The sequence below is a fragment of the Lontra canadensis genome, unplaced genomic scaffold (genome assembly GCF_010015895.1).
Source record: "Lontra canadensis isolate GAN:19392208 unplaced genomic scaffold, GSC_riverotter_1.0 scaffold45, whole genome shotgun sequence".
NCBI classification, from domain to species: Eukaryota; Metazoa; Chordata; class Mammalia; order Carnivora; family Mustelidae; genus Lontra; species Lontra canadensis.
The window spans coordinates 432,789-576,967 of record NW_022631039.1 but is presented as its reverse complement, the minus strand read 5'-3'; the positions used below and the strand labels follow the sequence as shown (position 1 = coordinate 576,967).

General features: G+C 42.9%; 3 protein-coding genes and 1 pseudogene across 4 annotated transcripts in view; 3 read left to right on the top strand and 1 right to left on the bottom strand.

The window, feature by feature from the left end:
- ASL (argininosuccinate lyase) overlaps positions 1-6,132 on the top strand; it is a 25,907-nt gene extending 19,775 nt beyond the window's left edge. Inside the window, exons 18-19 of the mRNA XM_032872307.1 lie at positions 4,603-4,824; positions 5,761-6,132. Of these exons, the coding sequence (XP_032728198.1) occupies positions 4,603-4,824; positions 5,761-6,132 (594 nt within the window). The remainder of the gene's footprint in view (positions 1-4,602; positions 4,825-5,760) is intronic.
- Positions 6,133-6,176: 44 nt separating this feature from the next.
- GUSB (glucuronidase beta) lies at positions 6,177-18,826 on the top strand. Of its 2 annotated transcripts, XM_032872357.1 has the most exons (12): positions 6,177-6,416; positions 7,811-7,996; positions 8,315-8,496; positions 8,681-8,823; positions 9,232-9,419; positions 9,809-9,961; positions 10,196-10,374; positions 10,454-10,600; positions 12,675-12,759; positions 14,395-14,571; positions 17,035-17,170; positions 18,505-18,826. In XM_032872357.1, exons 1-12 carry the CDS (start codon positions 6,216-6,218, stop codon positions 18,672-18,674), a joined length of 1,947 nt encoding a protein of 648 aa, XP_032728248.1. In that variant the 5' UTR covers positions 6,177-6,215; the 3' UTR covers positions 18,675-18,826. The 2 variants fall into 2 exon arrangements, with proteins under 2 accessions (XP_032728248.1, XP_032728249.1); XM_032872358.1 differs by lacking the exons at positions 6,177-6,416; positions 8,315-8,496; positions 8,681-8,823 and having other exon boundaries at positions 7,930-7,996.
- A 4,907-nt stretch (positions 18,827-23,733) lies between these two features.
- VKORC1L1 (vitamin K epoxide reductase complex subunit 1 like 1) lies at positions 23,734-86,546 on the bottom strand. Its single transcript, XM_032872356.1, has 3 exons — positions 86,284-86,546; positions 28,161-28,270; positions 23,734-24,499 (listed from the first exon to the last, which is right to left on the bottom strand). The coding sequence occupies exons 1-3, from the start codon at positions 86,475-86,477 to the stop codon at positions 24,273-24,275; spliced, it is 531 nt and encodes a 176-aa protein (XP_032728247.1). The 5' UTR covers positions 86,478-86,546; the 3' UTR covers positions 23,734-24,272.
- Positions 86,547-106,459: 19,913 nt separating this feature from the next.
- LOC116876252 lies at positions 106,460-132,237 on the top strand (annotated as a pseudogene).
- The last annotated feature ends 11,942 nt before the right edge of the window (positions 132,238-144,179 follow it).

The following is a 144,179-nucleotide window of genomic DNA, read 5'->3' as shown; positions in this document are numbered from 1 at the left end:
GAACTGTGCCTCCAGAATTTGTTTTAAATTAAAAAAAAAAAGAGTCCTCGGAAGTATTTCTAAAAGGTGGGGAAGAACTTTTTAAGAAGTTGAACTTGAGAGACTATTTTTAGATCTTGTTAAAAGTAATCTTTAATCGCCGAAATAGCTGCCACTTCAATGGGTGCTGCGCTTCGTAACTGCTGCTCCGGTATTGACAGTAAAGCAACAGGGGCTCCTGGCTGGCCGGGTCAGTAGAGCATGAAGGTCTTGATCTCTGGGTTGTAAGTTCGAGCTCCACCTTGGGTGTAGAGATTACTTAAAAATAAAATCTTTTGGGGCGCCTGGGTGGCTCCGTCGGTTAAGCAGCGAACTCTTCATTTTGCCTCAGGTCAGGATCTCGGGGTCATGAGACTGAGCCCCAGGTGGGCGGGGCTCTGCGCTCAGTAAGAAATCTGCTTGAGATTCTCTCCTGCTCTCTCCCCCGTGGCCCCTCCTCCCTCAAATAAATTAAATAAATAAAATCTTTCAAAAAATAAAAGCTTTTTAAAAATTAAAATAAAATAGCAATTGAAATATCTGTATTTCTAAAAAATGTAAATACTTGCATTCATATATATATTTATCAACCCTGATAAAAACTGACATATATATGTATGAATGTATAAATGTATAAAAATGTATAAAAAGCCCATAACCCTGATAAAAACTGACATATATATGTATGAATGTATAAAAAGGCCATAACTCTGTCAATTCCTGTTCAAACACGAGTTTGAAAGTCTTTGATAAGCAGTACTACAGAGTGACTATGAGTAAAATCTGGAACCTGATTGGTGAAGTCCAAATTTCACCTCTGCCCATTACTAACTCTGTGGTATTAGAAAAGTTTCTCAATTTTCCTGTGCCTCAGTCACTGTGTTAATAACATGGGGATAATAATAGTATCTATCTCATAGGGTCGTTATGAGTAGTAAATAAGTTAATATGTGTACAGCATCCAGTACGTGGCACATGGTGTAGCAGTCAGGTTAGGCTAGTTATGCTGTGGTAACAAACAGCTCCAAAATCTCAGCTGTTCAAAGTAATAAAGGCTTATTTCTCACTCCTTGCCACACATCCATCACAGGTTAGAACGGGGACATTGAACAGCAACTCAGACTGATGGAAGCTTAATTTTGACTCATGTTTCCATGGTCTGACCAAGTCAGGAAAAAGGGATGTGGCAGATCAGACACTGGCTCTTAAAATTTCTGCGATTTACATTCCATTTAGCAAAAACAGTTACATCATCACACCTAACTTCAGAAGGGCAAGACTGTGTGTCCAGAAAAGGGGAGAACCAGAAATATTTGGTGACCAGCACTAATGACCACCATGGTTAGTTATTGTAATTGCATTTTGAAGTAGGTAGAGAAGGACTGCATGAGGAGGTGATATTTTTGCTGAAGCTGAAACAAAAAAGGAGAAAGTATGGGAGAAAGCTATATAAAGATTGTAAGGCAGGAATGGGCTTGAAGTATTTGAGAAACAGAAAAATGGTTCAACGTTTGGAGAATGAATGAATGAGAGATAGCAGGGCTAGGTCACACAATGCCTTGTAGGTTGTGGTAAAGAGTTTGAATTTTATTCCAAAGTGTAATGGGAAGCCACAGTAAGGTTTCAGCCAGGGGACATGGCATAAGCTTTATAGAGACCATTCACTGTGGTTGCTCTTGTTGGATGGACATGTATGGAATAAGGGAGATCTGTCCAGGTGAAGATGCTGGTGGTCTGGACCAAGGCAGTAGCAATGTAATTGGAAACAAGTAGGCATGGGCAAGATTAACTTTGGAAGTAGAACTGACCGACTGGATGTGGAAGGTGAGGGGAAAGAAGGAATCAGTAATAACTCCTAGGTTTCTGGCCTCAGAAACTGACTGGTTATGTTAGCCGAAACTGGTTTCATCTCTTGGTGGGTGTCGAGTCAAAGACACAACCAAGCCCAAAAGTAGGAAAAGGCAAGGTTTTTACCTGCAACAGTAAGGAGAACAGCCAGGGTATTTCCCAAACAGTGACTCCTTGAACAAAACTTGGGAATTTTTAGGCCAAGGGCACATACATATTTTTGAAGAGGCTTGTGCCACGGGGGATTCAGCACAGAATTGGGACAAAAGTCATCTTAAGGTGACAGAGTCCAAGTTGAAGTCACAGGGTCAGCAAGGGTCAGCATCATCAGTTCTCTGGCTCTAGCTGGCCCACCACCTGAGTGCTCAAAGGGGTTTAGATCCTGCAACGGTAACTCAAGAATACTTAGCAGGTCAGTCCTCACCTTTGAATCAGAGCTGGGAGTTTGACCACCAATCTACTGTGCCTGATATGATCAGGCCGCCCCTGACAGTGGCTATTTGTTCTTACATTTTTTGTTCCCTTAAATTCTTCTCCCGGGGTCTATTCTTCTGCAATTCCAACATACTCCAGGGAGGTCTGCAAGAAATACGCTTTGAGCGAGTGGTGCTTGTCAGGCATAGGTCTCAAGATGCCTGGGAGCCCAAGAAGACTTTTCTCATGTCAAGAAAGCTATGCCTTGTCTTTCTTTTTCCAGAGACCTCTAACTTCTTCTGCTCACGCTTATTGAGATGGAGATTTTTGTTCCCAAAGTGGAAACTGAGTGGTAGTGGGGTTTTCTGAATCAAGACTTTTGGTTTTTCCCTGTTGATTTTGATGCTTTTGAATAATTAAAGGTTGATATTGGGTAGTACTTTGATATATAAATTCGGAACAATGTGGAGTGGACAAGGCTGTAGATGTAAACTGAGGGGTTGTATTAGTTATCTGCTGATACATAACAAATTACCCCAAAGCTAGTAGCCTAAAGTGACAAACATTTATTATCTCACAGTTTCTGTTGGACAGGAATTTGGGTAATTCTTGTTCTGGGGGTCTCATAAAGTTTCAGTCAAGCTATTAGTTGGGGCTGCAGTCACTTGAAAGCTTGATAGGGCTGGGGGATCCATTTCCAAGATGGTGAACACAGAAGGCTATTTGGCAAGAGGCACATGCATTACCATAGAGTACTTCAATGTCCTTCAGGACTTAGCAGCTACTTCTCTAGCAAGAGATCCAAGAGAGCAAGAGGCAGAAACCACACTATGACCTACTCTTAGTAACATCACTTCTGCCACCTTTTTTTTATCTCACAGACCAACCCTGATGTGACATGGGAGGAGATTACACAAGGACATGAATCTCAGGGAATTTTATCATCATATAAATAGTATAAAAAGCCATGAGAATAGATGAGATAATTTGGTTGTGGGGGGAGAATACGGATAAAGAACCCTAGGACACTTCAACATTTAAAGACTGGCCAGGAGAGAAGGAGCCAGTAGGCCAGGAGGCTAAGAACTGGTTAGTGAGGCAGGAGGTAAAGCAAGAGCATGTTGTTTCACAGAACCCTAGGGGGACCGTTGACTTGAACAACAAGCCAAATGTCATGGAGAGTAAGCAGACTGCAAAGCAGTTTGGATCAAACAACACAAAAATAATCGGTGATCATGCCAAGAGCAGTTTCCAAGGAGTGTTACCCTGGTTGGAATAGGTTGAGGGTAAAGAGAATGGAAAAATCTGGCAACACTGAGCACAGAAAATCCTTCTGATAAATTTTGCTATGGAGAGGACCTCAGGATCAAGGAAGAACACTTTTCATGAAAGGAGATCTAGTACATGTCTGAATGCTGTCCAGAAGCAGGACAAACACTGTCAATGTCAAGATGCCTGGGAGGGGTCACTGAGAGGAAGTCCTTGAGCAGGCATGAAGAGACGGGATTCTGAGCCCACATGGAGGGGCTGGACTTTGAGGGGAACAGAGACAATTCATCCAGGGTAATAGGGATGCAGGCAGAGAATGCGGGGGTAGCTGCAAGGGGGTGGGTAGATTTGGTGGTGGAAGGAAGGTGAGGGATTCTCTTCTTAGAAAGGTTTTATTTTATTATTTTATTTCTTCCTTTCCCTTCCCTCCCTTCATTTCTTCCTTCCTTCTTTCCTTGACTTAAAACAACAGAAATTTATTATCTCACAGATCTGGAGGCCAGAAGTCTGAAATCAAGGTATTAGCAGAGTTGATTCTTTCTGGAGGAAGGGCATTAACAGTACAATATCTGGGAGGAACATTACAGTTTGTTTTGATGAGGAAACAAAAGGCAAACTGAGGACAAAGGAGAAGCTGACACCGCACAACCCTCCCCCCCAACCCAGATGGGATATGTGTGACGTTCCTCGCACACTCCTGGCTGCCCTAAAGCTAAGGACAGGGAAAGCAAGGAGTAAACTTGTATAGATCACAATCCTGCAAGACAGGCGCCTCCCCTCCGTTAATCTACAAGAACAAGGCATGTCTATCAACACCCCAGCTTCCAGAGGGAAATGTAGATCCAAGAAAATGTCCTTACGACCTGCGGCCCACTGAGAGACACTGGACACAGCAGGGTGTAGTGCTCCTCCGGAAGCTCCCAGCTGTCCTACTGTTACTGCCTTGCTGGAGGGAAAACCACCCTAACGGGACAGTGGCAAGGCCTCTGGTGTCCTGTGCGTCTTTAACACGTGAAAATCCTTTTGAAATTTCCCTTTCCTTATCTCCCCCAGCCCCGCAGTGAATCAGCCTCCCCTCAGAACCCCCATGCGGCAGCTCCCATGGGTCCTGTCCCCGTCCGCCCCACTGAACCTCACCTAAATTCCAAAAGCCCCTCAGCTTCAAGTGTCTGTCAATGGGCCGCGGGTTATAAGGACATTTACTCGCGTCTAAACTTCCTTCTGGAAGGCCGGCTGTCCGCAGAGATGCTGTTCTTGCGCGCTGCTCCAGCTGCTGTAAACTGAGGGAGACTCGCGTGGTGCAGGATTGGAACCTCTGTAAGTGAACTGCTTTTCCTTTAGGGCAGCCAGGGGCGCGTGAGGAATGCCACTGTGTCCCATGGTGGGGTGCTGTGGGGTATCAGCCTCTGCCTGTCCTCAGCATCACTGTGTCCCACGGCAGGATGTTGTGGGGTATCAGCCCCTGCCTGTCCTCAGCATCACTGTGTCCCTCGGCGGTGTTGTGGGGTGTCAGCCCCTGCCTGTCCTCAGCGAGCCTTCTGTTCCCCCAGCACTTGCTTCTCTCTTTACGGCCCGCCCTGTCAAAAGGGAGCGTGGAGCCCTCTTGGAGGTCTGGGCCCCCGCCGATGAGGGAGCAGAAGGCTGGCTGAGGGGTGCCTGGGTGGCTCAGTTGGTTGAGCGACTGCCTTCAGCTCAGGTCATGATCCAGGACTTCCAGGATCGAGTCCCGCATTGGGTTCCCAGCTCTTTGGGAAGTCTGCTTCTCCCTCTGACCTTCTCCTCTCTCATGCTTTCTCTCACTCATTCTCTCTCAAATAAATAAATAAAATCTTAAAAAAAAAAGAAAAAAAAAAAAGAAGGCTGGCTGAGGACAGCGCGCCAGCTGACACCGTGCACCGCTGCCCCCCACCCCTGGGTGGGCTATGGTGGAAATTCACGTTAATGCCTCGGTAGAGGGAAAACCACGGGAACGTGACCACGGCAAGGCCTCGGATGTGTCACAGGTCCTCTTCAGCACAGGAAAGTTCTGAAAATCTCTTTTCCTTAGCTCCCCCCGCTCCCAAGCGCACCATCCGTCACCCCTCGGAACCCTGGTGCAGCGGCTTTTGCTGCCCACAGGTCCTGCCCCAAGCTTTAATAAAACCACCTTTTTGCACCAAAGCCATCTCGGGATGACCATGGGCTCAGCCCTTCACCCCACCTCTATTCCAGAACCACATTAAGGTGGCCGTCGGTGGAGGCCCAGGGTCAAGCTACGGCCGCGGGGTGGGCACCCCCAGGCACCGCAGAGGCTTTGCCTGGGCTCACGAGGCGTCCGGCCGATCCCTGGGCCTCCGGCGTCTGGGGAGGGCTGGCGGTCCCCCTGGCCAGGGACCTCGCTGCCTTCCGGAGCTGGGACGGGACGCGGGCGTCCCTCGCCTAAAGGCTCAGGTTCGGGCTCCGCGCTGGCCCTCCCCGCCGTCGCCACGGGGCAGCGGGGAGCGGGTCCTCCCCGGTGACCTTCCGGCCTCGAGCTCCTCCGCCCCCAGCACCCGCCTTCCACCAAGATGGCGCGGGCGGCGGCGGCGACGGCGGGTCACGTGACCGCGCCCCGCCCCGCCCCCTCCCGCGCGGCTCCGAGCGGGGCGCGGCCGCAGTCGCCTGCGAGCGAGCGGCCGGAGGCAGGCATGCACCCGGCGGCCTGGGCGGCGCTCGGCCCGCTGCTCTGGGCCTGCGGGCTGGCGCTGCGGGGCGGGATGCTGTACCCGCGGGAGAGCCCGTCTCGGGAGCGCAAGGAGCTGCACGGCCTCTGGAGCTTCCGCGCCGACTTCTCCGAGAACCGGCAGCGCGGCTTCGAGCAGCGGTGGTACCGGTCGCCGCTGCGCGAGGTGCGGGCCCGTGGGCGGGGGCGGCCGGAGGAGCTGCGGGAAGGGCGGACTGGGGGGCCGGGGGCGGGCGGCGGCCTGCCGGGCGGGGGCGGCCCCTGCTCGACCCGGCCCGCTGGGACAGGCGCCGCGGCCGGGCCCTGAGCTGGAGCGCGGGAGCGGGGAGCCCTCGGCGCCGGGTCCCCAGCTCTGCCGCGGCACGGAGGAGCCATCGCAGGGTTCGGAGAGAGGACGGGGCTCAACCCCCGCCCAGCCGGGGACCCCCCCCCAGGCCTCCCGTCCGACTTTGGGGGCGCAGTCGGCCTTCGCGCTCACGGGCGCGCGTCTCTCCTAGACCCCCTTTTGTCCTCCGCTCGGCGTTCACGGGGAGGAAGACCGGGGGCCGGGGACCGGCGCGTGCACTCCGAGCTTCCCCTGCAGAGCGGTCCCTGCCCCCCCGCCTTCCTCCCGCGGGCGGTCAGTTGACCGTCTTCCTCTTAGGGTCCGCTCACGGATCCGCTTGTCCCCGGCAGGGTTGCGGCCCGCCTCACCCGGTGCACAGCCTGCCCCTCCCCCAGCCTGGCCCACCAGCCCCGCAGACTTTTCTCCCCAGTTCACACACCCGTTCAGCCAGTGTCTGTTGAGTCTCTGGAAATCGTGGACGCTCTTCCCCAGGCTGCTTCCAGGCCCACTGAGCTGTCTGTCCCCTTCGTGCCTGGCCTTGTAGCCGAGGGGATCAGGGGGTTCCCTGTCAGGTTCAGGTTCACCCAGTTGGGCCAACTTGCCCTCAGGCAGTATCCCGTCGGCCCCAGAAGGCCTTCCCTGACCCCTACGATAGTTCCCGCCACCCTCCAGACTCTTCACAGAGCTGACCACCTGCCGGCGGAGGCCTCGCTTTATTCCTGGCACCTAGAGCGGCCTTGTAGGTTCGCTGCACACTGCCCCTTACGCGTCTGAGCGACCAGCATCCGCTTCCTGGAGTTGTGAGAATTAAATGAACTCCATGAAAGGCATCAGTCAGGTGCTGGCAGAGAAGGACAGTGGTGGGGCGCCTGGGTGGCTCTGTCGGTTAAGCGCCTGCCTTTGGCTCAGGTCATGATCCCAGCGTCCTGGGATGGAGCCCCGCATCAGGCTCTCTGTTCAGCCGGGAGTCTGCTTCTCCCTCTAGCCCTCCCCCCTGCTCGTGATCTCTCTCACTCTTTCTTTCAAATAAATAAAATCTTTAAAAAAAAAAAAGAGGAAGAATGACAGTGATGGGACGGCCTGGAATCCCAGGGCCTGGGAGAAGTCATCTTGTCCAGCTTTCTTCCTGCAGGCAGGGTTGTGGGAGGACCTGGCCTCTAGGGAAGGGGGCTGCCTGGGTCCTGGTCTTAGAATCCAAGGTGCTCTGGACCTTATCCCAGCCCTTCTCTCCTCAGTCGGGCCCCACACTGGACATGCCGGTTCCCTCCAGCTTCAACGATGTGGGCCAGGATAGGCAGCTGCGCAGCTTTGTCGGCTGGGTGTGGTATGAGCGGGAGGTGACCCTGCCCCAGCGATGGACCCAGGACCTGGGCACAAGGGTGGTGCTGAGGATTGGCAGTGCACACTACTATGCCATTGTGGTCAGTACAACGAGCATCAGGCAGGGTGAGCGGTCAGGTGCAGTTGCTGAGCAGCTTGGGGCTGCCTGATTAGCAGGGGTCACCTGACAGCCTGCCCCCTGGGGTGGATGGGGGGCACGCTCAGGCCCTACTCTGGGGTTAGTGCCCGGGGTCAGGGGAGGGTTGCCTGATCTGTTCTGGAGCTTGGTTCCTCCATCTGTGAGACAGGCGGCAGTCGGCAGGGCCCTCAGGCCCCACATACTGCCCTTCGTGTGAGGGGGCGCCGGAGATGGCAGGCACCAACTTGTTCCTCCCTCCCATATCTCCCTGTGTCTGCAGTGGGTGAATGGGGTGCATGTGGTGGAGCATGAGGGGGGGCATCTCCCCTTCGAAGCCGACATCAGCAAGCTGGTGCAGAGTGGGCCCCTGTCCTCCTGCCGCATTACCATTGCCATCAACAACACGCTCACCCCCCACACGCTGCCGCCAGGGACCATCCTCCACAAGACGGATACCTCCAAGTGAGCAGCACCCTGCTCCCTGCTCCACTCCACCCCACTCCCCACCCCGCCCATTGGTCTTCCCACTAGGGGCTGGGTGGCCTTAGCAGAGGTGAGGCCCTGGCTCTGGGAGGTCAGGCAGATGTTTGAGCTGAGGTCAAAGGACCAGAGCACGTCTGCAGTTGGGCATTTTTCTCCCTCCTAGGTACCCTAAGGGTTACTTTGTCCAGAACACAAACTTTGACTTCTTCAACTACGCGGGACTGCATCGGCCCGTGCTTCTCTACACTACACCTACCACCTACATCGACGACATCACCGTCACCACCGGCGTGGACCAGGGCACCGGTAAGGGCTCCTGGCAGGAACCTCCCTCGGCCAGGCCCCAAGTGGCTCTGCTCCCTGTTTAGCAAGATCCTCTAGGGGAGACGCTCTCCCAGCATCTCTTCACCCGCAGGCTTCCCATCCACCTAAGAGGAGCTGCGGCCCAGCCTTTCGGAATAGGCACAGGCAGCAGAAATCACCCGTCTGGCCTGACCTCATTTTGTGAGGAAAGGAAGCGCAAAGAGATGCGGGGCTTGCCTAAAACCGTAGCTCCGGGGGGATAGCTCAGGGTTCATGAGAATCCTGTCTCTTCCCCCTGTGCTGCCCTCCCTGCAGACTGAGACTCAGGGTGGTGGCCCCAGGGAACTGTCCTCTGTATGACCCAGGCTGTTTCCTTCCCCTCTTTTGTCTGATCTGTCTTGTCCCTTGCAGGGCTGGTGGATTACCAGATTTTCGTCCAGGGCAGTGAACACTTCCAGTTGGAAGTGCGTCTTCTGGACCAGGAAGGCAAAGTCGTGGCCCAGGGGACAGGGTGCCGTGGCCAGCTGCGGGTTCCCAACGCCCACCTCTGGTGGCCCTACCTGATGCATGAGCACCCCGCCTACCTGTACTCTTTGGAGGTAATGGTGGTTAGGCCTGGGGCTGCAGAAGGCCTTTTGCCCCTACCCAGCAGCTGCGGCTCCAGGTGGTGGGGCGGTGGGTACAGGACAGGTAGTCTAGTCAGGCAGGCACACCAGGTCTCCTGAGCTTCCCAGTCAGTTGAATCGCAGTGTTCCCTGCCTGGCGTCTCAGTGCTTGGTGAGGAGCTCCGCTTTGAAGAGCAGGCATGGGGCGGGGTGGGGAAAGTTTCCTCCTTGTTGGTGGCAGAAGTCGGGAATTTCCACATCTCTCAGCTTGTGGCCCAGGCGAGGGCCCCGCGGTGCATGCGCAGGGCCTTCCTGCTGAAGGGAGGGCTGTGTGGGGCTCAGGCCTGCAAGGAAGCCCCACACCCGGTTCTCTGCGTTCGCAGGTGAGGCTGACCACGCAGACAGCAGCTGGGCCTGTGTCTGACTTCTACACTCTCCCCGTGGGGATTCGCACTGTCGAGGTCACAGAGCACCAATTCCTCATCAACAGCAAACCTTTCTATTTCCATGGCGTCAACAAACACGAGGATGCAGATGTGAGTTGTGGCCTCTGGGCCCCTTGGAGGGCCATTTCCTGTCCTCACCGTCCCCACGGCCCCTGAAGCAATCGAGGTGACTTGGAGCAGTTGAGCATAGTGCTGGAAACCGCTGCCCGACAGGCTGTGCTGGGGCCACACAGAGGGCTAAGGCGGTGACCCCTGGGCGGCCTGGCTTCAGAAAGCAGTGCGCAGGGCCGGGGTTCGGGCTCACCCCACCGTGCTCTGCCCCAGATCCGGGGAAGGGGCTTTGACTGGGCCCTGCTGGTGAAGGACTTCAACCTGCTGCGCTGGCTCGGGGCCAACGCCTTCCGCACCAGCCACTACCCCTACGCGGAGGAGGTGCTGCAGCTCTGCGACCGCTACGGGATCGTGGTCATCGACGAGAGTCCGGGCGTGGGCATCGTGCTGGCGTGAGTGCCCGCCCCGCCCCCGCCCCACCCCCGCCCCCGCCCCGCCCCCTCCTGACCGCGCCCACTCCGTGTGCCGCAGCCAGAGCTACGGGAACCAGTCTCTGCAGCACCACCTGGAGGTGATGGGGGAGCTGGTGCGCAGGGACAAGAACCACCCCGCGGTGGTCATGTGGTCCGTGGCCAACGAGCCCGCCTCCTTCCTGCCGCCCGCCGGTTACTACTTCAAGTGAGTGCTGCCGCCCTGGGCCGGGTCGTGGCTGAGAGCGCGGATGGGGGCGGTGGGAGGCGTGCGAGTGCGGTGTGGGTGGGGGGTAGGAGTGCGGGGTGGGGGGGGATGCAGGCAGCGGATGGGGGGATGGGGAATGGGGATGGGATGGGGGGAGGGGCGCCGAGCAGGTGCCACGTCCGCTGTCAGCGCTGCCCTCGCTTCTGAAATGTGAGCCGCTGGAGGCGAAGTTCCGAGCCACACCCGTTTCCGCCGTCTCTCAGTCTTTCCGTTGTCCCCATTCCTGGGAAGGTTCGTGTATTTTAAAGGTGCAGAAAACCAGTGGGTGTTGCTTCGGGTTCACTTGTCAATTGCAGTTCGGCTCCGTAAGACCGTGTTTTCCTGGCAGATAACCCTGCGCAGGCCTGTCCGCGACGTTCGCGCTCCGACTGCTCTCAAGTGACACCGTTGCCCTAAGTGCCAGAAGCTCCTCCGTCCCCCACCAGGCATGGCTGGGACAGAGCCCCCCCTTAGGGCAGTGCTGGCAACAACCCCGTGGTTTGCTGCCCTGCGGGGCGGGTTCCTTGGTTCCTTGTCTTTCTTAGGGTCACGGTCACTCAGCTGTAACTAAGCCTGCAGAGGGGGTCACTTGCTCTGGGGCAGCAAAGACCATCCCAGTGTCACGGAGTGCTGTGAGCTGAGCTGTGGGTAGAAGATGCGCGGCTCTGAGCCACAGGCCCACCTGGGCAAAGGACTGCCCGGCACACATAGCCCGGAGCCTTGGGGCCCCAGGCCGTGCTGAGCCAGGGTTGGGGGACAGACGTTTGTTGTGGAGCGGGAAGGAGTGCAGGCACCCGGGAACAGGTGCCTGAGGTTCCTCCCAGCTGTTCGGGGAGGTGCGAGATGGCCAGGGCAGTGGGGAGGCAGCCAGGCTGTGGCTAAAGCTGCCTGGGCCTGAGGAGCTCAGTGAGGCTTCGAGGCTTCCCAGTGACACACAGGCTGTTTCAGAGTGTGGCTTTGGGACTCGAGGTGAGGGATAGTGTTCTGGCTTGGGGAAACCACAGCCCTTGAAAAGAAGGGCAGTGTGGGGAGGGCTTCAAGGAGAAGGACGCTAGCCATGGGAAGAGAGAAGCAGGCTTAAGCTGTGAATGGGGTGACCTGCACTGGGGTGGCCTCTGACAGGTCCCCGGGCTGAGCCCCCACCACAGGCTGGGTCCTCTGTTGGGAAGCCTTTTCTCGGGTCCCTCCCTGATGAACGCGTCTCAGCATCAGTGCTGTTTCTTCGGAGTCTGGGCTGACTCGCCCGTGCCCGTTAAGTGCCCTGTCACTGCCTCCCAGAGCTCTGCACCTCCCCGCCACGGTCCGCCCGCCCCTTGTCATCATTCATAGCGTCTCCTTGCGCAGGCGTGTGCTCCCACTGCCCCACGCTGCGGATGGCCGGGGCTGTTCTCCAGCCAGTGCCCTGGGCGCAGCCTGCCTCCTCGCACACACCCCCGCCTTACGAAGTTTGTATCCATTCTGGTCTACACCCACATGTTCTTCCTTTTCTTCTTCTTCTTCTTTTTTTTTTTAATATTTTATTTATTTATTTGTCAGAGAGAGCCGAGCTCAAGCAGGGGGAGCAGCAGGCAGAGCAGGCAGAGGGAGAAGCAGGTTCCCCGCTGGGCAAGGAGGCTGACGTGGGACTCGATTCCAGGACCCTGGGATCATGACCTGAGCCGAAGGCAGACGTTTAACTGACTGAACCCCCCCCAGGCGCCCCTCACCCCACGCATTCTTGTTTTCAAGAGCTTTTCCAGAGATTGGGAATGCAGCTTTTAGCCACACCAAGTTCAAGGACCCCAGCTTCGGGTGCCTGCACACCCCTGCGACGGCGGCTCTCTCTCTGGGGAGGGGGGGACTTGGGGACGGAGAAAGATGCTGGGGAATGTGATCTAAGGCTAGAAGGACGTGTTTGCTCCCCTCAGGTCCGCTTCAGGGTCGGGAAGAGAGCAGGGTTTTGGCTGGGAGATGGGATGGAGAGAGAGAGAGAAAGATGGCTGTCCAGGGTCCTTCCCGGACTGACGAGCCTGTGTCTTCTGCCCTCTGTGGACAGGACGCTGATTGCTCACACCAAAGCCTTGGACCCCTCCCGGCCCGTGACCTTTGTGACCAACTCCAACTATGAAGCAGACCTGGGGGTGAGCCTGGGGGGTCCCCCCTGCCTGTCCTCTCACCATCTCTGGTGCTTGCTAACATGGGCTGCTGGGAAGAGCCCTGAGCACCAGGTCCACGCGCTTTCCTAGACAGTCTCTGGGTGAGGGAGAGCCAGCTGCTGACCTGCCGGGCGGTGACTTCCGAATCCAGGCTGGCTGGGCACAGGCAGCTTTCGGTCGTTCTGAGTGCAGACTCCGCGCCTGATGCTGCTCAGTTGGAGAGGACTACAGTTGTCACCATCCAGGGTTTCTCAAACCTGGCCGATTGTCAGAACTCCCAGGGGTGGATGCCTGGATTCTGAGATTCCGGGTTGTTGTGTCTGGGGCGGCTCTGAGTTTTTAGAAAGTTCCTCAGCGATTGCAGTCGTCACCTCGCTCTGGGAACCACAGGCTGGGATGGAAGGGACAGCCGGGCTCCCACATGACTGGCAAGCAGCAGCCCCTTGGAAATGATGTGCACCACTGCATGAAGATGGAAGACGTGGGAGCAAGAAAATGCTTCTTCATGAGAGAACTCAAGGCCAGTACTTAGGAGGGAAGTGCAGAGGGAGCAAACATCTCATGGAAAGAACGGAGCAGAAAATGCAACATACGAATATAAATTGAGAATTCTCATTTTAACACAGATGGGAGAGGTTTGCATCCCTGGTGCTTCCCTCGCCATCTCTTGAGAACACCCCTTCAAGAGACTGGCAGACCCCAGCGTGGCACAGGCAGGTGTGGACGTTCTCAGAGCCCAAGTGGCATCTCTTCTTGTTCTGGTCTCCCGCGCGGACAGGGCAGCCAGTGCCTGAGCCTCCGAGGGTTGCCAGACTCCTGGCGGGATATGCCATCTGGGCGCATGTGTCCCCCACAGGCTTCCTCGTCCCGTCTGCTGCTTTCAGTGACCTACATATTCTAACTGCTCTCAAGTGACATTGTTGGGCAGGACCGATCCCGTCCCCTAAATGCCAGTAGCTCCTCCCTCCCCACCAGGCACTGTCTGCTACCACTTTTGGGAAGGGGCTCCGTCACCTGGGAAAGTCAGACTGCATCAGTCCCAGGGCAGGCTCTGGAGATTGGCGTTGGTTCAAGTGACGGGAGGGACTGGACACTGGCTGCCTAGTGTTTGCCGCTCCATCCTGGGCACTGCACCGTGTAGACGCGAGGCGGTCCTGCCCGTCCTCTCTGTTCCCCACCAGGAGGGAGTTTTCCGGCCACCCCACGGCCCCTACCACCGTCTCACAAACAGCACAGTTAACCAAGGTCTTTGCGAGGGGAAAAAGTGCATCTGTCCTTCGGTTGGGAACTTTTCTCTAGGGCCAGGTAAGGGAAGGCCAGTGGGACAGGAGTGCTGCGGAGAGAGGAACAAAATCCGATGCCACGGGCCCTGGGCTGCAGCGGGGCCGGCTCGCGGGGCGCCTCTGTGCCTCTCCAGAGTCCAGCTGTGGGGCTCAGGAGCGCCCGTCCAGAATCAGCGCCTTGCCTGATTGTCACTCCTGCCTCCATCTGCCACACACAGGAGCTCCTCCGTTGCTTTGTGCCCCCCCCACCTCCCTGCCGGAAGCGCCCCCAGTCTGTGAGCCCTAGAGCTCTTTACGGCCTTCTGGTCCGGGAGCAGGTTTCGTGCTCTCGTCCTAGGCGCCGTATGTGGACGTCATCTGCGTGAATAGCTACTACTCTTGGTATCATGACTACGGGCACTTGGAGGTGATTCCGCTGCAGCTGGCCACCCAGTTTGAGAACTGGTACAGGACTTACCAGAAACCCATAATCCAGAGCGAGTACGGAGCCGGGGCCATCCCAGGGTTTCACCAGGTAAGCAGTGAGGGGCGTTCTGTTACTTCTTCACTCTCCAGGTCAGAGGTGTCCGTCATTCCCCCAGGCCAGAAAGCTGCTCCTCTCCCAGCCCTCACTTGGGCTGACGATCTCCCTGAGGTTCTTCAGGCTCACGCTGTCCTCCAGGGCTCGGGCCTCTGCCCCCCGCGCCTGGTCCTTCTGGCCTGGTTTCCAGAGAGCTTCCCAGTGACTGCCGAGTCCTCTCCTGAGCAAATCCAAACCTTGGGGGTCCCGTCATTGGCATCCCGTGGCCCCACATTAAAGTCCCAGTCTGTGTAGTCGCGCCCTTTGCTCTCTGCCCTCCCCCAGGTCGTCGTCTTCCTCTGCCTTCGCTTCTGGCCACTGAACTGTTCTCACTGTGCTCGTCGGCTCCTGCTCTGGCGTGGGCTGTCGCTTCTCCCGGGACGCCCGTGTTAGCACCACATTCGCGGACTCCTGGGTTCCCACTCTGTGTTCAGGTCTCAGGTCCAATGTCCCCTCTTTGGTGAGACGTCAAAGGAAGGAAGCTGTCCCCTCTGCTTGGGCTGTCTCAGCCTTTCTCACCGCGCACCATCATTATTGCTTTGACTCTCTCCTTGGCTGGAGTGCAGGCTCCAAGAGAGCAGCGGGTTCCTAGTTACCGTCACTTCCCAAGCCCTCGGAAGCCTCCAGCGCTCGGAGGATGCTAAATAATACTCAGTGGGGAAACGAATGCAATCTCGGAGCAAGGTTTAATCACTAGCATTTTCCCTCCCTCCCTCTCTGCTTTTTTATTAAATTTCCTCACCAAAGATGAGATGCTCCTGCGGGGATTTTCTCCTGTGATTTCTGGAGCCACAGCCAGGCCCCAGCCCCCCCAGCCCCCTCACACTCACCTGTCACAGATGTCAGATTCTGTGTTGACGCACAATATGCTTATCCTTGCTGGGTCGGGCAGCGCCCCCCCCCCCCGACTGTATTTCTCCGCTCAGACCCTTAAATTCATTTTGTTTACACGGGAGGCCGTTGTGAAGACGGGTGGGTGAGGGGACAATGTATGTTCGTACAATGTATATTGTACGACAATGTATATTCGTACCAGCCTTTCGTCCTGAAAAGGTCTGGAACTCGGAATGTTTAAGCAGCTCAGTCTGCATCTAGCGCTGATGGGGCCGTTTTCAGGATGGAATTTTTTTGCAGTGTGACCGGTATGGCCGAGTCGATTTAGTTTAATTCAGTCTTAGGTTTAAATAGCCACGTGTGGCGAGCGTTAGGCCAGGCAGGGTTGGTAAGAAAACCTGCGTGTGGCCCTGCCCTCAGATTTGCTTGAACCAGAACAAAATATGGTTCTGTGGTAACGTGACATCATCAGCGTGTCCTATGTAGCGTTTTAATCCTTCTCATTGGAACAGAAAGCCAAAGCCTGCAGCGTTTTGTTCTCTTGCGAAAGGAGGGAGACACTGCCTCCTTGAACCTTGAACTTGCAGTGCCCCCAGATTCCCATGGGAGGAAGGCATCTGAACGATTGTTGTCTCAGTCCACCACACCGAGGCGCTCTCCACCGAGCACTGAATGAGCCCCCACCGCCTCTGCCTTGGTTGGATCCTTGTCACCCGTGTGGTGGGAGCTCCAGTGTCTCCTGGGGAGCGTCGTGGGGCGCCGTGCAGCCCCCCTGCTAACTGTCCCCCTGGCCCCAGCCCCGGCTCCGCCCTCTCCTGTTAACCCTCGTTACACTTAGAGCCGGAGGGCTGAGCTGCAGGGGCAGGGATGCTCCTACCCTTCCTGCCTCGAGGCCAAAGCCGCCAGGGAAGCAGACACTGAGTGGTGACTTGTGGAATGGGTGGGTGCTGAGGAGCAGCCGGTCCCCTGGACCAGACCAGCTGAATGTGATGTGAGGGCAGTGAGTCACCCTGGTTCTCCAGTTACACACTGGCAGCTACTTAAACCTTGAGGCTTAAGTTTATTGTTTGGGGGCATCAGTCATTAAGCTTCTGCCTTTGGCTCAGTCATGGTCCCAGGGTCCTGGGATCGAATCCCACATCGGGCTCCTTGGTCAGCGCGGAGCCTGCTTCTCCCTCTGCCTGTCCCTCCCCCTACTTGTGCTCGCCCTCTGGCAAATGCAATCTTTAAAAATAATAATAAATAATAAATAAATTTATTACATGAAGACTTATTTTTACTTTCCGTGTAGCTCAGCTTTAAGACTACACCGGTGAATAGAGATGGAAGAGTAAGAGCAAGAAAATAACCAAGTTCTGTTGATACGTAAAGCAGTTATTGACTCAGGTTCTTTACCAAAAGTCCCTGGTCTTTACTCCGGGCTACCTCCGCCCTGGCTGTGTCTGCACCCGCACGTCTTGGCAGTCACCACAGCCGTTGGGAAGTTGGGTGTTTTGGTTCCCATCACGTGGGTCTTCATTTTTTCTAACGTGTACGGTCACGTCAGTTCCACCTCTTCCGTTGTCCTTGTGCCTTGAATTCCAGGATCCACCTGTGATGTTCAGTGAGGAGTACCAGAAGGCTCTGCTACAGCAGTACCACATGGTTCTGGATGAGAAACGCAAAAACTACGTGGTTGGAGAGCTCGTCTGGAATTTTGCCGACTTTATGACTGACCAGGGTGAGTGGCAGTTCGGGTTACGGAACGGACCGTTTCTCATTCGTTCCAGTTGGCCTGTTAGTTTGGGGCAGTTGGTTCTAAGGACAGCGGAAACGAGGGGGGAAGCTCTCAGCGCTGGCGACAGGAGAATTTCCTGGGAGAAGCAAGTTGTGTTTAGCAAGCAGCAGTCACTTGCCTACTTCCCAGATCATTTTATGGTAAGAAAAAAAAGAAGCCAACAGAAGAGCCTATTTTCTTGAGGGAAAAATGACCAGCTGAACCTTAGTCTTTCACAACAGGGTGAGGAAAAATCGGACCTTGTATTGGATTTCCCTGTGGGACATGCCCGTTATTCCAGGGTCGGGTACAGAGCCTGGGAAACGGTATTTCATGTGTTTTACGTCGTTCCCCCGGAAGAGGCAGCTTTACGGAGCACAAGCAGGCGTCGCAGTGTTGTGCACGTGGGAGGCTCTAAGTCCGCATGCTCCGAAGTGGGGCGACAGGAGGGCCACTTCAGCCAAGTCCCAAACGAAGGGACTCCGTTTCCTCCTGTACCTCCAGGTGTTACAGCCCGTAGCCCAGCCATCTGGGGAGGTGAGGAAGGATTTGGCACTGGTGGGAATTAGAACGTGTCACCCAACAGGGAAAGACAAGTCTGCGGAAGGGGACAGTTTCATTAAAAACCGGAATGGAGAAGGGGGTAAAGAGGAAAAGGAAGGAGAACGTGAGCCTCTCCGTGTTCGGCAGAGGAGATCAGTGGCTTCCGCAGCCTCCCGTCTGGCGAGTGGGCGCGTCGCTCCGTGTCCTGGGCCAGAGCCGCGTGACCGGACGGGTCACCTGGCTACGGGAGGCCGGCAAGTGCGTACGACGGCGCGGGCGACCCAGGAATCCATCTGAGACAAGGCTTGTCATGGACGGACCTTCCGTTCGGCAGAGGCTGCGCGCAGCGGGAGCCCATTGCTGCTCCGCTCCTCCCCGGCTGGGCCCGGCCGCCGCCGCGTGGCCCGAGCAGCGGGAGCCTCGGCCTGCCTGGTCCCGACGCCGCGGCTGCGGAGACGCGCGTCTGTCCGGGGGAGCCGCCCAGCCCCCCGCCAGTGAGCAGGCAGCCGGGAAGGCCTGTTTCCCAGAGAAGAGACGTCATTCGGGCTGTTGGTCCCCCCCAGACGGCAGACACAGCGCCGCGGGGAGTCGAGGGGCTCGGGGCAGCGGTGGAGCCGCCGCCCGCCTCCGAGGCAGCCTCCGGCCGAGCGGCCTGAACCGCGACAGGGCGCTTCCGCTCGCGCCCCGCGTGGCTCCGGGCGGGCTCCCGCGTGGCCCCGCACGAGTCGCCTGAGACGCCTTTGCCTTGTTTTCAGCCCCGCAGCGAGTGATGGGGAACAAAAAGGGGATCTTCACCCGCCAGAGACAGCCCAAGGCGGCGGCGTTCCTGCTGCGGGAGCGGTACTGGAAACTCGCCAACGACACGTGGCGCCCGCCGGCCGCCGCCGGCTCGCAGTGCCTGGAGAGCGGCCTGTTCCACGTCTGAAGCTCGAGCCTCCGCTCCCGCCCGGCCAGGGCTGCCGCCCCGCGAGGGAGAGACCGAGCGCCTCCCGGGCCGTGCGCGGCCGACTGGGGAGCCTGTGGCCCGACCCGCCACGGTCCGCCAGCGGCGAAAATAAAGGCTTTTGTTGTACGTGAGTCAGGAGTTGTCTCTGTGGAAGCGGCCGTCGAGCCCTGAGCCGAATAACCGAGGGAGCCCGAGTAAGCGCCGCGAGCGCTCGCTGGCGCCGGAAAACGCCGGCGACTCTGTTCCGGGTCGGGCTTGTTCCGTCCCAGGCCGGGCTGCGGCGCCTCCACACACCTGCGCCCCCATCGGAGGAGCCGCTTCCGCAGGACCAGGCCCGCCGCCCTCGGGCCGCCCGCGCTCGGGGAGCGGGCCGGGAGCCTGCGGGAGAGACGGCGGCGCCTGGGTTCGCAGACCGGCTCCGTCCATTGAGTCTGCGGGGAGGCTCCTCCCCGTGGAGCGAGCAGGTCCGCGCCGCGCTTCGCCCAGTGGAGCTGACAGACAAGCGGAAGGAAGCCCGGGTCCGGAGGGAGCTCCGAGGTTCCCCGCTCCTCAGGACAGGACTCCGGCCTCCGCCACAGTCTGGACGGAAGAGGACAGACGGCGATCAAAGGCCCACGGGTCCCGTCACCTCTGGCTCCAGCGAACGTGACGGGACCTTTTCCAACCGGCTGGGCCGGCAGACAAGCCCTCAGGCTTCTGTGCCTCGGCGTGAGGCCACCTGCCCTGCGCCTGTGGGATGGTCTTTGGTCTTTCCTTCTGGAATCACGCCGCCTCCTCCTCCTCCACAGGCTCCATCAAGCCGAGTCAGGCACAGCGCTCCCAAGGTTGCAGATCAATCCTGACCTAAAGCTCCGCGCTCTGGGAGAGGAATCCTGTGGGTGTCCCGTCAAATGGGGGACAGTGACCCAATGTGGTTCTTAATACGGAACTTGTCTCACTCACTCGTGGGTGATACTTCACTTCTCGACACATCCCTGTTTTTATCCTCCCTTTCCAAGCTCCACGACAGGAACAGTAACGCGATCTCCTAGTGGCCCTCTTCAGACCGCTTTTAAGGAACGTGAGCCTGGTTGGTTCAGATAGGAAGTTAGGGATTCTCAGGGCCCCGCGTTTCCTGGGACCACTGAACTTCATTCAGTTCCTTGAAGGTCGCAAGTTCCATGTTACATTTAACGTCTGGGAATGATATAGAATTCTCTACTTGAAACATTAAAAAAATTAAACGTAACAGACACACTTAAATGTTTTCCAGGTTAGGGGTAAGTTCCATATCCTAAGTCCTCAGGTCCTAGCACAGAATGCCTTTGTCGTACTCGGTAAAATCCGGCCTAATAGTATTTTAAACAGATTCATTCTTGCAGATGTTGCCTTTGGAGGAGACTGAGCAGCGCCTTCAGGGGGAGCCAATGTACAGCCATGGGCCAGAGCTCATCCGCGTGGTCTGTGTGCTTACACACCTCTGGGCAGTACCTCCTTTTTGTTTTCTCTTTTTTTTTTTTTTTTTTAACATTTTATTTATTTGACAGACAGAGATCACAAGTAGGCAGAGAGACGGAGGGAAGCAGGCTCCCCACTAGGCAGAGAGCCTGATGTGGGGCTCGATCCCAGGACCCTGGAATCAATGACTTGAGCCGAAGGCAGAGGCTTTAACTCACTGAGCCACCCAGGTGCCCCAGTACCTCCTTTTTCATTCATTCCTGACAGCCACATACATCACAAGCCCACGCAGATTCCAGGAACCAGAATCTCTTAAGAATTCTGCCTGTGTCTTCCATAAATAACAAATAATTTAAGGGAAAAAGAGGTCAGTACACCTGTGGAAAGGAAGTTAGAGCGTCATCCTCAGGAGCTGTTGATGGGAAGACCAGCTGGGTTCCAGCGCCTTGTTTGGACCATAACACTAGTATAAGAAGGACGGCAGCACAGCTAACATGGGTAACGGCTACATTTATTTTATACCAAAAAAGTTATGTGCAACAAATAAACATTCTTACATATTTACATTTTTTTTTTTTTTTTTTTTTTACCAGTTAGCAAAACTGTCCTAAATCTCTGATAAAGAATATCTCTATCTATAGTAAAGGGGGAAGTCTGCCCAGTGAACTCCACTTTAAATGAGTGTTTGCTCTGGAGCTTAAAGCACGAGTAATAAATATTTTTGATGGAACGTACTATACAGATCATACACCTAATACTTAGGCCATGCTTAATACAGTTTTATTACAAAACATTTTACCTTTTCTGGGCTCATTTGTGGGGAAAAAAAATTAACCAAGTAGCCTGGATTCCCACCCCTGCCTCTCCTGTTTTATTGAAGGGGAGAGTTCTCACAGATTAGGAATCATAAGTGCTGCCTAAAATGTCTGAATAGAAATGTTCCACCAATGCTTGCATGTTGGGGGAAAATACAGGAGGACAAAGGTTGCATGTTAGGTATTCCTTCCCAAATAGGTTACCAAAAATGATAGTGGATTTCTTGTTGGCGTTTGTATAACACAAGTTTTCAAGACAAGATTTGTCACCTTTTGCTCATGTCAAGTGTTGGTTCCAATCGCAGTTCAGAAGTAGTCACTGAAGATAACTGCACTTCTGATAATCTTGTAAATGAAATACAAGCAAACTAAACCCAAGAAATTGTTTTAATTTCACTGGAATCTTGGTCCTATATCCTACTGAGTAGGGTCCAAAGATCTCTTGTACCAAACGACAGATCTTCGTCTCTGTATGAAAATAGTCAATGCTTTCAACATCTTTAAAAGTAACAGATTTAGAGTGAGGTGACATACATCAAGTAGAAGTAATTCCTGGCACACAGCTGGTTAAACCTGAGTTATTTCACCAGTTTACCTTCGTGGAAAGCACCTAGCTGCAGTGAAAAACAATGAAATCCTCCAAACCACCTAGATTGCCTAGAATTTGTCATCTAACACCAGTTTCTCTTATTTCTTCAAATGTTACAACTACCAAGTAAGTAAGGGGCTTCATTTGTTATGACAGATTCCCCAAATCAAGAAGCGTGGAATTACTGCAAAGCCCAGAAATCCAATCCCGCCCCCACCCGCCAAATTTGTTCTTCGGTGTTGGTGGCTAGTAATGTTGCAATTTTTAAAATATTGGGTCTAAAATAGTCCTAATAGTCCTCGTAGTTTATAGCATGGTGTTTTCTCCTTGGGGTGGAAGAGAGGATGGAGAAGGGAGCCTAAATGCTTCCACCGGGGTCCTGCTGCTTACAGAGATGCTGGCATTACGATGCTGTTATTTGAGGCAGCACACCATCATCGCTCAGTGAGAAAAAGGGTATGAATTCTACTGGGGTCACAGGAACGTTGCAGAAATTTTTGTACGACTAAAACAGTGGTGTTTTCCCCAAGGCTTATTAGGAAAGCAAAGGAAAACCTGGAGGGTCTGGCTGAACAGGTTTACGTTTTATCATATGAGAGTTGAAGACATTTGCAAGAATGCAGCATCAAGACAAGCTTTAACTATACTCTGCTGATTGATACAAAATATGATGAAAAACCATTTTAAATTGGGACACGAGGAACTTATTTAGGACAACCAGTGTTATATATACCACAGAAGTCTTCACTGTTAACCATTTCCACTCTAGCTTAGAAGACAGAGCCGTGAGCTGCGTGGCAGGACTGGAAGCACTCTACAAAGATGACCTCTGGACATCATGACTGGACAAGGTCTTCAGTGCTAGGACTTGTTTCTCCATAGACACCAGATATCCAATTCAATGCTTTCTGGAGTTCATTCACTACAGAAACAAGAACAATACATACATAATAAAACAGGCATTGGAATATTCACATTCATGGGAAAACACAAGCCTGGAAATCGGAGTTCGGCTTTTACAAAACTGGGTAAAACTGGTTGAAAGTTCATTACAATTCAGATGTTACACCTGCCTTGGGCCAGAAAGATAAACTGCATCAATTAGGACAGTTAGGTGGAAACTGCTGAACAGCTGCTGACTCCACACATTATGGGTTACAGAGCAGAACCTGTCCCCTCCCTTCAAAAAGAAGGCTCATTCATGAAAGCACTCAAAAGTTACCGGTCTGTTTTTAACATAATGATGAGACTAACTGGAAGCAAAAACATTGCTACTACTTCTCCTCTAAGGAATAAAATGATCATACAGAACCTTTCTAGAGAATAATGCAGGTTTTCTACTTCATGGTAAGAGGAAGGAAGGACACTTCTGCCCAAGTTCAACACACAAAATATTTGGTTTGAGGTTTAAGACAGAAGGCACTTTTAACATTCTGATAGAAGGTGTTAACCATAAAAGCATACTGTTACAATTTCATTTGGGTTTATTCACATCACCTTTAAAACCTAGGCATTTGCGTAGTTTCTAGAAAGAGCAGTGACACCGTTAGTGTACTTCGCCTTCAGATGTTCCTACCTGCACTACTCCCGATGGAGCAAACTCAGAAGCGCATCAGCCCTAAGATTTACCGATCTAATACTGACTCTAAAACAATTAAGTTAGACATCCAATTAGTGCAGGATGAATCGGAAAATACTACAGGGCGACCCAAGAGCGATTCTACTCTGGAGCAACGGGGCTTCTACTGGCTATTTCAAGGTCCTAATACTGTTTGGTTGGCTGGCACCAATGTGAAGGAAAACTTCTGCATGACAATTCAGCTACTGTAAGAGGTTTTACCTAGAAATGCCATATCAATGTTTCCAGCTTTTCTCCAAAGAATTCTACCCACTTCCCCATCTTTAGTGTCCTGAAGACCTTGGATGTGAAGGTCTGGTCATATGACTCATTTTCTAAGGTTATAATTGATCCAGTTTTATGACTAGACACAAGCTTGACTTGAATGTCCAAATTTAGCTTCTTCCTTTCCAAGGAAGGAGATGAAAGGGAACCAACTACCCTATGATTTTGCTGTCAGTACTCCTCACAAGATGCTCCGTTCGGACTTACTATTTTCACTATTTCTTCAGTCAACGTTGGGCTGACAATTCTTCATCGCTACACTTCAACTAAACTGTACAGTAAGTTCTGCAGGGATGGATCCAATATTTCTACCTTTATTTACAAATATCACATAAATGGATTCTAGTTGAATCTACATGTTTAAATCCATCGGCTAAAAACATATTACATATTGTAAACATGGCAATATTTAATACAGTATCTATTCTAAAATATTCTCATGTCATGATCACATTTGTTATACCTGAAATTGAATTTATACACGTTAGAGAATTACTAGCAATGGTCGCTCACTTTACAATCAAGGGCAGGGGGCTAGGGCTATATTTTATTATTTCGGAAACATCTTCAAAGTAAAGTTAAAGCTTGTCTTTGATTGGCTCGGCATATCGTTTTTTCTTTTCTTTTTTTGTATCCATATTCAAAATGAAGATTGACACAGAAAATAGCTAGGGCCCCTTCTAATTTACAGGATTTTTAAAAATCAGTTTGAGATTCTTAGGGAGAGTGTCTGTTGTGAAGAATTAAAAAAACAAAACAAAACAAAACTGCTGCAAAAGAACCCTAATGGGAAAGGGGGCTCAGCGGCCAGTTCGGAGTTTGTCCGTCCGCGGTCAGTCCTGCTTAGGCTGCAGCTGCCGCTTCCAGGCCTCGTTCAAGTAAACCAGTCGCTTGTAGTTGATGATGAGAAGAACGAAGTTCAGCACGTACGTGACGACGCAGATGAGGCAGAACTCCTTCAGCACAAAGTACAGGATGTAGGCCAGGTACAGGGAGCCCACCACGGACACAATGGAGGACGTCATGAGGACTAAAGCTGCCACTGCGCTTGCGGTCATGCCTGCAAGGGGAGAGACACGGCTCAGTCAGGCCTTGATGACGGAGAAAGTCTCGGAGTCAAAAGCAAGCATTCTGCCATCTGCTGCAGTGCTGGAATGCTGATTTTACTGAAACACGCGATGGAATTTGGGAGCGAAAACGACTGGTCTGGGGAGATTCTGCACGCTGACTCTGCACACAGAGCACCAGTCTTGCGGCCGCAGTGTTTCTCACTTGTCAGTATTCTAGGTGAAGCATCATTACTTGGACCATGAACGGGCCTTAGTTAAGCCCTGCCAAGAGCATATGCAGGCTCCGAGTCCACAGTCGGCCTGAAGCTCACCTGCGAAATCGGCAGCCCCGCCACTGAGGCCCCTAACAGAGAAAGGAACATGAGGACCACAGCTTCTCTCCCAAGCAGGACACGCTGCCCCTGGCCTTTTCACTGCAGGCTCTCCATCTGTGGGCACTAAATCCTGTCTTCCCAAGTTTAGGTCCAATTTTTTAAAAAATCTGCAATGTTTAGGTCAAAATTTTCAAAAACCATACAAAGATGATTGTACCAATACGCTGCTAAACAAGGAAAAACTTGTAATAAACATTTCAGAAAGGGCTTAGCCTAGGAGGTAACAAGCCACGTTTGGCCGGTTGGCCACATGTGGGTCAAACCAGACCAAGAAAAAAGGCGGTTCTGTGCGCTGAACTGGGGATCTCTGATGCTGTCTGACATCTTCATGTGTTCTGTTCTGTAATTTCCTGCAGCCAATGGTCGTGGGAACAAGAGCATTTATTCCCAGGGACAGAGGAGACAGCCGGGCATATTAAGCTACCATCCCTCCCAACAACTAATGGACAAGGAGAACACAAACAGGAAGAAATGATCGGTGGTAGGAGGCTGGAAGAGGTTAATGAAGGAGCTGAAATCCCCACTGCCTGATGACCAGAAGCTGCCTGTGGGCTCAGACCACGAAGGCTGGCCTTGCCCCCAGGCCCGGTCATGCTAGAGTGTGACCCTTCATAAGGCTCTTCACGGCTAATGTACTGCCGGATTCCTGATGCCGGGGACTGGCCAATCCAACCGGCCCCCGCTCTTATACCTACAGACTGACCGACCGAGCCGCGCTCACTCATATGTAATATCTAGGACAGACTGAGTAGCTCAACAGATAGCAAAGCCTATACCGTTTTTTTCTGTCTGGCCCTTTACTAGTTATCTAAACCTTCAAAAACTAATGCTGTCACCTTAATTTTACCAAGAGGGTTGGTTTCAACATGATGGACAAGTTTACTTACTTTCTCACCTCCTAACACCAATGTGTGAACTAAAAGAGCTATTGGGCGGGCGCCCAGCTGGCTCAGCCAGTAAAGCATGGGACTCTTGATCTCAAGGTTGTGAGTTCAAGCCCCACGTTGGGCCCAGAGCTTACTTGATGAATGAATGAACCAATGACTGAATGAATGAGCTAAAAGGTATAAAGCACTTTGAATGCTCCATAAACACTGGCTATTAGTTAAATACCATTTTGTACCCAACCTGTCCTGATGTGATATAGCTGGTGGCTTGGGATACAATTCCCAGTGGAATTTACAAGGTGCTGTGCCTCTAAATAATGACGATCCCATCAAGCAGCAGAACATTCTGCAGCTGGGAAGAAGAGTGAAGACACTCATGGATTGCTGTGGAAATACCACCACGATGAATTAGTTGACCAAAAAAGAAAAAAGAGTATGTAGAACATTATGTACGGCATCTGCCTTTTACATTTGAGAGAGGAGAAAATGAAGATGATAGGTTTGTGTCTTCTTGCACAGGCCTAAAGGAAGTACAGCAACAACACGCAGCTACCAGCTGGGGTTGAAAGGCTACGAAGTGGGCAGAGGGGGCAATGGTCAAGGGCAGGCTTTTCACTGGGTGGCACTTTACATGTTTGTACTTTTGGACTCGTGGAAGTATTACCTATGAAAAATTAAATTAAAAATGCTGTATCTCAAACAACTTAGAAGAAGGGAGTGAAGATGACGTGCTCTGGAAAACCATGTTAGAGGAGTCTGCGTGTGCCTTCCGTGTGCCTCCTGACATTATAAATGCTTCATGTGAACACACAGAATGCAAACAGAAAAAAACACATAGGATACACATGATTTAAAAAAACATATATATAAGGAAATTCAGAAATTAAATATGACAAATGGAAATTTGTTCCATCTCTATCTCCAAAAATTAACATAGTCAAAAGTGTTTCTTACGCTATTTTAATTTCGGCCTATATGTTATATTCTTCTTTAGAAATCCAAATGAACAAATAAATGGAATAAAAAATAAAAGTCTCACCCGGGCCCCCAACCACTGACCCTTTTTATATGCATTTCTATGCATATATATAAACATAGAACTTCTCTCATACCTGTTATACTACAATTTGCTTTTTTCACCAATCTATGTCTTGATCTTTCCAGAATATTCATGTAAGACCTACTTTTTCCTTTAATGGCTACATAGTATTTTCTAGTACAGGTGTAACCTAATTTATTCAGCCATTACATTTTGCTAAGCTACTTCCAGTCTTTTGCTATTTTATACTGCTATGAATATCCTTATGTATATTTTTGTATTTCTATAGGATATGGAACTGGGTAAACCTGATAGAAGTATTTAGAAAAATTTAGATTCATAATTTCCCTCAAAAGAAATCAACCTCAGCTAGGCAGGAGAGCACCGCAGAGGTGGCAGGTAATGGGGTAAAATATTAACGATGGAAACCAAAGATCAAAATTGGCTGGATTTAACTCTGAAAGTATAAAAAACTGTACAATCAAAATTCACCAAACTAACACAAAAAGGACAAAGAATGGATAAAATGTAACAAATATGAAAATGGACTATTATCAGAACCCCAACAACAAAAGTGACAATGCCAGAAAAATTAAAATAAAATGATGGGGATTTGTAACTATTAAATTAGAAATTTTATGGAAAGCACTTGTAAAAAATGAAGATGGATGAAGTCAGACAATTGAGGGAAAAGTAGTTTGGTAATACGTATTAAAGTCCATTAAATATTTTGTGTGTTTTGGCTCATTCGCCCAAGGTTTGGAAATTTATTTTGCAGAACTAATTCAAACAGGGAGGTGTGTGTGAGGGGCACTTTAAACAAAGTTGATCAGCACAGTGTTATGTAGAACACAAGAAACTTGAAACCTTGATGTCAACAATAGCAAACACCAGAGAGGAAACAGCATGGAAGAGTTCACATACAGTGAAGTGAAAAGAGCAGAAGACAATGGACACAGCAGGTGTGTAAAGGTGATGAGTTACATCTAGTGCTTACAGTAATGCTCTCTCGGGGTGTGACATGTTTCAGGAATCTGCACAGTATATAAACTAATAAAAAAGTTTCTGGGGAAGACTGGAAGAGTAAGTTCCCTGAATGAGGATGGTTTTTCCCGGACATTATGGGATACTGCTGTCCTTGATTAAAGACCAACAGATACCAAATTCAGCATTAGCATCATCAAAGTCTCAGTGAACCAAATTTTCACAGCAGAAAAATGTGCTGCAAACTAGCGGTTCTATCATTAACATGCTTTTATTTAATATAAAGACATTTCAGGGCAAAGACACAAAGTACTAAAGGGAATATAACAAAACAAACTTATTTTTGTATTGCTGTGTAAATACTTACCAAGTAATAACTGTAGTATATAAAATATAAGTCCAAAGACACTGTTTGGCTGGTTTAATACACCATCCTTTCCAAAAATGGAACCCAAAAGACCAAATCCTCGACCCCATCTGTAAAATAAGGAAAACCAGTAACCCCATTTTGAGTCTTCCTATTTTTAGAAATGTAAAATTGTCTGAGAATGCCATGCCAATATACCCATCTGAATCTCTAAGTTGCCTATTTCTACATATTCTCTTATCCAAAAGGTAGGATGGAAGTATGTTTTTTCTGATGGCATTAGTATTTGCAGAGGAAGGGCTCCATCAATTTAAGCCAGTCCCTTCGCAGCATCACCACTGACATTTTGGGCTGAAGAATTCTTTGCACTTGGGGGCTGTTCAGTGCATTACAGGGTGTTAGCAGCAGTATCCTGGGGCTCTCCCCATGAGGTGCCAGTAGTATTCTCCCACCAGTGAAATGTCTCCAGCCATTGCCAGATGTCCCTGGGGGAGCAAAATCTCCTTCAAATGAAAGCTGCTGACTTAAGCTGCTTTATTTCTTCATTCAAAGTATGTGGAGCGCAGGGGCACCTGGGTGGCTCAGTCGGTTAAGCATACGACTCTTGGTTTTGGCTCAGGTCGTGATCTCCTGGGTCGTGGGATCAAGCCCTGCATCGGGCTCCACACTCAGCACAGAATCTGCTTGGAATTCTCTGCCCACAAATAAGTAAATAAAAAAATGAATAAATAAAATCACAAAGTATGAGGACCGAATGTTGCTTCCTGACAAATTTCACCAGGATATGCAACAGGAAACATATCTTAGGAACATATTTGTAAACACAGAACAGTATCAGAAACTACAGGTCCTTTCTAGAATCATAACTCAAGAATAAAAAACCTGATATACAATTTGCCCTGTCACTTTTTATCTGCAGTTTAACTTCAAATTTTGCATTTAATGTTTTCAGAATCTTATTTTCCTGTTTTTAAGAAAGATTATTTCTGATTTAATAAAATTTGACTCAAATATCAAACTACCATTTACTCTGGATGAAAACCTTTGAAGATAACTTTAACTCTGAACGAGAATGCTTTTTGAAAATAAGAAAGAAAACAGCAGTCGTGGTTTCAAGTCCGTAGCGAAGCACTGAATGAAACCTGAACTTTGCTTTGGAATACAAACTACCTGAAAACAAGGAAAAGTAAGTGATTCTTTATTTGTCACATGAGCTTAATAGTGTCCAAGAAAGGGTGAAACCGCTTTATAATGATATTGGGAGGGAAGAGCGACCCTGATTTTACAAGCAAGTGAGAGCCCTGAGGATTTTTATCGTCCAGAGTCCTCCACCTGCACATTCTTGTGCGCGTTCTAGGTGCAGGTCACGGGCCAGGTGCTGGGATACAGGAGTGAACAAGTTGGAGAAGGTGGTTCCCTTGTGGGGCTTTGATTCCATTTGGGGAGGAGAAGCAGTGAGCATGGAAACAAATGACAAAGTCTCCTTCAGAAACGGATGAAACTACTAACAGACCTGCAGGAAAAGTGAGGGCAGAGTCATTCCAGACCAGAATTGGTAAATTCTAAAAATTTAGAATGCACACAATCATCTTGGGGTCTCATTAAAATCCAGGTTTTCCTTTAGCAGGTCTGTGGTAGGACCAAGACTGCATTTCCAAACCAAACCAAACCAAATGCTCCCGGCTCGTGCTTCTGGCGGAGGACCACACTCTGGAAGGGAAGGGGTGGCGGGAGCTACTCTAGTAGACGATCCGAGATGGCCTTTTTCAGGAACCATGTTTTGAACTAAATCCTGCATGATGAAAGGCAGCCAGTCTCTTGAGGAATGGCAAGTACAAAGGCCTTGAGGCAGGGAAGAGCTGTTCGTGTCCAAGAAGTGTGCGAGAAGGCCTCAAGGCTGACAGTGATGAGGGAAGAGCGGCAAGAGAATGAGGCACCCAATCATTTACAGCATTTATGGCCTTTTGCAGGCCTTGATAAAGAGTCTGAATTTTATTCGAATTGCAATGGGAAGACATTCGGTGGCTTTTAAATAGGAGACCAATACAAGCTTATTTATGATCACTCTTAACTACTGAGTAAGAAACAAACTGCAGGAGGGCCGGAGTGACAGGAAGAAACTCTATGCAATCAGGCTTCTCAGCTCTGCTCATCTGCAGTAGTAATTCAAATTAAATCACCACCTTTGGCAATGGACATAATTGAGCATGCTGCCCAAATCATCACGGGCAAACAGAATTTTTATATATTCCAAGCACTGGTCTAATTATTCACACAGGATCATGTTGGTATTTTCCTTGAAAACATGCAGAAACCCACAGAATATATCACTTTATCAAAGTGATACATGCATAAGGTTTAAAAATCAAATAACACCGAAAGTCTTACAAAATAGACTTCCCATGCTCCCGCCCTCTCTACACACAGTTCTGACTCCCCAGAGACAACCACTATGCTATCTTTAAACCTTTTTTTCCTATTTAATTCCACATTTCTAAAAGATTTTGTTAGTTGAGAGAGAGCAAGAGAAAGAGAGAGCACAGCCATGGGGAGAGGGGTAGATCGCAAGGGAGCAGCAGACTCCTCGCTGAGCAGGGAGCCTGATGTGGGGCTCAATCCCAGGACCCTGGGATCATGACCTGAGCCAACCAGGCGCCCATTAATTCCACATTGTTAAATAATATGCTCACATGGCTATTTCTTGATTTTTGAATTTTTTAAATTTAAATTCAATTTAGTTAACATATAGTGTATTATTAGTTTCAGGGGTGATTTCTAAATTCTAGTATCTTATGCCTTTCTAATATGGTAGACTAGAATGTCACTTTAAAAAAACACTGTGGGGGCACCTGGGTGGCTCAGTGGGTTGAACCTCTACCTTCAGCTCGGGTCACGATCTTGGGGTTCTGGGATTGGCCCCAAGTTGGGCTGTCCGCTGGGGTAGGGGGCCTGCTTCCCCCTCTGCCTGCCTCTCTGCCTATTTGTGATCTCTCTCACTCTGTCAAATAAATAAAATCTCAAAAACAAAACAAAACAACATTGTGGGGTAACCCTTTGGGTCCCCTCCCTCCTTGGGAGCTTTGTATTATCACTTTGCTACTGCTCAATAAACCTTGCTTTGCTGCCCCAAATAAACAAACAACAACATTGTTGAGAGCTTTAAATGTATATACACAAAGTTAACAGAACCATGTAATAACCTCATGCAGCTGTCGCCCAGCTGCGAAACCGAAACCGCACCTTCCGTCTCATTTCCACCTCTACCCAACTTACCACTTGAAGATCAATTTGTTACTCTTTAAGGAAAAATTTACATATATTTAATGCACAAATCTTAACTCTTCTGTAATTCTGATGAGTGGAACACCTGAGTTGTCCTGGTAGACTAATTCTGGAATACTTACCCACTAGTGTGAAAGGACAATTTAAGTACCTTTCCTAAACATTGAACAAATGAACACTCCAAAACCAAATGAGAGCTTCCATCTCCCCAAGTACATTGTTAGATCCTCATCAACCCACACTCTTCTTCACCTTTAGCATCAAACACTGGGCTGGTGAGGCTTACAGGAACCCAACTTCAAAACCCAAGTTAGATCTTGGGGTCTCCTGGATCATGGCACTATTTCCCTTAAGTCACATTCAAAGTTATAAAATACAATTACCATTCTAGCGTTTTCAAATGCACAGAACAATCACTTAATTCCTCAATGAATACAAGTAATAACATTTAATAAACTTTGATAAACTTCATGTTAAAACTGTTAGCAAGCCAAGTCACACGTGAGGTAGACTGGATTTACGTAAGATTATCTTCCTTGGAAAGGGGACGAAAAACCGATTTTCATAAATGACACTATACTTTAAAACTGCTAAGGGTGCTGTAATTTAAAAACCTTTAGTGAATTTTTTTCAAGATGGGACATTTGAAAATACTGTAGTTGTCCCCTACTTCTAAAAGCTATACTATATGAAACATATTTTATGCGCTAACTTTATTCCTGGCTCTATCTTAGTTTCTAACCATTTTTTCCTTGTTCTGTCTATACTCACAATTCTATTATATTACTTATCCTAAAGCTGCCCCAAGTAATTTATGGAAGGAATGAGATATTAACCAATTGAGCCAAAAGAAAAAATTTTTTAATGATGATTTTTGTTGGTCATTTTTTAAAGTTTTTTTTTTTTTTAATTCCAGTATAGTTAACATACAATGGGATACTAGATTCAGGTGGACAATACAGGGATCGACAATTCTGTACACCACTCAGAGCTCATTGTAAGTGCACTCTTTACTCCCCATCACCTGCCTACTTCACTCACCCATCTCCCCTCCGGTAACCATCAGTTTGCTCCTTATAATTAAGAGTCCGTGTCTTGGTTTGTTTTTCTTCCTCTTTCTCCCTTTTGCCCACATGTTTTGCTTCTTAAATTCCACGTATGAGTGAAATCATATGGTATTTGTCTTTCTCTGACTTATTTCGCTGAGACTGTACTCTCTAGCTCCATCCGTGTTGTTATAAATGGCAAAATTTCATTCCTTTTTATGACTGAGCAATAGTCCATTGTATATATATAGCACATCTTCTTTATCTAGTCATCTATGGTTTGGGCTATTTCCATAATTTGGCTATTGTAAATAATGCTCCTATAAACATCGAGGTGCATGTATCCCTTTAAATTAGTGTTTTTGTATTCTTTTTTTTAAAAGATTTTATTGATTTGACTGAGGGAGAGGGAGAAGCAGACTCCCTGATGAGCAGGGAGCCTGATGTGGGGCCCAAACCCAGGCCTCTGAGATCATGACCTGAGCCGAAAGCAGACGCTTAACTGACTGAGCCACCCGGGCCCTGTGTTTTTGCATTCTTTGGTCAAATACCCAGTAGTGTGATTGCTGGATCACAGAGTAGTTTTTTTTTTTCTTCTTTTAATTATTTTTTTTAAAGATTTTTAGGGGTGCTAGGTGGCTCAGTCAGTTAAGTGTCTGCCTTTGGCTCAGGTCATGATCCTGGGGTCCTGGGATTGAGCCCCACATCAAGGTCCATGCTCAGCCGGGAGACTGCTTCTCCCTCTGTCCTTCCCCCTGCTCAAAATAAATAAAATCTTTTTAAAAATAAAGATTTTTAAGATTTGTTTTTAAAGAGTGTGTACCTGCGTGAGTCGGGGAAGGAGCAGAGGAAGCAGACTGTGTGCTGTGTGCGGAGACAGATGCAGGGCTTGATCCCACGACCCCAGGATCATAACCTGAGCTGAAACCAAGAGTTGGATGCTCAACCTAGTGAGCCACCGAGGGGCCCCAGGGTAGCTCTATTTTTAATTTTTTGAGGAACCTCGATACTGTTTTCCACAGTGGCTACAGCAGTTTGCAGTCCCAGCAACAGTGCAAGAGGGTTCCCTTTTCCCCAAATCCTCACCAAAAGTTGTTTTTCGTGTTGTTTTAGCCGTTCTGACAGGTCTCACTGTAGTTCTGATTTGCAACTCCCTGATGAGTCATGATGTTGAGCATCCTCTCTGTGACTGTTGGCCATGCAAATGCCTTCTTTGGAGAAATGTCTTTTCATGTCTTCCGCCCAGTTTTTACTTGGATTATTTGTTCCATGAGTGTTGAATTTTACAAGTTCATTATCTATTTTGGACACCAACCATTCTCTGGACACATAATTAGCATTATCTTCTCTCTTTCTGTAGGTTGCCTTTTAGTTTTGTTGACTCCTTTGCTTTTTATTTGGATGAAGGCCCAATAGTTCATTTTTTGCTTTTATTTCCCTTGCCCCAGGAGACATAATCTAGAAAAATGTTGCCACAGCTAATGTCAGAGAAATTACTACCTGTGGTCTCTTCAAGGTTATGGTTTCAGGTCTTACATTTGGGTCTTTAACCATTTTGTACTGATTTTTATTAATGTATGGTGTTAGAAAGTGGTCCAGTTTTTGGGTGCCTGGGTGACTCAGTTGTTAAGCATCTGCCTTTGGCTCAGGTCATGATCCCAGCGTCCTGGGATCGAGACCCACATCAGGCTCCCTGCTCAGAGGGAAGCCTGCTTCTCCCTCTCCCACGCCCCCTGCTTGTGTTCCCTCTCTGTGTCTCTGCAAATAAATAAATAAAATCTTAAAAAAAAAACCCAAAATGAAAAACAAAGTGGTCCAGTTTCATTCTTTTGCAGGTAGCTGTCCAGTTTTCCCAACACCATTTGTTGAAGAAAATTTCCCCCATTTTATATTCTTTCTTCCTTTGTCAAAGACTGACCGTGTAATTGTGGGTTTATTTCTGGGTTTTCTATTCTGTTCTGTTGATCTGTGTGTCTAATCTAGTACCATACTGTTTTGGTTACTACAGCTTCATAATATAACTTGAAGTCTGGAATTGTGATAGCTCCTGTTTTTTCTTTTTCAAGATTGCTTTTGCTATTTGGGGTCTTTTGTGGTTCCGTACAAATTTTAGGATTTTTTAAAAAAAATATTTTTTACTTGAGAGAGAGAGAGAGCACAAGTAGGGAAGTGGGGGAAAGGGAGAAAGAATCCCAGATTCCCTGCTGAGCATGGAGCCTGATGTGGAGCCCAATGTGGAGCTCGATTTCACGACCTTGCGATCATGATCTGAGCGGAAACCAAGTGTTGGGACGTTAAACTGACTGAGCCACCCAGGCGCCCCTAGGATTGTCTGTTCTATTTCTGGGTATCTTGACAGGGACTGCCCTAAATCTGTAGAATGCTTTGGGTAGTACAGACATTGTAACAATATTTAGTCTTCCAGTCCATGAGCATTGAATGTCTTTCCATCTCTTTGTGTCCTCTTTTATTTCTTTCATCAGTGTTTTACAGTTTTCAAAGTACAGGTCATTCACCTCTTTGGTTAGGTTTATTCCTAGGTATCTTATTTTTGGTGCAACTGTAAATGGGACTGATTCTTTCATTTCTCTTTCTGCTGCTTCATTATTGGTGTATAGAAATGTTACAGATTTGTGTACATTGATTTTGTATCCTGCAACTTTACTGAATTTGTGTATCATTTCTGGCAGTTTTTGTTGGAATTTTTCAGGTTTTCTCTATATAGTATCATGTCATCTGCAAATAGTAAAAGTTTTACCTCTTCCTTGCTGATATGGATGCTTTTTTTTCTTTTTCTTGTCTGATTGCTGTGGCTGGGACTTCCAGCACTATGCTGAAAAGGTGGTGAGAGTGGATATCCCTGTCGTGTTCCTGATCGTAAAGCCTCAGTTTTTCCCCACTGAGGCTGATAATAGCTGTGGGCTTTTCAGAGATGGCTTCTACTACACTAAGGTATGTTCCCTCTAGACCTACTTTGTTGAGGGTTTATATCATGAATGGATGATGTAAGGAAATATTTTCTTAAAGTAGTATTTATACAGATGTTCATTTTGCTTCAGACATTAATGAAATGATTATGCAGAGGAGAATTTCTTTCATCTTTGATTCTAAGAAAGGTTCATTTTTGACCCAAATAATGACGTCCTTGAATATTTTGTATTTGGGGGCATAAACAACCAGCATCACTTCCCTATGGTAAGAATGAGAAATCATTCAAAGGTTTCCAAACACTCCTATTTTTGCCAGAAACAACAAATAAAAGTCAATAGTCTTCCAACTCTTGTAGGTCCCTGAGGATAAATCTAAGACATTATTTGCCTCTTTCACCCATTCCCTCCTAAGTGTCTAAGGAAGTTTTCCAAAGGCTACATGTGTGACATGTAATAATGCAACAGACTGAAATGCAGGGGTTGATATGAGAATCCAACAGTCTTCAATTTCAGCAGACATTAGAGAGATCTGTGGCAAGAGAAACAATGCTGTTCAATTCACTACTGTGTGTGTGTGCACATGTGCTTGTTCGGGAAATGTTATTTTTTATAAAACTATTTTGTTAACATATAATGAGGTTTACTATTACTTTTAAGTGAATGATTTAAATAATATAAGTGATTTTGCAGTTTTTAATTTCTAATACAGTAACTACCAAAGATATAACACACATAAATAAAAACTTGGGGTTCTCAATAACTATTAAAATATAAAGGAGTCCTGAGACCAAATTGTTTGAAAATCACTGCTTTCAACCAATTTCCCAGTAAAATACATCATAGTTCAGACAAAATTTTAAAAACTGGGGTGGGATAAAGTAGGGAGGAACTTTAAAAAAATAATTAAATAACGTGCATTATAGTAAATTATATTTTTAAAAGATTTCATGGCCATAACATTAGAAAAAAGGAAAATAATAAATGGTGGTAAGGATATGGAGATATTGGAATCCTTGTACATTGCTGGTGGGTAAAATGGTGCAGCCACTGTGGAAAGCAATTTGGCGGTTCCTCAAAAAGTTAAACACAGAATTACCATATAAGCCAGCAATTCCACTCCTAGGTACAGATTCCAAAGATCTGAAAACAGGTATTCAAGCAAGTACAAGTACTTGTTCAAAGCAGCATTAGTCCCAATGGCCGAAAGGTGGAGACAATTCAATGTCTATCGACTGACGGCAAACAAAATATGGCATATGCCTACAGTAGAACATTATTCATTCGTAAAAAGGAATGAAGCACGAGACATGCTATAATGTGGCTGAACCTCAAAAACATTATGCTCAGTGGAATAAGCCAAACACAAAAGGTCACATATTGTATCAATCTAGAATAGGCAAAGCCACAGAGACAGAAAATAGGCTAGTGGTTGCCAGGGGTTAGGGAGGGAGCAGTGAGGAGTGACAGCTTAATGCATACAGTATCTCCCTTGCGGGTGATGAAAATGCTTCGAGGGGCACCTGGGTGGCGGAGTCAGTTAAGTGTCTGACTCTTGGTGCAGGCTCAGGTCATGATCTCAGGGTTCTGGGATTGAGCCCTGTGTCTGGCTCCACACCCAGTGGGGAGACGGCTTCTCTTCCTCTTCCTCCACCCTTCCCCCAATTCATGCTCTCTTAAAAAAAAAAAGAAGAAAATGCTTTGGAACCAGATAGAGGTGATAGCTGCACAGCACTGCAAGTGTACTAAATGGGCTGCATGTACACTTTGAAATGGTTAATTTTAAACAGATTTCACCTCAGTTAAAAAGAAGATTTGTGGGGGCGCCTGGGTGGTCCAGTTGGTTAAGTGTCCGACTTCGGCTCAGGTCATGATCCCAGGGTCCTAGGATCGAGTCCTGTATTGGGCTCCTTGCTCAGCGGGGAGCCTGCTTCTCCCTCTGCCTGCTGCTCCCCCTGCCTGTGCTCTCTGTGTCTGTCTGACAAATACATAAATAAAATCTTTAAAAAAAAAGAAAAGAAAAAGAACAAATTATTTTCAGGAAGAAAATAAATACTACAAATATCAACAGTTTCTGAAAGGTGAGGAAGAGTTTAATAAGGATACTTTATTCCCCCTTCTACTTTGTTGTATTTTGTAAATTTTCTTTAATGACCAAATGCTACTTTTATGACAGCAGCAAAAAACGATGCCATATCAAGTTCTTTAATCACATTTAAATTGATGACAAACTTTAATGTCTTTCCAACTTCACTCTCTCCCGATCAACCAGATTTAAATTTTACTGCAATTTCTTTCCTCATGGAATATCTACGAGACCCTAATATAATGACTAAAACATTCAGGAATACAAAATTAATAAGAAAGGAACTAAATTAACAGTATGAGTCTCCCTGATATCTTCCTTACTCTGGGGGAGAGTCTGCCGAGATGCTGGCTTGTACATACCACTTATACATATTTCTTTCACTTAAAAATATTTACGATCACTGACTACTTCCTTAGGCACAATTTTTTCTTTTTCTTTCTTTTTTAAATTTAAATTCAAGTGTAAGTGAAAGGAATATCTATAAAATATATTTTACCTGTAATTCTCTAATTTTATTAAAAAAATTTTTTTTAAAGATTGACTGACTTGAAAGAGGCGGGGAGAAAGCACTCATGCAAGCTGGGGGAGGGACAGAGGGAGTGGGAGACGATTAGATTTCCTGTTGAGCAGGGAGGCCAACAGGGGCACGCAATCTCAGGACCCTGAGATCATGACCTGAGCCAAAATCAAGAGTCAGACACTTAACCAACTAAGCCACGCAGGCGCCTCAATAATTTTCTCATTTTAGATCATAGCATTTTTGTAATGGCCTACTGGCATAAAAAATTTATTCAAACATTTAAAATTGCATTGTGAGCCTCTGCCTTCAGCTCGGGTCATGATCCCAGGGTCCTGGGATTGAGCCCACATCGGGCTCTCTGCTCAGCAGGGAGCCTGCTTCCTCCTCTCTCTCTGCCTGCCTCTCTGCCTACTTGTGATCTCTGTCAAATAAATAAATAAAAATCTTTAAAACTGCATTGTGTTTGATGGTTCTAAAACCCTGAGAAGTCCATTTTATTGAAAACAAATAAACAAACCAATCTAAATAAGCGGCAACAAACAAATAAAAATTCAGTTGCTTTCCAAAGGTGTTCTGGGTGCATTATGCACCAGATATGACAAAAAGTTTGATACATTCAAGAAAAATACTAAGGATGTAATTTCCACAGAGGAAAGGTCTACCCACTGTGGACCAGCTTCCTGTCAGATACCCAAAGCCTCAGTGCTGGAAGTGTGGGCTCTGGAGTCAGACAAACTTGATTCTGTCATTAACAGGCTGTGTGACTTCGGTAAGTCACTTAACCTTGGAATCTGAAGCCCCTCCTTCGTAAAATGGAGATGATTAGGTACTCAATTCATAGTACTGCTGTGGGAAGTAAGTGTGTCAAGAATAATTCTATAGTGGCTTCAGATGTCCCTCAACAGATGAATGGATAAAGAAGATAGGACTAGAACACACACACACACACACACACACACACACACACTAGAATACTACTTAGCCATCAAAAGGATGAAATCCTACCATTTACATCAATGTGGACAGAAATGGAGGATATTGCACTGAGTGAAGTAAGTCAATTAGAGAAAGACAATTACAATATGATTTCACTCATACGTGGAATGTAAGAAACAGTGCAGAGGATCATAGGGGAAGGGAGGAAAACTAAGTGGGAAGGAATCAGAGAGGGAGACAAACCATGAGAGATTCGACTCTAGGTAATTGAGGGTTGTTGGAGGGGAGGTGGGTGGGGGATGGGGTAATTGGGGGATGGGGTAATTGGGTGACGGTCATTAAGGAGGGCATGTGATGTGATGAACACTGGGTGTTCTATGCAACTGATGATTAAATGAACTCTACATCTGAAACTAAATGATGTACCATATGTTGGTTAACTGAATTTAAATTAAAAAGAAAGAAAATGGAAAAATTACGTGGTGGCTTAATGTCAAAAAATATACTACGTAAACATGTATACACAAAACATTCTGCTCTCAAGCATTGTATCTTTTAGGCCCAATGGTTTTGATATAGCATGCCTTTTTTTTTTTTCTTCCACAAACACTGGCATACTTTATTAAAACATTTTACATTTGATCTTAAACATTTGGTGTGATATTTTATGGATATACTGTAATTAATGGTGGAGATGACTGCTGGTGAATATCAGGCTATTTCTACTTCTCACGATTATACAACATTAAACAGATACATCAGGTCTGCACGTTACATTATTTCCAGAAGATAAAATAAAAAGAGAGAAGTGACTTGAGTAAGTAGCATAAGCATCTTTAAAACTATTGTTGTTTTTTACGATTTTATTCATTTGTTTGACAGAGAGAGACACAGGGAGAGAGGGACCACAAACGGGGGGAGTCAGAAGCAGGCTCTGCTGAGAAGAGAATCAGACATGGCACTCGATCCCGGGACCCTAGGATCATGACCCAAGCCAAAGACAGGCACTTAGCTTACTGAGCCAACCAGATGTCCCTCTTAAAAATTACTGTATTATTGTGCAAGAGGTTGTATACAATTTAATGCTGATTTATACCTCCAGCATCAGCGCTGAAATGTCTTCTTTAAAAATAGCTACAACAGAACAAATGGTAAACATGCTTTTACAAAGTTAAATAGAAAAATATATCCCCAAGTTTAAATTTCTGATTACCTTTTTAATTGCTTATTTATATATCGGAAATCATTTGCTTTTTTTTGTATTTAAATTTTATAGTAAGTGTGCCATTATCCTGTTTTTATCATTATATTTTAACAATACAATTTAATAACAGTAATTTAAAATTTTTCTTTATATACCCACACACAGATATTTAAATTACATTCCTCAAATTTACACATGGAGAGACCTCCATTTTAGCAATACCTCCTGCCTCCTGACTCATTCCTTTACTCATCCCTTGCTAGGCTGGTAGCAAACTTACTCGACTGATCAGTTTCCAACAAGGGACTGAGCATCTGTGGATAAGACCTTCTGGATTCCTTCCTTGGGATTTATCCACCTGAACAAAGATGCATTCAAGACTAAACTTTAAAAAAAAAACGTGGTTTAAAAAAACCCACATAACATAAAATTTACTGTCTTAACCATTTTTAGTGTACGGGTCAGAAATGTTAAATATGTCTGCATTGTTGTGAAACAGATCTCCGGAACCTCTTCACCTTGCAAACTGAAACACTATCAAACAACTCTGCTTTTCTCTCTGACCAGTACCTGGCAACCACGCTTTCATTCTGTTTCTATGCGTCTGACTACTCTACTTTAGGAGAATCACACAGTATCTCTCTTTATGTACTGGCTTCTTTCACTTAGCACCTTGAAAGGTTCATACACGTCGGGGCATGTGACAGGATCTCCTCCCTTTTTAGTAAAAAGCTGGCTAATATGCCATTTTATGCACACACCATGTTTTGTTTATCTACTCATGAGCGCTGGTTGCTTGCACCTCTTGGCACATAAAGCTTATTTGCTTATATATTTTTTCTGTTGCCCCAAACAACTGCAATGTTGTGGTAATTTTTCACCCAATCCTCTGACAGGAGCAATCCCCCTCGACAGTAAAATTTCAGATAAAACCCAACATCAAGACAAATCAAAGATGAGGTGCTAGAAGGTCCTCTCCTACCACTTTGTCGTGAGAGTGAAACAGCCTGGTTCACGGGAGGTGATGCCCTGGGCGAAGGTGAAGAAGTAATATATATTTCTCTCGTTCTAAACTCATGGGTTATGATACAGCACCAATTTAGTAAGAACTTTTTGGAGAAAAAAATTACCATAAAAATATGTACATTGATCCAGATGGTAAAGTTAAGTAACAATGGACACAAAAATCACAGAAATAAAGAAGTTAATATTTGGTTCTATAAAATCTTTCTCAAAGTTTCTTCTGTGGAAATGACCAGCTCGTACCAGGAAAGTACCTCATTCTCAGACCACTGTGGACAGTAGATGTTAAATAAAACTTGAAATGTTTTCAAGATGAAAGGTCTATTTTTTCACATCAGCTCAAGAACCCAAAAGGGTCATAACCACTTAAAAGGAAAAATGGATCCTGGAAAGTGCACAGAAGTGGAGTAATACTTGTGTTGGGCCTAGCATGGTAGCTGATAATGCTCTATGTTCAAAAAATACTTGTGACTATAAAAATTTCTGAGGTACTTCGTGTTAAGACCTGTATGCTCAATTTGATAATATTTTTTCTTTTCATGATACTAAATTTTGTTAAAGTTATACATACACATTTTTCAAAGCCAGATATTACTATAAGACTTAGCACAACACCTCGAAGTTCTCTGATCTTGGAGTCACCCTCCTCAGAGGCGAGCACTTTCAACTCATTTTTGTGGGTTTTTTTGGTATTTATTTTACATAAATGCTTCATTTTCAGATTGGATCACTGGATGCAGCAGGTCACGGAGAAATATAGTCCATACCATGGTTGGCCTCAGGCTGCTGTCTGGGCCTGCTGCACAGCCGTCATCCTGATTTCCAGTTTCTTCTCTACACCAAACATTCTGTTTCCTAGATTTAGTATCTTCTTTTCCCCCTTGCTGACCCACCTGGTTTTGGTGAAACAATCTTCTAATAGGTTCCTTGAGAAAATACAGACTGGAGGTAACACTTCTGAGATACTGAGAGTCTAAACATATCTTTCTTCTACCATCACTGGATTGGCAGTTTGGGGGGTATATAATTATAAATTAAAAATAGCTTCCCCTCAGAATTTTTAAAGTAGTGTCCTTGAAAAATCTAATACAACTCTGACCCTTGAATATGACCTGTTTTTGTTCCGTTATGAGGCTTTAAGAAACTTTATTACTATTTTCAGATTTCATTTATACTGAAGTTAGTTAACATATAGTGTGTTACTAGTTTCAGAGGCAGAATTCGGTGATTTACTAGTTGGATATAACACCCAGTGCTCATTATATCAAGTGCCCTCCTTAATGCCCATCACCCAGTTACCCCATCCCCCCACCCACCACCTTTCCAGCAACCTTCAGTTTGTCCCTTATAGTTAAGAGTCTTTTATGGTTTGTCTTCCTTTCTGTTTTTATCTTATTTTCTTCCTTCCTTTATGTTCATGAGCTTTGTTTCTTACATTCCACATACAGGTGAGATCATATGGTATTTGTCTTTCTCTGACTGACGTATTTCACTCAGCATAACACCCTCCAGTTCCATCCATGTGGTTGCAAATGGCAAGCATTCATTCTTTTTGATGGGTGAGTTAACATTCCATTGTATGTATATGTGTGTGTATCTACACACATGCACACACACACACACACACACACACCACATATTCTTTATCCATTCATTTATCAATAGATATCGGGGCTCCTTCCGTAATTTGGCTGTTTTGGATGCTGCTACTATAAACATTAGGCTGCATGTACCCCTTCGAATCACTGTGTCCTTAGGATAAATACCCAGTAGTGTAATTTCTGGGTCATGGGTTAGTTCAATTTTTAACTTTTTTTTTTTTTTTAAGATTTTATTTATTTATTTGTCAGAGAGAGAGAGAGAGAGAGTGCACAAGTAGGCGAAGTGGCAGGGAGAGGCAGAGAGAGAAGCAGGCTCTCAGCTGAGCAAGGAGCTCGATGTGGGACTCGATCCCAGGACACTGGGATCATGACCTGAGCCGAAGGCAGCGGCTTAACCCACTGAGCCACCCAGGTGCCCAATTTTTAACTTTTTGAGGAACCTCCATACTGTTTTCCAGAGTGGCTGCACCAGCTTGCATTCGTACGAAAGGTGTAGGAGTGTTCCCCTTTCTCTGCATCTTTGCCAACAGCCCGTTTCCTGAGCTGTTAATTTTAACCCACTCTTTTTAATCCTGGTGCTCTAAAATTTCACAAAGGATGTGCCTTGGTATAGGTCTTAAGTTATTTATTGTGAAGGGTCCTTATTTATTGTGGTGGGTCCTTTCAATGTAGAAATTCATGTTTTCCAATACTAGAAATTTATCATGTTCTAGAACTTAGCCAAATGTTAGACTTCTCAAACTCTTAAACTGAACTTTTTTTTTTTTTTACCCTTTTCTTCTCATTTTCCTTTTGTTCCATTTTCTTGGAGATTAACATGATGTACTCTTCCAAGGCTTCTATTAAATTCATTTATTAAGCTTACGGCTACCATATATTTAAATTTTAAAATTTTTTTAAAAAAAATTTTTTTTTTTTTTAAGATTTTTATTTATTGATTTGACAGACAGAGATCACAAGTAGACAGAGAGGCAGGCAGAGAGAGAGAGAGGGAAGCAGGCTCCCTGCTGAGCAGAGAGCCCGATGCGGGACTCGATCCCAGGACCCTGAGATCATGACCCGAGCCGAAGGCAGCGGCTTAACCCACTGAGCCACCCAGGCGCCCCATACCATATATTTAATTTCTAAGCATTCTCTCCTATCTTACGATTGTTCTTTTTACATAAATACATCTTACTTTAAGGATGACCACTGTCTTCTTGGACCTAAGGAGATGCAGCTATCAATGGTTACTTCAGGGTTACTTCTGGCAGCTTCATTTTGTTTCTTCTGGGTCCCCTGGTGTGTGTCTGTATCTGTTTGTCTCTCGTATCGAAACTTTTCTCAAATGTCTGGGGGTCCCTCACGGTCAGTTCATCTGCAAGACCAAGGCACCGGACATACGAATGCCAGTTCCAGCTCTAGACAAAACAGAGTATGGCCGCTCCAGCCTTTCTTTCTCTCTCCCACTGATTACTAATAAAAATCGAAGAGAACACAAAAAGCAGCCACTGAAAGACCCTACAAAAATACAAAGAGCATGTGGATACAGGAGAAAGGTCGAAACTTGAATAAAAACCAGTACAATGGAATTTTCTGAGGCTTTCCCCCCTCCTTTACCTTCTGCTTTTGAACCAAGGGTGGCACTGTTAAATTGTGGAATTACCCGGGGGGGATAATTAACAACGCCCCAGTCTCTGAACAGAAGATGAGCAAAAGGGACCCGTGTGAAGTAGAGGATGTGGGTTACCACAGTTGTGCTTTCCTCATTTAGTGCTTCTCTCCCGGCCTGGCCTAAACGTGAGCGAGAAGCGCCCTGAGGCGCGGTGGGGCCGGCGCCTCGCGCCCCAGAAGAAAACCTCTCTCGGCCGGGAAGGAGCAAGAAAAGGCGTCCCTGTGGTCCGGCGCATGCGGCAGGGCTCCTGTAATTTCTCTCTTCTCTCGTGGGCTTTCCCCCAGGGGGAACTCAGGGGAGCCGACACCTCCCGGGACGACGCGTCCTCTAACCCGGAGGAAGCGGGAAAGGGCCGCTCGGAGCCGGGGATGAGGAAGAAGTCCCGGCCCTGAGCAAGCCACAGAAGGGACCCCTCATTCTGCGCAGGAATAACAGGGCCCAAGCGCATCCCTGGGCTGCGCATGCGTGGGAGAAACCGAGGCAGCACAGCAACGTGAGAACCGACCTCGGGGTGAGCCGCCGCCCCAGCCCGGCCCGGCCGCGCAGTGCGCCAGGAAACGGGGTGACGCCGAAACGAGCCATCACCCACGGCGGGGGACAGAACCTGCAGTCGCACCGAGTTCACTGCCAAAACAAAAATGAACATTCTCCAGAGGATTTTTAACAGGACCTAAAGTCTGACAACCTAATGTTCAAAATACATTGAAGATACACTCCAAAATTACAAAAATACGTAGATCCAAAAAAAGGGACTCTTGAGGGGAAACATAATTAACATATGTCAATCCTAAAATGACATAGATATTACCAGTATAAATTGAAAACGCTTACATCTACGTTCCAGAAGGTGAAGGTAACCAGAAATGACTGGAAAGATGAAAGTTCTCAGCAAAGAAAGAATAACTATTAAAAAGGAACAAAATGGAAATTACAGAACAAGACATTACAACACCTGACGGTAAAAGTCCAGATGACGTCAAACGGCAGAGCAGATAGGCAAAGGAAGACTCAGTGAAGTATGAATTATATATTAGATATACTATATATGATACATTTTCAACATACGTAGTTAAAACATGGGACCTTTATAGTTGTAAAATTTCCACATTCTCCTTTAAGTTATTCAATACTAAGTCTAAATAGAATACGAAATGTTATGTATGTATATCATAATCTTTACAAGAACCACTAAAAAAGTTCAAATTTAAAAATTCAGAGATATACGACTGGGGCGCCTGGTGGCTCAGTGGGTTAAAGCCTCTGCCTTCGGCTCAGGTCATGGTCCCAGGGTCCTGGGATCGAGCCCCACACTGGGCTCTCTGCTCAGCGGGGAACCTGCTTCCTCCTCTCTCTCTGCCTGCCTCTCTGCCTATTTGTGATCTCTCTCTCTCTCTCTGTCAAATAAATAAATAAAAGTCTTAAAAAAAATTTTTTTAATCCATATATCCAAAATAAGATATGAAACAGGGAATGGATGAGCAAAATGGAGAGAGTACAAAAGAAAACAAAAACAAAAACAAAAAGAAAAATGAAAAGATAGACCTAAATTTAAACATATCAATAATTCCATTAAAAGTAAACAGCCTGAACACATCAATTAAAAGACAGGTCATTATGCTGTACATCTGTAACTAATATAATATTGTATGTGTCAGTTATACCTCAATAAAAAAATCCCCTCCCCAATTAAGACAGACATTGTCAAAGTGAACTGAAGAACAGAAAAGGATGAAGTGTATGCTGCCTACAAGAAAACCACTTAAATATAACATAGGTTAAAACTAAAGAGATGAAAAAAGATATACCATAAAAACACTAATCAAAAGAAAGCTAGAAAATGGTTAAAATGTTGAAGTTTGTGTCATGTACATTTTACCATGAGGGAGAAAAAGAAGAAAAACTAGAGTGGCTATATTAACATGAGAAAAAGCAGTCTTCAGAACAAGGGAATTTATCTGGATATAAAAAGAGACATTATATAATGATATAAGGGTCAATTAGCCAAGATGACAAGTCAATCCTCAATGTGTACGCATCTAAAGAGAGAGAACTCCAAAACAAATGAGGCAGAGAACTGTAATGAGAGATAAATAACCCATAATTAGAGACTTCCACAAATCTCTCAGTAACTGACTGAACAGAGAATGAGAAAGGATATAGAAGATCTGAACAGAACCAACCAACCTAATCTGACATTTATAGGACACTCCACCCAGCAATAACAGATTACATGTTCTTCTCAAATACACATAGAACAGTCACCAAGATACACCAAATCGTAAGCAAAACATAAACAAATATGTCATAAACAAACCTTAACAAATTTAAAATAACCGAATCCATACAAAGTATATCCTCTGACCATAACAGGAGTTAGAGTAGAAATCAGTACAGAAAAACACTTGAAAAATGCCAGTTATTTGGAAATCAACACACTTCTAAAAAACATAAAATCCGCAGATTGAAGAAGTCTCAAGGAAATTACAAAATACTTTGGACCAAATGAAAGAGATGATATGTAAATGTAGGTAATGGTATCCTGCTAAACTCATGCTTACAGGGAAATTTATAGGGTTAAAAGAAGAAAGGGAAAAACTAGAGCAAAATCAATGAAATTTAAAACAGAAAAACTAAATGAAATCAAAAGCTGATTCTCTGATCAAAAAAACTGATAAAACCACTAGTTACAGTTGACAGGGGAAAAGAGAGAGACACAGAGAGAGAAGACTCAAAGTATCAATATCAGATATGGAAGAGAGGATGTCATTAAAGACAGGCATAGACATTAAAAGGATGAGAATACTATAAACAACTCTATGCCCATAAATTTGACAATCTACAAATAGTTAAATACTCAGAAATTCACAAATACTAAAATTTACTCAAGAAGAAACAGAGAATCTGAATGGTCCTACTAATAGTTTAAAATCTTTCCCCAAAAGAAAAACTCCAGGTCCACATGGTTTCACTGGCAAATTCTACCAAATACAGAAGGAAAGAATAATATCAATTCTACACATTCACTTCCAGAAAACAGAAGAAAATAGAACACTTCTCAACTCAATTAATTTCTAAGGCAAGCATTACCCGGACATCAAAACCAGATAAAAACATTACAAGACAAACAAAACCAAAAAGGAACAAGAAAAACACTACGGACCAGAATCACTCAGGAAAGGAGACACAGAAATTCTCAATGCAATATTATAAATCACATCCAGCAATATACATAAGGGATAATGCATCATGACCAAGTGGGACTAATTCTGAAAATGCAAGGCTAGTGCAACATTCAAAAGTCTATCAGTGTGATTCACCATTTTAACAGACTAAAGAAGAACAACTCAGTGATGATCTCAACGGATGCAGATGACACGTGTACTAAAACAGACTGTCCACTCGTGATTTTGAAAATGGTCATCAGACTAGTTAGAGAAGGGATTTTCTCTGATCTGATAAAGGTTATCTACAAAACCCTACAGCTAACATCACATTCAACAAGAAAAGACCTTAGTTCTTAACAAAGATGTCTGCTCTCACCCCTCCTATTTGACACTACAGAAGTCCTAGCTAGTACAATACAAGAAGAAAATAAACCAAAGTCCTGCAGATTAGAAAGGAAGACATAAAATTCTATCTGTAGGCCACATGACTGTCTACCTAGAATCCTAAGTGAGAGGACAGATACATAAAGAGACAAGAGCCAATTCATACACAAAAACCTACCACCTCTGTAGCAACTAGCTCAGGAAGCCAAACCACAACTTCTGTAGTGATCGTTGGTTCCAAACAGCTAGGACTTGATCAGTGACTGCCAGCTTCCTTAATTTTTGCCCCCACTCCCAATTCAGGACTGACAAGAGAAAGCTAAATAAGCTCCCTTAACCAATCACATAGGATGCCCCACTTCTAGTCAGGCCAGCTTCCAGTTTCCCCAAGCCAACAACTTCCAATTAGGACAACCTGAAGCTTTCCCTTTTTTCATTAAAAAGCTTTTATATTCTCCTTTTAGATTCCCTTCTGAGTCCTTACCAAATTCAAGTAATGGTAGCTGATGCCTTACTTATTCTCATTTAGGTGGTCTTCATTAATTTCCATACAAGAAATCCACAAAAAAAGCTAGAATTAATAGGTAAGTGAGGTCACACAACACAAGGTCAATATATAAAAATCACCTGTATTTCCATATACTTGCAATGAATTACTGGCAATAAAAATTTTGGGGCATCATTTATAATATGTATACAGACAAAAAAAGGAAAATATACAGATATAAATCTAACAGAATAATATAGTATCTATATGCTGAAAATTATGAAACATTGACAAAATTAGTCAAAGAAGACCTACATAGAGAAAGATACTGTGTTCATAGACTGGAAGATTCAATATGGATACAATATTAACTCTCCTCAGACTGATCTACAGATTCCTTCAACTCTTTTTTTAAGATTTTATTTGTTTATTTGTCAGAGAGATGAGAAAGAGAGAGAGAGAGAGGAAGCATGAGCACAAGCAGTGGGAGTGGAGGCAGAGGGAGAAGCAGGCTCCTCACTGAACAGGGAGCCTGATGCAGGACTCAATCCTGGGACCCTGGCATCATGACCTGAGCCAAGGGCAATGCTTAACCGATGGAGCCATTCGGGCATCCCTCATTCAGTGCAATTCTAATCAAAATACCAGTGGGATTTTTTTGTAGATAGTGACAAAATTTATACAGAAAAGTAAAGGAACTAGAAACGCTAAAGCATTTTTGAAAAAGCATATAGTCAGAAAATACACACTAATTTCAAGATATTCTATGGGATGGTACAGTCAGTTAAGCGTCTGACTCTTGGTTTTGGCTCAGGTTGTGACCTCAGGACCATGAGATGGAGCCCTGCATCGGGCTCCCCAATCAGCGTGGAGTCTGCCTGAGTTTCTCTCTCACTCTGTCCCTCCTCCCCACTTGATCTCTCTCTCTCTCAGATAAATAAATCCTAACAAATCAATAAAATAGGGGAAAAAAAAGATATTCTAGAGCTACATTACTCAAGACAGTATTGGCAAAAGGACAGACCATAGATCACCAGAGTAGAATACAGAGCTGAGACACAAACGATGCTTTTAACAAAAGTACAAAAACAACTTAATGAAGAAAAACATCAACAAAACGGTGTTGGAATAATTAAACATAGATATGCAAGAAAGAAAGAAGAATGAAAGAACTTGACCCATACCTCATACCTCATACCTCAAACATGATTCACAACAGAGAAGATTAGCAAAGTGGACTTCAAAACTTAAAATATTTGCTCTGTGAAGACATTGTTAAGAAAATGAAAACGTATCAGGTGAAAAACTTTTATCCAGAATATATAAGATCACAAAACTCAAGCATAAGAAACAAAATTCAATTAAAAAAGACAAAAGCCAATGATTTATATAAACACATACAGAGATGGTACATAAGTACATGGAAAGATGCTCAGTAATTAGAGAAATGCAAATTAAAAATCCAATGACATACAACTGCATACCTACCAGGATGGCAAATAAGTGGGACAGAACAAGACCAAACCTACACGTCTCAGTGCTGGTGAGGGTGCGAAGCAACTGGAACTCACACATCGTTGATGCTCCTGGAAAATGGTGCAGTTATTTTGGAAAATGAAGTAACAGTTTCCTATGACATTAAATACATGTGTCATGGGACCCAGCAATCCCACCTGTTTACCCATGAGAAATAAACACTTACACTCATTCAAAAATCTGTTTGCAAGTGTTCACAGTAACTTTATTTGTTATTGCTGGAAACTGGAAACAACTCGATGGTCCTTTAACAGGTAAAAGGATGAGCAAACTTGTACATGCCATGCTGCCTCACTCAGTAATGAAATGGAAAGACCACGGTGCACGCAGCAGCGCGGGCAAGACTGCACACACATTAGAACAAGTTAACAAAGCCAGACTCAAAGACTGGATACTAGAAAATCCACCTAAATGATATTCTGGAAAAGGCAAGAGTATAAAGACAGAATAGATAAGTGCCTGCCAGGCATTAAGGATGGAGGCTTATCAAAAAGGGGAACTCTCCTCATGCTGATAGGACTGGTGGTTACCTGGCTGGGCACATCTGTTTAAACCCAACAATCTGTAAAACCAAATAGTGAATTTCATTATAGGTAAGTTTAAATCAATTAAATTCAAAAAGCAGAATGGATGTTCTATTACTGGATGTGGTTTTGTCAGCACTAAATGTTACCAGAGGTAGATAATTAGGCAAAGAGTTAATCATATCAGTAAGGGTCCCTGAATGTCAGTATCCGTACATATTTGCTCTAGAAAATAAAATTTCGGTAGAAAAAAAGAAGCCACCAGTCCCCCACTGCTAGAGGTAGGGATAGGCATGAAGATGCCTACCAGCTAGTGTTCTTACAGCTGTGTCTACTTTCCTATTCTTTCTGTCCTTGTGGTTCTATAAAATTCTTTTGTTCCTTTATTTTCATTTCCTTAGAGTTCCCTGAGGATGTAGAGATAAACACATGCATAAAAGCTATGATGCTTACCTGGAAATCTAAAATTCACTTTCTCAAATTTTATCAAGTACCCATGTGCCAAGCAGGTGGTGTCTGAAGCAGGAGATAGGAATTGTGAAGTTGGCTATAAGAATACATGGGTCAGAGTGTCTACCCCAAGACACTTCCTCTTTAAAGAACAGGGAAAAGTCATATTCAGAAACACTAAGTAATAAACAGTGTGAAGTACCTAGGAGTCTAAGTGGAGAGCTTCCTTCTGCCTCAGAGGGTTAGCAAGTGACAGTGGTATTGGCACAGAGCCGAGATTGCCCAAGGCGATCAGAATCAGAGGAATAGGAGTTAGGAGACTGCTCAGTAATAGCTCAGCCAAAATGTGAAGGTCCGAACTAGGACTAAGAACACAAAACATGGACTCAAAAGATATTCAGGAAGAAAAATCAACAGATTCGGTAACTAAATTATGAAGGGACAGTGATTAGATAAAGGTGAGACCATTCATGAGACCCCATGAGAGGAAGAAGAGTGGATGACCGAGTTGCTCGGACATAAGGAGTTTACACATATCTCTGAGCCACAAAGATAGTTATGTTTAACAAGCAGCCCAAAATAAAAATCTAAAAATTTATAAATGGGTCTAAAACATGGATTTAGCAGTGTGATTCTAAAAACTACAGCCACGAATATGATGGCTCCGGAAGTTTTTAAGATTTTACTTATTTATTTGAGAGAGAGAGCATGAGAGGGGAGAGGTCAGAGGGAGAAGCAGACGCCCTGCTGAGTAGGGAGCCCAATGTGGGACTCAATCCCAGGACTCCAGGATCATGACCTGAGCCGAAGGCAGTTGCTTAACCAACTGAGCCACCCAGGCGCCCCAGCTCCGGAAGAGTTTTAAGAAAAAAAATTATAGAGAAGGAATCCACGGAGGTGACTGATAACTGGCTAGAGCAGTAGGAGAACAAGGAGAGAGTAGAAGAGAAGTGGATGAGAGAGATTCAAGGAAAAGAACAGTATTCAATATCAAATCCCGAGGAAAAGATTAGTAAAATGTCAAGTAGAAAGTACCTTCTAGATTTGGCAATTAGGCTAGTGATGAACCATGACTTAAAAGAATGGGCAGGTCTTTTTGATGTTGGTCTTCCTAATTCCAATGTGGGGCAGGGGGTTCCTATCCCCCACAAAACCAACCAATTCTTGGACACCATCAAGCTGAGAATTCAACTCAATTCCATCACTATCTACCTGGAGATAGCATCAGATTCCACAGGTTAAGGGCTCAGTCCTACAAGACTGCCTCAGAGGCCAGCTGCAAGCCCCAACAGCTCTCCAAACCCAGTCTCAGGTTTTTAATGGAGGTTTCATTACACAGACCAGGCAAAAAAACCTTAAAAAACCAAAAACCATAATTGTTTGATTAATGCAAGAAGAGAAAGAAAAATGAACACTGAACTCGTGGGAGAAACAGAAACTGTGAGGTGTTATTTTTAAATCCAAATATATCAGTAATTAAACTAACCATGTGAAAGGTCTACTAAAATATCTGTTAAAATTCTATCAATACTTGTGGGATTTAACTAACACTGTATGTGGAGGGACTTTCTAACCATTATCACATGCATTAATGATCTGTGTATCAATCTCAAGTTAGAAAAATAATAGCAAATTAAACCTCCCCAGAGTAAAAGAAATAAATACAAATAATGAAATAGAAACAAGCATAACAGCAGAAACCAGACATTAATAAAAAGAATCAATTCCTATTCAAACCCACCTTTAATTTAAATAAGAGGGAGAACTACAACAATGAGAAAAGGCACACCACTGAAAGAAGCTACCCTAACATTTTTCAGATCCAGGCTTTTGACCCTTGACCGGGAAGAGCCTCCCCACCCCTCCCCGCCAGCCAGCTTTTCTCTGATTCTGTACGTATGTTTCTGTGTCTCCCGTTAAGAGTCTATGTTCCATGAGGAGAGGAATCACTCACTGTCACTACCCACAGTCTAGCACAATGTACAGCATGTGGGAGGGCAGGGACTCAGTAACCACTCACTCAACAAATACTGAACGCCCACCATGTATCTGGTACTGTTCTAAGTGCTCAGAATACAATAAGCAAAACAGACAAAATCCTATGGCCTCGTGGAGCCTACGTTCTTTTGGAAGGAGAGACCAGCAAACAAAATACATACTATGTCAGATGGGGACAAGCAGACAAAGCAGAAAAGTGAGTGTAGAACCGAAAAACTGCAACTTAAACTTTATGTTTAAAATTCAAAGTCAGGGGCACCTGGGTGGCTCAGTGGGTTAAAGCCTCTGCCTTCGGCTCAGGTCATGATCCCAGGGTCCTGGGATGGAGCCCCGCATTGGGCTCTCTGCTCAGCAGGGAGCCTACTTCCTCCCCTCTCTCTCTCTCTGCCTGCCTCTCTGCCTACTTGTGATCTGTCAAATAAATAAAATCTTTAAATAAATAAATAAATAAATAAAATTTAAAGTCAGATGGTCAGGGGAGGCTTTGCTGAGGTAAGAAAGCAAACCATGATGACCTGGCAGGTTTGAAGAACGATCAGAAAGCATGGATGAAACAAAGTGAGGGTATCAAGGAAGGGGAGAGCAACAGAAGACAAAGTCAGAAAACATCAGGGCTAGGGTCTCAGCAGATCATATGGGGTCTTTAGGCCATTATTAGGACTTTGGCTTTTACTTGGAATGAAATAGGAAGCTCATTTGTCAGTGTAGCCACGGTTTATATTTTAGAAGGACCCCTCTGGCTGTAGTGTTGAAAACAGTCTATGAGGGTGAAAGGTGGGAATCAGGAGTCCAGTTATGAGGCTACTGTGGTAATCCCAGAAAAAGATAATGGTGGCCTGGACCAGATGACAGAAGTGGAGGTGGTGAGAACTGGTTAGACCCAGCATCAATTCTGAAGGTAGAGCCATGCAGGACTTGCACACAAATTGAATGTGCTGTGTGAGAGACAAAGAAAATCGTCTAAGATGATACCAAGGTTTCAACTTGAGCAGCTAAAAACAAAAGTTACTTTCTGAGCTGGGAAAGAGAAGGCTCTGGGGAGGTGGAGAATTCACGGAGAATTCAGTTTTGGACCCATCATTTCAGCTGCCCTTTATGTATCCAAGGGGAGGTGTCAGGTAGGCAACTGGATTGAGTTTTCCGTGTAAGCTAGAGATAGAAATTTGAGAGTTGTCAGCAGATGGGTGGTATTTAAAATCATGATGTTGAATGGCATCACCAAGAAACCTTTGACAAATGCATCAGTTCATTAATCAATGACTAATAAACATAGGATTGCTAGCCATCCGAGCTGTCCTGGATGAAAAAGTGTTGAAAACTGGGGACCTCAACTTCAGTTGGAGTGAAACCACAACTATGTTTGTTTTGGTTTTTAACGAAGAGTCTTCTCAAAGAGCACCTCCAAGAGCAAAAAAATGCATAGCCAACACTAAGGGAAGGCAAGTTTCCTAAGTTTCCTCTTATTTTTCTCCAAAATTGTTAGATTTCCTAGCTTGCACCATGTTATCTGCCCCCCCCCCATATATATATACCGTGAAATGGATGCTGTACTCATCTTATGAAATCCTGGGGAAAAGGTACCCTTTGTTGAGTGTTTGAAGATCATCCCAACCATTCATTTTGATGGGTATTAACTGGAAATCAACCTGGACCATCAGAAATCTATGCCTTTGGATAATACTATCTCTCCTATGTAGAATTGCTTGCACTGAGTTTCATGTTGGCATTACATCTTGGTAATTTTTTTTTAAGATTGTATTTATTTATTCATTTAAGAGAGAGAGCGCATGCGCAAGTCGGGGGGGAGGGTGGAGGAAGAGGGAGAGAGAGAATCTCAAGCAGACTCCACACTGAGCAAGGGAGCCTGATGCGGGGCTCAGTACCACAGCCCTGAGATCACAGCCTGAGCTGAAATCAAGAGTCAGCCGCTCCAGGCGCCTGGGTGGCTCAGTCGTTAAGTGGCTGCCTTTGGCTCAGGTCATGATCCCATTCCCACTGCTTGTGTTCCCTCTCTTGCTGTCTTCCTCGCTGTCAAATAAATAAATAAAATCTTAAAAAAGAAAAAAGAAAAAGAGTCAGCTGCTCAACCAACTGAGCCACCCAGGTGCCCCACATCTTGATAATTTCTAAAGGAAACAATCATATGAGCTCCTTTACATTGTTTGCTACAGGAATGTTGCTGAAAACATTGTCTATATATCTGTGTCCTTTACGTGTAAACTTATAAGAGCTTTCTTTTATAATTAATGAGAAAAAATTTGCCTTCCCTGAAGAGTTATATGCAATGTTTCTTTTTTAGGCAAGACTGCCTTGAAGTACATAATGTCTGATCCCATTTATATGATACACTAGAACAAGCAAAACTACAGTAGGAAAAAAAAGTCACAGCAATGGACACCTCTGGAAGGTTGGGAGACTGGCAAGAAGCGGGATGAAGCTTCCTGAGGTTATAGTAATGTTCCACATGAGAATTTCTTAGAAGCAACACTACTAACAAAAAATTGTGACCAGACTCTACCCACTAGATGTCAGTACAATCCTACCCTTACCAAGCCCAGTTGGGATAGCCAAAAACAATCTCCATGTGGTCAAATGTCCCATAGGAGGCAAAATCACCCCTCATTGAGTACCACCGCCCTACATCTTCACAGAGTTTTGACTTACAGAGGTGTATGCGTTCATGTCAAAATCAGAGAACATATACTTACCGTGTGTGGCAGTGTATTTGCATTTTAGCTCAAAAGAAAACAAACTGTAAACACATAATGAACTCCAGTTAATGATATGCATGTTAAAAGTATTTAGGGCTTTTTTAGTGACGGCTGGATAGAGAGGTGGATATTTGTATAGTGATGCAATACTGCCTATATAGCAAAATGTTAATGGTACAATCTAGGTAGCGGATACAGAGGAACTCTATATTAATTCTTTGAACTTTTCTGTATATTTGCAAATTTTCATAATAAAATGTTTGGTTATTCTCATCAACCCATTACACGAATCAAGCCCCAAGTGGAGCCAGTTCAGAAACCTGGGGATACTTGAGCGTTGGAAAGTATCAGCTCTAAGCACTGTGATCCTGGAAAGAGTCACAAGTCATACCACATGGTGTGTGCTTCTTGATGGCTTCTGGACGAAGAAACAGTGCTCTACAGCCCCACAATGACTCATAAGTTACATTAGCAAATTCACACCTCATAAACATTTTAAATATTCTGAAATTTAGTTAGAACTAAATGCCTGCATTGTTTCATGAATGCATGGTCAAACATTTGAAAAGTAAAATTAGTGATAATTAAATATAAGTTATGGTATTTCTTTTTTCTAACAAAGCATTTTTTTTACTTTAGTATTAACTTACTATATAACTATAGCTCAATAGTGTGTAATATGCTCTGTTGTGTCATGTAATAGGTATCAAATCCTTTTAAATCCATCTTTTAAAGATGCAGTGAAACTGGTTATTTCCTACAGACTTAAGTACTAGTGCGTATAAAGCCTACACCTTTAATGGGGGTGACACGATCGTCCAACATTCATAGCATGGATCTCCAGCAGTGATGGTCTACGAACTCTCACGGATCCGTGCTGTGGCCAGTTCAGAAACCGAAAGGAAGCACTCGGAAACTTTGACAGAAGTGTGACACTAACATGACATCAAAGTGCACCAGTGCATTTCTTTTTTTAATAGAATACGGACAGATCCAAGTGCTGTCAAACTCACGTGACGAGTTGCATGTGGCACAGAATCAAGTTACATGTGATATTTCAAGGTTATCTTGTCAGCTACCTAAAGGTGTATAGGAATCTGAGAAAACGCACAGGCTTATTCATTTTTATTACTAGTTAATTTTATGAACATTTTCCTCTTAAGCCTGCTTATTATTTTATAAATTAACATAATTCACTAAATTAGAGAAATGAAATTTATGCTACTTAAACTAATTTACACGTGGACAAACAAGCTTCAGTGGGCTTTTCAGCATCTTTTTGTTGGAGAAGACACACCTTTTCTGAATCAACAGTAGCAGGAAACCAGATGAGGATGGCAGGTATGACCGATTTGGAACCGATGAAGACAGAGTACTGTGTTCACTCGGCAGTATGATCCCTGTATAATGAGTTCATGTCGCAGCCATAACTGATGGTCAAGTGCTAACGTCACAGAATATTAGCTGGAGAATATACTGGCTAATGGAGCAACAAAACCATCTAAATTTCAGGAGTATTTATACACAAAACATATACAAAAATAAGTTCAAAACCAAAAGAATTACTTAGAAAAAAAAAAAGAACACTGAATTTAAAAGGCTAACAGAAGCAGAGATGCAGTATTTTACCCTTAAATATTTGTTTTACAGGCTTCCTATTTTAGCTTCCTAAGCTAAGCTATCCATCTTCCTATCTTACATTTTGTATTGCTAATACTAAAATGGTAAATACAACTGTTAAGAAACAAGAGAATAACTACATCAAAAATACTTGCTTAGAAATAGTGGGTAAACCTGTACTTTTCAAAGCTAACACCACTCACCACATTTAGAAACTCATGACCTGGAAGAACCAGTTAACAAAACCGTACTTGCAAAGTATTTTTCATTGCACCTGGACAAGTGCACAGATACTGCCAATGTGTTATTTGAATATGATAGTAATATAAAGAAAGAATTCTTGTTCTCAGTTTTATAGCTAACAAACAAGCAGCTTTGAACTGGATAAAACTATGAAGAATTGCACTGTCAACAACAGTGGCCTGGAGTTTTACGGAGAAAAATATTCTGACAGCACAACTGACAGGACAAGAAAACATTCTGGAGTAATTTCCCAGATGAGGGAACATCAGAAAGTAAATCAACACACAGCTTCTGCTGTTGACAAACTCTTGTTAGAAAAAGTCAGTTGAACTCAACAGCATGTTTAGTATCCCAATAAAAATCATGAAAATATAAATGTTTAAAAATTAAAGTTTATTCTCTTTATTATGTAATAATAAAGCCGTATCTTATAAATGATTATTAGTGGGTTAATGTTAAAACAATGTCAATGTTAAAACAATGGCTCTTGAGGGGAAGTCGAAATTACAAACTCTTAGCGTTTCTGTGAGATAAAAAACAAGTTTGGTCCAACTTTTCAAAGATGTTAACTGGATAACAAAGTTCTGTAATATCTTCAGTACTTTTAATGTTCTTAAGGCTTCCTTACAAGGAAGAAATGCAACATGTTTTTCAATGGCGAGTAAGATTAAAGGGAAAAACAAAATTTTGCTTGGAAGAACAGTTTCTACAGTTATCACCATACAATTCATAAATATAATAGAACTCCTTCAAATTTAATTTTCCATCCAAATGAGATCCACAGATAGGAAATGTAAAAGAACTGAATCCATTTCTTTCATTTGAAGATAATTTAACCATTTACGGCTTAAACTGTTGGAAGTGGCTACTGCTGAAAGATAAAGGAAACACTTGGGACTATAGCACCGCTTGTTTTTTGTTAAATTCTAAACGGATATCCTGAGCTTGATGAAACTGCTTTTAAGATTTCTTCTTCTAGAGTCCCACCAATATAACTCAACATTTTCTCTACAGTATTATTGAATCAAAGCATAACGAGTTTAACTATAATGTCATCATCTGAAAGTAGCGATGTCTTCAAGCCAACCTAGATAAATTAATAACCAAGACGTAAGCTCATCTGTCACATTAAAACTTAAAATATTAAGACAATGTTTTTTCAAGGTATAAGTTAGGTATTTAAAATACTCAATTGCTATTTCATAATTTTATTTTTTTTAAAGATTTTACTTGTTATTTATTTGACAGATCACCAGTAGGCAGAGAGGCAGGCAGAGAGAGGGAAGCAGGCTCCCCACCAAGCAGAGAGAGCCCGATGTGGGGCTCGATCCCAGAACCCTGAGATCATGACCTGAGCCGAAGGCAGAGGCTTAACCCACTAAGCCTCCCAGGTGCCCCATAACTTTATTTTTAAAAAAGTAATCTCTACATCCAATGTGAGGCTTGAATTCATAAACCCCAAGATCAAGAGTCACGTGCTCCACTGACTGAGGCGCCCCACTATTTCAAAGCTTAAGATTACGATTACAAAACATATAAAAAGAGTGTAATAGAGAAATTTACCATAGTAATTGACTATACATGCATAGTTTTTGTAATTCTTCATATTATTTTACTGATTATATTGTGATTTTTGTCATTTGAGTAAACTACTTGAGCTTGGATTTACCTTGTGTTTTTATTTTTTAATAATTCATTTTGTAAACCCATCAGTCCATAATGGATTGGAAATTTTAAAAATTCATCTTTCACTACAGTTTGAAAAACACTGGGGTGGACTTAAGTAGCTACTTGTATCTTGAGTTTTTGGGAAGAGTAAATCCACATGAATCCTGCATAAATCTCTATTAATTGAGATATTGTAAACACTTTGAGTAAACTTAAATTTTTAAGTATTTGAAAATTTGAAGGGTGTAGAAAAATGTCTTAACCAGTTGCTGGTATTCATATGCAAAGTAGAACTCCGTTTACCAAAGGAGGTCACAGGTCTGGTCCAATGCTTGCTTGTTTTCACAATAAATAAAGAGAACCTGGACTAGAACATATTTTCATATTTAACCCAGCATTTTAGCCATTCAAACTATTGTCTTTGACGGAAAAAAGAAACTGATGAAGATCGTCTTAAAAACAAACCTATCCAGCTGAGAGTAACAAACTGAACAAAACTGTCTTTGGAAATATCAAAATGTTCTGATTGTAATCTCAGACTCCCTGAAGCTCAAGTAAATTTGAACTTGAAAAATAATTAAGTACCTGGCTCAGAGATCTGTACATCATTATACTAGCTAATATCAATGAAAATGTTAGACCATCCCCCCATGATTTTAAAATAAGGGAAGGAAAGGGGTACCTGGGTGGCTCAGTTGTTAGGCATCTGACTTTGGCTCAGGTCCTGATCCCAGGGTCCTGGGATGGAGCCCTGCATCAGGCTCCCTGCTCCACAGGAGGCCTGTTCTCCCTCTCCCACTCCCCCTGCTTGTGTTCCCTCTCTCACTGTGTCTCTGTCAAAAAGGGTAAATAAAATCTTTAAAAAAAAAAAATTAGGGAAGGAAAAATAAAATGAGATGAAATCAGAGAGGGAGGGGCGCCTGGGTGGCTCAGTGGATTAAAGCCTCTGCCTTCGGCTCAGGTCATGATCCCAGGGTCCTGGGATCGAGCCCCGCATCGGGCTCTCTGCTCAGCAGGGAGACTGCTTCCCTCTCTCTCTCTCTGCCTGCCTCTCTGTCTACTTGTGATCTCTCTGTCAAATAAATAAATAAAATCTTTAAAAAAAAAAAAAAGAAAGAAATCAGAGAGGGAGACAAACCATGAGAGACTCTTAATTCTAGGAAACAAACTGAGGGTTCCTGGTGGGGGGGGGGGATGGGGTAACTGGGTAACGGGTATTAAGGGGGGCATGTGATGTAATGAACACTGGATGTTGTAAGCAATTGATGAATCACTAAATTCTACCCCTGAAACTAATAATACACTCTATGTTAACTAAATTGAATTTAAATTAAATTTAAATATGTTAACTAAATTGAATTTAAATAAAAAATTAAAAGTAAAATAACGGTAGTATTCATAGTGGCATATATTACCAATAATCAAAACTGAACCCTGGGAGGTGTACTGTGGGTCATTCAGGAACGTGAAAGCAAACCTAAGCACTCTTTCAAGACAGTAATCAGTGTTGGGAAGAAGATGCCTAAGGCCATCAGAATTACTGCTACCATAAATAGTTTTCAAAAAAATTTTAAATCTCCATTTTAACTTAAGGATGAGATGAGCACTGGGTGCTATATGCACCTAAAGGATCATTAAACATTATGTTAAAAACTAATGAAGTACTATATATTGGATGATGTTAAAAACTAATGAAGTACTATATATTGGCTAACTGAATTAAAAAAAGAATAGGTATTTTCTATTCAAACTTTCTTTGATTACTTGTTTCCTTGATCCAGTTCTCTACCTTTGGGGGGGGGGTCTCAAAAAAATAGGTCAAGAAGTAGATGCTGTTTATAATACTCCCACATAGCAATCTTTGTGAATAAAAATTAACTTTGTACTACAAAAAACCCTGTGATACCATAATTTTTGTCAAAGTGAAGTAAGGAAACATATGTCAATACTAATAAACAAATGAACATTCCATTTTTTATTTCCTGGCCCTAATGTGTTTCAAAATTTATTACCTAGTTAGGTTTAAATACCCTAGAGCTGGAAAACAGATATAAAAATCTGATAACCTTAAATAGCTAGTATAAATTGAGGGGAAAATAATATTGACTAAAAATATTAAATAAAAATACAATAAATAAATACATAAAAATAATAAAATGCATAGTATTTAATGTTTTAAAAGAATCTCAGAGAATTCTGCATATAAGGAAAGGAGTAACAGAGATGAAAAAATTTTCAGAGATGAAAACATGATTTGCCAAATTTTTTTTTTTTTAAGATTTTATTTACTTATTTGACAGAGAGAGGGAGAGTGAGAAAGGGAACACAAGCAAGAGGAGTGGAAGAGGGAGAAGCAGGCTTCCCGCTGAGCAGAGAGCCTGACAGGGCTGGATCCCAGGACCCTGGCATCATGACCCGAGTCAAAGGCAGACACTTAATGACCAAGCTATCCAGGCACCCCTGATTTGCCAAATTTAAAACAGCAATGGAAGCATTTTGACATGTAATAAAATATTTGAAAAGAGGGGTGCCTGGGTGGCTCAGTTGGTTAAGCGACCGACTCTCTATTTCAAGTCATGATCTCAGGGTCATGAGAGAGAGCATTGCAGTGGGCTCCATAATCAGATCAGTATTCCGTACTCAGCACAGAGTCTGCCTGAGATGCTCTCCCTCTCCCTTTGCCCCTCCCCCAACTCACACTCTCTCTAAATAAATCTTAAAAAAAAAAGTGAGTAGCAGATGAAATATTACCAAACAAAAAGTGATGTAAAACAATAAATGGATAAACGATACCACAATTCTGATAAAAAGGACAAAACATATTAATAAGACGGAAAAAATGTTAGAATTATACAGATTGGGGGAGCACAGTTATTTAAGCAACCGACTCTTGGTTTCCATTCAGGCTATGATCTCAGGGTTATGAGATTGAGCCTGTGACAGGCACCATGCTCAGTGCAGCGTCTGCTTGAGAATCTCTCCCTCTCCTCACCCTCAAATAAATAAATCTTAAAAAAAAAAAAAAAGAAAGAAAGAAAGAAATAGGGGCGGCTGGGTGGCTCAGTGGGTTGAGCCTCTGCCTTTGGCTCAGGTCATGATCTCAGGGTCCTGGGATCGAGCCCTACATCAGGCTCTCTGCTCTGCAGGGAGCCTCCTTCCTACCCTCTCTCTCTGCCTGCCTCTCTGCCTGCTTGTGATCTCTGTCTGACAAATAAATAAATAAAATCTTAAAAAAAAAAAAGTCTATTTCACTCTCATTTCTGGAAAGCATTTTCCAAGATAAGGAATACTAGGCTGACAGTTTTTTTTAAAGCACTTTAAAGATGTCTCTCCATTGTCTTTTGATTTGCGGTATTTCTGATAAATCTGCTGAAATTCTTGTTACTCTACATCATGTGTCTTTTTTCTCTGCCTGCTTTTGAGATTTTGCTCTATCACTGGTGGTCGACAATCTGATTATGATGTATCTTGATGTAGTTATATATATATTCTCCTTGGGTTTGTTGCGCTTCTTGAATCTCCGGGTTTGCAATTTTCATCAAATTTGGAAATTTTCTGGTCATTATTCTTAAAAATGTCTTTTGTTCTCCTCTCTCTTTTCTGGGCTCCAATACACATTATGTTAGACTGTTCTTGTTCCTGACTATGGTCCCTGTTCTAGACATTGATGATTTATTTTCCTTATATCTTCTCCCACATTTTGAACAGTTTCTATTGTTACATCTTCAAGTTCACTGATCTGCTACGCCTCACCTGCTAATACCTTGAGTATATTTTTCCACTTCATTTCCATCTCTGAAAGTTATATTGAGGTCTTTTTTTTTTTTTAAGATTTTATTTATTTATTTGAGAGAGAGTGAGCATGAGCAGAGAGGCAGAGAGAGAAGGAGAAGCAAACTCCCCACTGGGCAGGGAGCCAGATGCAGGGCTCAATCCCAAGATCCAGAGATCATGACCTAGCCAAAGGCAGACAGATGCTTAAAAGAACCTGGGGTCCTGGGGCACCTGGGTGGCTCAGTGGGTTAGGGTCCCTGCCTTCGGCTCAGGTCATGATCCCGGGGTCCTGGGATCAAGCCCCGCATGGGGCTCTCTGCTCAGCGGGGAGCCTGCTTCCCTTCCTCTCTCTCTGCGTGCCTCTCTGCCTACTTGTGATCTCTGTCTGTCAAATAAATAATAAATAAAATCTTTAAAAAAAAAAAAAAAAGAACCTGGGGTCCTTTTTGTATCTTCCATTTCTCTTTCCATTATGTTAACCATTTCCTCTACCTGCCTGAACATATAAAGCATATTTAAAAGAGCTGCTTTAATGAACTTATTTGTTAATACCATCACCTCTGAAAATAATTTTTCAGATTATTTTCTAATTAGAGGTCATATTTTCCTGGTTCTTTGCATGCCCAGTGATTTTTTAACTGGATGCCAGAGACATTGTGAATTTTATGTTTGGGGTGCTGGATTTTGCTATATTCCCTTAAATAGTGCATCATTTTGTTCTGGCATACAATTAAGTTTCTTGGAATCATCTGGATCCTCCAAGGCTTGCTTTTATGTTTTCTTAGGGCAGGTCCAGAACAGCCTTTACATTAGGGCTAATTTAGCCCTATTATCAAGGCAATACTTTTCTCATGTCCTGTCTCTACCCTGGCGAGGGAGAACACAGATTATTTCTAACATTGAGTAAGTTCCAGCCTATTTTCCCGTGAAGTTCTTTCTCTGGCTTCAGGTGGTCTCTTCCTCTCAGCCTCAAGGGTATACACCTGCATATCTCTGAGTTCTCTGTGCAAATTCTCTCTTACATTGTACACCACAAATTATAGCTGCCTTTGCCCCCTCAAGCCCCCATCTCTGTCTTCTTAATGGAACCACTGGGCTCTGTTTGGGTTCCCTGCTTTTCTCTGCAGCCTAAAAACTACCTCCAGACAAGAAATTGGGGGTAACCATTGAGTCCTGTAGGTTCATTTCTCTTCTTTCATCATCACAGTCCTGTGTTGCCTATTACCCAATGTCTCTCAATTGTTATCTCATATACTAATTTTCTAGTTGTTTAAGGTAGCAAGGTAAATTCAGTCCCTGTTATTCCATCATTGTTCCACAGATTATATTTTGTAAGTCAACCAGTGATTTCACAATTTCCTATCCAAAGTACTCATCTCACTCTCTCTTTTTTAATATCTAACTACTTCTTTCTCTCTTGGAATTTGCTACACTCTTAGTTTGACACTAAACTCTTCTTTTTAAATTTTATTTATTTATTTGACAGAGAGATCACATGTAGGCAGAGATGCAGGCGGCGGGGGTGGGGGCAGGATCCCCACTGAGCAGAGAGCCTGATGTGGGGCTCAATCCCAGGACCCTGAGTTCTTGACCAGAACCAAAGGCAGAGGCTTAACCCAATGAGCCACCCAGGTGCCCCGACACTAAACTCTAAATTCTCCTATTTCTCTATGAATCCTTATTCTTGAATCCTCAAATATAGGCACATTTCCAAAGTACTGTCCTTGCCACATTTTCTTCTCCATCTGTGCAGGATCTCACCATGTGTGATTTCAATAAGCCCTACAATTTCATTTATGACCCTTTTGCTACTGACTCTGAACACAACAGAAGCATCATATGTAACTGGTTCTTGGACTTTTTCATTCATAAATAGAATACAAAGAAGAAAAGAATACAAAATGTGAAATCTCAACTCCATTTTAAAATGTGAGAGTTTAGGGGAACTTGGGTGGTTCAGTTGGTTAAGCGGCCAACTCTTTTATCATGACCAGGTCATGATCTCAGGGTCATGAGATCCAGCGCACATCAGGGTCTGTGCTCAGCAGAGTCTGCTTCCTTCCCCCAAACCCTCCCCTCACTTGCACACTCTAAATCTTCAAAATAAATAAATAAGAGTTTATATATGTACTTTCATAACATGTAACCAAAATGGACAAACCCACAAGTTAATTCAAATAAAATGTTAAGAATTATTGTTTTAGGGGTGCCTGGGTGGCTCAGTGGGTTAAGCCTCTGCCTTCAGCTCAGGTCATGATCTCAGGGTCCTGGGATCGAGCCCCACATCGGGCTCTCTGCTCAGCAGGGAGCCTGCTTCCCCCCTCTCTCTCTGCCTGCCTCTCTGCCTACTTGTGATCTCTGTCAAATAAATAAAATCTTTAAAAAAAAAAAAAAGATGGGGACTTAATGACCCTCCATTCTGACTGGCACCTTTACAAGAAAACAAGGAGAAACACGTAGTAAAATAAAGCCTCAAATGGCTCTTTGGCATAAAGATGTTCTGTTGCTAAAACTGGCATTAAACGTTGGCTGATGTGACTAATACACACTACTAACTTTTTACTGTATAATTAACCAGCTCTGAATAAGGTCATAAACTTTTCATTTTAATGCTCTTTTAAAAATAAGTAATAAATGAACAAGGAACAGGATTCAAAGATCACAAAATACTATGGATGAGCCTTGATGACATTATGCTAAATGAAATTAAGTCAGTCACAAAAATACATAGGATACATTTGAATATTGTATGACTCTACTTTTTTTAAAAAAGATTTTATTTATTTGAGAAAGAGTGAGAGAGATCACAGAGGGAGAAACAGTCTCACCTCTGAGCAGAGGGCTCAATTCAGGGTTCAATCCCAGGACCCTGAGATCATGACCTGAGCCGAAGGCAAACTTGTAACTGACTGATCCACCCAGGTGCCCTGTAGGACTCCACTTTTATGAAGTATCTAGAGTAGTCAAATTCATAGAAACGCAAAGCAGAATGGTGACTGCCGGGAGTAAAGGGGAGGAGGAAATAAGGAGTTGTTTAATGGGCATGAAAAAGTTTTGGACATTGGTTTAGACAATGATGTGAATAAACTTAACAGTACTGAATTATAAACTTAAAGTGCTTAATATGGTAAATTTTGTTATGTACTTTTTGTCACTCTGAAAAATTTTTTAAGTTTAAGAGTCGGTGGGGTGCCTGGGTGGCTCAGTCAGTTGGGTGTCTGCCTTTGGCTCAGGTCATGATCCCAGAGTCCTGGGATCGAGTCCCACATGGGGCTCTCTGCTTGGTGGGGAGTTTGCTTCTCCTTCTCCCTCTGTCTGCTCCTCTGTCTGCTTGTGCTCTCTCTCTGTCAAGTAAATAAATCTTAAAAAAAAAAAGAAAAAAGAAAAAAAAAGTTTAAGAGTAATAGTATACAGAGAAATTATCTCTCATTTTGTCCCCCAGCCACCAACTTCTCCTCAGAGAGAGCGAGCATTAATATATTTTTTTAAACACTTTATTTATTTATGAGAGCAAGATAGTGAGTGCAAGGAGGGGAAGGGGTAGAGGGAGAGGGCAAAGCAGTCTCCCTACTGAGCAGGGAGCCCTAAATGGGGCTCTTTCCCAGGACATTGGGATCATGACCCGAACCAAAGACAGATGCTTAATGGACTGAGCCACCCAGGCACCTCTTAATATATTTTTCCATCTTTCCCAAAATATTCTATTTCTATTTTTTTACATAAATGACTTAAAAAACACACAAACATGGAAATACAGTTGATCCTTGAACAAAGGCTTGAACTTCGTAGGTCTAGTTATATGCAATTTTTTTTACAAATATAGTACAGTACTGTAAATGTATCTTCTCTTCCTTTTTAACATCTTTTCTCTAGCTTACTTTATTCTAAGAATACAGTATAGAACACATACAACAAAATATGTGTTAAACGGCTTTATGTTATCAGTAAGGCTTCCAGTCAACGTAGGCTATTAGCAAGTTTTGGGGAACCAAAGTTACACATGGGGAAATGCAAATCAAAACCACAATGACCTGATACAAGTCAGAACGGCTAGTATCAAAAAGACACGGAGTAACAAGTGCTGGCGAGGATGTGGATAAAATGGAACCTCGGATGTGGATAAAATGGAACCTCGTGCACCGATGGGGGGGGAAACGTCAACTGGCGCAGCCACTGTGGAAAACAGTGTGGAGTTCCTCAAAAAACTATAAATATTAAGTGAACCAATAATTCCATTCCACTGCTAGTTATTTACCCAAATGAAAACACTAATTTGAAAAGATGTATGCACCCCCATTTACTGCAGTATTATTTACCACAGCGGGCCAAGAAATGGAAGCACCATAAGTGCCCATCGATGGGTGGATAAAAAAGATGTGGTTCACAGACACACTGCAGCATGACTTGGCCACAGAAACGAATGAAATCTCGCCATTTGCAACAACATGGATGGACTTGAGGTTATCATGCCAAGTGAAATTAGAAAAAGCAAACACCACATGATTTCATTTATATGTAGAATCTAAAAAATAAAACAAATGAACAAACAAAAGCAGAAAAGTTCTCACAAATACAGAGAACAAACTTGTGGTCGCTGGGGAGAGGAGGAGGGATGGGTGAAGTAGGCGATGGGAATTAAGAGGTACAAACTTTCAGTTATAAAGTAACACAGGGATGAAAAATACAGCAAAAGGGATATAGTCAGTAATACTGCAGTAATGCGTGGTGACAGGTCACGGATCCACAACGTCAGACGACTTAAGTATGACACTGCATGTCAACTGTATGCAGACTGGACTACACAGGTAGTCAGTGCCCCTAACCCCCATGTTGTTCAGGGTCAACTCTATTAGCACACTTCATGCACAATTCATGCACCTTGCTTGGCGTTTTTATTTAAAACATCTTAAGACATGTTTCTAATTAGTTCACAAAGAACACCCTTCCTCCTTTTAAGAGATGCTAATAATTCACTATATAACAATACCATTATTTTATCAGTTTCCCACAGACAGGTAATTAGGTTTTGTCCAAACTTTTGTTAGGACAAGCACAGAAATGACTGTCTTCATACAATGTAATCCCCACATGTGAGAGTGTGTATGTATATGTATGTGTGTTTTACAAGCACAGGAAAGAATTGCTAAACAAAGCATATGTGCATTCCTTATGACTGCTATTTTTATTTAAAATTTGTTATTGAATTATAGCATATATTCAGAGAAGTACACAAATCCTGTTTATAGCTTAATGAATTTTCCCAATATAAACACTGCTGTGTAACCAGGACCCACATTAAGATACGGAACATCAAAACTCCCCAAAAGTTCTTCTTGTGTTCCTTTTCAGTGAGGTAACACTATCCTGACTTCTAACACAACAGAACAATTTTGTGTGTTTTCAAACTTTGTATTTTTGTGCCAGCTCTTTCACTCACACTATGGTTATAAGAAATCACTATTCTTTTGTGTAAATTCTTTTTTTTTAAAGATTTTATTGATTTATCGAGCCCATGTGGCTTGATCTCATGATCCTGAGATCATGACCTGAGGTGAAACCAAGAGTTGGACGCTTAACCAACTGAGCCATCCAGACACCCTCCCCCTCTTTTTAAAAATTGTATTTTTTTTGTGTGTACATTCTAATTCATTCATTCTTTTTCTCTATAATATACTGTTGTGTAAACACACAAATTATTTATCCTTACTATTCCTGAGGTACATACATTCTTAGTTTTAATGGATATCATCAAACTGCTCTCCAGAGTTTAGAACTTGACCGTTACTTTATGGAAGTCACCATTTCTCCACATCTTAGCCAAGGTCAAATCAATCAATTCAAAATTTTTGATCTTTGCCAATCTAATGTATTAAAAACACTTTCAATATAGTTTCAATTTGCTCTTCTCTTATTATGACTGGAAGGTCCTGTTTACGGATACTTGTGTTTATTTTCAACTGTCTTTGGATGTCCTGTGCCCACTTATCTACTGAGTTGTTGGTCTTTCCTATATTTACTTAAAAGGATTCCAGGTTTTTTGTGTTTGTTTTTTAAGGAAATTAGCTCCTTGAACATGATGCATGACAAACATTTTTTTCCCAGTTTATCTTTGGAGTGCCAGCTCTGTTTATGCTAGTTTTTGCATGCATAGATTTTGTCTATCTTTATGAAAATTCATATTTCTTTATGGTTTCTGGGATTTTATAAAACTTAGAGCAAATGGAACTCTCATATGTTGCTGGTGGGAGTGTAACCCGGTACATTTACTCTAAAAAACTGTTTGCAGTATATACTAAAATTAAATATATAGGGTGCCTGGGTGGCTCAGTGGGTTAAGCCTCTGCCTTCAGCTCAGGTAATGCATGACCTCAGGTTCCTGGGATTGAGCCCCGCATCAGGCTCTCAGCTCACCAGGGAGCCTGCTTTCCCCCTCTTTCTGCCTCTCTGCCTACTTGTGATCTCTGTCAAATAAATAAATAAAAATCTTAAAAAAAATAAAATTAAATATATATATGTATATACATATACATGTATCTCCTAGCACCCAGTAGTTCCACTCAATTCCAATAACAAATGAATACTTAACACCCATCAAACACATACAAAAATGTTCTAAGCAGTTTTATTCATGTTAGCCAAAAAAAAAAAGAAAGAAAAAAAGAAAAAGAAAATGTAAACAACCAAGATTTCTAACAGTAGAATAAAGTGTGGCATATTAACACAATACTACACAACAATAAAACAAAGAACTGCTACATGTAGCATAGATAAATCTCATAGACACAATGTTAAGCAAACAAAGCTGAACACAAAAGAAGACTTACTGTATGATTTGATTTGATTTGAAGTTAAAAAACAGACAAAACTATGGACATAAGTCAGAAAAGGGGCTACCAATAAGGGGGCTTGGTACTGACTGGGAGGCATATAAAGGAAATTTGGGGGCAGGTGCCGGAGATAGTCTATATCCTCATCTAGATGATATGTATTACTGGTTCCTTAAAATGTGTACTTTCCTATCTGTGAATTGTATCTCAATATAAGTTTTTCTTTCTTAAGTGTGTGAGCAGACAAGCCAGCTTTCTCTTTTTCTCAAATGTCTAACTCAGTTGACCCAATACTACTTATTGAAGAACTCACTGTTTTCATTTTTATTACCTATAACATTTCTGTAAATGAGGTTATGTCACTACTCTCAACTCTGTTCCAGGCATAACCTTTTTGCTCTGATGCTCTTAGTTACTTTAGCTTTAAAACTGACTTTAACAGCAGTAATTCCCTCTTCATGAATATTTTCTCATTTTTTATGAAAAATTCCATTTTTGTTCTTTCATATAAACTTTAGAATCAGTTTGAGAAGCCTATGGAAATATTAACTGGGATTCACACTGAATTTACAAATTATGTTTTATCAACTCCAAAATACCTTCAATGTAAGATGTACAATTTTGTGTAGCACTTAAAAAAGGACATTGCCACACTGATAGAATGCTGCCTGGAGATTGAGGGTTATTCTTTTAGGCTTATTAAAATAGCTCTTTCAGACTTACATACTGTTTTGTCTTTATATCACATGTGAGTTGTGCTTATAATGACAGTAAGTAAAAGAAATACAATAAATTTGTTAAGATGTTCATAAATAAAACTCCTTCACCACTACTACAAGGCTAGAAGTGACTGGAAGGTATCTTTAACTTGTTTTGTTTTGTTTTAAAGATTTATTTATTTATTTATTTGAGAGAGACAGAAAGAGCATGCACTCATGCAACCCGGGCAAGGGGCAGAGAGAATCCCCAGCAGACTCCCTGCTGAGCACGAAGCCTGACTCTGGGACTCCATCCCAAGACCATGAGATCATGACCTGAGCCAAAATCAAGAGTCAGACGTTTAACTAACTAAGCCACCCAGGCAGTCCTGGAAGATATCCTCAATTTTAAGGCATATCTCAATTTTAGAAATGACAAAATGCAAAAGTGTATCTAGCAATATGCAATACAACAATTTAGCAGGGATACTGACACCTTTCCAATGTGAGTTACCCTATCCAAGAACAAGTTATGTTTCAGCATTCGTTCTTTTATGTCCTTTGTTAAAGTTCCATGTTTTTCAGAGATACCCTTTGTTTTCTTGTTAAATTTTTTAAATGTATTTCTATGTGCCCTTTTTTTTCCCTTAAAAATTCTGTTAGGAAGATGTGCAAAACCTCTCCCTAAACTTATTCAGTGCCAATTCCAATCAAAATCCTAATGAGTATTCCTGCGGAACCTTACACACTAAGTGCGAGGGGTCAAAAGTAACCAAGACTTATTACCTACTGGTTATCAGGGTTTATAAAACTATGCAGTAATTCTCACGCTTGAGACTAAAGAGCTCTGGCTTATGTGATGTTGTCTATTTATCGCATTTGAAATTAAAATAAAATTGTGAAATATTTGTTCACTTAAAAATAACAACAATGTTAGCTAGAGTTTAAATAAAAATTTGAAAAAATAAGTAATAAAAATAACAAGAAACCAATTATATATTAACAGAAATAAATTCTTTATGAAAAATAATTGTTCTTCAAAACATAAAAATTTAGTGAAAAGAAAGGCAGTGTTTTGTTTTTAAAGATTTTATTTATTTATTTGACAGAGAGACATAGCGAGAGAGGGAACACAAGCAGGGGGAGTGGGAGGAGAAGCAGGGTTCCCGCAGAGCAGGGAGCCTGATGTGGAACTCGATCCCAAGACCCCGGGATCACAACCTGAGCCGAAGGCAGACTCTTAATGACTGAGCCACCCAGGCGCCCCAAGAAAGGCAGTGTTTTACGTTTCTGTAAATCTCCTTAATATCTGGCATAACAGGAGACATCTGGATTCTCATACCTGCATCTGTATTCAATCTATTTCAGTATCACATGTCATGCAGCCTCTAGAAAACCTACTGTACCATTGTGAGGGAGTAAGAGTAAATAAGGCAAATAACATCTTATTATTACTACGAAAGTATTTTTTACCTCAAAGACCCTCTGAAAAGGTCTGGACCCACCTGGTCCCTGAAGAACTGCTGAAATATGGCAGTAAAGAGAGCGGCGCCCTAGCACAAGGACAAACAAATAAAAGAATGGTATAGAAGAGCCCAGAAAAATCCTTTTGTACACAATCAGCTGATTTATGAAAAAATAACTCTACAGAGCAAGGGAAAATGATCTTAAATTGGTGCCACAATAATAACTGGACAGTCACACAGGAAAAAATTAAATTGACCCCAACTCAGAGCATTAAAAAAATTCCACTTAGACTGTTCATCTAGATGTGAAAAGCAAAACAGAAAATATTTTCATGCAGAATAGCTCAACACCCAAATACAAAAAGGTCTGATTATAAAGGTTAACTATGTTAAAATTAATAATTTCTTTTTTTAATTAATAATTTGTTAATCAAAACACACCTTTAAAAAAATGAAAAGGCAAGGCATGCCAGAGTGGAAGGGGATATATGCGATACAGATGATCTGAAAATATACATGTATATACGTATCTTATACATATATATACACACATACACACATACATATATACGCATACACAAATATATCTTAAAATATCTTAAAGCGAGTAAGACGAAGATAAACACTAGGCAGAAAAATGGGCAAAAGATTTCAATGAGAGTTTAATGAGCTTCTCAAAGAGAATCCAATAATGGCCAATAAACATGTAAAAGGCTGCTTAATCCCATTAGTAATCAGGAAAATGCAAATTAAAACCAAACAGGAATACTAACTAGAACTACCACTTTGGGAAACTGTTCTATGGTTTCTAATAAAATTAAACACCAACCCTAGGACCCAAAAATCCACTCTTCAATATACACCCCAGAGAAATGACTATATGTGTGTGCGTGTATATAAAATCATACAATGGCAATAAGCAATAAAAAAAGAATTAATTGATAAAACCAACAACTTGGATGAACTGCAAAAAACATTATTATGCTGGCAAAAGAAGCCAGACACAAGGGAGTATACACTGTCATCAGTCCATTCAGACCAAGTTCGAGAACAGGCAAAGCAAATTTATAGTGCTAGAAGTCAACACCGGATTGTCAGAGTAACAGCTTCTGACTGAAAATGAGCACAGGTGAGCTTTCTGGGGTGATGGGAATGTTCATCTGAGGAGTGGCACATGCAAATGGCACATGCAAATTTTCAAGCTGTACATTTAAAATTTTATGCATTTTATTATATATGAAACATACCTCGACTACCCACAAAAATCCACTGCACATACTCCAACGGTGAGTAACACGTAACAGACTGACAACTCCAAGGCTTGGCAAACAGGTGGAATAGCAGGAAATCTCACACGTTGTTGGTAGGAATCGAAGTTATTGCAATCACTTTGGAAAACAGTCTGGCATTACCAACTAATTTTGAAAAGACACAGGGACACCTGCGTGACTCAGTCAGTTAAGTGTCTGCCTTGGGCTCAGGTCATAAACCCAGGATCCTGGGATCAAGCCCCACGTCTGGTTCCCGGCTAGTGGGGAGACTGCTTCTCCCTCTCCCTCCTGTTCATACTCTCTCTCTCACTGTCTCTCTCAAATAAATAAAATCTTTAAAAAAAATAGATATATATATATATATATTAAAATTGAAATACACAAAAATGTTCATAGCAGCATTATTCGTACTTGCTACAAAGTGTAAACAATTTTTTTTTAAAGATTTTATTTATTTCTTTGGCAGACAGAGAGCCTGATGCGGGGCTCAATCCCAGGACCCTGAGATCATGACCTGAGCCGAAGGCAGAGGCTTAACCCACTGAGCCACCCAGGTGCCCCAAGTGAAAACAATTTAAATGTCCATTCAAAAAAAGAGTTAACTGTGACATACTTGTGTAACAGAGTACTCAGTAATATGACAAACTACAGCTCCATAAAACACGGATGAATCTCACAAGATAATGTTGAATGAAAAGGAAGGACAGACGTTAGTTAATCTCGAGAAGGAGGAAGACTGTATTTTACAAGGAGGGAGTTAAGGAAAGGCTTTCTGCAGTGCTGGCAACAGTCTATTTAATGACCTGAATGCTGGTCACAAGGGTTATGCTTTGTGATTATTAAATCAAAAAAGATGCACAGCTCAATGACTCTTCCATATCTAGGTTACAAATCAGAACAAAAAAGGCTGAAAAAAGCACCTGGGCCTGGTGGCTGACTGGATTTGGTGAGGAGAGGGGCAGGTAGAGAAACAACCAAAGAGGACAACTCCCAGGTTTCTGACTTGCACAACTGCTTGGGTGGCGATGCCTTTCACTGGGATCAGAAAGAGCTTTTTCAGGGGAGGAACATTAATTAAATCTTGAACATATTATATTTTTGGAACTTTGGAGACATCCAAGTAGAGATGTCCAGCAAGGGATTAGATAGGCAGATCTGGAGGATCAAAGGAGAGAGAGAAATTTTGAGACTGGTGACATAAATTTCCTGGTTAGAGATATAAGTGTTAGGTTCATCCATGAGTGAAGCCATGGACATGGATGTGACTGTTTAGGAAAAGAAGACTGACAAGAAGAGGGTGTAGAGCTAATGCCTGGTATGTCCACACTTAATGGGCAGGTACAGGAAGATGAAGGCAGTCAAGAAAGCTGAGAAGGAACCAAGCGGTAGGAGGAAAATCAAGAACGTGTCATGAACCATTAAGCAGGGGAAGAGAATGTTTCCTGAGTAACTTCACCACTGCAGACTGATGCACAGTTAAGAAAGGATATGTATGGGTCACGCGCAATACCCAGCAAGCCAGTTTCACTCCACCTCTTTCTGGCTGACTTGAGACAAGCAAAAACCCAAAGGAAAAACCAATACTTCTGAAAATGGCTGAAAAGTTTTTGTATTATCTTTAGAAATGAGGAATTAAGGCCCCCCTCACTGTTCTTTCTCCCTCTCAGGAAGGAAGAAGACCGATTTCAAAGCACTGATTGAGTCTATGCGTTATTTGATAGAATCACTGTTAAAAGGTCAGTACACGAGAACAGGTTCACTCTCCCACCTCTTCCATGTGACTGAAGTGGTATGAGAAGCCCTCAAGAGGACCTCCTCTCCTCTAAGTGAGAGCCAGGGACAAACCTACTACCTGCGGAGAGAAGGCCTAAGGCATGTGGCCAAGGCCAGATCAGCAGTCAGCCAAAGCAAATGTGCTCTCTGGTTACATGGCCTGAAGCACTGATGGGCAGGAGTTAGATAGAGCAGGCTTTGCTCACATCATATGGGGAAAATCTAGTCACATTTGAGAAATGAGGAGATGAAAGGGGTCCAACTCAGAGCCTGTTTTAGTTTGAAACAATTTAAGCTTAACTGGACTGGGATGGTGGGGGGAAGCACTCCCATGTGAACCCAGCTGGGTTCATTCCAGTCTTCTGCCTTGGGGGTTTGGAGCCCAAATCCTACTTATGAATAAAATGCAAAGTATCTTAGTTTTTCATTTCCAAGTCCAAATATTTAATACAGATTTCTTCTTCGGGGCCCTATTGTGGCTGTAGACTGGAGAGAATTCTGTTATTGGGATCCCTGTCCAGGATACTATCACGAGATTTCTCAATTTCCAGGACCACATTAATCACATACAAAACAAAACTACAGTGGGCATCTAGGTTAAATTCATAACATATCAGCAACTCCAGGATCAATGGATATGTTTGTTCCTTGATGGGAAAGTTTGAGTAAAGATTGACTCTTTCCCAAGTTCACCTATAAATTCAGTACAATTCTAATCAAGATCTCAATGGGATTGTTTTTTTTTAACAATTGTTTCAAAATAAATTCTAAAATTCACCCAAAACAGTAAATGCATGAGAATAGCCAAGAAATGTCTTAAAATGAGTGTATCTGCCCTATCAGATATCAAATGTACTATTTAAAGCCACAGGGGAGAGAGGAACTGTAGTAATGGAAATGAATGGAAACACAGACAACATACCACTGGAAAGAATGGAGAATCCAGAAAGAGGTTCTTGGTATATAAGGAAATTCTTGTTGCATTTCAAACATGGTCAAGTCAATACTTGGGGTTAGGCAAAACCTACCAACTAAGAAGAAGGTTTGATCCCTACCTCACACTACACATGAAAGTAAATTCCACTCAAACTAAAGGAGCTAAATATGAAAAAAATTCAAACAAAATACATGAAAGTTTAAAAAAAAATCTTGGGATGCTAGAGATTTTGTTAAACAAGATTAAAGAAAGAAAAAAAAAAAACCCAAACCCAAAAGTTACCAAGAAGTCAAAGACGGGACCACATAAAAAAGTTTAAACTTCTACTGAATAAAGATACCATTAATAAGATTAAAAGACAAATGAGAAACAAGGAGAAAAGACGTGTAATACATATAACAAAAAATTCCTGGGGCGCCTGGGTGGCTCAGTGGGTTAAGCCGCTGCCTTCGGCTCAGGTCATGATCTCAGAGTCCTGGGATCGAGCCCCGCATCAGGCTCTCTGCTCAGCAGGGAGCCTGCTTCCTCCTCTCTCTCTGCCTGCCTCTCTGCCTGCTTGTGATCTATCAAATAAATAAATAAATAAATAAATCTTTAAAAAAAAAATGCATTAAAAAAAAAATTCCTGTGATACCTGAAGAACTCCCTCTAACCAGTAAGAAAAAAAGACACCTAGAAGAGAAATAAATGGGCAAACGTATAAAAAGGTAATCTCCAGAAGAAATTTAAGCGAACATTTGACATACGTCTATATAAAAATTAGGTTATAGATTCATCCAACCTATAAGCTACATTCTACATGATAAATGATTTTTTTCAAAACTAAAAGAAACCATAAATACCCATTCATCTGATATCAGAATGAGACATGCCCTTCTAAACTCAAACCTATAGAAAAAAAATTCAAAGAAAAATAATTAATTTTTCATACTTTCAAAAAAAGCTATGTACTATAAAAATTAATGAAATAGAAAATGGCAAAAAATTAACAAATGATAAAATATCCATATCCTTTAAATATATAAGGCATTTGCCTAATCAACATAAAAAATTCTAAGATGTAGGGACACTTGGATGGCTCAGTCATTAAGCATCTGCCTCCAACTCAGGTCATGATCCCAGGGTCCTGGGATTGAGCCCCTGCATCGGGCTCCCTGCTTGCTTCTCCCTCTCCCACTTCCCCTGCTTGTTCTCTCTCTTGCTGTGTCTCTGTCAAATAAATAAAATCTTGGGGCGCCTGGGTGGCTCAGTGGTTAAAGTCTCTGCCTTCGGCTCGGGTCATGGTCCCATGGTCCTGGGATCGAGTCCTGCGTCAGGCTCTCTGCTCAGCAGGGAGCCTGCCTCCTCCTTCTCTCTCTCTGCCTGCCTCTCTGCCTACTTGTGATCTGTCAAATAAATTAAAAAAAAAAAATCTTTAAAAATAAATAAATAAGTAAAATCTTAAAAAACAACAACAACAACAACAACAAATAAAACCTAAGATGTATACAGGCACGACTCAAGAGAAGAAATGCAGGGGCACCTGGGTGGCTCAGTTGGTTGAGTGACTGCCTTTGGCTCAGGTTATGATCTCGGACTTGCGGGTTTGAGTCCTGCAACAGGCTCCCCGCACCTTGGGGAGTCTGCTTCTCCCTCTGACCTTCTCCTCTCTCATGCTCTCTCTCACTCATTCTCTCTCAAATAAATAAATAAAAATCTTTAAAAAAATTTTTTTTCAAAAAAATAAAAGAGAAGTGCAAACAATCAATAAAAAATGTGAAAACCCACTAAAACTTTTTTACACTTGGGGGAAATGCATATCAAAACAATGATGTAACATTTTTCATAAAACAAATTCATAAAGGTCTAAATAATGAGGACATTCAACAACAAGGGTACAGGACTCCTGACATTCTCTTACATTACTGGTGGAATTTCTAAGAACAAGAGAAAATAGTTATGACACGTTAAATGAGGAAAAAAGATATAAAATACATACAGTATTATCTCAACCCTGTTTTAAAATAATAGCTACATTTTACGAGCACTCACTGTTGTGCCAGGTGCTGTGCTCAAGCTGTTTATAGACACTGGGGCACTGGTGTACTTCATCTTCACATAATCCTGAGTTAGACTCTACTGTTACCCTCCCTTTATGAAGAGGAAACTGAGATAAAGGAGAGATCAAGTTATGCAGCCAAGATTTCAAAGCAGGTACCCTTTGGTCTATACTATGTGACCTTAACTATCAGTACAACATGCAAGCGGAAATAAATCAAACTTTTAAAAAACAGTGGAGTTGATTATACTGCCTTTTCTTATTTTGTCACGGATCTTCCACTATTTTACTTCTCAAAAACAATGATTGTTTTTAAAAAGGTCAATAGTCCTACAACAGGATAACAGCATCCTTGAAATTCCCCTAAATTACAGATGCTAGTAACAAAAGAAACTGTATAGTTTCTTTTGGTTTAAAAAATTTTAATGGTTTAAAATCCAATGGTTTAAAAAATTTTTTAGCAAAAAGTTTTTTTCCAAATGAAATTTTATGTGGATCTATAATGAAAAACAGATTTAAGCTATATTTCACTCTACCAGTGTATTTTAAAAGCTCAATGACATTTACAACAAAGGTCTTCTGATCAACACAAACTTTATAAACCACGGATGACTGGGGCAGTCAGACTTGTTGTTTTGAGGGCGCAGCATCAAAAACAACCTGATCCAGAGAGTTGCAAATGAGGAGTTTTGTTGGTTTTTTCAACAGCACATTAATGCTATTTAAGGAATTTATTATACCTGCCCCAAGTCTTTGTAGAAGCACATTTCTAAGTTAAATCTCTAATAATAAATCTTAAAATATATAATAATCATGACATTAGAACATTATGCACAAGGCAGTCACATATTATAGCATAATACAATCAGTTCTACAGTAGTGAATTTGCTGATATAATTTTAGATGAGCAAACAAGCACTGGCCTGAATTTTTAAAATACCAATATAAAGCTATAATCCTAATCAATTAAAAATTCAAGTATAAACACAAAGAAAGAAAGAAAGTCTATTTAAGGATTTTTATCCTGAGTATTGGCATTATGGGTGATTTTAATTTTTTCCTTTTGTTTATTTTCCCTCAAATATTCTAAATACAGTGATTTTTTTCCTTTTTTCTTTTATCCTTTTTAATTTTTTTTAAAGATTTTATTTATTTATTTGACAGAGAGAGATCACAAGTAGGCAGAGCAGTGGGGGGGGGGGGCGGCGTGGGAAGCAGGTTCCCTGCCGAGCAGAGAGCCTGATGCACCAGGACCCTGGGGTGATGACCTGAGCTGAAGGCAGAGGCCTAACCCACTGAATAACCCAGGCACCCCTCTTTTTTACTTTCTAATCTTAAAATAACTATAAATCACAGGAATTTGCAAAAAATGCACAGGATGGCCCCTAGCACACTTTGCCAAACCTCCTCAAAGGTAACATCCTACGGAGGTACCTGGGTGGCTCAGTGGGTTAGGCCTCTGCCTTCGGCTCAGGTCATGATCTCAGAGTCCTGGGATAGAGCCCTGCATTCTCTGCTGGCATCCGGCTCTCTGCTCGGCGGGGAGCCTGCTTCCCGCCCCCACCCCCACCCCAACACCCCCGCCACCTGCTGCTCTGCCTACTTGTGATCTCAGTCAAATAAATAAAATCTTAAAAAAAAAAAAAAAAAGGTATAATGTCCTATATAAATCCACAACCAGGAAACTAACCTTGGTACAATCTAGAGTTTACTGAGATTTCACCAGTTTTACATGTGTTTCTATGCAATTTTATCACATATGTAGCTTCCTGTAACCACAACTGAAATACAGAACTGTTCTTCCCCACAAGGCTCCTTTCTCCCTTTCTGAACTCCCTGGTAACTACTGATCTGTTCTCCATTACTATAATTTTGTTATTTCAAAAATGCTACATAAATGCAATCATACTGGATGTCAACTTTTAAGACTGGCACTTTTTTCCACCTGGCATAACTCCTTTGAGACAACCTGGCAGTATAAATCAGTGGTCTCTACTGTGTTAAAATTTACCATGGTATGCATTTGAGTATATATAAATGTTTATAAATGTTTTAAAGTTTAACATGTTAAAATGTGAGTCAAATGCTTGTGAAATCCCTACTGTACTGCCACACAACTAGGTGTTGGGGGAACAAATTCTGAAAACTGATAATCTAGTATCAGTGCAGTGCAACTGAGTACAAATACTACATAGAAGAGAAACCCAAAGCTCAGTGCTTGTAAGTCTTATCCATAGTTAAACGAACAGGTGGTTTACAAGAATGCCTGCTTTTGCATTTTTCTGGACAAGCTCTAGATTCCAGTCCTTTTCCTACCTAGGTAGGTCTGAGTTACATTCAAATATGATCACTTGCTATTTCCCCCAAAATGGGCACCAACTTCTGCCTTTCCTCATGCTGTTCCCTGGAATCATCAAGGAAATGAATCGCTCTTAAATTCCTCCTTCCGGGTGGTGATTTAGCGGGCACCACACCCCAGGCCCAATTCTCCAGATTCTTTGCACAGTAGATCCATGACTCAACACCTCTCTCGGAAGGAGATTCCCCACCCTAGAACAAATTCAAACTAACTTTTTCTCCTCCCCACCCCAGGTGCCTAGATACCCTTTATCTTCCTTCCCTTGGCAATTCTGTTAAGTTTTCCTGATAGCTCACCCCACTGCATACCTGTTCACTAACTAGGTGTGACAAATCCCTTATCTTCACAACTTTAGGCTTAGAAGGCAAACACTCCAGAAACTTATATCTTGAATACCAAGCCTTCATAGTAGTGTCCTTGCCTTCCCCCCACCAAAATTGCTTTAAACAAGAAAAAGCTATAATGCAAACTCTAAGAATTTTTGGCATACAGATGTTTTAAAAAAATGGCACCAAAGTTTGCATAGTTTTAAAAAACTTGGCCGATATGGGCATCACTCGATCAATAGTAGATCTTTTTTTTTTTTTTAAGATTTTATTTATTTATTTGACAGATCACAAGTAGGCAGAGAGAGGAAGGGAAGCAGGCTCCCTGCTGAGCAGAGAGCCCGATGCGGGGCTCGATCCCAGGACCCTGGGATCATGACCTGAGCCAAAGGCAGAGGCTTTAACCCACTGAGCCACCCAGGTGCCCCATCAATAGTAGATCTAAATGGAATTCAAAGCAGTAAAGAGCCTGGGTTAGAACCAGGCCTCTGTCCCTGTATGATCTAAATCAAGTTTCACTTACAATCCATGTGCCTCAGTTTTCTCATCTGTAAAATGGTGATAAAAGCACCTCATAGGACTGTTAAGAGAATTAAATAAGTAAGCATTTAAAACACTGCTTTGCACACAGTAAGCATTATCTTAAGTATTACACAGTTCTCTCTAACACCACGGCAGTCCAGTTACAATTGTGATATCTTCTTTCCTCTTATACTCTAAGTTCATACTGCTTCTGAAATTTCCATACCAAGAAACAACAGAACACAAGAACCAATATTTTATTTTATGTATTAGTCAAAACTAACTACTAGAACAAATTTTCTTTCACAGGTATTAACATAATATCAAATACGAATATAAGCACTTAAAAATATGTGATGGAAATAACGCTAGCAAAAAGTAGGGTATAGATCAGAATATATAATATGATAATTTCATGTTTAAAAATGGGAAGAATAATATGGTCATATTCATGCTTGTACATAAAATGGCTTTGCAAAGTTTCACAGCTGCTTATGGAGAGGGAGAAGTGCGTGTCTGGGTGAAGGGTATGAAAGAGATTATTCACCATGTACGCTTTAGTATCTTCAAATGTGAAACACCAAATGCATTATCTCTAGAATTCAACTGAAAGAAATGTACAGGGGTGGTCCTCAAACAAGTACTCTAGAAGCCAGGTTTCCGGTCTGCTACTAATTGTGTTACCTTGGACAAGCTGTTTAACCTCCGAGTCTAGGTGGACAAAGAAAGGAGTAGCAAAGATTTCTAGGTTCTATTCTAAAAATGTAAGATTCCAGGGTCCCTGGATGGCTCAGTCCATATAGCATGTGACTCTTGGATCTCAGGGTCATGAGTTCAAGCCCCATGTTGAGCAGCAGAGCTTACTTAAAAAACAAACAAACAAACAAAAAAACCTCAACGAAAGTAGTAAGTAGACGGCACTATTACTTTTTTTAAGATGTGAGAGAGGTATTAGTTCAACATTTTGCAAAAGAACACAATTTTTTGAGGAATTGATGGTTTTCAAATACTATTTTACAGTTTTTAAAACCGTAAAACTGTCAAGCCTATTCATCTTTTTTTTTTTTTTAAAGATTTCATTTATTTATTTGACACAGAGAGACACAGCGAGAGAGGGAATACAAGCAGGGGGAGTGGGAGAGGGAGAAGCAGGTTTCCCGCTGAGCAGGGAGCCCAATGGTTCACTCAATCCCAGGACCCTGGGATCATGACCTAAGCAGAAGGCAGACACTTAATGACTGAGCCACCCCAGGTGTCCCCCAAGCCTACATTCATCTTTAAAGATCACTTGTACTATTCTTAACATAAGAACCCTTGTAGAAGGGGGTCTAATGTAACTTGCAGAAAAAAGCTATAAAGAATATTCTGGGGGGAAAAAAAAAGAATATTCTGCATATTATATTGTTTCTCTTGCCACACTTCAGAGATTGTTTTAAATGCACTTTAAGTCTTTATACTATGGCTTGGAGGAGCAATAAAGTACACTAAAACAATTTACATCTAAAATACATAAATGACTATACCTAAAAAACCATACTACTTAAGGATGTTTATTATCAGATACTGCAAAAAAAGGTAACACCTCTGATCAATGATAACAGCTCTGAATATATAATTTATTCCAGGTATCATCCAGGTGTTCATTCCTTACATCATCATTAATCCCACCACTCACCTGGCAAAGCAGGTTTTAAGAGCCCAGTTTAACACAAGAAACAACCGAAGATCCACAAAGATAAGTGACTAGCTTGAGGCCACAGTCTAAAAGTAGCAGATTAGGAGCCCACCCAGAATCCGCAGTTCTGAGCAAGCTGCACTGAACAGGGTTAATGTTGGCTGGGAGGCTGGTGCAGGTTTGCAACAGACTATTTACTCATTTATATAAAAAGGAGGAAAAATAACGAGAAGAAAGCAAACCTTTTAATAAAGCTAAATGATTCAATTTAAAGTCTTTTATTTTGAAATTCTGGCCTCTCAAATCATTTGAGTTAAAATATCCTTTTTATAAATGAAATGAAAGCAGCTAGTGATGTGGGTTACTGTTGCTGTTTTTATTGGGTATACCTGGCAAAACTAAATAAATCAAAACAAATTTGGCAACTCCACTGCACCCTCCCAATATGGGGTGGGGGTAATAATTTATTTTGAAATCCAAAGTCTGGGGGCGCACACGGCTGGTTCAACCAGTGAAGCATGCAACTCCTGATCTCAGGGTTGTGAGTTCAAGAGCCACATTGGGTACAGAGATTAAATAAATTATCAAAAAAAAAAAAAAAAAAGAAAAGAAAAGAAAAGAAAAAAGAAATCCAAAGTCTGGGAACTACTCCCTTAGACAATGATGCCTCCCAAAATACTAGAGGACTTCACACACACACACACACACACACACACACACACACATGACCTTCAAAATTCTCTCATTCATCTCCATTCTATTTGGCTCAAGACACTTAAGGATTGAGAAATGAGAATAAAGTGAGTTTTAGCAACCCAAAGTCACATGAGTTAACAATGGGTTCTGGTAGTGGACTTTCCTCAGGATTCTTTTTACTGGGTAACTTTTCTCATCTTTCATCCGCAATTCTACTCTAACCTGGGCTCAGACTTTCTTTTCATAAGATAGTCACATTTTTTTAATACTTCTGCTAAGTAGCAATCAATACTTAAGTCAAATAAAAAGAATTACTTGAGGTCCCTACTAACCTGATTTTATTTAAAGGCAGTCTGACAAAATGAAACCTTTTAATGATGTTTATCCTACCAACTTAGAGAAAAAAAATTGGTCTATAAATCAGACTCAAGCCATTTTAATTTCCAAATTTCTGTACCTCCATTAAATATATTTGTATATATACACACACATAAACGTGTATATGGTATATACATACATGGAGCTTTACAAGTAGTTTATAAACAGGCTGATCAAACTGAGTAAGTTTCTTGAAAATAGTATTATTGTGTTTATAGCAAATAAGCTATTTACTCCTTGTTAGCCATGTCTTATTTCTTACCTATCCTCCTTTAGCGAGCATCGATTTTAAAATATTTTATGTACACAGCTACACAATTAAACATTAGTTCCTGTCACAACATACTAAATTCACATTTAAAACTATAAAGACATCCAGGTACTTTTAGTCTTACTTACATACTTATATATACTTTTAATATTCTATGTGATGTTATTTATATTATTTTATGGTACTTTATTAAAAATTTTTAAGAGCACAAAAACCTGGATCTTAGAGGATATGCAACTGAAAATATTTATAGTCTATACTTATTGCATGGTTCAAAAACACTCCTTTTTAAAGGCAAATCGATTTTAAAACCATAACCGTACAGTTTGGGTAAACATAAAGCACTCTTTCCATGCCTACAATGTAAAAGGTTCAGTTAAATCTATTATGGACCACAGAGTTTGCAACTCTAACACTGGTAATAATTCTGCCTAAATTCCTTACTAATCTAGTATCAAAGTTATTTTTATTTCCTTTTTTAAAAGATTACTTGAACTAAATTGCTGGATAGTCTTTTCACCTTACACTTCTCACCGTGTATTTACGCAACTAACTTCGGGTACAGGTGCTTCCAAGTACACCTGGACGTGCCATAAGCATGAAGGTGTCTGCACAGAAGTGGCTCCGCGCGTCTCGGAGGGATGCTCAGTCTATGAAGTCTACCGACGTGGCTCAGAATACTCAGCCCAGAACGTGACTCTGTCACACCGGCGAGCACAGCTGCTCAGTAACACCCGCACTGAAACACAGTGTTTACTGTAGCAATAACGACGCCTATTCTCCCGCTAAAGCAACAGGGTCTGGCTTTAGGGCAAAGGGGACAGAGCTGTCTAGAGGAAAGACGGCGGCTGGGGCCTGCGAGCGGTCACCCGACCACCCCACGGCCTGCCCGCTCCCGCAGTCACCAACGTGCGGGTCAAAACAAACTGGCAAGCGACACGTTCCTGTCTACGCAGCGATCTGCAGGTTGGGGGCGGGGTGGGGGGGAGCGGCCCGAACGCAGCTCCTGCTAAGAAACGCGGAACAGCAGGCGAGTACGTGTCCGTGGGAACCGTCACCGACCAGTTCCGAAGTCGCGTCTTCCACTTCGGCCACTTTCAACGAACCTCCCCCCCCCCACCAGCATCTTTAAAAGGAGCCGCTTTAGGACGCGAATTCCTCTTTTCCCAAAGTAACTCGCCCAGGACAACCAGGACAGCAAATTCCAACAGACGAACCCCCCGCGATCCGAGAGCCCCGAGCCACCCCGCTCCGGGAGCCGAGCGCTCTCGGTCTCCTCGGGGCGCCCCCGACCACCGACGACCTGCGCGAGTCGGCCCCACGCCCCGCACCGTCCCCGCACCCGTCTTGGGCACACGGGGCTCCCACCGGACCCGGCGTCCGGCCGGCGCCGAGGACAGGGTCCCGGAGCCCGGGTGTGCGCGGCGCCGGGCTCTCGCTCCGCACCGGGTCACACGCGCTCCGGCCCGCGAACGCCGCCGTCCCAGGGGCCGCACGCTCGTCGGCGCCGGAGCACAAAGGGGCCCGACCGCCGAGCACCTGTCCGGGCCGGGGAGACCGGGACTGCGAGCCCCTAGTCCGCGCGGGCCGCACCGCCCCCGGAGCCCGCGGAGCCCGGTGCCCTCGCGGCGCCCGGCGCAGGGTCCCGCACCCCGGCCCGCCCCCCGGCGCGAACCAGGAAATCGGTCGCGCCCGCCGCCACCCGCCCTCGGCGAGCCCCCTCGCCCCCGCCGGGCCCGGCCGCAGCCCGCCCGCCCGCTCCCGGTCCGCGCCGGCCTCCCCGCGGCACTCTGCCACCTCATCCCTCCTCGCCGGCCTCGCGGCCCCGCCGCCCCCGCCCCGGCGGCCTGCGCTCGGGCCGCCCCTCGGGCCGGGGCCGCCGGCCGCCTCCCCACGCCCGGCCGCGCTCGCAGCGCCGTCGGTCCCTCCGCGGCCCGGTCCCCGCCGGCACCCAGGCCCGAGCTCCCGCCGCGCGCTCCCCGCCCCCAGCCTCCGCCCTCACCCAGCGCGACCGCTCCCGGCCCCGCTCCCCCGCGCCGGGCTACCTGGAGGCAAGGGCGGCGGAGCACTTCACCCAGGGCCCCAGGTCGCAGAGGGCCCGGTGCTCGGGGTCCCGCTCCTTCTCCCGCTCCACGTGGTAGGCGTAGATGGAGAGCAGGATCCCGGCGGCGCACACTGCATACCGGGCCACCCGCTCCCACCGCGGCACCGACACTCTCAGCAGGACGGGCGCCGCCATCTTCCCCCCGCCGCCGCCGCCGCCGCCGCCGCCGCCGCCCTCCGCCTCCACTTCAGCCGCCGCCGCCCGTCGGGGCCCGACCCAGCCGCCGCCGCCGCCGCCTCCGCCGCCGCCGCCACCGCCGCCGCCGCCGCCGCGCCCCATTGGTTCCACCGCCTGCTCCGGGCCCCGCCCCCACAGGCGCGCGGCCCAACCGCCCCGAAAGGAGAGCGCCCGGCGGGGCGGGGAAGGCGCGCGCGGGCGCGGAGGGAGGGGGCGGAGCGCGCAACCGTCGGGAGGCGGGGCCGGCAGGCGGGGCCGGCAGGCGGAGACAGAGGCGGCGCGCGCAGCGGGCGGCACCGAGAGGAGGGGCGTGGCCAGGGGGCGGGGCGGGGCTCTGGGAGTAAGGGGCGGGGAAGGGAACGGAGGGGAGGGGTGGGGCCTGAGGGCCTTAGGGGCCTGAGTGCGATGAATAATAAATTTCAAAGATACCACCCAGTGTGACTAAGTGAGCCCTTGGCCCCTTCTCCTGGGGGTGGTGATCAATTGGCACAGTATTTTCCTTTTTTGTCATTATCATTTGATATTTTTGACCCAATCCAAATTAACCCTGGCAACGCCAGAGCTCCAGAGCCTCGCTTCCATTACTGGATACGCCCCACCACGACCTCCAACACCTCCGCGTTCAACAGGTGCAAACTTAAATATTCTTAAAAATTATTTATGAGAAGACAAAAAAATTATTTATAATGCCTTGCTTCTCTGTAAGGTGAACTTGAGATGGCTTAACATAATTAATGTGATACAGAAAAATGTAAAAATGAACTGAAAAACCAGGACAAAGAAAAAGACAAGTCAGAATAAAAGGACACACCAGGAGTAAGAATACAGATAAGCAGGTCACAAGGTCTTGCATAATTATTAAAATTCAACCATAAATTTGGCTCTGAGATTCCTGATGGTCACGATTAAAAAACAAAAACAAAAACAGACACGTGTGATTGTCACCGTTTCTGAGAAGAAAGAAACACACCATTCTTGGAGATGGCCAGCTTTTCCCTGGTTGCAGCTCTCAAAGAGATTTCAGGAGCTTTATATAGTGATTCTGAGTAAGAAGCAATGTCCTTGCATTATCTATTGTTGGGTAACAGATTACCCCAACTTCAGCAGCTTAAAACAAAATCCCTTATTTTCTCACAGTTTCCGTGGGTCAGGGATGTGGGTGTCATTCTGCTGGGTCCTCTGGGTCAGGGTCTCTTACAAAGCTGCATTCAGCTCAGCCAGGGCCAGGCATCTCAAGGCAGGAGGATCCTCTTCCAGGCTCACTCAAACACCACTGCAAGCCCTCAGGTCCTTCGTTAGTTCCTGCCACTGGGACCTCTCCATACGAATTATTTCCCAATAAAGCCAGAGGGGAAAAAAGAAGCTAGTCTCTGGGTCCAGTCTGCACTGAAAGGGAGGGGATTACACAAAAGCATGGAAACCAGGAGAGGGGATCACCGGGAGTTATCTTAAAGGTTGCCTACCACAGTCCTCGAAAGATCACCACTCTAATTCTCTAGTGGTTTCCATAAATCCAAGTGAAGTCATTCTCTTGCAACCCCCTTCCTTCCATATTGACTTGCTGAGAGCCATTGATCATCTGGCTTCTTGCACTCATTATGTCTGTAAGGTTTATCCATGCTATTGTACATAGCAATTGTTACTTTTCATTGCTGTGTTATAATCCATTATATGCATAACCACTATTATACTTTTATCTTATTTTTTTGTTTTGTTTTGTTTTTTTTGTTTTGTTTTATTTTTATTAAATTTTAGTTAGTTGACATATAGTTTCAAGAGTAGAAGGTAGTAATTCATCACTTGTATAACATCCAGTGCTCATGATAACAAGTGTCCTCCTTAATACTCATCACCCACCTAGGCCATCCCCCTACCCACCTCCCTCCATCAACCTCAGTTTGTTCTCTATAGTTAAGAGTCTTATATGGTTTGCTTCCCTCTCTCCTCTTTTTTTTTCTTACCCCTTCCCATATGTTTATCTGTTTTGTTTCTTAAATTCCACATAATGAGTGAAATCACATGGTGTCTTCCTCTAACTTACTTCGCTTAGTATAGCACACTCTAATTCCATCCACATCATTGCAAATGGAAAGATTTCATTCCTCTTAATCATTGAATAATATTCCATTCTGTGTGTGTGTGTGTGTGTGTGTGTGTGTGTGTACCACACCTCCTTCATCCATTCATAAGTTGATGAACATTTGGGCTTTTCCCATAATTTGGCTGTTAGGATAATACTGCCATAAACATCATGGTGCATGGGTCCCTTTGAATCAGTATTTTTGTATCCTTTGGGTAAATATCTAGTAATGGGGTTGCTGGGTCATAGGGTAGCTCTATTTTCAACTTTTGAGGAACCTCCATGCTGTTTTCCAGAGTGGCTGCACCAGCTTGCATTCCCACCAACAGTGTAGGAGGGTTCCCCTTTCTCCGCATCCTTGCCAACATCTGTTGTTTCCTGACTTGTTAGTTTTAGCCATTCTGACAGGTGCGAGGTGGCATCTCACTGTGGTTTTGATTTGTATTTCCCTGATGCTGAGTGATGGGGAGCACTTTTTCATGTGTCTGTTAGCTATCTGGATGTCTTCTTTGAAAAAAATAACTATTCATGTCTTCTGCCCATTTCTTCACTGGATTATTTGTTTTGGGGGTGTTGAGTTTAAGAAACTCTTCATACATTTTGGATATTAACCCTTTATCAGATATGTCATTTGCGAATATCTTCTCCCATCCCAGAGGCTGCCTTTTAGTCTTGTTTGTTTCTTTCATTGTGCAGAAGTTTTTTATCTTGATGAAGTGCCCATAGTTCATTTTTGCTTTTGTTTCCGTTGCCTCTAGAGATGTGTCTAGTAAAAAGTTGCTACAGCTGAGGTCAAAGAGGTTGCCATCTGTGTTTTCCTCTAGGATTTTTATGGATTCAGGCCTCACATCTAGGTATTTAATCCATTGTGAATTTATTTTTGTGTGTGGTGTAAGAAAGTGGCCCAGTTTCACTCTACCGCATGTTGCTGTCCAGTTTTCCCAGAACCATTTGTTGAAGAGACTTTTTTCTATAGGATATTCCTCCCTGCTTTGTCAAAGATTAATTCACCACATAGCCGTGGGTCCATTTCGGGTTTTCTATTTTGTTCCATTGATCTATGTGTCTGTTTTTATGCCAGTACCATACTGTCTTGATGACTACAGCTTTGTAGTAGAGCTTGAAGTCTGAAACCGCGAAGCTTCTGACTTTTCGTTTTCAGGATTGCTCTATTTGGGGTCTTTTTGGTTCCATACAAATTTTTGGATTGTTTGTTCTAGCTCTGTGAAAAATGCTGGTGGTATTTTAACAGGAATTGCATCAAATGTATAGATTGCTTTGGGTAATATAGACATTTTACCAATGTTTATTCTTCCAATCCATTAGCATGAACAGTTTTCCATTTCTTTGTGTCTTCTTCAATTTCTTTCCTAAATTTTCAGGGTACAGTTCTTTTTACCATCTTTGGTTAGGTTTATTCCTAGGTATGTTGTTATTTTGGTGCAACTGTAAATGGAACTGATCCTGATTCCTTGATTCCTTTTTCTGCTGCTTCATTATTAGTGTACAGAAATGCAACAGATTTCTGTATGTTGATTTTGTATCCTGCGAATTTGCTGAATTCATGTATTAGTTCTAGCAATTTTTTGGTGGAGTCTTTCAGGTTTTCTACATAGAGTATCATGTCATCTGCAGATAGTGAAAGTGTGACTTCTCCCTTGCTGATTTAGATGCCTTTTCTTTCTTTTTGTTTTCTGATTGCTTTGGCTAAGACTTCCAGTACTATGTTAAATAACAACCGTGGACATCCCTGTCTCATTCCTGGCTATAACCACAATTTTATCTCTCCGTTCTCTTCACTGTTGATAGACATTGATCTGTTTTAGCTATTATGAATTACATTGCTATGAACATCCTATAAACGTCTTTTGGTGGACATAAGCACTCATTTCTATTGGGAAACACATTCAGGAGTGGGATTAGCCAGACAGTATTAGTATATATTCCCTCTGTCAATTCAGGTCTTCCACAAAGCAGATGGAACTAGATGGGTAAGAGCTTTACAGGGGGTGATGTCTGGGAAGGATAAAGGAGAGAGGGAGCAAGGGCAGACATGGGGAACCTCCAGACCACAGTGTGGGTCTGACCACTGTGAAAACTCTGCGATTTCAGCCAGGCTGACAGGGGGCCCAGGCAACAGGCTGTCTGTCACAGGAGCTGTCTGCACGACGGCCTGGAACTAGTACGTCTGCCATGCACAGTACTGACTGGGAGCAGCCTGGAAACGGCATGGCCTCAGCATGAACACTGGAGTGGACCCAAAGGTATGGCAGCTGGAGGCTATTGGCTGACTAGCAGCCCCTTGCAGCTGGCTGTCTTGAAGGGAGAGCTGAGTGGTGTACCACCAGGTCCACCATACTACCAAGCAGCTTTCCAAAGTGCTTATACCGATTTAAACTCCCACTAACAGTGTTTGAGATTTCCTCATACTCTAAATCCTCAACAATGCTTTGTGGTACAGATTGTCTTATTGGATTATAGAAGTTCTTTATATATTCCAGATACAAACCCTTTGTCAATACATGTATTGCAGATATCTTCTCCCACACTGTGTCTTGCCTTTTCCCTCTCTTGCTGATGTTTTTTGCTGAACAACAGAAGAGACTTTGAATTCCGCACATACATTCCACTACCTCTCAACTTGGAGACTTCAACCTCCTCCTTATTCACAGCTTACCTGTCTCATTCTTCTAGAAGGCTTTCCCACCCCTGTTGTACTAGTGAGGATTCTGGGTCGCCTGGGTGGCTCAGTCAGTTGGGCATCTGCCTTCGGCTTAGGTCATGATCCAAGGGGCCTGGGATTGAGCCCTGCATGGGGTTCCTGGTCAGTGTGGAGCCTGCTTCTCTCTCTTCCTTTGTCATCCCTCCCACCTTGTGCTTTCTGGTTCTCTCTATCTCTCCGTCAAATAAATAGATAAAATCTATAGTAGTGAGGACTCTGGTAACACACACCCAGTTCACCAGGCCAGGGACTCAAACCCCATCAGGACTCTCTCTGCCCATCTCCCACCTCTGTGTGTTGATTTTGTCCTCTCAGGACAGCATTGTGCATTCAGAAGCAAAAATATCCGCTGTAGTTCTTCCATCTTGCATCTCCGTTTCCTCCTATCAGAAAGGAACTGCCTATCGTCCCTTCAATCCAATTTTTTTAATGTCCTGGTGAAGAATTCCAGGTTGACCAGCCTTAGGTCACTCATGGGCCCTGTAGCTAGAAAGAGTGCTAGGGATGGCAGCCCCACACACCCATAGGAGAGTCTACGAAGGAGCAGTCCTCCCAAACAAAAAAAAATTGCTATTCCCAGAAGGAGGAAGAGGTAATTGTGCAGACAAAGCAGGAGGCTCATCCATTTATTTATTCCACAAATATTTATTGAGCACCTACTATGTGCAGGAACAACTTTAAAAGTTGGAGCCATAGTGAAGAAGACGAACAACAGCCCTTGCCTCACAGAGCTCACATTGTGGGAGAAGCTAGGGGAGGCTGACCCTGTCGGGGGCTCACAGAGGAGAACCCTTGTTGTAGAAGAGAAGCCACTCTGCTCCCAGACAGACAGAGCCGCTCATCAGCCTTTCTTCCTCTCAACAAGGAACCAAGGTCTTCTGCTAGTGGTCACAACTCTGGGAGGTTGATTTCCAATTCAAGAATGTAAACATCAAAATTTATGCACAGATGGAAACTTCATACATTGCTGGTGGGGAATGTAAAATGGTGCAGTCACTTGGAAAACAATTTGGCAATTCCTCAAAATGTTAAACACAGAATTACCATATGACCCAGCAATTCCACTTCTAGGTTTACATCTAAAAGAATTGAAAACATGTGTCCACACAAAAACCTACACATGAGTGTTCACAGGAACATTATTCCTAATGGCCAAAAAGTCCATTAACTGACAAATGGATAAAGAAAATGTAGTGTATATATACAGAGGAATGTTACTGGTCAGCCATAGGGAGGAGCTAAATACTGACACGCGTCACGACATAGAAGAAACTTGAAAACATGGTGAGAGTAGACAAGGCTACCTGTTGTATGAGTCCCTCTAAATGAGATGTCCAGAATAGGCAGACCACTAGAGAGAGAAACAAGTTAGTGGTAACCAGGGGCTGGGGTGACGGGAAATGTGGAGTGACTGCTAATGGGTATGGACTTTCTTTTGGAGGTCATTTAAAGTTCTGGAATTTAATAGTGGTGGTAGAAGCACAACTATATGAATATACTAAAACCAATTTAAAAGGGTGCATTTTACCATATTTGAATCGTATCTCAATAAAGCTGTTTAAAAAGTGTGCACAGAGAGCTTCCGCATTGTAATTGCTCACTTAATGTCTGTCTCCATGAGGCCAGTGGCTGGGTCTTTTGTATTCCCAGGGGCTGGTGCAGTGCCTGGCACAGCACTGAATAAATGGGAGAATGGACGAATGAGACCAGCTTGAATGCCACCTCATTCAGGAAGCCTCCCACTCTGTGTTCCCCAAGACTCCCCCCATTCCCATTCACTGGAGGGCCAGGTTCACTCTGGCAGGGATCTCTGCTCTAGCCCATCGCCTTGGTTTCCGGGGCGGGCAGCAATGGCCACGTCCCCCCGGGGCACTGTAGCAACAACTCCCTCCGTTCCCTGTGCTGGTTTTAAGGTCTATCTTTCATCAACACCTGGAGAGGTGCCTTTCGTCTGCCAAGCTTGGCTCTACAGCTAAGTTTCTTTTTTTCTTTCCAAGAACATTTTATCCAATATTTCTATATTAGTATTTTTGTATTTTCTGTGTTGGCTTAATCTACCATGCTAGAACCAGAAATCCAAAAATGTTTCCATAAGCTTGTTCATGATCCCAAATTTCCTTTGCTGAGTTAGAATGCTTTCCTCTACATTTTTTGTTTGGGGAAAGGTCACAGCAAGGATACAGCAGGACAGTCTGGAAGCAGCTGGCCAGATCTCTCTACAGCAGGCTCTGTGAAAGCCCAGGTCTTCCAGGGCCCTTCAGTAAAATATCACTCAAGGTAAATGACATGTCATTTTCTCATTCAAGGGATAGTGGATTCTGATATCATTTCATAACTACCAGTACAGAGGAAATGCTCGTTTATAAATACTGATGAGGAGTGGGCCAGTATACATCCTACGTTCACCACCTGCTGACCCACCAGGAAAAGAGGCCATCCACTGAGCACACAACTAAATGCTAGGCACTGTGTCAGCCTCTTGATGTGGTAGATTTAAACTTCATAAGATCTGCATAAGGTAAGTATCAAGGTCCTGTTCCTGCGTCAAGGTGAAAGCAGATACTTTTCTGTGGTCTGCAGTAGGCTGAACCCAGGGTTAAACCCCGAAGTCTGCTGAGAATTCGTTTGCACACTGCCATCCCAGATACTAGCCTGGGGCAGCCTGAGGACCCTTTGATATGTCTTCACAGAGAGCCTTTCCTCCCAAGACCCACGAACCCCAGCACAGGAATCCTAACGGATAGCCTAATTTGGTCCCAAAGGGGCAGTAGGAACTCCAAAGCCTGTGACGTGCCCCACCAGGCCTCATGTCCCTGACATCCTGTTGTAAATTCTTTACCCATATTAACTAATTTAATCCGGACAACAACTGGTGATGTAAGAACTATTGTTTTCTATGGTTTACAGATTAGCAAACTGAGGCTCAGAGACGCCAAACACCGCATAGCTAGGACGCTGCAGAGCAGAGGCGTGAGCTCCAGCGGTCCGGCTCCCATGCGCTCAGCTCCTGGGCTGGGATTCTAAAATGCAGAGAGAATCTGGATTTTTCCCCTCAGTATTTACCATCATATAACACAATAGGCATTATACTTGAAAAAAACCACCTCTTTTATGTGTGTCTCTCCCATTAAAATATGAACCTCCCAGGGATAGAGATATTCGTCTGCTTTGTTCACTACTGTATCAGCATCTAGATCAGCATCTAGGCCAGACCTGCCCAGGGGCCCCTGGGAGGCCCGGCGGCTAACCTTCCGACTCTTGATTTTGGCTCAGGTCATGATCTCAGGGTTGTGGATCAGCCTCCCTGCTCAGCGGGGAATCTGCTTTTCCCTCACCCTTGGCCCCTCAGTCCTGCTCCTGTTCTCTCTATCACTCTTTCTCAAAATAAGTAAATAAAATCTTTTTAAAAAAATAATAAATAAATAAATTACCCAGGGTCCTGGGGTTGAGCCCGGCATCGGGCCCCTTGCTTAGCAAGCAGTCTGCTTCTCCCTCTCCCTCTCCCTCTGCCTGCTGCTCCCCCTACTTGTATTTGCTCTCTCTGTGTCAAATAAATAAAATAATAAATAAAATAAATAAATAAAAATAATAATAATAAATTAATTGATTAAATTAAAAATAGAACAGACCTGGCCAGAGTAGGCACCTAGCAAATACATTTTGAACAAATGAATGAGCACTCTAAAAAATGTTAAACATTAGTATCTTTGCACAAACAATAGCCCACAGCAGTATCTTTTCCTAAATAAAAGAGAAGCCCTCCCCACAAGGATTCCTTTTTTTACCACCCCAGAACCAAAGGCAAAACTTGGAAGCTTTTACAGTCATGTTTGCCCTCTCTGCCTTCCCCACACCTCTCTCAAGTCCTCAGCTTTCCTGAGGATGTCAGTGTCCACGTGACAGCCATGCAATGTCACTGATTCATTGCCCCATATCTTCCTCATGTCTGATGACCTTTACTTTCATTCCACTGGAGTTGCCCATAGGAGCGGCCCTTGTAATCCTCTTGAAGGCCAGATTTCTGAATTCTTACGATCCAATACCCTGCATTTGGTACTTACCCTCTATAGCACATTGCATTTTCTAAGATGGAGGCAACAAGATCCCCCAGGCCATGGGCTCTTCTGCACTGCTCCTGTCAGGGGGAGGTCTGTGTGCCTTTGAGTCCAAGAGGGTCTGTGACCGTGACAGAAGTGACGCTCTGTACCTTCTGAAGCTAGACCATAAAAGGTGATACTCCTTCCTCATGGTCTTGGGACGTTTGCCGTCCGAACCCAGCCACTGGGCCATGAGGAAGCCAGCACAGAGAGGCTGTGTTTAGATCCCTCAGCCAACAGCCCCAGGTCTCTCAGAGAGCCGACATTAGTCACCAGACAGGGACTGAAGAAGGCTTTGCAGTAACTCCAGCCCCAGCCATAGCAACAGCCTGAGGAACCCAAGTGAAAACCACCGTGCTGAATCCAGTCACCTCCCAGAACCATGAAAAAAAAAAAAAAAAGATTGTTTTTTAAGCCTCTGAGGCAGGGGTTATACACTGTGCTGCAACAGTAACTGAGACACACGCCTGCGTCCAAGTTCTCCGGTTCTGGCACTCGCCAGACCTGTCTCTCACTGGAGAACTGCTGTGACCTAATCAATGTTTCCCCCACAGTCCCAGCAGGAGGTAGGTTGGGGCATCTTTTTGCTCTTCCTGGCCATTTCCAGACCATTTTTCATCCTGCTGGGCTACCTAAATGTCTGTGCCTTCTCCCGCATTCTATCACCATTCTATCTGTTCAATCTGCGTGGCTGCAGCAAGCCCTGTTTTTATAGGGTTTTCTCCCTAAGGATCTTTGAGACTCTCTGAGGAGGCTCATCTGCCTCCCAAAGAGGTGAGTTAATTTGCCCACAGTCCATATCCCAGGCAGCAGGAAGCCATACGATGGCTGTACCCAGCTGTCCCTGCACGTCACACTTTCTTTTCCTGCATGCACTTTCCTCACTCTGTGAAGACAAGGACACTTTTGAGCTAATCAATGTGTGTACTTTCTGTTTAAAGCAGAACACGTAATAAATAACCCCCTGCACAATGCTGAATTCCTAGTGGGGCCATGTGTTGAAAGCAGTTGTCTGCAAACCCAACTCCTGTGCAATTTTATCATTTTGTTTATTTGTTACTCTATGAACTCCTCGACAATTCACAGGAAGCCCCAGCATAAATAATTCAAAAATCATTAACAAAAGGCTTTATTGTCTTTAGTAATTTTGTTGATCTTTCCTTGCTGGTATAGAACATATGTTTTAGAAGGAATGAGGCCCCTCCTAGTAACCTTTTGGTCGTGAGTTGCACACAGCCCGAGATAAAGCTCTTGGATACTAGAAGCGCACTTGACGAGAGCACGGTGAATGAAGGCACAAGCTGGCATCAGAGGCGTCGGTCTGGAGCAGGGCAGAGAGGCCGTGTTGTGGCGGTGAAGAGCGCAGGTTGCGTCTCTACCTCTTCACTATTTTCGTTCTCCTGGGAAGGTGGTCGGCCTCCCTCCGCCTCTGCAGCTGTAAAATGGGGATGGCATAGTACCTGCCTCGGACAGTTGGAGGAGGGTTAAATACACCGTGCCAGGCATATAGTATGTGCTCAGCAAATGTTGACTACTGTTACCTTAATCTTGGCCTCTACAGAGAAAAGAAAAATGCAGCATTCCGTGAACTTGAGTTTTTCCAAAAGCAATGGCTTAAAATAAACTGCTATTTGAAGGTGAAGATTATTATATTGAGTAAATGCTATCCCAAATTGAACTGACCTGTATTCCAATAACTACATGAAACACATCAGATTGTGTAGTTCCTTAAAGAACATTTAATAACCTAATGCAAAATGCAGATTCCTGGGCTTTGCTTCGTACCTCATTCCCAGCAGAGCAGGAGCCCAGGAAGGTGCACTTCTGTCAAGCCTCTAGGTGATCCTTATGATCAGGCAAATTCAGGCAGCAACACAGATGGAAGGGTTGGTGAGTGCAAGATTTCCCTGGGGAGCTCAGTTTTACAAGCCCTACCTTGAATATTCTCTAGGTTAAATATAATGGTCACAGAGCAGTTGTTTTCATATTCTAATGGTGCTTAAGAGAGTTGCTAAAAATCCAGATTCCAGGTCCGACCTTTAAGAGATGCAGATTCAGAGATTCAAGTGACACTTGGGAATCTGCAATTTTCAACCAGCCCTTCCCCTCTAGGGTGAGTCATCAAGAAGCACTTTTTTAAAGGTGTATTTATTTATTTGAGAGACAGAGATCATGAGCACGGGTGTGAGCAAGTACGCAGACGAAGGGGTGGAGGGGCAGAGGGAGAGGAAAAGAGAAAATCCCCAGACTTGTTTGCTGAGCACAGATCCCATGACCCTGAGACAGGACCTGAGCGGAAGAGTCAGTGTCCAGCGAACAGAGCCACTCAGGCGCCCCAGAGAAGCAGATTTGACTCTTGCCGTTCACATGCTAGAGAGAAGCCAGGCATACTTTTTTTTCTGAAAATGGTGTGACTTTCCTATGTAATTTGAATATCTCAGACCTCATCAACTTGTAGGTACAAATAAGGTCACAATAAAATTATAACTGGGTCTTGTGAATTTTGAACACCAGATGGTTATGCAAGAATCAGTTTCCCTCCCCAGGTGTATCTGGAGATCTCAAAAAAAAAAAAAAGTGCTTTCCTGTATGTATGTGTTACCTTTTTGTTCACTAGACTGATGGTTCAAATTTCAGCCTTACCACCTACAAGCCTTGGGCAAGTTGTTACTTATCTGTTGCTGCATTATAAATTATCCCCAAACTTTGTGGTTTAAAGCAACAATGATCATTGTATTATTTCTCATGGTTTCTGTGGTTGCGACTTTCAGAAGGGCTTGGTTGGCTCAGTGTCCTTCATGTGGTTGCAGTCCGACAGGGCTTGGAACTGGAGCAGCAGGGAATGGAGCAGCTGGATTCGCTGGGTATCTCTCCCTCCTTCTTCTTGTGGTTTTGGGACCTCTCCATGTGGTCACTGCATGTGGGTTAGTTTGAGCTTCCTCACAGCATGGTGGCCTCATGGCAGCTCAAGGCTGCAGGATAAGTATTTCTTTAAACAAGGTGAAAAGTTCATCCCCTTTCTGACCTAGCCTTGGAAGTCACATTGCCTCATTTCTGCAGCATTCTCTAGATTACAAGAGATTCAGAAGTCTGCTCCGATTCCAGTGGAGGGCACCAGACCCCATCTTTCCATGGTAGGAGGTTCCAAGTCACACTGCAGAATAACATGTGGGTTAGGACGTGTTGTTGCGGCAGCCATCTTTGGAAAACGCAATCTGCCACATGTCCTGGCCAAGGCCGAGTTGTAGAAGGAAGATGATAATAATATCTACTTAGTAGGGTTGTGAGGGGGCGCCTGGGTGGCTCAGTCAGTTAAGCCACCAACTCTTGATTTCAGCTCCAGTCATGATCTGGGTCCTGGGATTGAGTCCCATGCCAGACTCTCTGCTCACTTCTCCCTCTCCCTCTTCCTCTCCTCCTCCCCCTCACTCTTGTGCCTGTTCTCTCTCTCTCAAATAAATAAAATCTTTTTAAAAAATAGTGTTGTGAGAACTAAGTGAATAAATCCATGGAAAGCACTTAGAGTAGAATCTGGCATGCTATTATCATCACCATTACTATCATCACGCACTGAACAAGGAACCATGCAGTCGTGACCCCCACGGGTCCTCAGAAGTGCCTCTCTGAGGCCAAGTACACAACTGCCTCTGGCCCCTATTTCCCTGAATCACCCTCACTGTCTGTAAATCTTCCACCATTGCTAGTGGCATGCTGGCTGAGCTAAGACCCTGCAGCCACTGGTCCCCACACCTTCTCAGAGATGCCAGTGCGTAGACCCCACACCGACCGGCTGCAGTTTGCTGCTGCTGCCTCAGCACAATTATTGCCCCCAATCCCAAATTCTAGCAGGTAGCCCAATGGAGGAGTCACCTCTGAGTTGACCTGCCCCCTGTCTCCTGCTGTCACCCCATCCCTGAAGGTACCTGCTGATTCCCCCAGCCACAAATGCCCAGGAAAAGCAAGTAACAGAACCACATAAGCAAACAACTCTCCCTCGATATTATGCTCACTTATGGAGGCTGGGACACTATCATTGGGCCCCAAACTGATGGATAGTAGTAAGACTGTTTTCTTAACTGACAGACATGATCGTTCTCCCTGGAGCAGAAACAGTCCTACGATGGTTTCTGCCATCAGAGGCAAAGCTGTTTCCCAGGTCCACCTGCTCTTTCCTCTTTAGCCTGGCCCCATTAAAACATCCGGTTATCATACCAGGTGCCATTAAGAATTTGATAGTTTCCATAGTCTGCTTCTACTGGTCCCAACAAGTCCTTCCTACAGATTTATATAGTCTAAGTTGTGAACAAAATTGAAGTTGATTTTTCCCCGGAGTCCCCCTGTATAAGTTCAGTAGATGCAGATGGAAACTTGGGAGGAAGAGAGCCATTTTGACCCAGACCCAGAACACATTTCAGTACTAGCTCTGCCACCCAGTACACTCTGTCACACCTGCGAGGACCCCCTCATCCACTTGCTTGTTCAGAAAATAGGGGAAATGCTCCATGTAGGAAAAAGTTTTCATGATTTCCTTGACTTCCAGTGTGGTGGGGGAGTTGTTACCTGGGTGGCTGAGATGGCTGCTCCAGGAGCGGATTGTCAGCGGGTGTTTTGGAGAAGGTAAGGAGGGATGAAGACAGCAACAGGAGTCAGACTTTGTCCTGGCGAATGAGGGGCCACAGCTCAGGCTGAAGGGGTAATTCTCACACATGATCCTATGGGCACTGGGGTCCACACCATGCACTTTGGTGCCCAAGTCTCGCGTGGCTCAGAGAAGGCTGGAGTGTCAAGTGGGGCAGGGGATCTGGTCTCACTGCGTGGACGGCTGGTTCTCTCCCAGGTACCCAGGATCTAAACTGCTCCTACAGTGGGCAATCTCCCACCTAAGGAGGCAGAGCTCACCTCCCACTGAAAGAGCTGAAAACATCAGACACTTGCTTTCCCCAACTTTGCTGGGGGTGAGGTATAGGGAGACCCACAGGCCTCGTGTCAGGGAGGGTAAATGCGTGACAGCATCTCCATCTAGTTTCTCCTGGAGGTGACAGTGACAGGGTTCTAGCGTCAGTGGGGACAGGCTAGGTGTTCTGCCAGGCCATCATGGAAAGCAATTTCTTCATTATAATAGCTCCCAGATAGGACCTGGACATTTATTGCTATCTACAGAGCTTCCCATTATGTTTTCCCTGGCCATTCCAGAATTTTGAAAACTATGCAATATCTAATATCATTTTAATAAGAAGTTCCTTTCCTTTTTAAATTAGCCCAAGTTGGAGTGCCTGCGTGGCACAGTCAGTTAAGTGGCCAACTCTTGATTTCATCTCAGGTCATGATCTCAGGGTCTTGGGGTCCAGCCTCAAGTCCCAAGTCAGTCTCCACGCTTAGCAGGGCGTCTGTCTGAGGATTCTCTCTCCCTCTTCCTCCCTTCTGTCTCTCAAATAAATAAAAATAAATCTTAAAAAAACAAATCGTGATGCTTTCCCATAAAGCTATAACCAATAATGGCACTTTCAAACATTTTTTAACTCCAGAGGTTTCAGAGCACAGTGATCTCAGCAGGGATACCTGTGTCTACAAGGATGCCACTAGCTCAGCAGGGTCAGGCTTACCAGGGGGCTGTGGACATCAACCAAGGAGGCCAGAGCAGGGGCTGGGGGAGAACACGGGGGATGCCCTGGGGTAACAAAACTGGTAGTTCTCAGGAGTACCAGTAAGACACCCTAGGAGACTCCCCTTAATGGTGGAAGGATTATCCTATGATAGTAGGTAAGGGTAAGACCCAGAGACATTTGGGATATTCATGACTATTGATGGGACCTCCATCTATCCACAGGCTGATGCAGCCCCAGGAAATTGTTACCCAACAACAATCTCCCCTGAACACTAGAGAACCCATCAACCAGGCCCTGGCTACAGACTGTAACCTCAAAATCAAGGCTCATTAGAATGCCTGGGGCTGAGAAAGAAAGAATTCTGGAATTTGTTGTTTGTCTACATTTTTAATTGAGGTATATCAATCTGGTTTTAGTAAAAGCAGAAAAGAAAAAGCCTCTTCTAATGTCTTTGCTTATAGCAGGTTACAGAGGAAGGAGAAAAGAAGGAAAGCAGAAGAAAAGGAAAGAGGGAAGAGTTTAAAGCCAACAGTATGACTTTCAAACTGTCGTGGAGATTTTAGGCAGCATCATGAAATGTCCAAGTTGGGCCATCCAGGGAGGGCTGACAGCTACGCCACATTCCTAAGCTTAGGAGGCCTAAAGTTCGTTTCCCAATGACGCTAGTTCAGGGTTAAGGACACCCTACCATTTGAAGGAAGGAAGTCCCAGGGTTTGGCCACCACCTAACCTGTCTTTGTCTCAATGCCCTCAAAAGAAGAACAGAAGGGAGAATTCAGGCACTCTTTTACTGTAAGTTCAAATGCTCTTTCAAAAGAAACAAGAAAGGCATCACAGATATATCTAAACTAATGCTACAAGACAGGAACCATAATAGGAACAAATAGTAAGTGTTTGAGTCAGAGCCCTCCCAGATGGGAGGCTGGCAGTGAGGACCCTGAGCTTCTCCAGAGCGGAGAGGGGAAAGGAGCTTGCAGGGATCAGGAAGCACACCCTGCTCCTGAATCAGCTCACAGCAGCAGCCCCCTGCACAGCCAGATAGTCTTACACCTGTAACTGTGGCCAGTTCACCCTTCTTATTTCATGAGGGTGAAAAGGTGAATGATTTTTTGGTGGGAGGAGCAAAGAATTTGACTCAGAGATTTACAGTTGAGGGGGACTTTGAAATGACTGAGTCCAGCCCATTTAATAGCAAATTCAGTAAAATTAAATCTGTAAACGAAACACTTGACACATGTGAAGGAGTTCTGGAAGAGGAAACAGTGTTAAGAGAGTGAGGATTCTTGACCATCTTGGGTGATGCGTTGGTTATTTTCTGCGGCACAAATTATCCCCAACCTTAGACTCTTCAGTGTCTTAAAATGACAATACTTACCATCTCACAGTTTCTCTCAGCCAGGAGTCAGGCTTCCAGGAATCCACAGCCTGGCTATGTCCTCTTTCTCAGGGTTCTTACAAGGCTGCATCTAGCTGTCAGCCGAGGCTGCAGTCTTATCCAAAGGCTTGACTGCGGAAGGATCTGCCTCAAAGCTCCCTTACGTGGTTTTGGCAGGTTCACTTCCTCACTGGTTGTTGGACTAAGGGCCTCCATTCTCTGATGGCTGGTGCCCAGAGGCTACCCTCTGTTCCTTGCCATCCATATGGCAACTTGTTTTATCAGAGTGAGCAAGCAGAAAGAGTGAGAGAGGATGCCAGCATGCTAGTGAGACGGAAGTCCCAATCTTTTGTAACCTAGTCATGGAAGTGATATCCCATTCGCTTTGTGTATTCCATTTCTTAGAAGCAGGTCACCAGGTCCAACCCACACTTAAAAGGAAGGCCTTATACGAAGGAGTGATTACCCAGAGGCAAGATTATAGGGAAGCTTGTCAGCAGCTGCCTGCAACATACATATCTAGAAGGTAAGAAAGGGGTCAGAATCATAGAAATGTAGAATTTTCTGACTGAAATGAAAAGGCCCTGTAGACCTAGCCATCCATGTGCTGCCTGAATTCCTAATACAGCTCCATGCCAAGTAGCTTTTTATTCTACAATGATGTACAATGATGTGGTTAGAAGTGGTATCCTTGTTATACCTGGCTAGGAACCACCTGCCTATAACATTCATCCATGCCCATGAAGGCATCCTATAACCTGTGAGAATGGTAGAAAGGTCAGAAGTTTTTATTCTCTTTCAGTGATGGCCAACTGCTTTGATGAAAGCTAAAAAGTAAATTGTAAATAAAGATTGGTTCTCAGGGTGCCTGGGTGGCCACAGTGAGGTGTCCACTCTTGGTCTCAGCTCAGGTCTTGATCTCAGGATTGTGAGTTCAAGCCCTGCATTGGGCTCTATACAGGGCATGGATCCTTACTTTGAAAAAAAAAATTTTGGTCTAATTTTTAAAGTAACCTGGAACATGTAGAATGTTTCTGTAGCCATTAGTTTGCATAATTTGACATATAAAACACAAAAGATCTCTCTAAGAAGCTGAATGAATCAGCACGTTTTAAAGAAAAAAATAGTGGGCGTATCTAGTATTACCAAAACCAAAGTCAGCAGTTAAAAATTCCAGAACCAAGAAAATAAACAGATCAAACAAAAGAGAAGGCCCTAGTGCTTTAATCCATTTGACATTCGGAATATTTTTTCATATGGAATTCTGAATTTGGCAAGAAATGTGAACTGTGGTTCCATGACTGGCAGGGAGCATTTCAGAGTTCATGGCGTGCTCTCTGGGAAACTATTGTAGCCAAGGTGGTGACATCATGCTTGACCACTCACTTATCTACAAGACCTACCTCAAATGGCTATTTGTAAATGTCAACTCCAGTCTCGAAAGACAATTAAGTTTATCAGAAAGCAATAAAGCCAGGTTGGAAAGGAGGTGGGAGGGAGAGAAGGAAGTGCGGGGGGGAAGGAAAGAAGGAAGGAAGGAAGAAAGAAGAAAGGAAAGAAGGAAGGGAGAAAGGAAGGAAGAAAGGAAGGAAGGGAGGAAGGAAGGAAAGGAGGGAGGGAAGGGAGGAAGAAAAGAAGGAAGAAACTTTCCTTTGAATAACCCCTTTTATTTTGGATGATTACAAGATTATGGGAACACACATAAGGCCTACATTGAGGACCACAGAACTATTTTGGGTGGGTGTTTATTGTAAAACAAATCTCACTAATTAACTCATAAAACAGCCAAGATGAAAAGATTTTAGGGAACATGTGGTCTCACCCCTAATTTTGAAGATGAGGAAATTGGGTCCCAAAGAGGCTAAGTAACTCACCAAGTAGTGGGAGAAGACTGACACTTAGACAAGCTATTCCCACTAGGGATCCAATGTGGAACAGCTACAGCCAACTTGGTAATGTCTCCATCCCAGGGGATCAGTTCATCCTTTGCCTTGTGCACGTACTCCAGCAAGAGTTATTTCTCAACATTGTGTTTATGCAAACTCTTGAGCAGCACAGACTCCTGGACTAAGAGACTCTCCACTCGGTGTGCAATTGAGGGCAAAGGCTGGGATGGCTTGGCCCTGCTCCAAACTCCTTCCACAGAGGCCTGAGGCGACAGAAAAAAACACATGTATTTTTCCCAGTTAGGTGAATAAAGACCAGGTTCATCAAGTAAGAGTGAAAGTTACTTTATGAAGTAAAGAAAAGCATTCAAACTGGAGGAGAGCATCGACTGTCTCCACGTGTGTGAGACTTTACAACTGGCCAACTGTCAGGGAACAGGTGGGACAAAGGAGAAACCTGGAAATGTATTTCATGTCTGTGCTAGTGGAGATGGAAGTAATTCAACTGCTTTTCTTTTCTTTTCTTCCTTTCTTTTTTTAAGTTTCAGAGGTAGTGTTTAGTGATTCATCAGTTGCAACATCTGCTTTTCTATCTGCTTTCTCTCAGCCCAAATTAAACTTACCTTTTATTTATTTATTTTTTAAATTTCAGAGTAAGCATCCTGCATTTTCCCAAGATGCTTTACTCTCTTTTTTAAAAGATTTATTTGTCTGTTTAGAGAGAGAGAGCACAGGGGAAGGGCAGAGGAAAAGGGAAAGAGAAAATCTCAAGCAGACTCTGCACTGAGTGTGGAGCCTGACTCGGGCCTTGGTCCCAGGACCCTCAAGATCATGACCTAAGCTAAAACCAAGACTTGGATGCTTATCCAGCTGAGTTATCCAGGTGTCCCTGAAACTTAGCTTTTAATTCCAAATGCAAAATAAACAACATAGAAATGCAAGACAGCACATTAAAAAGACCCAAGAGTCAAAGGAGGAAAGGTGTATCCAGAGGTGTTCCATGAAGTTGGATGCTAAGAGATAAAGAAAGGAAAAAATGGAGTGTGAAGAAAGCAACATTTTGAAAGCTGAGCAGGTATCAGGTATTTCTTTTTTTTTTTTTTAATCAGAAATAGTGTTTATTGGACTCCCTCCATTAAAATATTGTCTATGGAAGTAAGATTAACATCTTGTCTCTTTGGTTCACAGAACACCAAAAAAGGAGGGGAAAGGAAGAAAGGAGATGAAGGAGAAAAAAAAGGACTTGGGTGAGAACTGGAGAAATCCCCAAGAAAGTTGGGGGAAAGGTCCATGCTTTTGCTTCTCTGCTCTCCCTTCCAATTCTATAATTAGCACAAGAAAGGATTCCAAGGCCCACTTTGGCTTATCTCTTATATCCCTAAATCCATGCCTGTTCCTCAAGTATTTGGTTAGGAAGGAGAGCTGTGAGCTAGTAAAATCTGCTCCCCCACCACCTCTGGAATTTCCCCCACAGAAATAGGACACAATAAAGTCAGACGATGCGAGCATTCACTCTGGGGAGGCCTCTGTTCTGGTGACCCAGAATGAAACTTAACCAAATAAGCTGGGGAGCAACTTAAGCGAAGTGGAAAGAGAAAACGTTTTCCACTTCTAGATATAGTGAAATACATTAGCAATAGCTTCAGGGTCTAAGAAAACCCAATGAGTTACAAGTGATGAGTTTCATGATGGCCTGATGAGATCACAGTTGAAGTACATTAGTGACGATTAAAGTTAATGAAAAAGGTGCCTACATAGTTTGTTTTCTTTAAAGTGTGTCTTTTTTTAGCCCCACTTTGTTGAGGTATGAATGACATATAAAAAGCTGTGCATATTTAATGCGTACCACCAAATGAGTTTAGGAGTCAAATCATGTCCTTTTGGGATCATGTGGTAATTAGAATGCTTACACATTTTAAACACACAGAAATGCTACGCGGATCACTTACAAGGCAGTGCATGGTAATACTAAGTGTCTAAATGTAGCTATTTTGTAAAGAGCTCTCTTTGATTAGAAGGAGTTTAAAAGACACTAAGTAGGAGTGCTCTAGCCCAGAAATGATAGCGAGATTGATACAGTGGCCATGGGCTGAAGGAGAGGGGAGGTAGACGGGAGAGGTGATCTTGAGGTACATCAAATAGGACTTGGAGAGCAAGCAGACCTAGTGGGGAGCATGAAAGGAGAGCCAAAGAAGGCCCAGGTCCCCAGGTTAGATGGCCAGTGTGACACGCGGCATCAGTCACTGAGCTTGCAGGTGACAGAGGAGGAATTCATGCCACTATGCAGCCAGTCCACCGTGCACCTAGCCAGTTAGGTGGACTGACACCCTGGTTAGGTGCTCTAACCACGCACCTGCAGAGGGCTGTGTGGTCTCCAGATGGGTGACAGACTCCTTCCAGATTATGGACAACTCACTCACCCTGGCTGCCTATCTTCACAGTTACAAAATGACGCTTGTTTTAATATTCTAATAATATCATTGTGTTTAGCAGTTAGTGTCGATATTCAGAAGCCCTCAGATGATGCACACATTTAATGAATTTTACGAGTAGAACAGTTAAATAAAATGAACTCTGTGAAACCAAGAATTAATGCTTTTTGGATATCCCATTTGGTAATTCCTTACCGTACATACCAGGCCACATAACAAGCATGCTGGGAGAGCAGTCCTTGGTGGGGTGGGGGGGATGGCACGGAGGATAGGAGACTAAGGAGGTGATAAGGAACAGAGGGATGCAGCCAGAGTGACACCCTCCTCTGCATTGTCTCCAGTCTTTGTACCCTTCCTTTCTATAATCCAGTAATTTAAAAATGGTTTCCCAAGTGTATAATATTTGCTTCATTCAGTGACAGAATAGACACTCAATGTTCAAATTTACTGAGAGGGAAAACAATTAAAGTGCCATTTGGAAACTTCTAAAAACCACATAACCAAGAAACTGAGAAAAAGTTCAATTGAAATTTATTAGAGAAAGTAAAAAACAATTTTAAGGAACTCAGTGTTCATACAAATCAGTCTGATTGGTTTCTTGTCCTTCTCTCTTTCCAATTTCTTTCTCCCTCTCAAAGTGTGGGTTTCATTGACAAACTTGGGAAAAGAGGTGTTGGGGGAACATTCATTATTTAGAAACCCAAAGCTGCCCAAGGGGAGTTCTGAGTCATAATCAATATACTTCACCTGGGAGCCTGTAACAATGATTTATCTTTGTGTGAACTCTTGAACAACATACACTCCTGAGCTAAAAGACATTCCACTCAGTTTGCAATTGGATGCAGCAGATGTGTGATGAGGGACAGGCCATTGTTTCCAGCATCAAAGGAATGAATGAAGATAGTCTTGTTTGAAAGACTCCACATCCAAACTACTAGAACTCATACAGCAATTCAGTAATGTGGCAGGATACAAAATCAATGTACAGAAATCAGTTGCTTTCTTTCTTTTTTTAAAATTTTTAACAAATTTTATTTATTTGACAGACAGAGACCACAAGTAGGCAGAGAGGCAGGCAGAGAGAGAGGAGGAAGCAGGCTCTCCTCTGAGCAGAGAGCCTGATGCAGGGTTCAATCCCAGGACCCTAAGATCATAACCTGAGCGGAAGGCAGAGGCTTTAACCCACTGAGCCACACAGGCACCCCCAGTTGCTTTCTTATACACTAACAATGAAAATATATAAAGGCAAATTAGAGAATTGATCCCATTTACTATAACACCAAGAACCATAAGATACCTTGGAATAACCCTAACCAAAGAGGTAAAGGATCTGTACTCGAGGAACCACAGAACACTCATGAAAGAAACTGAAGACACAAAAAGATGGAAGACCATTCCATGCTCTTGGATCGGAAGAATAAACATTGTTAAAATGTCTATACTGCCCAGAGCAATCTACACTTTCAATGCCATCCCAATCAAAATTCCACTGACATTTTTCAAAGTGCTGGAACAAACAGTCCTAAAATTTGTATGCAACCAGAAAAGAATTGCTAAGGAAATGCTGAAAAAGAAAAACAGACCTGAGGGACTCATGTTGCCTGATTTCAAGCTTTACTACAAAGCTGTGATCACCAAGACAGCATGGTACTGACACAAAAACAGACACATAGATCAGTAGAACAGAGTAGAGCCCAGATATGGACCTGCAATTCTATCATCAAATAATCTTTGACAAAGCAGGAAAAAATATCTTGTGGAAAAAAGACAATCTCGTCAATAAACGGTGCTGGGAAAACTGGACAGCTATATGTGGAAGAATGAAATTTGACCATTCTCTTACACTATACACAAAGATAAACTCGAAATGGATAAAAGACCTCCATGTGAGGCAGGAATCTATCAAAATCCTAGAGGAGAACATAGGCAGTAATCTCTTCAACATCAGCCACAGCAACATCTTTCAAGACATGTCTCCAAAGGCAAAGGAAACAAAAGCAAAAATGAACTCTTGGGACTTCATCAAGATCAAAAGCTTCTGCACAGCAAAGGAAACAGTCCACAAAACAAAGAGGCAACCCACAGAATGGGAGAAGATATTCGCAAATGACACTACAGAGAAAAGGCTGATATCCAAAATCTATAAAGAACTCCTCAAACTCCACAACCAAAAAACAGATAATCATGTTTAAAAATGGGCAAAAGACATGAAGAGACACTTTTCCAAAGAAGACATACAAATGGTTAATAGACACATGAAAAAATGTTCATCATCATAGCCATCAGGGAGATTCAAATCAAAACCACATTGAGATACCACCTTACACCAGTTAGAATGGCCAAAATTAGCAAGACAGGAAACAACATGTGTTGGAGAGGATGTGGAGAAAGGGGGACCCTCTTACACTGTTGGTGGGAATGCAAGTTGGTGCAGCCACTTTGGAAAACAGTGTGGAGATTCCTGAAGAAATTAAAAATAGAGCTTCCCTATGACCCTGCAATTGTGCTACGGGGTATTTACCCCAAAGATTCAGATGCAGTGAAAAGAAGGGCCATCTGTACCCCAAAGTTCATAGGAGCAATGTCCGCAGTCACCAGACTGTAGAAAAAACCAAGATGCCCTTCAACGGACGAATGGATAAGGAAGATGTGGTCCATATACACTATGGAGTATTATGCCTCCATCAGAAAGGATGAATACCCAACTTTTGTATCAACATGGACGGGACTGGAGGAGATTACGCTGAGTGAAATAAGTCAAACAGAGAGAGTCAATTATCATATGGTTTCACTGACTTCTGGAGTATAAGGAATAACACGGAGGATATTGGGAGAAGGAAAGGAAAAATGAAATTGGAGGAAATTGGAGGGGGAGACAGAGCATGAGAGACTGTGGACTCTGAGAAACAAACTGGGGGTTTTGGAAGGGAGGAGAGTGAGGGGATGGGTAAGCCTGGTGGTGGGTATTAAGGAAGGCACGTATTGCATGGAGCACTGGCTGTCGTGCATAAATGATGAATCTTGGAACACAGAGAAAATGAAATAAAATTTTTAAAAAAGACTAAATAAAAATGATCCAAACGGAAAAACTATATATATTCATTTGAGAAGCCAATGATTTCCCAAGAAGCCTCCAGAGCCTGACCCCACTGGGCCTTCACAGGCACTGAATGTGAAGATGAGGGGATTCAGGATGGGTCATATTTTCTTAGAGGCCCTGCTCAAAACTTGGCCTGGAATGATCAGGGGTCCAGAAACTCTTCCTGACAGGCCCCCATTATCCCTCAGTCCTCATATCCTGCCAATCTCTCCTGCTCTGGCCACATTAGTCTTCCTGCTATTCCTCAAACACGCCAGGCAGGCTCCTTTCTCAGGAACCCTGCACTTGCGGCTCTCCGTGCTGGAAGACTCAGATCTTCACCTGACTCCGTTTCTTGCTTCATTCAAGTCTTTGCTCAGTGCACCTCTTGAGAGATCTTTCCTAATCCTTCCGTTTATACAGGGCCCCTCACTCTCTATCCCCTTGCCCTGCTTTATTTTTCTTCATAGACTTATCGTATCCCAACCCCACGTCATATCTTTAGTGCTTATTGTTTATTTATCCCACCTTCTGGGAGAAGGAATCTTGTACTTGATAAAGAAAGAAAGAAATTGATTAACAACCAGGAAAAGGTTATTCCCTTTTAATTAGTTTAAATTCAATAATAGGAAATGACACCAGATGAAATGTTTCAATGGTAGGTAAGATTCTCGTATACAGGTGGCAGATCCCAAAATCTCCTTCCCCCGGTACTCATTCATTCTAAAGACATTTATTGTATGCTTACTGTATGCCAACCACTATGCTAGGTTCTGAGAAGGAATAAGATGAAACTCCTGTCATATGGTGCTTATGTTCTAATCTGGGGAGGAGAACATGCAGTTTAGAAAATAAATAACAAACTATTTTTTAATGTGATTTAATGAGATTAGTTCCCTCTGTTCTGAAGGAAATAAGAGCGTGATTGATGGGAAAGAGGATAAGTTCCTTCTTTAGACAGGATGAGAAAGACTCCATAGAGCTCATGCTTGAGCTGAGGCATGAGAGAGGAGAAAGATCTAGCCATGGCATGAGATGTTCATTTCATGCAAGGAAGAGCATGTGCAAAGGTCCTGTGTAGAGAAAGCACTTGGTATTTACAGGAGCAGAAAAGAAACCCATGTGGCCAGAGCACAAAGAGCGAGAGGGAAGGGTTAGGAGATGGCAGGCAGAACCAGATCTAGGATTTGATATTTTATTTTATATTTATTTTATTTTATTTTATTCATTTTAAACTCAAATCTAAACCACTAAATGCTGTCAAGTGGAGGACTGACATAATATCATTTATATTTGAAAATCACTCTGTGTATCAGTTATCTATTGCTTTATAACAAACAACTTTAAGCTTAGTAGTGTAAAATAACAGCAATACTCATTATTATTTTCACAATTCTGGGGGATGACTGGACTCAACTAGGTGGTTCTTGCTCAAGGTCTCTTATGTAGTTGCCTGTAAATATTGACTGTGGCTGGAGTCATCTTAAGGTTTCCTGGCTCAAGTATCTGGTGGGCTGTTGGCTGGGACCTTAGCTGGGGCTGCCTGATAGAACATGTCTATACAACCTGTCCATGTGGTCTGGGCTCTCTTAAGGAGTGGCAAGTGAGTTGCAGGACAAACAGTCCCAGGAGAGGCAGGTGGAAGCTATATCATCTTTTATGACCTGGGCTTGGAAGTTGTGGGCATGTGACTAAGTCCACATTCAAGGGAAAAAGAACTAGGTTTCACCTCTTGATGACAGAGTGTCAAAGAATTTGCAGACATGCTTAAAACCAGCACATCCTGGTTCCTGAGTGGAAAAATAAATTGTATGGGAGCAATGGTGGAAGAAAGGAGGCCAGCTAAGTGTCAGGGCAGTGTCTGGGGAAAAATGACAATGGGGTGGAGATGAAAGACATGCAGAATGCTAGGTCACATTTGGAAAGGTAGAAATATCAGGATTGGGTAATGGGCTGGATGTGGGGCATGAGAAGGATGGCCTTTGGTTTGAACAACAGGATGAGTATTGGTGGAGCCATTTACTATGATGGAGAACACCGAGGGAGGAACAAGCGAATGGGAGGCAGGAGATGAAAACCAAGAGTTCTCTATAAGACATTTGGCTTTAAGATGCATTCTCAATATACGAGAGGAAATAGCAAGGAATCTATTTAAATTTAATTTGAGTTCAAGAGGTAGGTGTACTCTTAAGGTATAAATATGCCAGTTGTTAACATATAAACAGCATCCAAAGTCAAAGGTTAGAAGAAATCATCTAGCCAAAGGATGTAGACAGACAAGAAGACTAATCTTAGGACATATGTTGGAAATAAATATTTAGGACAATGTTGGAAAGAAAACACAGTCCAAAATTAGAAGAAAACGTCCCTACAAGTGCTTTGCACTACAGGTGAATTGGAAAATAAGAGCACAAGAACAAGAAAACAGCAACACAGAATGAGATGAAAGGAAGATTATAGAACCAAGGAAAAAAAGAGAGGACAAAATACCTCCATTAAAAATCTAATCAATTAGTAACAAGGAAGAGAATCAAAATGGTCAAAAATAAAAATCAGGGCGGGCACCTGGGTGGCTCAGTGGGTTAAGCCTCTGCCTTCCGCTCAGGTCATGATCTCATGGTCCTGGATTGAGCCCCGCATTGGGCTCTCTGCTCAGCAGGGAGCCTGATTCCTCCTCTCTCTCTGCCTGCCTCTCCGCCTACTTGTGATTTCTCTTTCTGTCAAATAGATAATTAAAATCTTCAATAAAAATAAAAATAAAAATCAGGGGTACCTGGGTGGCTCAGTCATTAAACGTCTGCCTTTGGCTCAGGTCATGATTCCAGGGCTCAGGATAGAGCCCCACATCGGGCTCCAGCTCTGTAAGGAGCCTGCTTCTCCCTCTTCCACTCCCTCTGCTGTTTTCCCTCTCTCGCTGTCCCTCTCTGTCAAATAAATAAATAAAATCCTTAAAAATAATAAAAATAAAAATTGATCTTGAGATAATCATAGTGAATTCAGAGGATAAAAGAAATAGATTAAAGCACCCCCTAAAAATTATTGATTATGGAAATTAGAAAGAGACAATCCAGGGTGCCTGAGTGGCTCAGTCAGTTAAGCATCTGCCTTTGGCTCAGGTCATGGTCCCAAGATCCTGGAATCTGAGTCCCTCAACAGGCTCAGGCTCCCTACTCAGTGGGGAGCCTGCTTTCCCCTCTCCCTCTGCCTGCTTCTCACCCTGCTTGTGCTCACTCTCTCTCTGTTTCACATAAACAAGCAAACAAACAAACAAATAAATAAAATCAATCTTGAGAGAAAGAAAGAAAGAATCCAGGTTGTTAACTGGTGGCCCTGAGGTAGAGAACATGAAAAAATGAAACAGGAAAAGTTTGCAGAGATATAAAGGAATGTAATCAGCAGTCAAAGGGCACACCATATACCTGGAAAAATTAATATAGAATGACTGGCCTGGAGCCAGTCCTGGCTAAGCTATTGAACTTCAAGGATAAAGAAAGCATTCCACAGGCTTTTGGGCAGAAAAGCATGACCTTCACATGAGAAAAATCTTCAGCCAGCCCCAGAACTATGCATAGCTACAGCCAGTGCCAGGTGATACTAAAGTTATAGCTCGAAGGAAGACTAGAATCATAGCTCAAAGGAAGGGAATCTAGAATATTCCACTCATAAAGATGTCATCCAAGTATAAAATCATTAAGCAGAAGCTCTCAAACATGCACCAACTCAGGAAATAAAGCACATATGAGCTAAAATGGAAAGTGCACATTAAAAAGAATCATCATACTTTCTTTATCTTTTTTATATAATGAATCTTGAAGAAACAAATCTCATTTGTGCATAAGCATTTATCTGAAATTCAGAAAATCCCCCTTCGTTAGTTTCATTTGCTTCTGTTAAGCAAAATTAAAGTTAACATATATATTTAAAATACATGTAAAATATGTGGGGGCACCTGGGTGGCTCAGTGGGTTAAAGCCTCTGCCTTGGGCTCAGGTCATGATCTCAGGGTCCTGGGATTGAGCCCCGCATCGGGCTCTCTGCTCAGCGGGGAGCCGGCTTCCTCCTCTCTCTCGCCTGTCTCTCTGCCTACTTGTGATCTCTGTCTGTCAAATAAATAAATAAAATCTTAAAAAAAAACATGTAAAATATGTAAAGTTTTTTTTTTTAAGATTTTATTTATTTATTTATTTATTTGAGAGAGAGAGAGCAGGGAGTAGGGATCAGAGGGATCAGCTTAGAGCCTGATGCTGGGCTTAATCTCATGACCCTGAGATCATGACCTGAGCTGAAAGCAAGGCTTGAGGCTCAAATGACTGAACCACCCAGACTCAGTTTCTGTAAAGTTATTTTTAATCCATTTGTCTATCTCCCTGTTAAGTTATGTATTTGTACAGAAAATGTATGAAATGATTATCACATAATGCTAAAACAGGTGTTTTTTTAATGGTGGTAGGAAATTTCATGACTTGTTACTTTCTTCTTTGTACTTTTGTATATGGCTTGAATATTATATAGTTACAAATTATTTTTACAAAAATAGTAGTCATTCTAAAATTTTTTAAATTAAGGAGTCATTAAGAAAGTTAGACAATAATATTTGCTCAGCTCCTATTACATACTAGATATTTTACACATATTGGTTAATATAATCCACATATAACTCATCAAGTAGGAATTATAAATTCATTACCCAGAAGAGGGAACTGAGGTCTATGAGTATTTGTTAATTTTCTAGAGTCACTCTGCTAGTAAAGACAGAGTCAGAACCTTGCCTGATGCCAAAGCCAATGTCCTTCCTACTTGGCCTGCCTTCTGCAGGTTTTATCAAGCTCAACTCCTTATCCCCACCCCCTCTTGTGTGCACATGAGTGTTCACACACACGCATATTTCTGCAGTATTCCATCTGCCCAGACCAGGAACTTGTCATGAGAAGTCAACTGCAATACCCATTTCCTGACCAATGCTGTTACTCAATATCTCTGTGATTTGGGAAATAGCTGCTGCTGAATTCACCCTGACAAGGGTCATTCTTAAGTCTTAAGAGAGGGAGTAATGACACAGCCTTCTGATCTATGTGGAAGTGTATGATATGCTGATATATCCAGCCCTTTGAGATGCTCTGTTGGCAGGTGGTTGAAGTGCAAAGTACTGTTGACTCATGGTCCTCTCTGTCCATTTTCATTACTGATGATATTTTCTTCTTCTTTAGTGTTTTTTCTAAGAATGGTTTCAAAAGTCCAAGGAAGTTTATCAATTTCTTGGCATTCAAATATCTCTTTCACATTGAACATTTGTGTGATGATATATACATATAATATACTCACATATTCATTCATATATATGCAAATCAAAAAGTGAATTCTTCATGCAAATGACAATAAAGGTGTAACCCATGCTTCCCAGACCATGTTAATGCTAGCCTGGAGATGAAAAATGAGGCCACAGCCATGGTCCTAGGAGAATGTCATTGGTTTTGTCCTGCCCACTTGTTTTCTGGGAACTCCATCTGCTATAAAATCCTGATCTGCTCAGGGCATGTGTCACATGTGTTCTTGGCTAATCCATTGGATCTTCCTCCAATGTGGCACAAACTTAATTATATCTTGTGGCATCGTTGGGGCCCCCTATAGCAATGACTGCCAGGGTTATGGCCCACCTGAGGCCGCACTACTGCCACAATATTCACACAAAGCTAACCACCTGTCCCTCTAAATCTAGTTACCAGAAGATAGCCAGAGTGGGGCATATGAGACGTGAAGCAGACCATGTAATTCTCTGGTTCCAAACCCTAGAGAGGCATTCCACTACACGTCCTAAATGGTTCTTATGGCAGGGTCTGGTCCTGTCTGCCTCTCTAACAAGTCTAACAGGACTGTGGGCGGGAGGATGATGGGTGCTGAGAGGAACAGCCTGAGAAGGCCTCTTAGAATTAGTTTTCCCTTGATTTTGGCCCATTACTCTTGAACCACACATGTGTGCTGTGGTTTTCTTCCTTTCTGATGAGTCTTCTTTTAATAGACCCTGACAGCTCTGTACCAGTCTTTGGGATTTGCCAAGGGGTGGGTGTCAGGAAACTTCAATACCCTCATCGTCTTCAATATCCCTTCACTAAAGTCATGCTGGATAAATCACTATAATTTAAGTCAGAACTTAGGACAAGTCAGGTAGCCACAACTCCCTCCAGATCCAACCACCTCCACCCAATTTCTGCCTCTAAATCTTCTGAGGTGGAGACTCTGAAGCTGCCAGAGATGAAAACCACTATGGAAAAAATATGAAAAAAGGACTATGGGACCATAAACAGAAGTCTCCAACTTCAACTGAAAAGTAAATAAGATGGCATAAGTCTTTAGCCTAGTCAAAGAAGAGTCATCATGAGGGCTTTGTATGTTAAGCTAAGCAGTTCTTTTGTCTAATTAATTAGTTGTATTTGAAGTAGGCAAACACTCCCTGAGAGATTCCAAAAATAACTATTGGGCATAAAAAGAAAATACAAGAAACTCTATTTATAATAACTTTTATTTTGCCCATTTTCTTTCCTCCTTTTGTATATATTTTATACTCATAATTTTGAGTAGAACATGTATATAACTTAATGTGCGTATTGTGGTTGCATGGCCAAAAACATTTTCCTGATGCGGGTGCGGGAACGAAGTACGGAGACCACGGCTATGAAAAATGGGAAACTATTTGAAGAATTTAAGCCAGGGGATGATGAGATCAGATTTTATTGTAGTAAAATCACCCTGTCCGAATTGTGGAGAGTGAATTAACTGAGGAGAAAATACAGGCAGAAGCTCTAGGTTAAGAGCTATCCAAATCCTCCAAGTGAGGCCTCAGCTGAAGCAGTGGGAATGGGAATTGAGAGGGGGCTGAGGATAGGGACAAAGGGATTAGAGGATGAGAAATATTCAGCAGACAGAATCAACTTGACCTGATGATCAATATATAGGACAGCAAGGGAAACAGAGAAGTTTCATATGACTCTCAGGTTTCTAGCCTCTGTGACCCAGTGGAATCAGCACCCAGGCTATGGAAGTCATGAGGCAGGAGCTGGATACCAGAGAAACTGCCCATATCATAGAAGTCTGCCAACAGGAACAGATCAGAAGCAAGAAGAAAAACTTCTTTCAATGTCTTTTCTTTCACCCTCTACTGACAAAGCTGAACATCATAACAGCTGGCCAAGGAAACCTATTTAAAGGGCCCATCTTTATTTCTACAGAGCAGGCAATGAGGAACGACTTTGAGTTGAGAAACAATAAATTAGTAATAATGTATAATTCACCTTTGGCTTCTCAGGTTCCTTGAAAGATTTGCAGTTTCATCTGGGTCCAAATATATGTTCCTATTCCAAGTTTTAGGGTCCCATTCTTAACCAAGTGATGCCCCAACTTTTATTCCCTAGTTTCACATGGGAATTTTTTGCTTTCATTTGGTGAGACTGTAAATTCTTGTTGTAATTCAGCAACCCACATTCTTAAATTTGTATTCAATTTTCAAAAATAGCCCTAGAGATACAAGAAATAAGGAATTCTTTCAAGGCTGTCATGGCAACTCTTGGGTTCAAAGACCATGACTTAAGCTGAGTGTTAAAGACTTGAGATTGTTGTTTTTCACTCTGGAAGTGCTCAAGTGCATCCATTCCACACCATAGTCTCCCTAGTCATCATTACTGTCATAAAGGTCAAGTGCCACAGTCGCTTAGCCTCCAAGGCATTTGTTTCAGTTGACATTTCACCACAATAAACAACAAGTGATAGCTTGATTAATTGTGATGTCACTTCATGTCATAAATTACCTGTATCCCAATTTCCACTGACAAAGAACAGCACTGCACAAGAGTGAAAGCATGACCAAACTCGTCATCAAATCCCCTTTGTGGGTCTATCACCCGGTACGACTCCTGATACCAGTTCTGTGTCTGTCAGGATCTAATCAGGAGACATAAACCACAGAGAAGTTGAACAGGTAAAGTTTAATATAAAAAAATTATTATAACAGGATCAGAGTAATGAGAGACTGGCTAGCAAAAAGTAAAAAGAACTTTAAAGAATGCAAGAGTAGCCCGATATCGGGAGTAGTTTCTATCCCTGTGTCGATATACAGTGCCCAAGGGAAGGATCCCCTGTCCCCAGGGCTGAGATCCAGACCTTTTGGAGGAGGCACAGTTGTGCATTATTGAAGGCAGAGAAGTCATTGTAGTGGAGTTGCTAGAAATTTGCCCTTTGGAACTTGCTGGAAATCTATCTTTCAGGGTCTTTTTTTTTATTTTTTAAGATTTTATTTATGTATTTGTTGGAGAGAGAGAGCACAAGCAGAAGGAGAAGCAGGGTCCCACTGAGCAAGGAACCTGATGTGGAGCTTGATCTCAGGACCATGGGATCATGACCTGAACAGAAGGCAGACACCTGACTGAGCCACCCATGTGTCCCTATCCTTCAGGGTCCTACGTTAAACTATTAATTAAGAGATATCTTACTGGAGGTGCTCCACTATAAAACCACTCAAGTGGAGTACTGGGGAAATGTGCTGACTATTAGGTGCCTCTAACCACTGTGCACTGCTGGGACCGGGTGCTGGGAAGCTCTCTACCTGTGGACATCAGTACACCAGAACCAGACCCCCCCAAAAAAAAAAAAAAAAAAAAAAAAAAAAAAGTCCCTTGCTCTTGCACTGTTTCTCTAGCATCCTCTACTGACAGCGTTTCATATTGCGTCAGCTGGCAAAAGAAGGATGCACTTCCATGTTCACAGAGCAGGCCTTGAAGGGTGAATTTGGAACTTAGAGGCAATCAGTTGGTAACCGGTACATGATACATCATCTCCACCTGCCAAGGAAAGAAGGAAGAAAAGCAGATTAGAAGGAAGAGAATGGAAGTTGGGTCCTCCAGGTTTGTAGACTCAGTCTGAGGGGGATGGGAGAAAGACCATCATAACCACACAGGTTGGAGCCACCATAGCTTCAAGATTGCCACGCTCCGCTGGACCCTTGATGCTTCCAAGAAGTGGTCTGCATGTCTTGAACCAGCTTTTCTTTCTTTTTTTAAAAAAAGATTTTATTTATTTATTCGACAGAGAGACACAGTGAGAGAGGGAGCACAAGCAGGGGGAGTGGGAGAGGGAAAAGCAGGCTTCCTGCGGAGCAGGAAGCCCAATGTGGGGCTCCATCCTAGGACCCTGGGATCATGATCTGAGCTGAAGTCAGACACTTAATGACTGAGTCAGCCAGGCACTCCTTTAGCCAATTTTTCATTTCCCCTGTTCCTCTGGATGCTTCTCTGTGTTCTTCATGTCCCTAGCCCCAGGAGTCTGCCCCTCACTTGCAGAAAATGACTCCATCTTCTATTTCACAAAAATTTGGAAACCATCAGACAGAAACTTCCTCAACTTTTTGCTCCTAAATCTACCTACTGTCTGTTATTTCATCTTTTTCACTTAGGCTATAAAGCAAGCCTTAATATCCCATCTGGTGGACCCCGTCTCACCTTCTGGAACCTTACATCAAATGTTTTCCCACTTTCCTGTATCTTTAATCCATCCTCTTTTTCAGTTCCTTCCCATTCGCATTTAAACTACTCATGTTTCTTCCATTTCAAAAAGCCCTCCCTAAACTCAGTTTGTTCCTCTGTAGCTATCCCCCCTCTTTCCTCCACTTCACAGCCAGATTTCTTCATTGAGTTGTCTGTGTTCCTGTCTCTGCTCTCTCACTTCCCATTCCTTCTTCAACCCACCCAGTCAGTTCTCGCCAGTGACCTCCATAGGCCCTGATCTGCCAGACCCTTTCTAGAATTTACCTTGCTTGTTCTGTCAGGAATAGTCAATGTACTTGACCATCCTTGCTCTCCCAATACAATTCTTTCTTTTGGTTTCCACTATACTTGTTTGACTCTTTCCCATCTCTAGCCCCTCTTGTTTTTCTCTGTGTTTGGTAATCAACACCTCATTATGTGAAGAAGAGTTTATTTGTTCACTATTTAGATCATGAATGTCTATATTTTTCAATTGGTTTTAACGAGTTATTATCATCATTTACTTTGATAGTCAAATTGTCCCAGATCTGGCAAGTGCGAGCTCCTTCAAATTACCTTCTGTGTCATTTTTTTTAAAAGATTTATTTATTTATTTTATATATCGAGAGAGCAGGAAAGTAAGTGCAAGTTGCGGGGGATAGACAGAGGGAGAGGGAGAGAGAGAATCTCAAACAACTCCTCACTGAGCGAGAAACCTTACATGGGGCTTGATTTCATAACCCTGAGACCATGACCTGAGCCAAAATCAGGAGTCATATGCTTAACCACCTGAGCCATGCCAGCACCCTCCCTTCTGTGTCTTTTGACATGTTCCCATTGTTATTTGAACATTTTCTTCACAACAAAATTTTCCAGCTCCGTCTTATACATTCTCTGCCCAAGCCTTGTCAAATTCATCATTTCTCAAGGAGCTCTGTTTTACTTTTTGTGGGGAGTAGTATTTAGAAGCTGATCTGGGCAATAGGCATGCTCATTGCTGTTAGGTGTCACTGCTCCCAGGCCTTCTTGGGACAGCACAGGATATAACTGTATGTCTACCACTCCCTGACACACACTTTTATATCTATACTTACATCTCTCTCTACATCATAAAGCATGAATTTGCACCAACAGTTCCAATTCCAAACCAACAACACAGGGCTCATTCTAGTTCCCCCTTTCCATTTCTGTACCAATCTTCAAAAGTAAGAAACATGGTTCCCAGTGTCCCTAATATATCCATGTCTCTGTGAGCTTAATCCCTTCCATGGAGCCACCACTGGACACCACTAGGGTGTCCCTGCCACCCCACTCTCATGCTTTCCTTAGACAGGCCACCATGACAACCTCATTTGGTCTTGTCAAGCCTAAATTGAATTAGAAAGCAGCGAAGGGAAGAAGGAAAGGGAAAAGAAAGAAGCAAAGAAGGGAAGGAAAGGAGTCACGGGGTCGGCAGGAAGGGAAAGGAAGCTGGCCTCTCTGATTACCAGAGGCCTACCCTGCCTTTCCAACCCCTCCAGCATTTGTACTCCTTACCCTATGACCTCTTTTCTTTTCTCTCCACCACCTCTCCCTAGATGAAATCACCCCCTCTCATGGTGTTCATCTATTTGATGATCACAACAAAATATGATTCTCTATTCTATACTTCTCTTGTGAGCCTCTAACTTCACATATTTATCTACTAGAACCCACCCTAGGATGGTCACAGGCATCTCAAATTTAACATGTCCAAAAAGCATCTTATTATAACACTTCCCCAAAACATGACCTATTTCTGCACTTTTATCTCAATAAAAAGCATAAACAGAAGCGCCTGTTGCTCACAAGAAGCCTAAGCATTACCTTTAACTCTGTTCACCAACTCTCATGATTCTGCCTCCTCAGATCTCCCAAACCCATTCACCTTCTCCATCTTCCCTGCCTCTCCCCTGTTGGGGTCTCTGAGCCATCTGTTCCTATCAATGCCTCCTCTGCACAGCAGCCTGAGGAATGGTTCTACTCCATGAATCTGATCATGTCACTCCCCCATTTAAATAGTGTTCCCTTGTCTCCTGGATAAAGTCCAAACTCAACAGTCTTACCTTACAAAGCATCATCACTGTCTTCCTCTCTCCATTTTGTCTGTTGTCTAAGTCAACAAGATCTCTTCTCTGCCCCCCAGATGACCCATACTCTCTCTTCAGGGAGACCCTGGAGTGTTTTATGCCCTCTGTTTGGAACACTCTTCTTAAACCACTTACTCGCAACTGGGCTAGCTTCTGCTCATCTGAATCTTGTCAGCTTTGACATCACTTTCTCCTGAGCACCCTCCCTAATTCCCTAAACCTAGGGGAGGTGCTCCTCTCATGAATGAATGGAAATTAGGGAGTGTGTCTTCACAGGAAGGGGGAATTAAGGGTACAGATGAAATTAAGGGTGCTAATCAGCAGGTTGGAGACTAGAATTTCTTATAAGAGCCAAGCTCTCTCACTGGACCAATTTGGTCTCATGCACATCCTTGAACAAATCATTGTGGCCACAAGGATAAAATGAACTCATTGAAAAATGTTCACTGCAGAAGGACTCAAGAAGAACAGAGGTCTTTCAAGGTAGGCCATGTGAGTAACTGGAGAGATAGCTCATCAGGGTCCCAGGGAAGGCTCTCTGAATAGGCCAAGGAAACACAAAGCCTGGAAGGTAGGCTGATGTTTGTGTCTTTTACAGCCATAGTCAGGTTTCTCAGGGGCCTCAGGAGGACCAAGGAAGAGAGGAGTGCTGGCTCATGAGATGAAGTTTGGTTAGGAAAGGGAGTGAGACCAGGAGGAAACTAATGGGCCAGGTCAAGGCACTAAAGATGTCAAGAAGGTTGAAGAGTTTGTGGGATAAAGGAGTCAGGGAGGAAGGGATTTGCAGAAAATAAGATTAGAGTTCAAGGCTGGAGTGAAGAAACAGGTCCATTCAAAGGTGTGACTCTGGGTGTGGCCATGGAATGAGTGGCTCAGAGTTATAGGTGGAAGCTCTTGAGATCATAGTCATCATCATGATGTAATAAGCACCTACTAGGAAGTTTTCGTTGATGCCCAACTTTGAAACAGAAAGGATTTAAGGTGGTTCACAAAGATACACACAACATGTCAACAAGCTAAGGCTGCGGGGGATGGTGCTAGAAAGAGAAAATAATGGTAGGCAAGGAACAAGGAGACTGGAAGTAAAGCTAGGACATGAAATCTATGCCATGAATTCCTATACACTTGATATTCAGGGCCACAGTTTTGACTATAAGCTTTCCATTAGCCACTATGAAGAAGGGAACAAAATAAGCAATTCCCTTTATGCCCTAAAGGTAAAAATAAACCAGTGTGATAAGAAATATAACTAGTGCTGGTACTGACTTCAGAAAATGTTTTCTGTTTAGGTCCCAGAGGACAAAGTCCCCATGACGTCACAGGAGCTTGGGAGTCCCACAGAATTTACTACATCATATCCTGGTTCTAGAACTGAAACAATTTCATTAAGATCTGTAAGCCCCAATTATCTTGTCTCTTAAATCTAATAATCCTCACTCTCCTGGGGTTGCTGTGAAGATAAAATAAGGCATAAGCATATTTTATGTGAACATAAAAGCATATTTTATGTATGTAAAGCATATTTTATGTGAACAATTTTGAGTAGCTATTGTGAATGTCCCCAGATCAACAAACTGTTCTATTCTCAAGTCTGTGTCTTACAGCCAGAAGCTTACAAGTCGTTTACACTGCCTCTTATTGCACTTTTTGGAGAATGGCAGCCTTAATAAAGATGAAAGCACAATGGTCCAAAACCTCTGGGATGCAACAAAAGTGGTTCTAAGAGGGAAGCTTATAGCACTACAGGCTTACCTCAACAAGTAAGAAAAATCTCAAATAAACAACCTAACCTTACATTTAAAGAAGCTAGGAAAAGAACAACAAAGAAAATGTAAAACAAGCTGAAGGAAGGAAATAATAAATATTACAGCAGAAATAAATGATATACAAACTAAAAAAATAATAAAACACATCAAAGGAGCCAGGAGTAGGCTTTTTTGGGGAAAAAAAAGCAATAAAATTGATAAAACTCTGGTCAGACTTGTCAAGGAAAAAGAGAAAGAACTCAAATAAAATCACATTTGAGAGGGGAGAAATAACAACCAACACTACAGAAGTACAAATAATTATGAGAGAATATTGTGAAAAACTATATGCCAACAAATTGGACAACATAGAAGAAATCAAGAAATTCCTGGAGCATATAAACTACCAAAACTGAAACAGGAAGAAACAGAAAATTTGAACAGACCAATAACCAGCAAAGAAATTGAGTTAGTAACCAAAAAACGCCCAACAAACAGAAGTCCAAGGCCAGATGGCTTCACAGGGGAATTATACCAAAATTTTAAAGATCAGTTAATACCTATTCTTCCAAAACTATCCCAAAAAATTGAAAAGGAAGGAAAACTTCCAAATTCATTCTATGAGGTCAGCATTACCCTGATACCAAAACTGGATAAAGACACCATTAAAAAAAAGAATTACAGGCCAATATCTGTGATGAACATAGTTGCAAAAGTTCTTAATAAAATACTGGCAAACTATCCAGCGACACATTAAAAAATCATTCACCATGATCAAGTGGGATTTATTCCTGGGTTGCAAGGATGGTTCAATATTCACAAATAAATCGAAATGATACATCAGATCAATAAAAGAAAGGATAAGAACCATATGATCATTTCAATACATGCAGAAAATGCATTTGACAAAGTACAACATCCATTCATGATAAAAACCGTCAACAAAATAGGTCTAGAGGACAATACCTCAACATAATAAAGGCTTTACATGAAAAACCCACAACAGATATCATACTCACTTGAGGAAAAGTGAGTGCTTTTCCCCTGAGGTCAGGAAGAAGACAAGGATGTCCAAATCTCACCACTTTTATTCAACATAGTACTAGAAGTTCCAGCCACAGCAATCAGACAACAAAAAGAAAGAAAAGACAACCAAATTGGTAAGGAAGAAGTAAATACTTCACTATTTCCACATGACGTGATATTCTATACAGAAAACTCAAAGACTCTACCAAAACACTGCTAGAACTATAAGTGAATTCATTAAGCTGTAGGATACAAAATCAATGTACACAAATTCATTTCTCTTCAGATGAAGCAGCAGAAGAAATTATGAAAACAATCCCAAAATAACAAGATACCTCGGAATAAACCAAACCAAAGAGGTGAAAGACCTGTACTCTGAAAACTATACAACACTGATGAAAGAAACTGAAGTAGACACCAAAAAATGGAAAGATTTCATGCTCATGGATTGGAAGAATAAACATTGCTAAAATGTCCCTACTACCCAAAGCAATTTACACATTTAATGCAACCCCTATCAAAATACCAACAGCTTTTTTTTTTGCAGAAATACAACAAACAATCCTAAAACCTGTATGGAACCACAAAAGACCCTGAATACTCAAAACAAATTTGGAAAAGCAAAGCAAAGCTGAATGCATCACAATTCCGGACTTCAAATTATATCACAAAGCTGTAGTATCAACACGGTATGATACTGGCACAAAAATGGATATACCGATCAATAGAACAAAACAGAAAATCCAGATATAAACCCACAATCAATGGCCACAATATGGCCAATTAATCTTCAACAAAGCAGGAAAGAATATCTAATGGGAAAAAGACAATCTCTTCAACAAATGGTGTTGGGAAAATTGGACAGCCACATGCAAAAGAATGAAACTGGACCACTTTCTTATATGAAAAAAATTTCAAAATGGATTAAATACCTAAACAAGAGACAAGAAACCATTAAAATCCTAGAGGGGAACACAGTCCGCAACCTCTTTGACATTGGTCATAGCAACATTTTTCTAGATATGTCTTCTGAGGCAAGGGAAATAAAAGCAAAACGAACTATTGGGACTTCATCAAAATAAAAAGCTTCTGTGCAGTGAGGGAAACAATCAGAATGGGAAAAGATACTTGCATATGAAATATATGCTATAGGGTCAGTTAGTATCCAAAATATATAAAGAGCTTACACAACTTGACACCCCAAAAATCAATAATCCAATTTAAAAATGGTGAGAAGACATGACCAGACATTTCTCCAAAGAATACATACAGATGGCCGACAGACACACGAAAAGATGCTCAATACCGCTCATCATCAGGGAAATACAAATCAAAACTGCAATGAGGTATCCCCTCACACCTGTCAGAATGGCTAAAATCAACACACAAGAAACAGGTATTGGCAAGGATGTGGCAATGCAGACTGGTGCAGCCACTCTGGAAAACAGTACGGAGGTTCCTCAGAAGGTTAAAAATGGAACTACCTATACCCCTATTGAACTACTAGGTATTTACCCAAAGAATACAAAAATACTGGGGCACCTGGGTGGCTTGGTGGGTTGAAGCCTCTGCCTTCAGCTCAGGTCGTGATCCCAGGGTCCTGTGATTAAGCCCCGCATCGGACTCTGCGCAGTGGGGACCCTGCTTCCCCCTCTCTCTGCCTGCCTCTCTGCCTATTTGTGATCTCTGTCTGCCAAATAAATAAATAAAATCTTTTAAAAAATACAAAAATACTAACTCAAAGGGATAAAATGCACACCGATGTTAATAGCAGCATCACCTACAACAGCCAAATTATGTAGAGCCCAATGTCCATCAACTGATGAATGCATATGAGGCGCCTGGGTGGCTCAGTGGGTTAAAGCCTCTACCTTCAGCTCAGGTCATGATCCCAGGGTCCTGGGATCGAGCCCCGAATCGGGCTCTCTGCTCAGCAGGGACCCTGCTTCCTCCTCTCTCTCTGCCTGCCTCTCTGCCTACTTCTGATCTCTCTCTGTGAAATAAATAAATAAAATCTTTTAAAAAAACCCTGATGAATGTATAAAGAAGGTGTGGTATATGTGTATGCAATGGAGTATTACTCAGCCATACAAAAGAATGAAATCTTGCTATTTGTAATGACATGGATGGAGCTAGAGAGTATCATGTTAAATGAAATAAGTCAGTCATAGATAGACAAATACCATATTATTTCACTCATGTGTGGAATTTAAGAAACAAAACACACAGTAAAGGGAAAAAAATGAGAGAGAGACAAAGCAAGAAACAGTCTCTTAATTACAGAGAACAAACTGGTTACTGGAGGGTAGGTGGATAGGGGGATGGGTTAAAAGGTGGTGGGGGTTAAGCACACTTGTTGTGATAAGTGCCGGGTGGTGCATGGAAGTGTTGAGTTACTATATTGTATACCTACAACTAATATAACACTGTATGGAATTAAAATAAAACTAACTAGAATTAAAACTTAGAAAAATATCAGACTTTATTCGTATTGGCCTTTGGAAAAAATGTCTAGCTATGCTAGACAGACTTCTCTGGGCCAGAGTCTGCACATTTGCTGGGTCCTCTGTATTGGATGGTGAGTCTTCTCCTATCTAACCGAGTTTTCCAGTTGTGGATCTTCCATTGAATGGTGATTAATGGATCCAATCAAAACCCAAAGAAGATTTGTGATGATGGAAATCAGAGAGAGAAATAAAGACCCCAAGAATAACAGAGTAGCTGGCTGGATACTAGATTTCCTTACAAGAAGTCTCCTAGTCTTCAGGTTGCCCATCTCTTCCTTGTAACCTGAAAAAGCCATATGGAATCAGTCCCTCAAAAAGAGAGCATATGGGGCACCTGGGTGGCTTAGTTGTTGGGTGTCTGTCTTTGGTTCAGGTCATGATCCCAGTCCTGGGATCGAGCCCTACATCAGTCTTCCTGCTCAGTGTGGAGTCTGCTTCTCCCTCTCCCACTCACCCTGCTTGTGTTACCTCTCTCTCTGTTAAATAAATAGATAAAATCTTTAAAAATTTTAAAAAAAGAGAGAGAGTACAGCCTTCTCCCATAGCCAAGCCATTCTCCATGTGGGGGAGGGGCACAAGGACATATCAGGAAGCCAGGATCTATACAAACAACTGCTCACATACTGTAAGGGAAGTGTTATTACTCCCTTTCACAGATAAGAACTGAGACTCAGAAAGAATAAACAGAAGTGGTAGAATCCAGATGTATGCAGTTAACACCTTGAGTTATAAGCGCAGTATCTCTTGTTATATCATTCTTCTGCACTGCACCATGAGCTAGTTGAGGTCAAGACCAGTCCGACAAATCTTTGTGTTTCCAGCTCCTGGCACAAAGCCTAGCACACAGTAGGCTCCCATGAGAGGCTGAATCAATTAGTTGATAACTAATAACTCAATATTAATTAACTAATTGACATGGATTAATAACTATATGTCCCAAACAGTTACAATATTATATAATGCCACCCAACCCATAAATCCAAACTCTAATAAACCCTTGGGACTTGTCCCTTGGCTCCGCTGCAGCTTCTAAAGAATGCTGGGATCCCATGGAGCAGTCTACAGATTCTTGGTAGAACAAAATGCATTACCATGAGTGTCAGTCCATGGTGCTGGCACTTTGAACTTCATTTCAGCATGCCTAAATTCCTCAGGTCATGGAATAGTTTAGCATATTTCTTTTTACTTAAAATCATCCCTCCCTCCCAACCATCCCATTCCCATCCCTCCATCCCATCCCTCCCTCCCTCCACTCCCCACACACTCTAGATAGAGTCCATCAAAATTGTTGTATGTAATTTGAATCTTTAGGGATTGCACCCCAGTGAGAAGTAGGATTTTTTTAAGTCCAATGAAGCAAAATGTTTCATAGCCACCAGATGTGTCATGTTTTGTGCCTTGCTGGAAACCAGTGCTCCAAGGAGCCCCCAGCGGTTCCTCAGTGTCCGCTCAGTGCCCCTCTGTGTCAGAGCTGATAGGCTCTGGTCCTTCGCCATGGCCAAGCATTCCCAGAGTGCACCATTTTGTACACTATGAGTCACGAATATTTTAAACTGAGTGTCGTTGCTGTAAAGGCCCAGTAAGTACATTTATAACTTTCCAGTCTTCATGACTTTTGAAGAACCAAAACCACCAAAAAAACTGTTTTGTTTTATTTTGCTTTATGATCAGCTACTCTTTTTTTTAAAAAAGGTGTTATTTATTTATTTAGCCTGAGTGGTAGGGAGGGGCAGAGGGAGAGAGAGAATCTCAAGCAGGCTCTGCATTGAGCACTCAAAGTGTGCCAAGGGGCTCCATTTCAGGACCCTGAGATCATGACCTGAGCTAGAACCAAAAGTCAGAGGCTTAATCCACTGAGCCAGCCATAGGCACCCCTATGATCAGCTACTCTAAAAATGAAAATTGATACCTCTGCATTAATGTATTACTTCATAGTTTATTAGAAAGTATTACACCATAAATTGGTTTATTTGACCCTTGGAACAACCTGGGAAGTATTATTATCTCCATTTTACAAGTGAGAAGTCAGAGGTTGAAAGAGGTTTTATAATTTTCCCAAGGTCACACAGCTGATAACTGGCAAAGCCAGGACTAAAATCCAGGCCTTTGAATAGCCAATAGCATTCTCTTTATATTGGAAAGAACCTTAGTGGTATTTAAGTCTGAGCTCAAATGAGAAACTGGAGCTCGGAGAGGCTGAATGAACTTCACCATCCAACTCCTCCTTCTGGGAGACTTGCTCATAGCAGAGGAAGAACATTCCATCTCCATTCTTCACAGTCCATCTTAAGAATCCACCATGTTTGGGGGCGCCTGGGTGGCTCAGTGGGTTGAGCCTCTGCCTTCGGCTCAGGTCATGATCCCAGGGTCCTGGGATCGAGCCCCACATGGGGCTCTCTGCTCAGCGGGAAGCCTGCTTCCTCCTCTCTCTCTGCCTCTCTGCCTACCTGTGATCTCTGTCTGTCAAATAAATAAATAAAATCTTAAAAAAAAAAAAGAATCCACTGTGTTTGAAATCACACATATACCTAGAGGTACAGGAATGATTTGCATTATTAATCATGTAGTGATTCGGCTGAATAAACTGAAAAATACTGTCACATTCCTCACCACAAACCTCGAAGGGAATCTCCAAATATCTCAGCTGCGCTAAAATACTGTGTGGAGAATGCTTTAAAAACAGGCTGAAACCGTTTTTAGATGGCGCTGTGCTATTTCTGTGGTGCTCAAATAGTATGTACTTTTCTGTAGTTTGGACAGTAAAATTGGTGCTATAGGATTTTGGGACTGCTATGCCTGGTGCCAAAGTAGCTATGTCCTAAGAGAGCAAATCCCCGGACACTTGGGACAGGAAGGACCAAAAGAAACTTCTTTGTTAGAAATACAATGAGTATTATTTTGGGGCGTCTGGGTGGCTCAGTGGTTAAGCCTCTGCCTTCGGCCCTGGTCATGACCTCGGGGTCCTGGGATCAAGTCCCACATCGGGCTCTCTGCTCAGCGGGGAGCCTGCTTCCCTTCCTCGCACTCTCTGCCTGCTTGTGATCTTTCTCTCTGTCAAATAAATAAAAAAAATCTTTATCTAAAAAAAAGAAATACAGTGAGTATTATTTTGATATTTGCTGTGGAAATTCAAGAAACATATTACTTTATTTGTTCTAAATGCTCCCTAAAGCACTTACTCTGAGCCAGTCACTTGAAATGTGTCAAACAAACCCCATTTGCCCCTGTTGCTCCCTGTCTTACACAGCAGTGTAAGGTTATTTGGCAGGGCTTTGGGCCATATGGCTCTCCGGCCACCACTCGGTTCAGCGTCCACCCACCCCCACTGCCAGCTCCCTGGGTGGGCTGGACTTTCTCAGGAGTCTCAAGGCAGTAAAGCACAGGCCTCGGACCCTCACTGAACCCAACCCCAGAGCCATCCCCCAAACTCCAACTCTTGAGTTTGCCATTGCACTTCCTCCATCCTCAATGGTCTCTCTGAGCTGGTTTGTAGTCTCCCAAACAAAAGCGTTATGGGGCAGGGAAGCAGGGTAAGGGCTCCTGGAACTATAAATTTTATCCTCCACTTAGGATTGTCAAATTGAGCAAATATAAATACAGAGTGTGCTGCTAAATTTGTAGGTCAGATAAACAAATAATGGGGGATCTTATACTAAAAAATTATCAGTTGTTTATCTGAAATCCAAATTTAACCGGGCATCTCTTACGTTATCTTCCAATACCACTTGCACTCCTCTTTCCCCAGGTTTGCAGCATAAAAGCCATCAGGAACCTTCTAAGGATGGGGAGTGAAAACTCAGAACACAGAGACTTCCTGGATGGGGAAGCAAAGACTATAAAAATATCTCACCTTTGTTTGAGCCTCCTATGGCAGTGACACTAAAGCACAAATGAATGGCTCAATGATTACCCTGCCAGTGAAGCAAGGCAATGGTTAATGACAAGGTTTTTATAAAATGCTGTCTCTGTGACAAGGCAACTTTAGGATTTGGACAGAGGGTAGATTCTTGGCATTCACAGGTCCAGTCCTGAGACCTTCACAAATCCCCAAATTCATGAGTATTACTTCAGTGTAGTTTAGTTGAAAATTTTAAGTTATCCTTCAGACTCTTAATGATTCTTATAGATACAGGATTTGGAAGTCAGTTATCAAATAGTCTTCTGGGTAAAAAAAAAAAAAAATGAGTAGATGCCTCTTAGCTTTTCCTAAATTTCAGACACCAGATCTAGCACTGACTTTCATTTAAGGCCACTTTTCATTAAGGTGCACCTTGTACCTGAATCTGAGTCTGGCCGAGGCCAGCAAGTCCTGGGCTTGGGGCAGGAGCCACAACGTCTCAGGCTATGCAGACAAATGGAACTCAACCATTAAGCAGAATATGGGAACTCAGTTTATATGAATTACAATGAACACCTAAGGAGGCAATAATAGATGGCTTAGAAAGTGTGGTTTCATCTCCAAGTCTACACAGTGAATTATTGTGCCTGATTTGTTTGGATATGTTGAAGAACACCATGACTTCAAAAGAGTGTTTACACCATGTCTGTGCAGATTGCATTATTACAGCCCTTGGAAGTGGCAATGAAGAATGTCCTGAGGTGCCCAAGTGGAATAGTTGGCTGAGTGTCCGACTCTTGGTTTCTGCTCAGGTCTCGATCTCGGGGTCCTGGGATCGAGCCCCAAGTCAGGCTCCATGCTAAGCTTGGAGTCTGCTTGGGATTCTCTCTCCTTCTCCCTCTGCCCCTCCCACTTGTGCTCTCCCTCTCTTTCTCTCTAAAGTAAATAAATAAGTCTTTAAAGCAAGCAAGCAGAGAATATCCTCCCTGTGGGGAAAAGCTAGTTTCTAAAAGATCACTAAGGCCAGCCCAAACACTGATGCACATATCAGCCAAATTTATCCAAGTCGTGGTGAGTATACTCTCAAGAGAGTTTGATGATCTCATACTTCATCAAGAGAGAACTAGCCAGCATCAGCAAGCATGATAATCAGCAAGCACTAGGTGACAGCACTGAGGAAGGACTGAAGATACAGGCCGTGCACAGAGTACAGCGAGGCAAGAAACAACCGCCTGAAAAATGGGAGTGGAGCCGAAGCCAGTGGTGGCAGTTCTCACTGTTAGCAGGACCTAGTACCAAACGGACCAAGACATCTGATGATTCCTAGTGTGAGCTTGGTAACAGCAATGCAACAGTGGCAGTCAGTCCAGTACTGGATAGTGCTAGTGAACGGACTAAGTATTCAGGTCTCACCCCCACTGATAGAAGAAGATGATAGAGCACAGACAAGATAAAGCCACTGTTGATCCCTTATCCAAGTACCTGGCTGTGAGGTCAGCTTTAGAAGAACGTGAAGCAAAGGAAGACCAAACCGGATGATCCTCCATACAGTGAGTGACAAGCAGGAGTATACCGTTTACGTAGCAACACTGGTGGGCAGTTCAGTGTATTAAATGGCTCTTTTTCTTTGGAAGTGGCCAGTGAGTAATACTGGAAAGTGCACAAACCCATGGAACTTTATTGTGGACCCACAAAGTAGCACAAATGAGCTTTTACTAAAACCATGTCTGAGAATGAATTTTTTATAGCCTTTTTCCTTAATATTAAAGATGTAATGTCTTTACTTTTATAGACAGAATCTTGGATACATTGTTTGGTTTGCTTTCTGAGCCAAGCTCATTTACACTATTAGAATCTTATCCTCTTAATTTAAGATCTCCTTTTTGAAAGTAACTATAATTATTTAGTATTTTTTTATTTTAAAAATATATCTAAGTTGTATGATTTCACAGACTCGTGATTCCATTTGGAGCACCTTTTTGACCCAGCAATTTTTCGTAGTTCTGTATTCTTCTTTTTTTCCCCCAAGATTTTGTTTTTAAGTGATCTCTACATCCAACCTGGGGCTCGAACTCACAACACTGAGATCAAGAGTCCCATGCTCTACCAACTGAGCCATCCAGGTGCCCCCATAGGTCTGTATTCTTTTTTTTTTAATTTTTTCTTGAAGATTTCATCTATCTATTTGACAGAGAGAGAGAGAGATCACAAGTAGGCAGAGAGGCAGGCAGAGAGAGAGGGGGAAGCGGGCTCCCTGCTGTGAGCAGAGAGCCTGATGCGGGTCTGGATCCCAGGACTCTGGGATCATGACTCGAGCCAAAGGCAGAGGCTTTAACCCACTGAGCCACCCAGGCGCCCCATAGGTCTGTATTCTTAAGTGAAGATTCAGTTGGCTATTCTTTTTCCTCCCCTCAAAAGTTTTCTAGGCCTACAGAATGTTAAGTAATATGTATTTTGACTTTTTTTCCTGGAGTGTTATATATTTATAGTTTCCAATATAAGCTGTTATCTTCACGAAGACCAAAGCTCAAATTTATTGTGCTTAAGAAAACATTCTTATATTGTTATTATTATTTTCATGGTATTTTCTTCCATACTATCTCATTTTTTTAATTAACTTGTAATGTGTTATTTGCTTCAGGGGTACAGATCTGTGAATCATCAGTCTTACACAATTCACAGCACTCACCATAGCACACACCCTCCCCATTGTCCATAACCTAGCCACCCTATCCCTCCCCTCCCACCCCTCCAGCAACCCTCAGTTTCTTTCCTGAGATTAAGAGTCTTTTATGGTTTGTTTTCCTCCCTGGTCCCATCTTGTTTCATTTTTTTCCCTGCCTGCCCCCCACGACCCCTGCCCTGCCTCTCAAATTCCTCATATCAAAGAGATCATATGATAATTGTCTTCCTCTGATTCACTTATTTTGCTTAGCATAATACCCTCTAGTTACATCCACATTGTTGCAAGTGGCAAGATTTTGGGGTTTTCGATGGCTGCATAGTATTCCATTGTGTATATGGGCAGGGTCACCTCCCACCCAGATGCTGCTATGGTCTCCCTGCTTCTACTCAAATCTTTCTGCAATAACTTTTCTTTTCTTTTAAAGGTTTTATTTATTTGAGAGACAGAGAGAGTGCAGGGGAGGGGCAGAAGGAAAAAGCAGACTCCTCGATCAGCAGGGAACTTGATGGGGAGCTCATTCCCAAGACCCTGGGAATCATGACCTGAACAAAGGCAGCAGCTTAACCGACTGAGCCACCTGGGTGCCCTCCAGTATCTTCAACTCAGCAGCCACAGAACCTTTTTAAATCAGAACACAAATTGTGTCACTTCTCTGCTCAGAACCTGCTTGTGATTTCCATCTCAAAACAAAAGCCAAAGTCCTGGCAAAGACTTCCAATGGCTCACATGAACTGCACTGATGCATGCTTATCAACACTCTGGCTTCCTCCCCTACTTCTCCCTCACTCTCTCTGTTCTGCTGGCTACCTCTCTGAGCCTCAGATACAGCAGACAGCGCTTAGGGCCTTTACTCTGCTCTTTCTGCCTGAAATGCTTTTCTCCCAATTAGCCCCTTGGCCAGCTCCTTCACCTCCTGCAAACCATTGCTTAATGTCCACTTCACTGAGGCTAACCCACTCTATTTTATATTATTCTCTGTGGCCATTCCCACTATTAATTTCTAATTGCTGCTGTAATAAATTGCCATAAATATAGTGGCTTAAAACAACACAAATTTATTGTCTTACAAATTTATTATCTTCTGGAGGTCAAAAATCCAAGTTAAGTCTTAAAGGACCAAAATCAAGGTGTCAGTTAGGTTGCATTCTTTCTGGAGGCTCCAGAGAGAATCTGTTTCCTTGCCTTTTCCAGCTTTGAGAAGCCACCTGCATTCCTTGGCTCATGGACACTCCATCTTCAAAGTCAGCACTGTGGCATCTTCAAATCTCTCTCACACCTACTTCCATTGCCATCCATATCTCCTTCTCCAACTCTGACTCTCCTACCTCCCTCTTTCCCTTAAAAAGACCCCTGTGATTGCACTGGGTTGACCCAGAGTCTCCTTAATCATATATGCAAAGTGCCTTTTGCTATTTAAGGTAAAATATTCACTGGTCCCAGGCATTAGGACATGGGCATTGTTGGGAAGCCATGACTTTGTCTTGCATTAATGAGTTTCTTACCCTACGCAAGTTTTTTTCTTCTTTTCCAAAACACTTATCAATTATGTTTTACCTATCTACTAGATTTATTGTTAATCATCCCTCCGCCATAATGTAAGCTCCACGAAGTCATGAATCTTTGTCTCTTTTTTGACTGATATACCTCTAGCAACTAGAATAGCCTCTGGCATATAGTAAGTGTTCAATCAACATTTATTGACTGAAAGAAAAAGACTACTCATCTAAACAAATCAAGAACAGAAAATATCTTTGTTACATACAAATGTCTAGCAGACACACGAAAAAAATGTTCATCATCATTAGCCATCAGGGAAATTCAAATCAAAATCACACTGAGATACCAGCTTACACATGTTGGAATGGCAAAGATTAACAAGGCAGAAAGCAACAAATATTGGAAAGGATATAGAGAAAGGGGAAACCTCTTACACTGTTGATTGAAATGCAAGGTGATACAGCCACTTTGGAAAACAGTGTGAAGATTTCTCAAAAAATTAAAAACAGGGCTATCCTATGATCCTGCAATTGTACTACTGGGTATTTACTCCAAAGATACAGATGTAGTGAAAAAAAGGGCCACAAGTACCATGATGTTCATAGCAGCAATGTCCACAATAGCCAAACTGTGGCAGGAGCTTAGATGCCCTTCAACAGACAAATGGATAAAGAAGATATGATCCATATATACAATGGAACATTATTTAGCCACCAGGAAAGATGAATACCCAACTTTTCTATCAACACAGATGGGACTGGAAGAGATTATGCTGAGTGAAATAAGTCAAGCAGAGAAAGTAAATTATCATATGGTTTCATTTACTTGTGGAGCATGAGGAATAGCATGGAGGACATTAGGAGAAGGAAAGGAAAGTGAATTGGGGGAAATTGGCAGGGGAGATGAACCATGAGAGACTATGGACTCCAAGAAACAAACAGAAGGTTTTAGAGGGGAAGGGGGTGTGGAGATGGGTGAGCCTGGTTGTGGGTATTAAGGAGGGCATGTATTGCATAGAGCACTGGGTGTTGTACATAAACAATGAATCTTGGAACACTGCATCAAGAACTAATGATGTATTTTAAGGTCACTAACGTAACACAATTTTTAAAAAGCTGAAAATTCAAAAAAAAGAGAAAGTGTCCTTGTTTATCTGTCCAAATATGTCAAGTGGGATAGGAAACAGAAGGAAACTGTTCCACAGCAGCCAGCTTTCTGAATCAGTCTATAAACATGGGAATCAAGCAGTTCTCTAACCTCTTTCTTTGTGTACAAAAAATCACTGGAGAAACATTTACAAATTCAGATTATCTTGCCCCATCCTTCCCAACCCTGGATTTAGATTTATTGAATTTTGGGTGGGGCTCAAGCCAGCTCCAGTGGGCTGAGGGCTATAATCAGTAGTTGGGCAAACATTATCGGCTTCTCCCTAACAAACCTTCTAAAGCAGAGGTTCTTAACCTTTGCCTGCACATTGGAACATCCTAGTGGGTTTCATAAAATACCAATACCCATAATCTATCCTCAGAAATTCTGATATACTTGGTCTGAGTGCAGCCTGGGCATTGGGATTTTTAAAATTTAAAATCAATTAACATATAGTGTATTATTAATTGCAGAGGTAGAGTTTAGTGATTCATCAGTTGCATATAATACCCAGCCAGTACTCATTACATCTATTGCCCTCCTTAATACTCATCACCCAGTTACCCCATTTCCCCCAACCTCCCCTCCAGCAACCCTGTTTTGTTTCCTATGGGTAAGAGTTTCTTATGGTTTATCTTTGATTTCATCTTATTTTTCCATCCCTTCCCTTACGTTCATCTGTTTTGTTTCTTAAATTTCACACATATGAGTGAAATCATAATATTTATCTTTCTCAGACTGACTTATTTCACTTAGCATAATACCCTGGTTCCATCCATGTTGTTGCAAATGGCAATATTTCGTTCTTTTTGATGGCTGAGTAGTATTCCATTATATATTGTATATGTATATGTACATATACACATACTCCATCTTCTTTATCCATTCATCTAGTCAATGGGCTCCTTCCATACTTTGGCTATTGTGAACATTGCTGCTATAAGCATTGGGTACATGTGTCCCTTTGAATCACTGTGTTTGTATCCTTTGGATAAATACCTAGTAATGCAATTGCTAGGTTATAGGGTAGCTCTATCTTCAGCTTTTTGAGAAACCTCCATACTGCTTTCCAGAGTGGCTGTACCAGTTTGCATTCCCACCAGCAGTGTAATAGGGTTCCCCTTTCTCTGCATCCTCACCAACATCTGTTGTTCCCTGAATTGTTCATTTTAGCCATTCTGACCTGTGTGAGGTGGTATCTCATTGTGGTTTTGATTTGTATTTCCCTGATGTTGAACATTTTTTCATGTGTTTGTTAGCCATTTGTATGTCGTCTTTGGAGAAATGTCTGTTCATGTCTTCTGCCCATTTCTTGACTGGATTATTTGTTTTTTGGGTGTTGAGTTTTTTATAGGTTTTGGATACTAGCCCTTTATCTGATAAGACATTTGCAAGTATCTTCTCCTATTCTGTAGGTTGTCTTTTAGTTTTGTCAGCTTTTTCCTTTGCTCTGCGAAAGTTTTTATCTTGATGAAGTCCCCATAGCACATTTTTGCTTTTGTTTCCCTTGCCTTTGGAGATGTGTCTAGCAAGAATTTGCTGTGGCCAAGGTAAAAAAATGTTGCTGCCTGTGTTCTCCTCTAGGATTTTGATGGATTCTTGGCTCACATTTAGGTCTTACATCCCTTTCCAGTTTATTTTTGTGTGTGGTATAAGAAAATGGTCTAGTTTCATTCTTCTACATGTGCTTGTCCAATTTTCCCAAAGCCATTTTTTGAAGAGACTGTCTTTTTTCCATTGTATTCTTTCCTGCTTTGTTGAAGACTAGTTGACCATAGAGTTGAGGGGCCATTTCTGGGGTTTCCATTCTATTCCATTGATCTATGTGTCTGTTTTTGTGCCAGCTAGTACCATACTGTCTTAATGACTACAGATTTGTAATATGGCTTGAAATCCAGAATTGTGACGTCACCAGCTTTGGTTTTCTTTTTCAATATTCCTTTGGCTATTCAGGGTCTTCACTGGTTCTATACAAATTTTAGGGTTTTCTGTTCCATTTCTGTGAAAATTAAAAAGTTTGAAGAGTAACCCATATGGCCAAGAATTTCATTTCTGGGTGTATATCCCAAATGTCCATCAACAGAGGAATGGATGAAAAAAATGAGGTATGTGGTGCCTGTGTGGCTCAGTCAGTTAAACATCTTCCTTCAGTTCAGGTCATGATCCCAGGATTCTGGGATCGAGCCCCGCATTGGGCTCTCTGCTCAGCATGAAACCTGTCTCTCTCTCTCACACTCTCCCTGCTTGTGTTCCCTCTCTTGCTGTGTCTCTCTCTGTCAAATAAATAAATAAAATCTTTTTTTAAAATGAGGTTTATATGTACAGTGTAATATTATGCAGCTTAAAAAACAAGGAAGTTCCCTCACAGGCTAAAACTGGATGAACCTTGAGAACAATATGCTAAGTGCCATAAACCAGTCACAAGAATACAAATATTTTTTTGACTCCACTCATATAAAGTATCTAAAATAGTAAAAATCATAGAAACATTAAGTAGAAAGATAACAGCAGGTGGGGAGGGGAGGAAAGAGGAGGAATTAGTGTTTAATGGGTATAGAGTTTCAGTTTTGCAAGATGAAAAGTTCTAGAGATCTGTACATATTTTAACACTACTGAGCTGTACACTTAAAGATGGTTAAGATGGTAAATTTAATGTCATGTGTTTTTTACCATAATAATAATTTTTAAAAACCTTTTCATCTAGTTTGCTGAATTATCCATCCCTGATGTTGGTTTCCTTGATTGCTGACCTTATTCTCCTGGAATTTAATGTTTTCCTTCCATGTGACACAGTCTCTTTCATCATTTCGCACCTTCAGTGCCGTGCATGGAAGTTCCTAGGCAAGCCTAGTCAGCTTACTCCAGGCCGGGGACCCCTGGTTCCTGCATGCTGGGTGAAGCCATGGGCACTCTCTGCAGCCCACTCATTTCTCCACTTCTAGCAGCTTCTCCAGTGTCCATCTGTGAAGGAGATACTCAGCCTTCTGGTCTGTGTTCCCTTTATTTTTTTTCTTTTGAGATACTATCTCCTAACAAAGCTTCAATGGCTTGCTTCCTATCTGCTTCCAAATCCATCTTTTTAGCACCACACTCATTTCCAGATGTCTTCTAGTCTTATCCAGACAGATGCCATGCACCTCCAAGATAAAGCTCACCAAACAGACTCAGTGTATGCACCCCAAAACAGATTTTTTTTTCCTCACCAAACTTCAACCTCTTTTACCATCCACATTAAGCCAGTCACCGCAAACCTCGTTGATTCTACCTTTTAAGAATCTGTGGGTGACTTCCTTTCAATTCCGCAGTTATTGTCTGGGCTCTTGCAACAGAAATTGCTGAACCCAGTGTGTGGCAATTGTTAAAATCTTAGTTAATAGTGCCTAGCTAATTTCCTGCCTTCTTCCTTGTCTCTCTTTCTCCTTCCTTCATCTTTTTCTTCCTATCCAATCAATCCATTGTCATGCCGCCACCAAAGTCACTCTAAAAACCAGATTTGGTTGTTATTCCAAAATCTTCAGTGGATCCCTGTGGTCTCTAAGAAAAAGTCCAATCTTAACATGACAAGCAAGTGCCTCCCCAACCTGAACTATCCACTTTCTTCACTGATGAGATGCCTGGTGCTAATGAACAAAGCACACTCAAAGTTGGACGAGACCCTAAATTTGACTGTTTCAATAGCTATATGAGCTTGAGCAAATCACTCATTATTCCTAAGTCTTAACCACCTCATCTGTAAAATGGGGACAATTACAGCACCTACCTGTGTTTTTTGTGAGCATTAATGAAATATTATGCTTAATGTTTTTGTGACTATCATTACTCTCTTTCAAAACATCCCAGCCATTCTTAACACACCATACCTTGAACAAAGTATACCATCTTAATTGTCTAGCTCTTACCAGGGCCGTTCCCCTATCTGATTGGCTCCCTCCAGCCCCATTCCTTTTCCTCTCTGACTCTATTCCTCTTCCCTACCTTTCAAAATCCAGATTAAATATCATCTTATCTGTGGAGCTTTCTCTCACTTCCCCTTAACTTGATTCTCTTCATAGTACTCGAGACATGCACTGTTATTTGATCATTCTTGAGTTACTGACCATCAATGACATGTTGCCTCACTGTGAAACCCAGGATAGAGCTGAAAATAATAAAAGACATCTTGAGAAAAAAAGAAGAAATAAATAGACAGTTTAGCACTTACAAATTTTAAATGGGATGTGAAAAGTTACCAAAATCCAAAGTCTTATGAGGAAAACTCAGGAAGGAAATGTTACCAGGATATGATACAAGTTTGCTTTTTAATTAAGTAAGGCACTCATAGCAGATTTGTGAAGGAGCCTAAACGCCAACAAGGGCTCATTAATAAATGGTGATATATCTATAAAATAAAACACTATGAGACCATGAAAAAGGTTAAGGTAAACCCATAGGTGTTAGCATAGAAGCCCACGATACATTGAAGTGTAAAAATAGGAAGTGAGATCTACTTTGTGTGTCTGTATCTAGAAGAATATGCCCCAAATTGTTCACAGTAATTCTTTCTTTAAATAAGAATATGGGGCACCTGGGTGGCTCAGTGGGTTAAAGCTTCTGCCTTCAGCTCAGTTCATGATCTCAGGGTCCTGGGATCAAGCCCCACATCGGGCGTTCTGCTCAGCGGGGAGCCTGCTTCCTCCTCTCTCTCTCTCTGCCTGTCTCTCTGCCTACTTGTGATCTCTGTTTGTCAAATAAATAAATAAATCTTTAAAAATAAATAAATAAATAAATAAGAGTATGGAGCATGGGTGTGAAGAAAATTTTTCACATCTTATTTCAAAAGTAACCATTTACTATTTTTATGATTTAAAAAATTAAGTAAACAAACAGACCATCAAATTGCCAAAGAAACATTAACTATAAATAAATGGGTGAAATGAACAAATGATTTAGAAAAGAAATAGAGCTAATAAATGAACGTAAGGAAAGATATTGAATTTAGACAAGTAGTGATGAGGTCTTTTATCTATTAAAAATAGTAAAAAAAAATAACCTACTAAATTACAATACCTCATGGTATTAAAGATACACTAAAATGGGCACTTTCTTGTGCTTTTAGTGACATTTGTATTTTATATGAGCCTTCAGGGATAAAAATTGGCAATTTGTATCAAGGGCAAGAATGCTCATGTCTTATGACTCACTCACTTCTGGAAATATCTCACTTTGGATTCAGTTCAACTTAAAGAAAGGTCATCTGTATAAAGACAGTGAAAATTTGGAAGCAATTTGAGGTAGAGTGGCTAAGTAAAATAAAGTTGTTGTGAGAAATTAAATAATCTATGGTATTTATAGGCATGTTGTACGAGCTCAGTACATTTTAGCTACAGCTGTTATTATTGTTGTTTTTGTTATTGTTATGGCAGTTGTACACAATATAAAATTATGTATCATTAAAAATTATCGTTGTCAGGTCTATGAAAAAACAATATGTCCTACAGTATAATCATGCAAAAACATATAATATTAAAATATTGAAAATGAATTTATAAAATGATCATGGATGTGTTAGGATACCAGAGTAAGGGTGATTCTTTTTATTTTCTTGTATTTTCCAAACTCTTGATAATATAGTTATACACATCTATAATTTAAAAATTAGTTTTAAAAAATTTTAGCCCATTACTCATCTAGCCTCAAGTCCAAATTTTAAAAGCCATATATATCTCCCAAAGTTAATATTATCAAAACATTCTGAACAAAATATTGTTCAGAACCTAGTAAAGAGGTATTTAGAGCTATTTTGAGTTTGTCCCACACTCAACTGTGACAATTATACTATGAAGAATAAAGTCACATTCTAAGAATTACACCAATAAACATTAACACAATAAAATGTACCAGTGAGAAAAACCTAGTTTAGTACGCTTTTTGAAATTTTAATTGAGGCTTGAGAAACACCTAAATCCAAATAAGGTGACTAGAAACAAGTTGTAAATGTCGATGAAAAAAACTGTAGCTGAATTAACTTATTGAAAATCGGACGGAGACTAGAATAGTAGAGATGTGTAGGCTAGGTTAGTTGTTCACACTTAAGAAATGCACTTACATCTTGTAAAGGAAAAATTATGACCCTCTAATGTTGACCTGTATTATTTTTATTATAATGAAACTTAATATACAAATAGAAAACTAGATATAAATGCCTTATTCTTGTTTTTGTATTATTCCTTATGTGTATGTATTCATATATTTGATAAAAATGTCATAGAAGTGAAGTCATTATGATGACATCAGTTTAACTATACAGACTGACCCCAATGGTAGAGTCAAGTTGCCAAAAATCAGAACACAAGCAGCACACAGTTCCTTAACACCTGTGCCCTTGCACACCCTTATCCACAGCCAGCTGTGCTCCAACAATCACAAGTGCTAAGTTCAGACATAACTCCCGGAACTTTTCCCTGGCTTCCATCAAGTCCTGGGATGAGAAGAGAGAAACGGTCAATGAAAAGAAGCTGGCATGGCTCAACACATCTCTGTTCTAACGACTCAGAGAAGGCAAGACATGGAACACTGGGGCAGTATTTCTTTATAAATGCCTTATTCTTATAGCTGCTTCTATAGGTATAAAACCAAAGCTGATTTTAAAATGAAATGTCATTATACCAAATAAGTAAGACTCAAATGAATAGCATTAATTTAATATGATGGGTGATGTTTTCTGAAAAGGAAATTCAAATTAAACCCATGAATTACCATTTCCAACCCACTAGAATGGCTAACATTAAAAACAATAACAAGGAACTAGAGGAACTGAAACAATCATACATCGTTGGAAAATGTAAAATGGTAAAATACTTTGGAAAATGTGGTGGTTTCTCATAAAGTTAAATATCATCTACATTATGACCCAGCAATTTCACTCCTAGATGCTTTCCAGAAAAGAAATGAAAATACATGTGTCTTGGTTTCCTTTCTCCTCCTCCTCACCATGTTCACTTATTTTGTTTCTTAAATTACACATATGAGTGAAATCATACGGTATTTGTCTTTTTTTTACTTATTTCACTTAGCATTGTACTCTCTAGTTCCAGCCATGTCATTACAAATGGCAAGATTTCATTCTTTTGTACAGCTGAGTAATATTCCATTTTATGTATGTGTATACATACGCACACACACAAACCCCATCTTCTTTATCCAGTCATCAGTTGATGGACATTTGGGCTTTTTCCATAACTTGGCTATTGTAAAAAATGTTGCTATAAATACAGGGGTGCACGTATCTCTTCAAATTAGTATTTTTGTATTCTTCGAGTAAATTCCTAGTAGTGCAATTGCTGGATCATAGGGTAGTTCTATTTTTATTTTATTTAAAATTTTTGGATAAATTTTATATTATATAATAATTTTTTTCTTGCAAATTCTACTTGCTCTCATCAAAATATATACCAAATACCTTTTTTTCACAATAAACTGGAGTGTAGGTAAAATTGCCTTCATAATTGGGCTAAGTTCCTTATTATACTCACAAATATCTCACTATATTAGCTAAATAAGGCATAAAACCCTATACAGTAGAGTGTAATCACAATTTATTATAAAATGCACTAAAATGATAAAATGCAGCTACCGTACTTATTAATAAGCAGGTAAGCAGGCGATTATTAGTTAGATTTAGATTTTAGTCACCTAAATAAATGCTCTAAAAAAGCATATTAACTTTTTATCTGATAGTTATAAAGTACCCTCTTAACACTCCAGGCTATTTATCCTATTTTATCTCATAGACACACACTTCAAACCTTAATTCCTAAAAGACATTAAAGCAAACAGTTATGCATCTCTTAACATGCAAATTACCTTTGAGTTCCTTGACTCCCCATACTTTCTTTTTGTCTTCATTTAAAATTTTTAAAAAATTTTTAAAAGATTTTACTTATTTATTTGACAGAGATCACAAGTTGGCGGAGAGGCAGGCGGGGGGGGGGGGAGCAGCCTCCCTGCTGAGCAGAGAGCCCGATGCGGGGCTCGATCCCAGAACCCCAGGATCATGACCTGAGCCTAAGGCAGAGGCTTTAACCCACTGAGCCACCCAGGCGCCCCAACCACATCTTCTTTATCCATTCATCTGTTGATGGACATCTAGGCTCTTTCCATAGTTTGGCTATTGTGGACACTGCTGGTAAAACATTGGGGTGCAGGTGCCCCTTTGGATCACTACATTTGTATCTTTAGGGTAAATACCCAGTAGTACGATTGCTGGGTTGTAGGGTAACACTATATTTTTAACTTTTTTAAAAAATATTTTATTTATTTGTTTGACAGACAGAGATCACAAG

What these genes read in the sequence shown, in the direction of transcription:
- GUSB (XM_032872357.1), top strand. Translation starts at nt 6,216, where the DNA reads ATGCACCCGGCGGCCTGGGCGGCGCTCGGCCCGCTGCTCTGGGCCTGC. An exon ending in GGCGTGGGCATCGTGCTGGC is followed by an intron (nt 10,375 to 10,453) that starts GTGAGTGCCCGC and finishes CGTGTGCCGCAG; the next exon opens with CCAGAGCTACGGGAACCAGT. An exon ending in CCCGCCGGTTACTACTTCAA is followed by an intron (nt 10,601 to 12,674) that starts GTGAGTGCTGCC and finishes CTCTGTGGACAG; the next exon opens with GACGCTGATTGCTCACACCA.
- VKORC1L1 (XM_032872356.1), bottom strand. Translation starts at nt 86,477, where the DNA reads ATGGCGGCGCCCGTCCTGCTGAGAGTGTCGGTGCCGCGGTGGGAGCGG. An exon ending in TCCGCCGCCCTTGCCTCCAG is followed by an intron (nt 28,271 to 86,283) that starts GTAGCCCGGCGC and finishes CTTATTTTACAG; the next exon opens with ATGGGGTCGAGGATTTGGTC. An exon ending in TATACTACAGTTATTACTTG is followed by an intron (nt 24,500 to 28,160) that starts GTAAGTATTTAC and finishes CTCCCCTTGCAG; the next exon opens with GCATGACCGCAAGCGCAGTG.